The sequence below is a fragment of the Plectropomus leopardus genome, chromosome 8, assembly GCF_026936395.1.
Source record: "Plectropomus leopardus strain MGB_pleo_1.0 chromosome 8, ASM2693639v1, whole genome shotgun sequence".
Lineage (NCBI taxonomy): Eukaryota > Metazoa > Chordata > Actinopteri > Perciformes > Serranidae > Plectropomus > Plectropomus leopardus.
This window is the reverse complement of record NC_142183.1, coordinates 13,412,270-13,556,448: the sequence shown is the minus strand read 5'-3', so window position 1 is coordinate 13,556,448 and position 144,179 is coordinate 13,412,270. Positions and strand designations below refer to the sequence as shown.

The following is a 144,179-nucleotide window of genomic DNA, read 5'->3' as shown; positions in this document are numbered from 1 at the left end:
TTTTTAAGCAGCACATCAGGGCGGTTCCCAGCGATGATTGTGTCACAGAATCATGTTGTATTTAGCAGCACAATATGATGTTTCTCATTAGCATTTGTGGCAAGGAGCCTGTTTTTTTGGGTCATAATTTAGCGTCTTCCAGCAGCATTTTTGGCACAAAATATCACATTTTTTTAGCAGCACATCGCAATGTTTCATAGCAGTATTTATGGCACCCAACCTGAGTTTTTTTAGTGGTAGATCTTTGCATTTGTGGCCCTGAGGCACCGAACCTGTGTGTCTTTTAGCGGTAGGGCATTTGAGACACTAAACATCTGTGTTTTTTAGCTGCATGTCTACATTTCCCAGTGGTATTTCTGGTACCAAAATGTTTTTTTTAATTGCACATTGTAGCATTTCCCAGCAGTGTTTGTGGCACTGAATCTGGGTGTATTTAGTGGCAAAACAGTGTTTCACAGCAGTGTTTGAGGCACTTAACCTTGATGTTTTTAGCGCAACAAGGCTGTATCACTGCATCACATTGGTGTGTTTGTGGCACCAAACCTGGGTGTTTTTTTACTGACAAACTGCAGCATTACCAGCTGTGTTTAAAGTCAAAACATGATATTTACCTAACCATAACCAAATAGTTTTGATGCCTAAGCCTAACCTCACCTTAACCACAGTGTTGTTGAGAAACTCTGTATCTGCTACAAATATAATGTATGCATGGTTTGCAGAAATGTACAAAGTTTATATTTTTTTCTGGCAATTGGGTTGATCTGCTACGGGAAGCGCTGTACTGGTGTAAGGAGTAAGTCTGAAATGTAAATCAGACTTCATAACTTGCTGATTGGTGGGCTCTGGCATACCTGCAAGTGAGGGAATATCTGGTGAACCTTTATGAAAGAGATTAGCAGAGGTTTATAATTCAATTTCATTACTGTATGAAATAGGAGGAGACTTCTTGCAGGCCACCTGTCTACTCCTGTCTTTCTGTGTCATTACCTTAATCCCCTGGAGTTATGGGGGAAAGGCGCTTAGCTCCCCTTCTCCTCTATAATGTAGGGTTGGCTCAACAATGTCTTTGAAAGTTAATTATATAAACTTCTTGTTTGCGCAGTGTGAAAAAGATATCGGGCAGGTTTTTGCAGGGAAGGGCGTAATGCGGCACAGTGATGCTTGAGATAAAGAGCATACATTTCACCTGTTAATTCCCTCATGAGTTACCTCGCCTTGCATCAGTAAGTGGGTGAGGGCAAACGAGCAAGACGATAGGAGAACAGATACAGTAGATCAAAAAAGATAAACAAGCATTAGATGACTGTAAGAAGGGAAGGAAGGGGAAGAGAAGTGTGAGACGGGGGATAAAGTGAGGAGAGAGAGGACATAAATGAAAGAGAGAGGGAGAGAGATGTTATGACGGTGTGCTCTATTGGTGAATACATTTCTTTTATGGCACCATCTGCCACAGAAACTAACCCTTATAATCAATGGTAATCCATGACTTGCATTAAACAAAGGAAATTACCATACTGTAGGGTGATAGCTTCCATTGTATAGCCACTTCCATAGAGCACAGCTAAGAAATTAGGGGGGGGGGGGCATGAAATTTACACTGCCCACACACACCAAATGGCAAAAATGACACCATGCAGAGTTTGCCCAGTAAACCCAGTAGTCCCTCAGTTTCACAACAGCAAGTCTTGCCAAGCTTGCCAATTTAACACAGATATGTACCATGAAACACAAGCCATATTTGATTTTTTTTTTAATTAGCATAAAATATCAGACAAGATCTGAAGCAGCACAGACAGACAAATGCAACAACTTGAACAGAGAAATATAACTAATAACACAATTAACAAGACAACAATAACACCCACAAAGCCTCTATAAATAGCACTAAATAACAGCAACATTGCTGACAGAACTAGCGGCGTTAACCAGAGGTGAGCACTAGACTTCTGCAATGGCAATGTCTCAATATCAGAAGTGACCACCATACTACAGTGCAAAGAGCCGGTGATGAGCTAGCCAGCAGGATACACACATGCACTACCATGCGTGTGCAGCCGGACTCTCTTAATGCAACAAAACACAAAGAAGCTCAAATTACAACACACACATAGTGTGACTTTATTCTCTGGTCAGGATGCCATTACTCTGCAGTATCTTTACATAGCAAATAGTTGTGTGCTGCTATTATAATGCTCTGAATGTCACATACAGAAACTTTAATAGCCTTAGTTTTTTCAGTGTTTGTTAAAGTGTTCGTTCTTCAGTATTTTTGCATAAAAGCTTGAAGATACTGGAATGTGAGCAATTAATGTTATTTTTGGCCTTAATGAAGATACAGGGTTATTGTGCCAGGCATATTGAATATGGACCTCACTGTATGGCACTACAAGGGCTGCAACTAAGGGCTGTATCTACAGTCAGTTAATCTGTTGATATTTTTTTGATGGATCTATTAATTGTTGTTGTTCAACAGGTGCATCAAGGCAAGGACAAACAGACTGAGAAACAGTTTCTTTCCGAGAGCCATCACCACCGTGAACTCTCACAAATAACCACCCCGGACATCACAACAGACAATAGACATTATACATCACATCCCTACCTCAATCCACCCGGTGCACACCCTAATTATCTACCCATGTGCAATATATTTCCTGTGCAATATATTTCTATCTGTGCAATATACTTCACATACTGTGCAATATGTCATGCAACACACCGAGTCGCTCTACTCATATTTATTATTTAACTTATACCTCCACACCCATGTACATAGCTGTATATAAGTCTATTTTTATTTTTATTCCTATCTTTTTTATTCATATTCCTATTGCTATTTTTCTACCTATTTCGTACTTAATTCTGTAAAAAGCTTTTGTACTTTGCACTGAAGGAATGGAGAAGCTCTCCAATCTCGTTATACACTGTATAATGACAATAAAGAGCATTCTGATTTTGATTCTGACCATTAGTCCAAATCCCAAGATGTTACATTTACAAAGATAAAGCAAAAGCATTGAATCCTTGTGTTTGAGAAACTGAAACCAGATACCGGTGTGTTTTTTGTTTGATAACTGACTTTATCTGATAATTTGATTATCAAAATTGATGCTGATTTAATTTTCTGTTGAACAACCAACGAATTTGACTAATTGTTTCAGCTATAATCACGATTTAAAGTCCCTGCATGTCACACTTAGATCATTTAAATAGCAGCAAACCACTTTTTGCTATATCCACGTGAGTCACTTTACGGGTTTCCCAATGGCTAGCACTATTAGCCTCCACTGTGCAGCCACCAAAGCTAAGTCCCAACCCCCTCCAGCTTAGTTTTAGCACTGTCAGCACTGTTGCTGTTGTTAGCACAGTTAATGGAGTTAGCACCGTTAGCTACTAGCTGCCAACTCAACCACCTCCATGTTAACAACCATGTGCCGACAATCGCACCTCAGACTCTGAATCATAGATGTGCTCTGAATGTTGCATAAAGATCCTTTAACAAAATATTTTAACTGGCATAATATGGCTTTACAGACAGAAGAATTCACTGTGTCCCCATCAGTGTGGAAAATGTACTGGTTTTAATAAATGTAAATGGTACTAAACATTTTAATTCTGAGGCTCACCTTGAGATGTGATCATAATACTCGAGGATTTCATTTAACAACAGGAAAGTAAATTTATAAGAGCTCTAGTTCTAATTTATTGATCTTAAGACATGCACAGAGTTTCAATTCAGCCTTTTGCTAAAGTCATGATTTTCACCTTGCAGAGGTGAAGGTTGGGGTCTCCAGGCTGACAGGCTGATAATCCCCCCTCCAAAACGTTTGTGTTCAAACACTAATCACCGCCCCCGGCATAATTGACTGATCCAAGTTTGGCTCGGGTTAATTTATGTGTGCAACAACAGGAAAGCTTAAAGACAATCCCGGGGTGTCATTTATGTGATAGATCTCTCCCCTTGTGCCCTTGTCACAGTGTGAAGTCTCATATGTTTACATATCTAGATTTGACAGCTTTGGTGTTGAAATGCAGACTCCTAGGCATTTCTGTCACATGGTGCCGCCCTCACCTCAAAGCGCTAAACATACATGTCTTTGAACATAAGAAATGCTGCTGTTGATGGCCAACATCTACGATACCATGATTAATACACAAAGTATGTATTTTAAGATGTATAGCATTTTCACATGAATCAAAGATAAGATTGGGGATGTTCATTAATGGAAAATTAAGAGGTTATGAGCCATAAGTCTGATGTTTGGCTTTTGCTCGTATAATTCTTTGCCGTACTGAACCAGCAATCTACATTTGAGATGGAAGAGTGAACACGTCTAAATTATATATTACAAGCATCCATGCTGCAGCTGCCTCATTCATTCACATTTTGTCCGCATAGAAGTCATATATTTTTAACTTTAGAAGAGGTAAACAGAGTTATATGATCAGGAATTTAATGTATATTGGTGATGGTGATGAGTGGTAGTTTTATATCCTCTGTTTTAGACTCAGTCATGTTCTGTTCTCCCTACAGACCTTGTTAAAAAGAACTGTGAATATATTAATGACTCACTATGGACCATTATGCAGTCCCATGATCACATGTCTATTATAATATACCTCAAGTCCATTAAAAATAGTTCAAATTGGCCCTGGTGCTTAAGGTCAATAATTCTAGACAGAGGAAGCTGGAGCATGGAACAGTTTGTGCTAAGTGTATGCAATATCGAGATTTTTTTTCTGACTGTGTATCAGAAGGATTTTTAATTTTTGGGACAGTCACAAGTAAAATAATTAAAAAAACATTAGTCCATCTCTTAATACTTAATGACTTCCCTACCATTTTTATGGTTCTTAGCCGTAGGTTTGTTTGCTCCAACTGAAGACATAAATCTTTAATAAATGGTCACAAATATATAATTATAGTTCTTTTCAAAAGGTTATAAACTGTATTAGGATCAATTCATTGTTGGTTTGGGTTTTTTCATTGTTTTTGTTGATCAGTAAGAAAAACATAGAATATCACCATAGCGTGTCTGATATCTGTGTTTACACTCAAAAATACCTTCATACGAGTACATTTCAGATATAAGCTTACCATATGAGCACAGCTGAACTGCCATCTGTAGTGGCTGCAAACAAGATGGAAATTCAGGCTGGAGGGTCAGCAGGGTTTGGGGTAAGGACTTGGAGATGGGGTCTGAATTTGGAGGGTCGTCTGGAGGAGCGGCAGGGCTCTGTGACTCATGGCAAGACGCGAAGCACTTCTGTTGCTCCTTGTTATTTGGAGGACACCAGAGAGGGGAAAGATTCAACTTTTTCTCCCTACACAGCTATGTCTCAGAGAAATTTCATCTATGTAGTGCTAGATTGAAACAGCAAATGCTATATGATCTTTTTTTTTCCATATTGGGAAATATCTCTGTCTTTGTTATTATTAGTTTTAACCTGTTTTTAGACGTTTTGTTAGATGATGACAGGAAAAGAAGGAGAAAGTGCAGCAAAGATCCTCATTTCCAAGCACCGCAGTTTACAACTGGTATCTTTAGGTCTAAGCCATGGGGTTGGGGAACCCTTAGAAAGCATTCACAAAATGTTCATACAGAACGTATCTGTTGTATCTAGCTAAATTTGTGGTTTTCATTCAGAGGTCTGGGAACTCCCAGGAGTCCAAAAATTAGAAGTACTTTATTTTCACTATTTACAAAAGAAGTAAGCCCAAAGCGATAGAAGTCATAAGAGTGACTATTATGATCATAGCTTTTACCTCCCCCACTGTATCTGACATCTAAAGAATTCTGCCCTAATCATAACTGACCACCAACATCTTTTCAAACGGAGGTCCCGAAGCAAAAACTAGGGGTCGTGTGTATCAATTCAGGAACCCTTGAAATTAAAAAAGTAAAGAAACACTGAGCTAAATGATAACTGACAAGTATTCCATTTGTTTCCTCTATATTTTCTGCTCTTAAAATACAATAATACATTATAAAGGTATACTATGGAGGTATTGTAGGTTACAATTTGTAAAAGTATCAACCACATAAGTGAAATTCAACCTCAGATTCACTCTCAATTGCTAATGATGCATTTTTCTGCACCATGTCGGCAATTTTCATAGCTTTTCATATATGTGCACTGGGGCTGCGTATCTGTACTCAAAACCTTTAAGGTATCAGCCAAAAAAAACCCAGTACCAATTAGTATCTTAACTTCTCCAGTCAAATGATGCCAAAATTAAATCTGTTTTGTATGCAGATATAGAAAATAAAGACTATTTGTATGGTTTTGCTCGCAGACAATCACCGTAAGTGCCCTTCGTTCTAATGCGACAGTGTAACGCGCTAAGATGCCACCAAAGTGTTCGACAGTATGGCTATACTACACACCTGTGGCATTTTAGGAGACTAATTAATTCCATTCACGTGAGGGGTATTGGAGGAAAAAGGGAAAAAAGTATTAATTTAAATTTCTCAGGGTTTCCCACACATTCATGTATCATCACCCACCACAACTAGATTTTTGGAGCTTAACTGTTAATTAGGAGCACTGTTGTAATATATGCGTTCGGTTATTTATAGCACACTTGTGGCAGAGACGTCACAATGTGCAAAGAAAGTGAAACTTAACCTTTAATTCTGCTGGGTCTAAAATTTTACTTTCACTTACAAGCAGCTCCTCTCATCCACTGATGTGATCTGATCAGTTGTGAGCAAAGTGACATCAGTTATCCACACTGTGAATGACAAGTGCTGCAGAGAAAAAAGAAAGTCAGGCCTGCCGCTGCGTGTTCAGGGACCCGCAAAAACATAGGACATTAGAGCGAGTCCACATATTTATATGATAATGATGAAAAAGAAAAAAAGAAAATATGCCCCCCCTCACCCCAGTGGTCAGCAGAGTATGGTATTGGTATCACTTTAAGGGTACGGGTATTGGTATTAGTGTCAACATTTTTTTAAACGCTACTCAGCCCTAATGTGTGCTGCTCATGGTCTGACACCTGGTCCCTACCTGCGCACTGTGTTCAGGAACATCGTGGACATAGTAAAATAAGAAGAAAATAAGAAAATACAGAGAGTTGGAGCCTCTGTTGATAAATACACCACCACACACTGCTTGTCGGTCTTAAGTGATGATTAAGAGAGATTACTTTTGAATGAGTCCCTAAATTGTTGGGGTTTTTTTTAAGAAAATCTTGCATAGCGTACTGTTAACAGCTAACCTGTGAAAGCTTATGATTAGGCATTTAAAACCACGGTTTTAGCAAAATATTTAAAAACTCAAAAGTGACTTGAAACATGAGACATGGCTTGTTTACTTAATTCATGTTAAACTGAAACCTTAACTTAGGTGCTGTTGTTGCCTAAAGTTAACCACGATAGGACTTAAGATGCAAAACCATGTCTCTAGTGTCAAAGTCCTGCCTGCGCTTTCTCCACCCGCCATCCCCCTCGAATACATCCCTGCAGCTTCTGTGAAGTTGACACATATGGCACTATTTCAATCAAAAAACAAACAAACAAAAAAACACTGAATAGAATTTGGGCACCAATTACATTTCCCTGAAAACATTTTTCGGCAAAACAAATTATCAGCATATAAATGTAATTTTCTCACAGGCAAGGTTACCCTTCAGCTTTCCAACGGCGGAAGAAAACTTCCATCTAAACAACAGCAAGCTATTCAAAAGGCTAAATCTGCTAATGTTTCTTTTTTTTTTTTTCTTCAATAAAGAGTAACTGATTTTGGCAAATGCTAACACTAAGTTTGGGATGTGCAAATGTCTGACTGAAAAACAACAAATGCTTTTTATCTTGTTCATACAGTTGTTTATATGTATCTGATCTGGGAGCAGACGCCCTATGTGTTATGAATGTATCTGATCTACGAGTGACAAAAGATCAAAATTGGGTCGCTACCTGCTGGTGTGCAGGCATAGCTGTGGTTTTGGGACGTAATTAGTTGTCTGTGCACTGTTTGTTTGGAGGTAAACATAGTGCAAGATGGCTGCAAAGGTATTTCAGATATAAAGAGAGACTGTGTCAAATTGCCTGCATCTCCTACTAGTTGTTACCAGTAGCCACAGGCTTTGTTTCTTAGTCTGGGAGTACAAAAAACAATTACATCAGCCACTACTTTGAAAAATTCAAACCCTGAGCACAACACTGACCTGCCAGAAAATTATTGTTTGGAGAATTAAATGAATTATGAAAGTGCAGAAAAACAATTTAGTCGTGCATATCCAGCTGCCGTTCTAATAAATCACTGCCACCCAAAAAGAACTAATTTGTGTTGTTGCACTGTGAGCATGATTGATGAGCATGCTCTGGGTTGCAGTAAAGGAGACACAGTTCAACAAAGCTGCACTATATCTTTAAAAGTCTGAGACAAAAAAAAGTCTTTAATCTCTTCAACTGGCATCCATTATTGATAAAGATTTACACATACTACTAACGTATGAACAGAATTCCTCCCAAGCAAAAGCCAATAGAATGATTGTTTCTGTTGTTGTTTTTGTTGAGCGCTTCAGAAAAACATTTGACAAACACTCCACCTTGAAATTATGTGTAGCAGCTGTCACTTGTGACTGTACACTCTGAATTTATTCCAGTCAAGCAGTGTCTGTATTGCCACCCTGCTGGTTCTTCATTGTCGTCGACTACAATGAAAGCTAAACTTCTCTATTCCCCATTCATGCTTCTTCACACATGAGCGAGGGACAGCTGCTTTTTTAAATAATACCTGCCAAAAAATGCCCCACCAGCTGAGATCATGTACTAATGATGCTGTGCATGGAGTGCATTAGCTTGTGGTGTCACACCTTGTTATTATTTTCTATGCTGTGATATTTTAAGTGTGTGCTTTGTAGTCATTTGGCAGATGTCCCCCCTGGTTCTTAAAGCTTGCCTACATTCCAGGAAAACTGTCAGAACTCATGGGCATTGTTACATACTAACAACATACAAACAACATACAACACAAACAAATGATCATATAGCTGGCAAGCACACAAAGACAGCCGCCCCTCTCACACTGCCTGTTGGGGCTGGAGTCTCGAGTTTATATGGTGCCTCGCCGTTCTGTATATCATGTATGATCCCAGAATTAAGCGAACGAGTTGGGTTAAGCTGTAGCCCTGAGTTTCAAAGTATATATGTGGAATATATTCAGTATACACTTTTCTACTTGCTATTATCACTCGTTAATACATACGGTCTTAACCATCATACAAGACAACTGCTTGTGGCTGCCTGCCACAAATAAAGTAATGTGTGGGAAACTGTGGCGTTTTGTGTGTGTGACCCACTGCAGGAGATTTCAGAAGATGCTGTTAGCAGTTAGTGCCTAACAACTAACAATAAATAAATAAAAAACAGCAGCCATGTGCACAAATTGGGAAAACAATGACATCTGGGGGTTCCTCACCCCCCAAGCAGAGCCCAGATCAGCTGCCGTATAACAAAGACAGTAAATGAATGTCATTGCCGTGTTATTCCATTGTTATTGTTTAGAAAGCAAACACTGCCAACACATATTTCACACTAGAGGCCAACGCTGATGTGTTAAACGTCACACCCATCACACCTCATTTGATTCCTTGATTCTGGCATGCTGTCTAAAATCACACACTAGAGCGTAGTGATGCTGCCTCTATAGGGTGGCTTTGCAGCCACCCTATAGACACAAGTGTTCATATAGCTGGCAAGCACACAGAGGCGTTGTCCTTGCAACAGGGAGAGAGAGAAACAGCAATGGCCTTATTGTTGAGCAGGGGCAGATCTGACACCACAGACATCAAATTGATATTAATATCTATGAGAAGCCTTTACCTTTTGAGTTATCGCTCTGGCGGTCAAATGCCTTCCAGGGGTGAGGCACAGCTGAGAACATGAATGTTTAACAAGACTGCTGCATAGTTCACCTCAATGCAAGCCTCCAGCTCTGAGCTGAATTATTAACCACTGCACGCCTGGTCCAAATTCCTACTGAGATTACATTTGTAGGTCCACACTCAGCAGAGTGTTGAGAAACAACAGTTGAAATTCAAGAAATCCCTAATGCAATTACACCCTCCGCAAGAGACAACGGTGACAGTTTCATTTGCAAGAGATGCAAAAGGAACGAAAACACACTAAGTACATTGGGGGCGATTCAGGCACCTCGTGTATGTGATAACAGTGATTCATTTTGGGAGAAAATACAGACTTAAAAAAGAACAAACAGGCAAATATTTACAGTATGAGTCAAGCAACATTTTATATTTGTAGATCACAGCAAAGAAAGTGCTATCCATTCATTTTAAATGAGTGCCGGAAGACAAGAGCAACAGAGAGCGCAGCAACAGACAGTAGTCAGAGACATCTCAGTGACTTTTCGGCAGGAGAAAGTTGAGTTGAGTTCAACTTTATGCAAATGAGCAGCGATGTGATCCAACCATGGCCAATTGAAGGGCAGCTGTGCTCACCTTTTGTTCCTCCACTTCTTCAAACTTCCTTTGACTTCAGCTCCTCTCACGTCGTTCCCATCAGTTTCAAATATAAGAAAAGCTCATTGTAGTCACAGATGCTTCCCCTGAAGGATACAATGTGTCCCTGCTTATTTACCGGGTTGTTACTAAAAAGAATAAATCATGGAGGGAGGTATCCGGGGTCACAGGGATCCCCAGTGAGCTTTCTTAGAAGGTATTGCAACTTCCAGATGAATATATCAGCAAAGAACATGGCACATACTGTTACCTAAAGTAAGTAAAGCCCAAATGAATGCATATTTATGTTATCAACAATGGAGTGCAGCAAAAATTGAGTTTTGTACTTTCTCAAAATCTCCATAGTATAGACAACAAGACCCAGCCTCCTTTAGTTACTGTATTGATAACGTTGGCAGATTTACTCGAAATTCATAATGATTCTCGTATATGTTTTTGAAAATAAACCCTTTACCTAGTTAGGAGGGGTGGGCAATATGGAAAGAATTTTCTATTACTTCTATACATATACAATATATATCTAGGCACTAATTTGATGGAGGAAAGTTTACCACAGTTCATTAACACATACTACCCTCATTGTTTTGATACCAAGCTGGTTAAAAATGAGCAAAGTATCCCTTAATGAAGTGCTACATGATCTTGGGCGTAATATGTGGTTCCCACTGTAGGCTACTCTCTGTAGTAAACTACGCAGCTGGGCATGCTAATGCTTACAACTTATTTTCGATCAGACAAACAATGAATAATGAATTCTGTACACTTTTTGTGCTAATACTTTGGAAAGGCTGAGTGGCGGCACCATGTCCAGCTCTCATAATACATCCATGAGAGAAATTTTAAGCTTGACAGCCCTGCCATGCTTGGTAATTGTTGCTAAGCTATGATTAGACAATCACCACTTGGGCGAGGGGTTTAGCGGGGAGTAATTTGGAACATGTATTGACAAATTCCCTGCAGCAACACTGTAGTATGTTTGGAAACATCTCCAAAACCTGCGTCAGCCAGGTAAATATTTTATGTTGGAACTATGATGAGATTTCTCTTCATTTTTTTGTGCCACATTTTTTGCTCCTCTTCCCCCACTGACACAAACACACACATACACACACCAGCTACCATCTGCACAAAGAAGAGCATTGCAATCTTGTGGCGTTCATAGTTTACCTGCAGCTCCACTAGAATCGCATCAGGAGTGGGATATGGAGCCCATGCCACACATAATGAACAGAACTTGCACCATATGTAGCAGTTATGAAGTCCAGATTAGAATGGGCAAACCAGGAGTCGGCCTGATTGGCAGCTGCATTGATAAACAGCTCTCTAATAGGCTGTGGATAGGAACATCCCATCCATGACTGACTCTGACAGCTATCCTGCTCTGCTTCAAAGCAACACATCCACTCTCCTCACTCCAGCACTGGGCCTCATTTTCACCAACCGCCTCAAAAAAAAAAAAAAAAAAAGACATGGATGGCAGCCATCCCAACCTCCAAACCAACCGCGACATCCACCCACTTTCTCTCTTACAATACAGTGTGGTAACACTGTTGTCTGTTAACACCAAGAGTTACCCCTCACATGGTAATTGTTCGATCTGTCTAAGAAGCGATAGTAATGAATGCAGCATGTAACCTCTGTTGGCTTGGAAAAGCTCGGGTAGAGTGGCTTCTTTTTGTGGATGTGGGAGAGGGCAGCGAGTTGATGCGGAGTGAGAGGCCAGCGTGGTACGGTAAGAAATCAAATACACAGAGATATTGTTCATGAACCACACATGCTCTGCTTGGTACACTGCTGGAAGCACCTTGTAGTGGAGACTGAAATACAATCAGCTTCCCCAGGCGCTGGTACAAGTGAGATATGTTAGTGGCTGGCCTTCTTCATCAAACAGCTAGCATATACAGTACTGCACTGTGCACCCATATACTATATATTGCCAAAAGGGATTGCAGTGCTTCAAAAGGATTCTCTGTAAAAAAAAAATATGCATTGCAGAGTGTATCGTTGTCTTCACTGTAATGGTGATGTACGAGGAGTCGAGGTTTGGGTTATGGCAGTCTGATGGAATAATGAAGGTTACAGTAAGGGCACTGTAATTACTTGTATACTTATTTTACAAGAAAAAACTATTACTTTTCTACACATGATCATGTGTAAAACCTTGGAATAATTATTATTGCGTGTGATGATTAACTGCTGGTGCTTAAGAGCTTAACAGTGGCAATGTATTATTAAGGGGTAAAAGTCTGTATTTTCTACCTTGTTCTGTGACTGTAATGATTAGAGTAAGGCTACTGAAAAACTCACCAGTGTCTCTGGGGCCATACTGTTTTTGTTGGTATGCACTAGGCATTTCAGGATATCAGTAATTAGTAGTCGATGTCAATACCACTGAAATTTAATGATCCCCAATACAAAAAACAAACAAAAAAACAATAAACCGATATATATAAACATACACACCTTTATTTCGTAACTTTATTTAGATAAAATGTTATTAAAATTTCATTTTTCCCTAATGATCTGCACCAAATGCAAAGTACTAGTCTATGTGTGTTTATGAATTGCAGGCGATGACACTTGCAGTACTCTAAGTACACCAGTGCAGGTCACCATAGATTTGTTGTTTCAGCAAAGTTTTTATATATAGTATATATATATATATATATATATATATATATATTAGACCAGAGAAGCTTGACAAATACCAAGGGCTGACAGATGAGTTAGAGAAGGTGTGGAAGGTGACGGTGGAAGTGGTACCAGTGGTGACTGTTGTGCAAGACCCTCAAGCTAGCAGGCCTCTGGTAGAGGACCTGAGCTTGAAGGAAGAAACCGCCCAAAGGGATAGGGCAAGAGGGGAATGTATTTATTTATTTATTTATTTATTTATTTATTTATCAGACTCCAGTCTCTTTATTAAGATAGAAACAATAAAGTACAGCCTGCAGTATGTTAACATATTTCTAATATATTCTCCACTGGTCAGCACTTGTTCAGCAGAGATGTAAAATGTGATTGTTCATCTTAGTAATAGGCTCTTTCTTCCACCCCTCCTCAACTATAATTGGACAGCTGGGTAAAAAGTGAGAGTGACGAACACAGCATTATATAAATAATGGATGTTGCTACCTTGATGTCACCCACTGGTTTGTGCACTGCCTCAAGTTTGTCATTTTGTCTGTCTCAATCTTTACGTTTTATGGAGCCAAAAGTAACAATTTTTGGATGAGAGGTTGTAGCTGTGGAGGAGCGAGGGCTGGATCAGACTCACGGACTGTAGCAGTATCTTGCAAACAGCCTGTCAATCAAGCGGCCCCGCCCTTAAGTATGCATAGTTTTGGCCTTTAAAAAATGTGAACAGGTGAATTGTCATTAATTTTGAAATAAGCGATAGAAACCAAATCCGCTTTTCCGCAGCCAGACTGTAAACATGTTTATATTTCTGCTGTAAAGTTGGGCATTTTAACATGGAGGTCTCTGTGGATTTACAACATTTTGGCGCCAGCCTCAACTGGCCATTTGATAAACTGCACACTTCCATATTGGCTTAAGTTTTGGCCTTGAAGGTTGTTGCTTGGTTTTACCCAAAATTTAGTAGCTCTCTGGACACAGGAAAAACAAACAAACATGCAGGGCTCAGGGCATAATAGACGCTCAGTGCCTCGTCACGCATTTATGGCACAGTGTAAATACGCGGTGCTCCCAAACAATTACCAAAATATGTTTGCCTTTGTAAAAAAATCTTCTCGATGAATCAAGCAAAGACAGTTGTTCTTCCTTTGGTGTTTAAGAGCAAACTAAAACACTTGTAGGTGTAAATGCTGACCTGTTAGGTCAGGAAAAATTGCATTCCCGGTACCTACATTACTTGAAGAGAACAAGTAGCATCACGTTTTTAGAATTTTGGCATCAGCTTGGTACAGAAATAGTGGTTCTCATGAGATCCCTAGTACGCAGTGATTGTAGCACTGACAGACCTGACCACATTAAGTAAATAAAAAATGTATATTCTATTGAATTAATGACATTAGATGACAGAAAAAAGGCCACAAATGGGTCAATATTTCTCAATAACTGAGTGAAAAGAGAGCCTCCATTAGATAAATCCTGTGTTCATGTTTCAACACACTTCCAAAATAGATTGATCCAAAAAAAAACCTAAACATGCTCTCTGCTTTCCTCTAGTCTAGTTGAGTTTAGTAAGTGTTTGATTGCGCAGTTCATTTGTCCACTCCGGGATTTACAAATTATTACCCATTGTAATATTGTGACAGTCTTTGTTTGAGTTGTAAGCAAATGCAAGAGGCAAAATTTTCACAACCTATCACTCACATCATCCAATATTTCTGTGGTTGTGAAAACAATAAAGAGCAAGAAAAACATCCACAGTACGTTGTAAAAACAAGAAAATACTGACAGGGATAATCTCTCTCTCTGTTGTCAGACTCAGAGCAGCACAGCCTAAATGTCAAAATATCCTCGCTTGAACCAATGTGCAACAGAGTTGAATATTCTCACCTGCAGATATTTGTGTTGTTCCCTCATCTCATGCCTCACCTGCAGTCAGTGTGCTTGGTTAGGCCATAGCTCACCTGCACAGAGGAGGGGGAAAGGCTACTCAGGCAAGTGATTTCTGAGGAGAGCGAGAGAGGGGGCGGGGGGTAAAAATTGTACCTTGCTCAATAAAATGTACTGATATCTGAAAATGGAAACCCATGCAGGCTTCTCAGTAGTTGAATCAAAGTTTAAACTTTGATTCGTCAGTTCAAAGTATGTTCAGCTGATATTTCCTGATGCAATTCCAGTAGTGTTAACCCTAAACTAACCTATACTTGACACTGAAACAGAAACCTGTTCCTAATTAAATCTGCACAAATTTTGATTCTAAGCTTCTAGTTTCTTTTATCAGTGATTAGTGATTTCTCCTATTCTTATTTAACTATTGGTCAGAGACATTTTTGTCTCTTTCTTCCCTTGCAGTTCTCAGTCTGGTTGAACCACTGTACTTTTTTCTCCTTCATACACAATAACATACTTGTAACAAGGACTGTCTTCAAAAAAAGCATGAAAGACCGTTCAACAATATGGAGTAGTCCTCTGTGAATGTACCGAATTGAGCTTTTGTGGCAGGAGATTCTTGCTTTTAAAAAGTATTGTATGTATTTCTAAGATTAACCAAAAACTAACTTCACAGAAGCATTTCTAAATTCACAAGTGAGGTGTTCACTGATGTATTTTATGTTGTAGAACAGTGGTTCTCAACTCGTGGGTCCATTCTGGATGGAGTTTTAAAATTGAACTGTGGTAATTTATAATGTGTGGATCTTGAACTAATGACTAAGGAGAAATCTGGACCCCGTGACTGGACCAGTTTGGAACCACTGTAGAACATAGTATGAAGTATCTTAAGCCAGGGGTGGGCGACATATCGAACATACTCGAGGTATTGCGGCTTGTTCCATGTGCAACATATAAAATGACTGTATGACTACTTTGCGGACATCAAGTATAAATTGTCATGTTTTATAAGCCACCGGTGTTTTGGTTCTCTTGCTTTCTCTTTTCTGCCTCTCACAGACAATCACGCAGAGCAGGGCTTTTGCAGAGCTTTAGATTGTGACTATTTAGTCACATCTTAGTCACATTAGTTTAAAGGACATTTTAAAAATATTTGGATATATGTTGTGTATCGAGATATAGCCTTAAAATATTGCAATACTATTTTAAAGCCATATCGCCCAGCCCATATTGAATATTTTAATACTTTTACTCAGCTGTAACTGTAGCATAAGTTTATCAGCAGTCCAGGCTTATTGTGATTTGAGTGGTGAGTTAACCATTGTAGTGACTGAAAGCCAGAAAGCACTCCTGACAGACCAAAAGAGGGGTTTTTGTATAACCAACCTGATTTCATCAACTCAGACTGTCGAAGCCTCTGGTTAGCTATGACTAAAGATTAGATAGCATTTTTCTGACTCTGGATTTTGTCCTCAATCTTTCTTAAATTTGAGTTGAGTAGGGAGAGGATCTATTCATCGCTAGTTCTATTGCAGTGACAAAAAAAAATGTTTCATAGTTGAGAGCTTTTTGCAACACTTTCAAAGAGTGGACCACAAAAAATATACATTTTGATAAATTTTTCCACTGAATCAGGATGTTCTCGCTCTTCAGATTTTCCTCTGACATGCAGCTCTCTGTTTTTGTTGTTGCTTGTTTTTTTTTTCCATTGATAGAGTGGGAAGGTCAGGAGCATAGAGTAAAATGAGTACACAGTTCGCCCAGCCGGCAGGTCACTGCCCAACTGGGAGCCCTTAAATGAGTGCAACCTTTGAAAGAACTGTTGTTTGCTGAACCAAAAAATCCTCGGTCACAGTGGAAAAAAAACACAAGTACTTTTTCTTGTAAGCAATAAGATATCACAACCAAGAACCTGCTGCTGATACTGCCTGTCAGTTTGGCAAGGTCATTTGACAAAGGCTTACGGACGAATCAAGCATTTCTGGTTTTCCAGTTTGACTTGTGTTCTGCTTGTCAGCCACTGAAAGCACATCTTCCTCTACAGCCTTTTGTGCCTTGTGGCCCCTGTTAAATCAAAATGTAGACTAAATAGAAAGGGTGAAGGGAATGAGGCATTTTCTATAAACTTCACTTGTTAAAGACGAACCCTCGACTATTATTGGAGTTTTCATGCTGTGATTTTAATTGGTTTTCAATTAAATTCAAACCCACAAGCATTTTGCAAATAAAGTTAGGAACAGCCTAAATCAGTCCTTGGCTAAGAAAGCAGCAAGGACACACATACAAACACACTCCCATGTCTTGGTTTGAAAATGTGTTTGTAGTGCCTAAAACTAACAAATAGGATAATTAACCTGAGTTTGATAACTTTGATACAACTATCAAGAGACATTTTATTTGGTGATTGACAGTCAGGTCGAGTCAAACACAGTTACTTACATTTAACCACATATTTAAATGTAAATATGCAATGTTGACTAAATTGCTGCCTAAATACTGCAGTGTTTAGTTTATAGTCACAAATAACTTTTAATGAGAAAAATATGTTTTGGGGAAAATGTAATGCTGTGGCATTATGTTTCAAAGTTATTTTTAACCACTTGGTTAAGGCAAATGGTTAGAAACTCATTTAACGTTCACCCTCGACTCTGACCTTCCAGTGACACTGAATTTAAAAGATTAATCAGAATAGTTGCATGATAAATGTAAATTGAGAGAGAATTTAAGAAAGATGAATAAGCATTATAAATCTAAAAGATTATGTTGGGTTTCATTTCCTCTTTTAACTTGGGTCTTGAAGTAGATTAAGGCATGGCTAATTTGCAACCAACTAATTTAACGGAAACATTTGTGACGAGAAGGGTACTTGGAAAACGCCGACCCCCGTTAAGGCCAAATTCCCGATCTTTCAATGTTAACAAAATTGAAAACTTTTGTCTATCTGCCAGGCTTGTGCGGTATGTAATATTTCATACCTTCTTGGAATTGCTCGGGGGTGTACGATATATGATGGTGTATGTGTGCGGTGCTTACACACTTACTAGTTAGTATGTCCACTGTTCCAAAAATCACCAGCTCAGGTTTGATTAAAAAAATCCTTAATTCAATAAGATAAATATAAAAACATGCCTTTTCCCCCACAGCTGCTGGCTGTTTACAGTCATGTAACTGATCCCTCCACCTCTTGGTGTGGAGGTGTTGTTCAGTTCAGCTTCCTGCTCCAGCAGCAGAGACTGTTGGCCGAACACTGGTGGAGCGTGCTGAGTTTAATAGAAAGGGGAGCGCCGCAGTAATTGAAGATGATGAATGTGTTTTTCTGCTGTTGGTTTAGCGCCAACCACAGAAATAGAACGAAAGTAGAATGGATATTGAACTGTTTGCCGTGGTCATTTGACTAGTACCATACTCACGAGTGTTTGAACTCTGTTTTGGCTTTATTAAACAGAAAATACAACCATACACCAATCCAAGTTTCTCTCATTCACCAAACTAAGAACAACGTTAACTTAATTGGCTTTTTTACTTATTGTAAAACACACTTCATTCCAGCCTGTCCAGAAACAAAATAAAACTTGCCAAAACTGGCTAAGTTTGCCCATTGTTGTCAGTCTGCTCTTCAAACAGGCACCAACTCTGGTTTAGTAGAAATAAACCCTTTATTCCGCTTGAGGCATATCAAGATCAAAAGACGTGGTCAATGATTGTGAGGACGGTTGGCTGTACTGCCTAATTCTTAAAAGGCACCGGAGAGGGCTTATGGAAGTGAAATAAACATTCAGTTCATGGGCAACATCTCTGTTAGACATTCCTGCAGTCAGCATGCAAATGGCAAGCTCCCCCAAAATTTACAGCACCTGTGGCATTCTGTTGTCTGAAAATTTGGCACATTTTAGAGCAGCCTTTCATTGTGACCATCCCAAGGCACACCTGTGTAGTAATGATCCTGTTTAATTAGCATCTTGAGATGCCACTTGTATCAGCTGGATGGATTGTGGATTATATGAGTGAAGTCCTCACTAACACAAATTTTAATTATATTTAAAATATAAGATCTTTTCTATCACCTCATGAAAAATGGGAGCAAAAGGTGTTGCGTTTAAATGTATGTTCAGTGTAATTTTACACTTAGTCTATGCTTACGTTTTCTTTTCACTTACTTTTACTAGTTTTTTCTTCACAATACATTCTCTATTACTTTTGTTCATGGTATCTCATCTTTCTTTTTGTTACTCCTTATTTCTAATTTCTTATGTTTTACCCGATAAAATACATTTCAGTCAGTCTTAAAATTGTTTTCAGTATTTTCTGACTTCAGAGGCCAACTCTTGTCTTTACTGAAAGTGTGTTTTTCTCACTGCACAGCTGTGCAGCTACTGTACGTGCAAAGTGAGGGCAGAGGGTTAGCGTTTACATTTTCTCAGTTGGCATTCCTTTCTTCTTCATTTGTAGTGAACACCTTGAATATATTTGGCACCCTTTGCTTTCTATGGTAATGCTGCTATTGTCTAATATATTTACATTTGTCTTTGCACACTGTTTCAATAATACAGTAACAATTTCATGAAAATGGGTCTTGATTTCCACACTAAGATTTTAGATGGTATCAGTTTTTCTTTTGCATATTTGCTGAATAATTTGCTAGTATTTTAGTGCACTTTCTCCTAAGATGATTATAAAAATCACCACATTCTTGAAAAAACTAACATCTCCAAAACTTGACTGACAACGTAAGTCTGTCTGTATTGTACTGTTATTGTTAAAAAGTTTCGACTGGCTCGTACTGTTTATTCCAACAAAAATAATTGGCGGCGTTCACAGGTGGGAAGCCAGTGAGCGTCCTGCATGTTGTTTCTGCACTCGCGACTTGTGCTGGTGGGTTGGGGCACCTGCACAGAGTGGGACAGGATCTGCATGTTGCGCTGTCCTGGTGAAGCTGGCATCAGCTGGCAGCTGGTAATAATTGGCTGGTGAAACAAAGCAGCACGTGTCTGCCTACAGTCCAAATAGAGGGGGTAAAGGATGAAAGATTTCCTTCTTTTTTAAACAAAACCACTCTGGTTTACCTTTGTGTCGTAATCCATTATTATTCCTCCCTGCTGGCAATAGCCAAGGCCAGATGCATTGTGTTTTTAAGTTGTCTGTCCCATTCTCATGAACGCAGTATCTCAAGAATGTCTTGAGGGAATTTTTTCAAATTTGGCACAGACATCCACTTGGGTGCAAGGATGAACTGATTAGATTTTGGTGGTTAAAGGTTAAAAGTCAAGATCCCCTCACCTTGCATCCATGTCGTTCTTGTGGACGTGATATCTCAGGAACACCTTGAGAGAATTTCTTAAAATTCAGCACAACATTTACATGGACTCATGAATGAAGTGATTAGAATTTGGTGGTCAAAGGTCAGTGTCACTGTGACCTCATCTACTGCAGTCTCCTGAAGGCGATATGTCAAGAACACTATAAAGGAAGTTCTTCAAATTTGGCACAAACATCTAAATGGACTCAAGAGTTAACTGATTAGATTTTAGTCGTCAAAGGTCAAGGTCACTGTGAACTTATCAATGATATTTTTGGCCCTAATTCAGAAATTCATGCACTAACTTTTAACAAAATATCACAAAAATGTCTAACAGGATATTCTAATAAAGTGCTGACATTTATGCCAATGGTCAGCTTTTCTGTGACATCATAATGTTCTACAAAAACACGTTTCTGTGTGATTGGTGACAGTAATTTTGGGGGTCCATCTCGAAACTGTGCTGATTGTATTGATCATCTGTATTAGTGGAGGGATGATGTGTATAAAGCATCCATATTGTCACAGACGTGTATGTAAACTGTAACTGCAACTGGTTTGCAGAGGCATACAACAGTGAATTGCTTATTCTAGTTAACCTGTAAAGCTGTAGAGATGCAAACCTTCATTAAATTTTGGCCCAAACTTGCCTTCTACAAAAAAGCATGATTAAGTGCTGGCATATGCCCTATAGCAAATGTCATCTTGCACGTGAAAAGGGGATTTTTTTCTGTCTTGTCATCAAAGAATATGCAGTGGATCAAAGAGATTATAATTTATGGGTTTGTTCCTGTTATAAAGACTTCCATCACAGGTATGCACACAGACTTAATCATCTCTATGCTTAGATTTAGTCCATCAGCTATTCCCCAAATGTCTGAATTTCATATCCGTATTCAGTTGACAGGTTTGAAGGAAGAGGAAAAAACTTTTTTGATGATAATCAGGGAAGAGTATAAGACAGCAAATTTTTGGATTCTGGACATCTTTAAATAATTCCACTTGTGCATATTCAAGGCTAAAGAGCTCTGAATGAGGGCTGATATAAAAAGCAGAGCCAGAGGAAAGCATCAGTTGCGATGCTGATACCTTAGTGCTGCAGGCCCCGAGGCCGCTGCTCCTCTGCCTTCCAGTGGGAGGCAGATAAAGTCATCATTAGAAAAGGCTTGAGAGAGAAAGGCTTGAGAGAGAGATCGGAATCAAACAGAGAGAGAGAGAGAGAGAGGGAGAGAGAAATAACAGGTTTCAGCTCAACTCCCCGCTCTCACTGATTCTCTTTGAACTCACAGCCAATTTTGCATGCTTGCGCAGACCTACGCCTCTAAGCCAGAAGAGCCCAGCGCTTCCGACATCTAACCCCTGTGCTCAACCTGTGGAGCCGACTCCCGCTCACTGCCTCGACTGCCTGCTTCAGAACAAGGGCCAAAGTTGAAGGAGAGAAGTTGACACACCCCTTAGCTCCAGTAATCACCTGTGGCATATGCTTCTTTTTCTCTGCCGCCTGTGTGAAACTATTTTAGCCTGAAGATAAGCGGTTTTACCACCGTAAGCACAGCAAAGCACATTTTGACAAAATGTGTTGAATGGCAAGTGAGAATGCACTATGATTTTTAAAACTGAGTGCAAGCAACTAATAGTTCACATTTTATTACAAACACAGATGAGCACAGTAATTTATGCCATTGTGGTGGTACATTGATTCCCTTAATCTTATTGTGTTTGCTCATAAGTAAAAATTATTAACAATAAACAGAAAATATACTATGAAATATGCTTGTCAGTTAAGTGATCTCCCCAGTCTGTGAATCATTTCAGTAATTATGATCAAACAGCCAAAAGAAAATTAGGGATGCAGCGTTTGTCAGTAGTCTAGAACACACTACCTATAGATTTCAGAGAAACCACCTCGCTAAATATTTTTAAAAGAAAACTAAAAACTTCTCTTCACTTTAACCTTTAACTAGCGCCGACTGAATTGCTTTGTATTCTGCCTTGCAATTACACACTGCTGCACCTCTTTAAAATGTTGTATTTTCTTTATTTTGATGCAATTTATAAACTCCATTTTTAGCCTTATTTTTATTAATAATGTCAGTGGGTTTTATTTCATTTATTTTATTTTGCATCTTATGCATGATCTGATTTTATTTTATTTTTATACGCAGATTTTATTATGTCTTTTTGTCTTCTATGTCTTTTGATGTGAAGCACTTGGTGCATGTTATTTCTGTGTTGTAAAGCATGTAGGGCTGCATTTCTTGTATGAAAAGTGATATACAAATAAGGTTTATTATTTTTTATTATTATTGTTATTGTGAATTTTGTTGAATATTATAACCATTAATTTAACTGCCAACATTTAATGTAATATTTTATGTGCTTTTCAGTATTTTACCTGTGATCAGGTCATTTTTTAGACTTGTCAGCTTTATTTGTAAGGACAGATGATAAGAGTGAAAGAGGGGTAAGAGAGGGAAAGACATGCAGTAAAGCGCCGAGGTCAGACTTGAACCCACGGCCGCTGCAGCAACGACATAGCCGTTGTACATGGGGCACCCACTTTTTTAGTTTCTGGCAATGCTAGCAGCGTAGGCAGAGCTTTTCACTATTTCTTTCCCACTGAGTAGCAGTTCATGGGTTTCGGGGTGAATAATTGAACGGTCGATCCATTCGACTTGATCACATCAGATCAATGGATGAGAGGAGAAGCTGCTGCAGATGAAGTGCAAGCAAACTGTAAGCCCCAGCACAATGAACAGTCTCACTTTAACTGCGCCTAACACTTTGCTGCTCTAGCTGTGCCTATAATATATTCTGATCCCTGAGAGTGTTGTGCAATGAATAACCAAACAACATATATATATATATTTTCCAACATTGCTGCTGATGAATGGTTCAGCTTCAAAACTAGAAAATATATATATATGGCAGCAGATGTTTTAATCGTGGCGGGCCGCCACAAATACATGAAAGTGTGGGAAATCCTGGGATTATCAATAAAGGCATAATTAATATGCATTGTGGGCTGGTGTGGTGGTATCTCACTGCAGAGACATGTCTATATTATACCGTGAAAGTTATACATATAACCTGACCCTATTTAACAGTCTACACACTTGTGCCTCATTCTTGGTGATATGCACCCTTAGGTTCTTGAAAAACCTCAACTGCTGCAGTAGAAATCGCTTTTAAGATTCCTGTCTCAGACATTGCACAGCAGATTGTTCTCTCTACGTTACCCAATAAAGCTCTCCACCAGACTCCCACCATCCCCTTCTTCTTGCCTTCACAGATGTTTCCCACAAGAGAGGAAAGAGGAGATAATCCTGGAGGTGGAACTCAAATCAGAGGAGTTGAGAGTGAACGAGAGAGGTGACGGCGCAGAACCCTGAGTCATCCCTTAGTAAGTTTTACACTGCTGAAAAAGCCAGAACTGCTGCTTGTTTGAGAGGAAGTCATTTATTTCAGTTGATGCACCTCTTTAGAGTCTACGCTCACACTGAGTTTCCGTTGCACTTAGTTGTGATTTACAGCTCAGATCCTATTGTTGATGTTTGAGTTGGACTGATCACATTTTCACTGGATGAGCAAAAGATCATAGCCCAAACACATGTTCATACAGACGTGTAAACATGGGTACACAAGTCAATATGGTCGTAGTCTTTTGACGAAACATATTATGTTTAAAGACATTTTAGTTATTTATTGTTGTTCGTGTCAGATTAATTTAAGTCAAGGAAAATGGACAATATTTTAGTCTAGCTTTCATTGTGCATTTTAGATTTTTATGTCCTCTAAAATTTTGCTATATTTAATAAGTTGCTATGGTTCCAGGTGTTCAGGGTTCACAGAAAAGGCACCGTTTCTCTATTAACATCAGATTTGTAATAGAGAAGACTCAGCTTTCCAAAGTAAAGACTGTAAAACTTTGGTTAAAGATAGCTTTAAACCTTTAATATTTAACAGCCTGTATTTTTCCTGCACTCATTCCCACTGATGGCATGTAAACATGAGAGATGGCTAAGTAAAAGTCATAGACTTTATAAAAATAATAGCTACAGCTTCCATGGCATCACCCGCTGGTTTCGCCATCTCCATTTGCCGTTTGATTTGGTTTTTCTATTGTTTTTTCTTTTTCAAAGCACCAAGTGACCACATTGAGCATACACTGTCAAACTTATTGACATACTAGCAACTGTGAAGTCACCGAATGCTTTGTTGATTCCTGTTTTGAAGCCTTTTGAAGCATTTCAGATGTTGCCATGGTTTTTTTGGAGTCAGAGATGACCATATTTGGGTGAGAGGCTGGTGCTGTGGAGGAGTGGATCACCTTTAACTATGTGCTACTTCATGCAACAAACTTAGAGTGACAGTTGTCATGAATGTTAAAATTAGCTATAGAGACCACAGCTGTTTTTTTGTACCAGACTATAAACATTTTCATTTCTGCTTTGAAGGTGGGCATAATAACAAGCAGTCTGTGGGTATTGAGTGGCTTTGTGAGCCAGCCTCAAGTGGCCATTTAAAGAACTGCAGTTTTTGGCACTTCTGCATTGGCTTCATTTTTGCTGCTTGATGAACATATTGTTAATGTTACATCCACATTCTTGATAACTTTACGTTTACTACAGCTTACCATTTAATGAATTATGGTGTGGTGTTTTGCCTGTAAAATGTCTCGCCTAATTGTCAGTGAGATTTACTCCATGAATCTGAATTTGCTAGCTAGTTACCAGATGAGATGTACTGTTACTGAAGTGCAAGGTGGGGCTTATTACTGCAGCAGGTCAAGCAACTGAATCAGCTTATGAAGAAAGTTGCAGTGCATTTTATCGTAAGTTTGTTTTTTAAAGGTTACCATTTGTTCGGTTGTGGTCTTGATTTCATCATGAAAAAAGGTTGATAATAACATTTATTATGAGGGCTTCATTGACAAAATTAAGACTGTCAGGAAATGTATCTCAAAATTCAAGTGCAAATGCAGTCTATTTCATTGAAAATGCAAACAAAAGAGCCATTATCAGTTGCCAGTGTCACAATCTCATTAAAGTTAGTTTAAAGGTTTTAACTTTGCCACCACATTTCCTGCAGCACTATCCAGCCATCTCTGAATAGTTTAACACTGTCAGTGCTTCACTGTTTAAAGTGACTGTCTACACTGAGTTTGTATTAGACAGATGCTAGATATGCCTCTGAGGACTGGCATCATATCAGCTTTTCATTACATGATACTCGTGGCCAGCCAAAAGAGTTTGCAGTAATTATGTTATTTTGATATCTAGAGAACATTTTAAAAACTTTATTAGTCAAATTCATCTTTAACTTTGTTTATTCTGTGTCCTGTCTCTTTTGGCAAATAAATAATGCCCAAAATATGAGTGTACGCAGGTGGGGTGAGAGTGTGTAACTAGGCTCGGGCAGTCTGACAGTATTACGATGTACCAGGGTATTTAGAAATCCCGAGGGTATGGTTTTCAGTATAGTCATTATTAATACAGGTGTTCCTCTTTCTATTAAACTAATTGTATGTAGTGCACAGCAGGCACCACCAGAGCTTAGTCTCTGGTCTCTACTGGTGGAACAGCCAGCTGAGCTGAGAGATACAGTTGCACCTAGTGGTGGAGGGATAAGTTACAGGACTGTAAACAACTGGCGGCCAGCAACGTGGGGAAGAACGTCATGTTTTTTTACATCTAACTTGGTGAATTAAGGATTTATTTTGGCCTAACCAGAGTATATGATTGTTGGAACAGTGGACGTTCTTAAGAGACTTCTAGCAAGAATAACCTAGACAGCTTGTTATTGTTATTGTCAATACCAGTAACTCAAAACATCCCTAATGACTATGTATTCTATCTAGTGGATTGGCAAAGTGTGCCTGTATGAGCCTGGTCAAGAATCAGATTCGGCAATTCAGTCTGTATCTGAGCTGCTTTTTTTTTTTTATTGCTATTCCTCTTTAAAAACAGATTTGAGTCTCAGGGAGAAAAAAAAACAGCACAGTGTCCACCTGCAGTGTAACCCAGGACAGGCAGGCCTGAAGTTGTTGAATCATACCCGATGAGAAAAAGGTTTCACTCTTGTGATCCTTACTGATCTCTCACCCCTGTTCAGGAAAGAAGTTCATGCTTATAATTACAGTTTAATTGCAGTAACATACTGAGTGCAGAGTGGATATGTATGCATGCTTATTTGTACCAGGGATGAACTGACGTAACTTTGTGTGTATGTATCCTTGGGAATGGAAGTGAAGCGCCGCAAGCTGCATCTAATAGATGCCAATTAAAATTCCTGAGAGCGAGATGACTCACAAAACCTTCAGTGTGCTTAAAAGAAGACTATTTGAGCACCAATGTACACATTGAGCATAATTCTTCTCAATTTTTTGGCCCAAGCTCTATTTGTGCTATAGGTGCACTATTTCTCATTTAATATGGTCTTTAAGAGAACAGCTTTAGCAAATATTTTAGTTGCTGTGGCTGAGTTACTGCTGACTGTTGGCAAATCTCCACTCATGATTCAGTTTAAGCTTGAATCCATGTACTTTCATACCACCACTCAATGGCATATATTTGTGGGGTGCAATTGCAATCAAATGGACATTTTTTATGTTATTTAGACAAAGTGAGTTATTTTAAATGCCTGTAAAACATTTGAAATTATTAAACATAGCTGGAGATGCCCCAATACTTTTTTGCTGCAGATACTGATGTCCATTGTCTATGTGACATATCTGATGATACTGGTCATTTTTTGAGCAGCTGGTGTAGTTGTATTACAGTGTAGGTTAGTTTGTGTGCTTTGTAGTGTATTGGGATCTCTATCAGGTGACAGCTTAACCTAGACTATTCTCTCTTTGCACAGTAACGTGATGCAGGAATAAATCCTAAAACCTGGAAATGGGTTAGCATTTTAGCACTCCGGTTCCCTCATCTCAAAGTCAGTGGGTTGTGGTGGCGACATTTGACATGCGATTGTGATGTAGTTCATTTGTAGCCTAGCATTAGCTTTTTACTTATTGCATTACCCTTCAAAAATCCTAAAAGTGGTGTTCATTTGTGTTTTTGATACTTACACATTCAGCAAGATAATCTTCACAAATCAACACCATTTTTAGGATTTTTGAGGAGTAAATATAGTCACCAGGAGTAAAATGTTAACATTGGGCTATAAAAGAGCTACACCACAGTCGCATGAATCAGCATCACCACAACAAGGCCGTAAAGCGGTTTTTGGCACAGCATGGCTGTAGTCTCATTTAGCAACTGTCACTGACGTATTTAATGTAGAACAAAACATGAAAGTCTCTTCGCTTGTTTTAACCACTGACCTTATTTCAGGCATATAACCAACTAGTATTCACCTCATGGTTGATTTCATTTTAGATTAGTCTTTCAATTATTTTTATAATTTTTATTTTTTCAATTAATTGATTGGTATTGTCCTCTAAATTTCAGAAAATTGTGAAAATTCCCTGTGACAGTTTTCAATAACCACATGTCATACTTAAATTGTACTTGTCTGAACTATGGTCCAAAAACAGGAGATCATCAATTTTTTATCACAGAGGACTAAAAAAACAGCAGATATTCAAATTTTAAAGCATTTTTCGTTATTTTTACCTAAATGACACTGAATATAATAGAATATAATATGCAGCCTTATTGAACTGACAGCACCGGTAAACATCAGGGTGGCATCGTGTTAGCACTCTAATTCATCGCAAGTCTTAAATTGGCAGAGTGCAGCTAAACACATGAACAGCAAAGTGGGCCAGATTGTGGCCCAGACAAGTAATGCTCATTACAATCTTAAGAGACAAAAAACATACGGTGTGAGATGCATTTGACTTTCTTTTCTATCAAAGAAGGCAAACATCTGGGGGGCAGAACATCTCCTCTGTGCTCTCTATACACACCCACCCACATGTAGAGCATCTCCTTACTTTGCCGACATTGTGTGCAGTGAAAAGGAAGCCTCTATTACAAATGGTTCTATTAAGTGCCCTCAAAGGAGGATTTTTAAGTAGCCTTGTGGTAATGATGGCTCCCACCTTCTCTCTCTCTTACTCTCTCGCGTTTTTCCTCTCCTCTCTGTCTTTTTCTTAGCTCCAACCGACCCTGAGAGCACTAAAACACGCTTGTCTCCTCATCTCCTTTCAGCGACAGAGAAAAGAAGATGACTTCTCTCTCTTATACTACCCCTTATGCATATCTTAGGCACTTTTAAAAAAGGGCCTTCAGAATTTAGCAGGGCCGTTTTGTATTCAGCCAGGCCAGCTTATGGTAGCTATGAATGCAGATCAGTGCTTTTACTTGAGAATGTTTGATACCCCCCCAAAAAAAAGAGGGAAAAATCCCCTCGTAGAAATGATTACGGATTCTGGGGGAATCTTGGTCCCTGTTTGAATAGGGCGAGCTGTAGGCTGATTCCACTGTGAAGAAGAACAGAGGAGATCAGCCTTCATTGTCAGGCCTGACAAGATTAAGCCGACTCAAAAAGCTGATCAAACCAAGCGAGATTCTGCGTGGCGAGGCGAGAAGTGGTGGCATAGGTGGCTGCTCTGAGGTGTAAACAGAGTTCTGACATTGACAGGGACACTTCATCTCAGCCTGCAGGGCCAGACAGAGGCCGTACCCTCCCTTGCAGCACCACAACCACCTTGTGAGGAGACGCGATGACCATGAAATCCTTATCTCCCTCACTTCAGCGCCAGCAGATATTGCTACACAGCAGCATGGCTGCTACAGTAAGTGGCAGGCGGCTTTTATCTGTCTGCAAAGGGATGAATCAACTGGTTCTGTTTCCTTTTCTGCAAAAATGATCATTATCTTTAACCTCATTATTCTGGTGGGCCTATATGAAAAATTTCACCTCACTTGCAGAGGTTTTTTTTTTTTTTTGCTCTGTTAATAACTGTCGCCTGGTAATAAATGTGGTTATTAAAGGAACAGCTGTACAGAATGGTACAAACATAAATCGGAATTTCTGCTGGAGCCGACAAACCCATTTAATAGCATAACAGATAAATACATCTCATTTGAAATGTCACCTCATGCACCCCTCACCCATCTTCAGTTATTCTGTTTTATGTGTGGTCTCTTATGACCAGCCATGCTAGTTGATTATAACATTAGAAGAGTTGCCTGCTCAGCAGTCAAAAGTATTACAGCCTCCACTACTGTACAGCCATGTGTCTTCCTCTCGACATTTTCATCTCCTATGCAAATACAGACCCAATGGAGCCAGTAATCATTCATCAGGAAACTGTCTCCAAATGGTAACTGCTTCTGTCCTGCTCATTCATTATTCATCACCGTGGACGGGTCAGGCGGCAAGAGGCTCCACTAGCGCCACATACACAGGCAGCCTCATTCCGCTGTTTATCTCTCTCACTGCAAGTATTGAAATAAGGGAAAAGTCCAATGTTCACTTACTTCGCTCTCTTGCTGAGTGTCAGAAGTGAGGCCGTGCAGCCTGGTTCCCTTCTCCGCCCCTGGTATTGATAAAACACCTTGCCCGCTGCTGATACTCCTGTTCATTACTGTGCTTAATGAGAAACTTCTGCATACACCCTGCAGAACACACAGCGAGTGCACATTTCACAAATAAGAAGGAATTGTGTTTAGGAGGAGCTAGAGGCAGAGTTTCATCACAAATATGACAGGCAATATGACATGTAAGAAACACCCTCATAAACAGGCCAATATGCAAACACCTCCGTCGTATTTATAGTCTGCTGCTATCGTGTGCAGTGTTTAATTCAAATTACACAGAGGCAGCAAAAACATCAAACCAACATGTTAACCTAGCAAAGGAAGAAAAATGAGCTTCCTTGGATGCTGCAGCACCACGATACTGTGTCTTTCTGGTGTCTCGTCTTGATCCCTGCAGGAATTTTCTGTCTGTGTATTAATAACCACTTCAAAGCCAATGCGCTCCCCTGAATGTGTTGCGCATGCATTTAGAGCTCTATCTTCCTCTGTTATGATCCCCCGCAGCAGACTACATGTAAACACACCAAAGGCGAACGTGCGCCGACCTGCTGGCTGTAGTCTGTCACCGTGTAAGTCAACTGTCTGGGTTTTTAGTTTGATTTGTTTTCAAGCAAGAGGCCCACACTTGTGATGGATGATTTCCACGCACAGTATTCATCACGGCTGTCGAGTGGGTTGCTTGTCACCATTGAAACGAATGGGAAAAACTATTTGGATAATGCTGTGGAACTATAGAATTTGAATTTGCTAATGGACCAGATCCAGAAATGTTATATGCTTTCTGTCTTCAAGTTGGCTGATAAGCTAAATTTATGGTAGTTGACTTTTACCCTACGGCGACAACTTGAGTGGGGGATGCCAGGAGTTTTAGTTTTCAGCTGTGAGGGTTTTGTGAAGTTTATAGAAAGGGCCAGGGTACATCCCCTCTAGTCTGTCATCATACTTAAGTGGAGCATTGTCTAGGCCCTGCAGCTCCCCCAGATAAAACTGCCAGTGGTGCAATTTCCCCAAGACCCCTCAGGGCCCATAATTCTCTTTGTAGGTTGTCTGACAATTTGCTAAGCAGTTGAGTCAGGGACACAGGAAGACTGAGAAGTGCTGCAGCTCAGAGTGTTCACTGAACAAGAGGTTCTGCACACAATTCTGCAAGGTTATGCGAACCATTTAACTTTCAAATTTCATATATAGCAGTGAAAAGGGGAATATGGAATCCTCATTCACGGCTGAGAGGAGAAGCACAGACATGCAAACACACAAGGAAGTTTATGAATGCAAATAACGCAGCATGGCTGTTCTTTCAGGGAGCAAATATTTGCTTAGTGGTGATCATCAAAGGGAAAGTAAATCCAACAGATGTACAGTATGAGCTCGAGGAGCCAGAAGGCAAAAAGGTGGAAAGGATTTTGAGTGCCAGTCTATCTACTCATGCTGGTGCTTTCTGGCCAACCCAGATTTAGCGCCTCACAAGCGTTAATCACTCTGCCAAGTGTAAAATTTGCACCAAAGGAGGGCGTTGGCTCTGAGCTCGAATGACATACATTCAGCACGCATGAGACGCTCCGACTGATATACTACTGTACGTGGAGGCAGCCAAGTCCTGTAATGATGTGCAATGTTCCCATCCACTTGTCATGCTGCAGACATGATTATGAGGGAAGTTTTTTTTTTCGTGGTGTTTTTTTTATCAAGCCATCTGTAATGCTGCAAAACTATCACTATGCTGTTCACAAGGACACTGAAAAGTTAAATTTATGCAAAAATCTGTTGTGCTGCCTGTAAAGAACTTTATATTTGCGGTGATTTGTGTCTGTGTGTCTGTGTACGAGTAAGGGGAAGAGAAGGACAGCAAAAAACAGTCATATCAAACCTTTTTTTTATATTGGTACAGTTACCCATGGAAGTATAATCATATTTTCAATCTTTTTCACATTTTTCCCCTCACAATAAACCATTCACAATCAACCTGTAATTGATTGTAAGAATGAAATTGCCTGTTAAAAATCTGGGATGGGACTGACGAAGGGATGCCATGAGGGAACCAAATAACAAATGAGAGGACAGGATGAAAGACACTGCTTTAATTCACCACAACTGATTTGATAATAAACCTCGAGCCCATTTCACAGTATAGCCAATTATGTCTTCAGTGAGTTCTGCCATCGTTGCTCCAGTTTTATTCCTCACAATCAAATTTGTGGCGGATTCAAAACCAGTGTATTGACTGTCACTTATTGATGTATAATAAAAATACCTTGACATATACAATTATGCAGACATTACACATAATTAAACACCAAACCATAATTATATCAATACCTTCACTTGTCAAAACATTTTAAAGCCCTCTCCACTTTGAAAAGTTTTCTTTTACAGCGAGCTCTCTCGACTAATTTTGTGATACAAAACACACAAGAGGGCTCCAAGGTGACATGAAGTATGAGTCACTTCTTCATGTGAAGGAAGTAATTAATTAGGATGTCAAATTTAGAGAGCATCCGTGCCTTCATTTTTCTTCTTAATTGAGGAATAATTTGGAATTTGGAGAGGCGGCAGATCACATGTAATGAAGATTGACACCTGTTATTTCTCCCTGTCTCCGCCACCCGCAGCACACTGCCGTTTTATTAATGGCCGTGCCCTTCTGTAAGGTTACATCCACGCATCTTACGAGCTTGCCGTGCAGTCACAAGGGTCGCGTCCCAATAGACGGCGGCGATTTGTGGGCCACCGGGCGCCCCCCTTCAGGGCAGACCACAATGACAGAACACGATGGCTCTCTCGGGTTTGACTGCTCATATCCCGTGTAACAGCTGTGTCTCCCAGAGTGATGACTTAATTTTGACTGTAATGATCCCTCCTGAAAGGCTCCTCTGTGGTATCGCCCCCCTGAAACTAATATCAGTGTTAATATATGTCAAAAGGTCAAATACGTGTTTTCACCTTTCACACGGCTCACTCGTGCTATGATCGGCCCACCCCAAAATTAAACCGCCGCATGGATGTAGACGGAAGATTAATTGCCCTCTATAGTCCAGTTGTTCTTAATCTCACGTCCTCAAAGTGTGGCTATGTGAGATTAGGTTGCACTAAGCCACTAAGCGCTCGGTGTATACACAATATAATTGCATACACACGTATGTAAAACATGAAACACACACACAGCTATGTGGATGGTTGCCCAAACATACAGAGATTCAACCTGAACAAACGCTCATGTAAATGAATGCTGCACACAGGCGCTCACACGCAGCTGCTAAACCAAGCACCAAATGTCAATCTACAATCCAGAGCAATTCACCGGAGACAGAGCCGTGCAGTGTTGTCACAGGACAGAGAATCTTAATCAAACCTGAGCTCTGTCAGTCCGCTGCTCACCTTTTTTTCTGTTCCCACAAAACCAAATTAAATGAGAGAGGACTGGAGGTGTGTGGAGAGTCACTGGCCTGAAACGAGAGCAACGGCTCCATCGAAAGCAAGACTAAATAATCATTGTTTGTGTGTAGCAGATTGGGCAGTTTGAAAGGGTTAAGCATGAGTGGATTAAAAACGCCAGCACACATCCGTTTCCATACTCTAATCCTCTTAGTGCCCACTCCTAATACGTTTTTATATCTTCCCTATCTCTCACTGAGGTGAAATATCAGATTAGTTGCCAGGCTTTGACTATATCTTATTACAACCTTATCTAACACTGAGAGGTTGGGAGCTTCCAGCGAGGCCGGTGAAGCCACTGTGCTGGGCACTGGCCTCGCTGCCTTTTGTTTAGAAAATGCAGAATGAGGGTTTTAGTGCCGCTGTGGTCATTGAGATTAGTCTCTCAAATGGATGATTTGTCCATCATCCTCTGATTTGCAGATGTATTATACCTCCAGGGTCTCTTGTTCACAATGATTATGTTTACATGAACAATATATCCTGGTTTTTGCCCTTATTCTGAAAAAAGACAATGTTCCTACAAAGCTGTTTAAATGGCCAAGGAAAGTAAATACTCCACTAATAGTCCTGTTTACATGCAGCTGTGTATACTCTAATTGACATGCCTTAAAATTCATTTATCATATCAAAATATGGAAAAATGGAGTGGCTGTTGCTCGTGCCAGAATTTTAAAAAAAGTTTTCCACCTGTGGCGGACTTGTTTGACAGTGCAAACTTAGCCTCCCTTGTTCATTCCTTAAACCACCCTCTTGAAAAGGTCAGTGTTGTGATTTGCGCATATCGTAGTCTGCTGATAGCCAACTCTTTCATAGTGTTTAAAAAGTAGGTGTTTGTCCTTCTGATCAGAAATGTGGGCTTTTCTTTTAGGCATGCATCTCTTTCCCAGCCTTACAAATGTATCCAAATATCCAGTGTATCCAATGGATGTATAAACAAGGTTCCCACACATTTTAATGGACAACATTTTAAAACTTTAATATGACTTTTCAAGGACCCATAATAACACTTTTTTTTCTTGCCAAACTTGCCCGGCATTTCTCAAACATATCATATTCAGACTCGATTCAAGCATAATTGAAACTAGCTGGCATACATGAAAGAGAGACGTAACACAGGGAGTTAATTAAGAAATGTGTGTGATGTAGACAAAACATCATGTCATCACATGTAACATAGATAGAGAAAAATACATTTTCTGTTATGTTACATTACATGGAAGGTTATCCACAGATTGATGTAACACTTAGACTACATTACACTCAACAAAATTCCATGTCTTTTCCAAAACGTGCAATGATTTTACTGATTCTGTGACTTATCCAGTTTTTTCACGACAGTGGAAACTCTGTATAAACAGACACGGTTACAGTATTGGAGGCATGTCCACATTCATTCCTATGAAATTTGCTCAGTGGTGTATGAAGTCAAAATTAAACTGTTGCATTTAAAATTGCCCGCGCTGCTTCAGGTGCACTAGAGCACTCTGATGCCTGAGCTGATGACTTCTGGTTTAGCGCTCTGCTAACTTGAATGGAGATTAAATGACTCACTCATGTGGCTCTTCTAGATTTTCCAATTGTTATCGGACTGAATGGATGAAATCCAGATTGTGAAATGAGTCCTTAGGTTGGGGTTGTGACGCTCAATAAATGTATTGATTTATTTACAAGTGTCTCTGTGCTAATGTAGGTCTGTGAGGAAAAGTATTTTTGGCCCAATGGCATCACGCGACAGACTCAAAAGTTGTAACTCCACTGTTTGGGCACTATAAAAATTAACTTCAAAGCCCAGTGCAATTCCTGGGGGCTGATGTATCCAGAACCAACAGGCAATGTGCCTTGTGTTGCAAACGGCTGTATATTATTCTGAATATCCAAACAGAATATGCTGTTTACATGACCAGTAGCAAATTGATAATATTGTCGTATTCAGAATAATATTAGAATGTTAGTGTGCATGTAAACGTACTTAGTATAGTGCCAGAAATCCCTTCCTCTCTCCAGTGATGTGGCAGAATCAGACGTTGTGACTGCAGCAGTGAATGTGATATAGATGTTTTTAGTGGGCGAGGAAGGTGAAAGTGATTTCAAACCTTCCTATTTACACCTGAAGCCCACTGTGAGATAAACAAAGAGCCCTGAGGACCCATCATCTGCAGATATGATATCTGTTGACTCTGACAAGTATAAACCTGTTTGTACACACACACACATACATACATGTAACAAGCCACACCCACAGTAGTGTAAGTACTGTGAACAAATAGACTGTCAACCTCCGACCTACATTCAATTTATACACTGCCCCCAGCTGAACGAGATTTCATACCACTCAAATCGATCATTTTCTTGCGAACGTTAATGAAACACATCAGAACACAGGAGTTGAATCAATGAGTGTGTTCTCACGGAGGCGTCTCGGCTGCCATATAACAGAGATCATCTATATTCACAACTTTCTCCTGTAGTAGAGACGAGGAACAGCATTGCAAAATACCTGTGAAGCGAACTAATACAACTTGTCATTCACGCCAAAGGTTATTAGGTGCACTTTAACCTAACGAGGTCCAGCTGGAACAATGCCTAATCAGGTCACCTTTGCAGAGGACTTTTAATTCCAAGCTGCAAAAGAAAGACTGTGCTGAGTCACTTTCCTGTTTGTTCTGTAGCCCTGTGAATGTGGGGTAGTAGGCACGACCTTCTGCCTCCTGGAGGCAAATAACATCATCAAGAGCTTCTGCAGGAATGGGAAAATATCACACAGCAGCACATTCAGATGCAAAGTGAGTCTTTTGCTGCATTCATGACATTTTTGGTGAATGGGAGCATCCTGTTGTTACCATGAAGAAGCATAGACTGTAAAAATAATGGGCGTAGCTACTGTGACGTCACCCATTGGGTAGCGGACTCCCATTTTAAGCTCCAAGTTAGGCATTTAAGCCATTGCAATCTTGAGTTTGGTATTTTGGCCGTGGCCATGGTTTTTTTGGGAGCCAGAAGTGACTGTATTAGGGCGAAAGGCTAGAGCTGAGGAGCGAGGGTTGATCTGAGTGAGAAGACGAGGTCACCATCAGCAGACAGCCTGTCACTCAAAGCGGCCTTAACTATGCATAACTTTAAGCCTTAATAGGATGTAGACTAGTGAGTTATATAAAAATTCACCCCATACAGTTGTCATGGGGGGGGGGGCATTAAGCTCCAGAGACCAAAGACAGTGTCCAAAATTAACTTTTTGACTCACTGGCCAAGGGATCTGCTAGATGAAAAATATCCACCAGCCAAGCATACATTCTACCTGCCAAAATATCGGCAGCGAGCAGCAGACTGGCGGGGCTTAAAAGTTTAGTTTATTTTAAACAGTTTTACTGGCCAAAATATATGCAAATTGGGTATGACTTTAGTATTTAATTATTAAACAATGCTAAGGTAAAACATCTTGAAAATAATCACAGAAACTCTCTCTTACACAAGAATGTTATGGGGTTTGCTGATAACGTGATTTTTAAATGGAATATTTAAATCTGCCTGTGTAGAGATGAATTGGATATTGTTAAGATTTTAGCATCTAATAATTAAAATGTGCTCTCATTTTAAACAACATTCATGGCCATTCGAGTATTGATAACTGAGTTTACAAGGTGCACATGAACAAACCATAGTTAGCACTCACGCTCTGCAGTACAAAGCCACATAGATTTCAGAGGACACAAGGTTTACCCGAATGCAACATGAAGTCCCCATTGCTGTGAGTATCAAACTGGTCTGGCAGCAAAGAACAGAAGCAGTGACATCAAAATGCGAGACTCTGCTTTTTTTTTTCATTATGTGACTGTTTTGGTACAAACATTTAACCGCCAGTATGGTGGACAGAATTCTTGCCAGTATCAGACCCTGCCAAAATCGTTTTTTTGCACCAGGTTGAAAACATGTTAATTTTTGCTCTAAAGTCAGCAGTCTAACTTGGGTGCCTGTTGGGATTGACTGGCCTTTGGAGCCAGCCTCAAGTGGCCATTTGAGAAACTACAGTTTTTACACATCTGTCTTGGCTTTATTTTTCAGTCCTGGAGGTTGCCTCTTGCGTTCTCATTTACCTGAAACATAGTTACTTACTTAGCTCGCCCTGTAGGCACACTGTATGAATGGGAAAGCAACTTAAAATAGAAATTGTAATTGCATCACATATTTCTAGTTGTTCATTAGCAAGCAAAACCACAAACAAACTGAGCTCCTTTTAGATTGAACTGAATTGATTGTACCTGTGTTAATATTGAATTCTATTCACATTGAACTACTAACAATGTTGCATTGCAAATATGTCAGCACCCGTTTGTTGATGCTTCAGCCATCCTTTCTAGCTAGTGGGAGATATTGCAGAAATTTCACATTTCTGATAACAGCCACCAGAGGCTGATGTGACTGTTTTTTCCTCTTGGATGCTCAGTTTTACAGTGAGTGCAATATTACGTAAATGCAGCAGACAGACTAGGCTGGAAAGTCAATAAGTTGCAGCTGTAAGCAGTGGTCAGTGATGCTGTTTTTAATGCTTTGTTAATGCTGTTTCTGCTTCCCTGTTATTGTGCTGTATAACTTCCTATTATTAGTTCTTTATTGTTGCTATTTATAGAATGAAAAGGGAAACGTCATGCATACCTCTGCCACCATACCAGTCATCTAACAAAACACTGAGCCACCCATTCATACTGATATAATGCCAAACAATGCACCTTTGACTTATATACTCTGCCTGCAGTGCTCATATACTCTGCCTGCAATGCAGTGCACTTTCATATCAGCATAGAGAAGGCACCAGTTAATCCACAGGGTTATGATAGTGAAAGTCCTTCTTTATCCACCTTAAGATGATCCTGCTTTTGCAGTCCTGTGCAGCCCAGATATCAGTCAAGAGCAGAGGAGAGAAATAGTACAAGAGTATGTGCAGAATGTACATCCTGAGGTCTGCAAAGGGCCATGATGGCTCGCCCACAGACAGTATGGAGTTGTTCCACCTTTGTGATCACTGAGGGACACAGCAGAGGAGCACCCAGGTTGCAGCACTGACAGCAGTATAAACACATATTGATGGGGAAGTTTAACAGTGTAGCTGCAGCAGAGGCTGAAGGAAGCTGTTTCTGGCCTCTCTGTTGTGTGACTGCACTTAATAAAGTGGGCAGAGGTAAGACAAATGGCCCATGTGTTTTTGTGATAGTTGCAGACTGCATAATTTAAAGCCCCCCTGTGGAGTTTTTGATCATTAGTAGTGCTGTGAGCAATGTTTTCATGAGTGGTACCTCTTTTGTTTGCATCGTACATGTTAAATTGCATGTACGGACGAATCTTACGCTATCCCATAGCAAGTAACATAGCAATGCATAGACAAGGACCAAAATGCAATCTATCAAATAAAGATGTAAACTTTACACTGATGTTTACAGAGAACCTTTGTACTGCCAATTTTAGTCTTTGATGGAGAGGTATATTGGTTTAGTTAAATTCTGTTATTTTGTTAAATCATGCTGCAATCCATTGTACTTGGATCTTGAGTAAAAACATAGACTGTGTGCATAATGGACAAAGCTACCGTGACGTAGCCCATTAGTCTGTGGATTGCCGCTTTAAGCCTCGAGTTTGGCATTTTGGCCTTTACCATCTTGTTTTTTTGGAGCCAAAACTCCTCTTCTAATCCTTGAGAAAGCAACACAGAGGATAGCCATCTCAAAGTGCTATTCACTTTACGTCAACAATCACAGCCCTAAATCATGTTACATTAGCTTTCCTGTATATAAATGGCTGCATACTGCCTGCATGTTTTCATAGCTTGCCCTGGTTGTTTTGTTGCTGCTTCTTGTCTAAATCTTCATAGTAGATTAATATTTGATTATTTTATTTTATTTTAATAATAATTGTGTTCATTCCAAGATCGAGTAACACCGGAAAACATAAGTGAAAGAGAAAAAAAACGTATCTGAATTAAAGATGGTTCTGACTAATGCGGTGTAACAAGTCACACAGCTAAATCGACCTCTGAACTCTCCGACCTCTGCCAAGGCCAAATGCCCTATTTCATGTTTTTAATGAAAGCAAACAAGAATTTTTGTATCTGCCCTGTGATTCGGATCTGTCCCAAAATTTGATGGGTTCTCCTTTGGCCCATGCTACACCCCTTCATCAAATTTCACAAAAGAGAGGCCAGTGGTTTTTCCATAATCCAACAAACAAACAAACTGAACTGATAATGTAACCTTCTTGGGGCAGGAAACAAGATATTTTATTGCAGTGGAGGATATTGTAATACTATTCACAAATAGGCTACAGTGTGTGAGTCCACAGCTACATTAAGGTCTTTGAATAAGACTTTGCATTAAAACCATTTGTCCATTCATCTGTCTTTTGCATCATTATGTTTCCAATCGTCGACCGAAATTGCAATATAATTTTTCATAGCTGTCATTTTCAAAGGCTGTTTTTTTATTTAGTTTATTCACAATTTCATGTGAAAAAGATAATCAACAAATATATGTTGTTGTAGTTTGAGCTATGAAACAACCTGGCTCATATGACTGTTCTTTTTGCAGGACATGCTTGTCTTACTGTATGTTTGATAAAACCCATCAACCACTATAGTCAGAAAATAAAAGAGAAAGTATCAAAGAGGAAGCACTGCTGCTCTTATACCATAAGAAATATCACTTTTCTGAAATTCCGATTTACACAGTCTGTGCTCAGGTCTGAGTGAGTTTTACCTCCAGTGCTGCCATTCAGAGTTCACTTCCACAGCGCATTGATCCTGAACTACATCTTGGAAAATAGCCAGTGCCCGGGGAGCAAGAAGAAAACTGTTGAGTAGCGTTTCCAGAGATGTCCCCCACTCCTTAAAGAACTGCTGACATCATCTGCATCTCTTGACTTATATGGCTTTCATAAATTCAAATACACGGTTGGTTTAAAACAACCATGCAGGTCTTTGAATGAGAGGGAACAACTCAGGTGGAATACAAATAGCATAGCTTTACAACCAAATCATGAAGCGGTTTCCAGGGAGGCAGAGCACTTGAGTGTGGACATCTCTCTTGCTATCTCTTCCTCTCTCTCTATCTCTGGCTGCAGCGTGAGGCTAGCTATGGGGAAATTACCCATGAATGAAACAACTGTTGACACAAAGAGAATTATTTTTTTGCCCTTGCTCCACTGTACGGGCAGTGGATTATGAAATCCTGTGATCCATCCTCAGTCCTCAGGCCTCGGTAAACATTAGCTGACACATGGGGGAAAGGAATCCCCATAGCCTCGGGGCTTGATTGCCTCTTGCCAAAATAAGCAGCACCACCCCACTACATTGTAGGAGAGATAATGAAGCCAGGAGGTGCCGAAAGAGCAATTATCTTAGATATGCAGGTATTAAGGACCTTAGCATGCCTTTGGGTTGTATAGAATAAAAGAGGAACTAAAGAAACGTGGCTGAAAAACAAATAGAGGTAAAGAATACAAACTGCACATGTATGACTATATGTGACCATGGTACTAATAACACATATACCAAGTACAATAGTACACCATATCAGCCTCAAGTGACTAATCAAGGTGGTTGTACCCTAAAGATTAAAGAAGCTAAAACAGCATTGGTTGTTTACTCTAATTCCAAATGCAACATGCGTTTACCTGACGAGGACCTCTACTGGTCAAACTTATTATGACAGCTGTCTTTCATAAGCAAAGGTGGATGTAGTGAGACGCTGTAGTGGCTCCTCAAAACCAAAAACAGCTGGATACTGGCCATTTGTTTCTCATGTCCTACCGACAGTCAACCTTTAGTTTTCTGTTCATTATGTGTGTATGTGTGTGCATATATATTTCATTTCTTTTTATTTTTTTATTCATGAGTTACATTTTTAAGTAAGGAAGTGTTGATTTATAAGTTAAAGAACAATGGAGAGGGGGCGGGATCAGATAAATTAATACTTCTTCCTAGTCCTTTACGAACATTGGAGGTGACTGTTTTCTTTTTTTCTTTATTATTTTTCTTTTTTTATGCATATATACTCTTTTGATGGTTTTTAAGTTTATGGTCTTGAAAAAAAAAGTTAAAAATAGAAATTTCAAAATCAGTAACTGCAAAATTTCCCTTAACCACGAAGTGCTTCTTTTACCTGTGATCATGGTTGTTTCCAGTCTTTAAAGGGATAGTTCACCCCAAAATCAAAAACATACACTTTTCTCTTTCTTATAGTGCTATTTATATATCTAGATGGTGTCGGTGTGAGTTGCAGAGTGTTGGAGATATTGGCTGTAGAGATTCCTGCTTTTCTTTAATATAATGGAAGATAATCCACAGACCTTGTTGTGAGGAGGTTTGCATCTACTTATGTTCGTGTAGTGTAAGTGCTGTAATGTTAGCTAGCTCAGTGGTGCTAGGTGAGCTAGCAGTAGATGCAAGCTTCCCTCTGCATGGTGATATGGATGATTGGTGTGAATGTGCTCCACTGTCTTATCCTAGATCTTCAAATGTGGCTTAATATTTTATTTTAAATGTAAATTTAACCTAAGGTTACCTAGAGCCCTGTTTTTCACGTGTGCATGCCACAGCTGTCACCACCTGCCCTGAACACTGTTTTGGTTGCTAAAACCATGAAGCGCCGACTTGATATGCAGTGACTAAAGTCAATCTGTTGTACAATGTCTGACGGTGTTGGATTTCTGGTTAAACTGCACGCTTAGAATAAACCTACTGTACCTTTAAGGACTTCATCCTTGCTGCAGTGGAGCGTCAACATGTGTCAGTTTGTCACCATTTTTAATGCCCAGAGGAAGTGAAGAAAAGCATCAGAAGGCAAAGCAGACTCATCTCTCAGGCCTGGGCTTGCTTCCATTGGGCTCGAGTAAAGATTACAAACTCTTAATGTGTTTATTTTAAAATGTTAAGGACCTCAAACTCTCCATGGATCAAAAATCAGCGTGTGATGTTAAAATACAATCTGCTTATCCCAGACCACTCCGTACCGCATGCGCAATTAGTGTATACTAAACAGCATGATATGCCTTTCATGTGCCATTTCCTTAATCCCACGTTGCACAGAGGGATATGAGTCTCCCAAGGAAATCAATCCTCCTGTATCCCTGCGTTTTCTCTTACTCGGATATCTGCAAAGGGAACTGCCACCTTCCTGTAGCACCTTACACCACCTTTAACGCCAAAGGCTTTGAAGACAGCTAATTTCCATACTAATTTCTTTCTTTTCTACCTCCCCTCACCGTAATTCCAGACCAGGCACGAGGCGAGAAGACATGTGTCGCTTGATCTAATGGCAGAGGACTAATTGCATTCTGGGATACATGCCTGGAATTCAGAATGTTTGACAAAAAAACCATGTTGTGCAGGCAGACCACATACAACATCGGGACAATTAATAACCCTCCTTCAGGGGAGAGAATTTGGACTGTCCAGCCTCCCAGAAGACTGCACTGCTGCCTTTATTGATATCTGTGGCCAGATAGACAGGCCTGCCATCCCTAGGCAGCGTGACTCCACTTGGGCTCCACTGTGACTGGACTGTTATGAGGCCAACTTAGCCAGCCTGCTCCAATCATAGGAGCACAAACAAGCCCCTAACCATACTGAATGCTAAGCCAGATCAGTCTCGGGGGTGGTTTGTCAGGTTTTGCAGGGATAACATAGCATGAGATTATTTTTTCTCCTCTCTCCCTCGCTCGCTCTCGCCGTCTCTCTCCCTCTGTTTCTATCTCTGTGTGTTATTTTGAATTCACATCTCTCTGAGGAAGTGAATGCCTTTTCGACACATGCTGACACGCACACACGCTCGCGTCCATACATAGTGGCGCAGACACAAATACGCCTGTGTGCTTTCACCCACACACGCTCTCACCTCCCTATCTCCTCTCGACACGAGCAGTCAAAGCGTTCGAGGTCTCCATTTATATGGTTCAGATGTGGTTCAGTGGTGAAATTAAGATGAGGTGTTGACAAGCTAATGTGGAAATAACAAGACCTACTAATTTGTGGCAAAGCATTATGGAGCCTGTGCCATCAAATGTTGCCGGAGCCCAGTATTAACGTGATGAAGTGGAGCGTTTTAAACTGGCACAATCATAGGGCAAAGTCCTCATTACCGTGAGGACACTGGTGGCACATTATGAAAAGCAATAAACATGACCCCCCCCCACCCCCCCACACCCCCCTCATGCTACTGCATCTATCATGCAGGCAACATATGGGTGCCCGCAGGAGTGGCTGTGCTTACCCGCCTGGGGTTTGCTAACAACACTGTTGTCATGGTCAGTGTAAAAGGAAATGTCATTTTCTTAACAAAACGTAATTTTTCACCAGCGGGAAGTCAATGCTTCAGACTATAACCTATTTAGTAATATCACAGAGGTTTCTGTCTTAAGTGAAAATGTGCTAATCTGTTTTGCGAGGTGTGTTGTGGAGATAGAGAGAGACAGTGGCAGGCAGAGGGGATGTGTGGAAAGAGGTTATCCTCTGTGAATGTAACCTCGTTCTCTGATTTTACAGCACGCAGCCCGGTCAGGCTAGTCAGGATTTAGAGTATTACCACGGCTAAATCAGCCACAGCCGCTTGGGAAAAAAAATTGTATATTAGATTAGACAGACAGATTATAGAGGGAATAAAAACCCCAACAATATGTTATCCTCTTCTTAGATCCTCAGGTTATGAATACAAAGATCAACAAACACATTTACTTAAAAATGACACGTCACCAACTTTATCCCTTTAACGTCCTGCTAAGCTGTTTGGTGCAGTCACTATATATTCATTAAAAAATGTGTTGAATTCAGCTCAACCTGATTGAGCCATCTCCACCATTCGGTCTTGGTATATTATGCTTAAAAATATCCACTAGATGTCTCTGTGTCTTTAAACAGTCTGGCTTTAGTTCCCCCCCTAATAAGAAGTTAGTAACAAGAAAAATCACACTAGACATAATCGCTCTGTGAGGTGGGATTTTTAAAGGTAGACATTTTTATTCAACATTTTATAGTTTCAGAGGTCTTATTGAACAGATTTATGTAACTTCATAAAAAAAATTTAAATAAAATTAAAAAAATAAAATTTTAAGACATGCTCTGTGGTTGATTTGTCCTTTTATGGAAAGGCAGTGAAGCAAATTAAACTAAAATTGACTGTTTGCTAAAATATAAATGAACTTCTGATCATTCATTGTTGGCCTTTTATGAAATTAAAAAAATGAAATTAAAAAGGGTTGCATATGCACCGTTGTTAATACCATATATTTGATATTATTCCATTATATATATATATATTATATCTGTATGCTTTTTTTACTATTTCTAAGATGTTTTCAAAGTACTGTAATCGTAAAATAATATTAGTACTGGTATTACTCTTAATTCCATGGTCACAAATGATATATGTTGGTATGCTAACAAATTACAACCATTATAACAGTAAATGATTTATAATTTCAATTTTTTTTGCTTCTGTTTTACGATGAAAGGCCATCTCAACTGTTTGGTAGAGGCTTATTTAAAAATGTATAGGGTTACTTAAAAAAACAAAAAAATAACAACTTTTTTTCTTATAGCCCGGAGGACATAAAATATGCACACAAAAAAACCCCACTGTTCTTTTCTTGGTGAGGCTTTAAGCAGTTCAAATGCCACTAAGCATGGCCAGGCATGCACCAATCCAGGCATGCGCCAATCCAGGCATACGCCAATCCAGGCATACGCCAATCCAGACGCGCGGCGAGGGGTAGTGACCATGACGTCTCCGTTCACTGCTTCACTCTGAGGGGGTGAAAGAGGCACACAGCCGCACTAATTTGTCTTGACGAGAAAACAGCTGTAAACACCCCCAAGGGGGGGGGGCGACGAGATAAGCACCATGTTGTGGAGATGGTATCAGATGGCAACAATGTCCCACCCAGGCACCATACTACATTTTCAGGTGTTCTTTACACCATGTTGTGCCTATTAATCAGAGCTGACATTGAATAAACACAGCAACACAAAGCTAATTGACCGTACGCCAGGTGAACAGAAACTTCTGTGTTCACAGATCCTGTCTATTGTCTCTTCAAAGCCTGAGGTTTGGGTGACTTTTTTGTTTTAGTTTTATATTTTTGTATCTTTAACAGACCCAGGCCTCCAAACAAAGACAGCTGATTTTGCACAGCAGGATAATTAGATCAAAATGAAACCTCCGGCACGGATTGGTGTCTGTGATTACACCTATTGTGCTTCATGCTATGGAGAAGAAATGTGAAATATGGTGGTTTAAACAGTCAAGCATTCAAAAACGTGCAGCTCCAAAATCTGTTATCAATACAGCAGTCTCGGCCCATAACGCCCTGACTCAAAGAATATTTTTCAGCAGCTTGGGTTGCCCAAAGCATTCATAGCTCATGTAAAAGTTCAATTTCCCAATTCAGATATGTTTAAAAGAATTCTGTTCAGGGGTCAGTCCTTTTCAGGGAAAAATTAAATGCATTAAAAGGAGCACTTTGTTGATTTGGGAGAAATACAACTGTAAATACCAAATATCAAGACTGACATGAGGTTTGAGTCAATCTGTAAAGCATGTCATATTTTTTTAAATAGAGCCACTGCAGGCAAAGAACAGAAAATACGGGGTGGGGGGGTGGGGGGTATGTTTCTACGAACCACAGATACATTACATATTGTTATGTAGCAGATATGTTGAAAGTTTTTATTTCAACATTGCTGTCATGTGGTAAGATTTAGGCCCAAAAACCATTTTGTTATATTTAGGAAAAGCTCTTGATCTTGAAAAGATCTTTTGGACTAAAAATACCCATTTTTAGGGGCACAATTCTGTCAGGAAAAGCAGTGATGTTTGTATAAAACAGCTGATTTTCATGGTGCTATCCCCGTCAATATGTCACCACAACACCCACGTGTGGAGCCTAAAAACCTGATGGAAGCACACCGACAGCTTGCCAGAAAACACCCACGATGGGAGCAGATGGAAACAAACTGATGGGTCACTACAAAACAGCAACATTTGTAGCCTAAAAAGCTGAGGGAAACACACCCACAAGTTGCTGCAATGCACCCATGTTTGGAGCCTAAAATGAACACTAAATCAATGTTTCGTATAATGATGAATCTCGTGATTTACACCCTTAATATCTGTTTCTTTTACATGAAACATTTTAAATTAAGTCAGAAGAGATGAGAAAACTGTCTGCATTCCTCAACTTTTTAAACCTAATTCTGTTGTACCACAAATTTAAAATGAGTGTAGCATTTTAAATAAAGGGAAAAAAAGTACTGATGTCCTAAAACTATAATTCCACTTTGAAGAGAGTATTTTACCAAATAACCATTTAGAGTTTAAACTGCTATTTATCATACAGACATTCAAAGAGAAAACAATGAGAGCACATTTGGCTCTAAACATGAGAGGACTTTACACAAAGTCTGTTAATTGCCATCTAACAGCATAAATAGCTAAACCAATTATGCACAAATAGAACAAGCTTCACTTAAACATGTTTCATTTCAGAAGCAAATGGGTCATTGGGTTACTAATTATTAATTGTTTAAACAACAAACTGCATATTAAATCAGTGCAGCTCTTGATGATCAGGGGCCCCACCAACCATGCGACTTCAAACAGCCGCATTCAACAATTCTTCCTTTCATTTGCATCTGTATGCATCAAGGTCCACATCCAGTCGAATACGAGACCATCCGCATCCATTTCCTGCACGTGGCGGGTGAAGCAAGGCGAGAGCAGTAATTCTATTAAACCTGAGGGAGGCTGTTCACGAAAACCTTTGACATTTCTACTAGAGCACATCAAATCAAATCTGTGAAAATCAAAAGCGGCTCTCGTGCTGGTAAAAAGAGGGCACATTTGTGCCTAACAAGTGCGTCATCCGCAGCCATGAAAAAAGTTTTGTTCTATAGTAACACTGCAGTAGATAAAAGTGCCCAGAATAGACACAAACACAAATACTTTCACTTTTATTTCCACTGACTGATTCACAGGGAAGTGACAGGAAGGAAAAATAAATGGTATTGAGTGGTATTAACGCTGATTGAATGGCACAAAGCCGAGCTGTAGCCGCTGTACTCTTTCCTCCGCAACTCAACCACGATGAGAGTCCCAGACCAGTGCTTTGGGGAAATTAGGATTAAAAACAGGATTAAATTAAAAGTAGCACAACAACAACCAAACATCACAACAAAAAAATAGTTGGTGAAGTGCAGGGAAAAAAAAGGCCCTTTCGCTGTTGAATTGCACTTGCAGACGTGTTGAAGAGCCCAGGGGACTCTGTGAACCCTCAGACGGATGGTGAGAGTTGATACTAATTGATGTATCATGGACAGGCACAGTGTGGAATGGAGTGGAGGGCGTATCGTCATTGACGAGAGACCCATAGATTAAGCCTGTCAGTTCCCCTTCCTTTTTATGCCTCTGGCAAGGGGTGCTCAGGAGAAATCAATTTTTTGAGAAGCTGTATGGATGAAGACCATAATAATAACGTCATCTTCAGCTCCAGCCAAAACAAGCGTGGCCATCTCGCTCATTCGGAATCAATGTGCCGCTGTCTGTCTCTGCCGTCTCGCGCTCGCCCCTGTAAGTCCGTGTTTGTGCATGGGCCGAGTTCCAGTGCCGGGCAGGACATCGGGGTGATAATGCCAGCATCTGTCAGAGGAGCTTAGATATTCCTTTCCAAGCAAGCAGCAGGGACAGACTACAGACGTGTGCCATTCTTTGGCAGCAGAGAAAAAAATGATATGAAATAAAATCAGTCATTCTCTGTGTACTTTCAACTGCACTGGTTCAAGCTTTCCACCACAAATGCTTCAAAAATATGTTCAAAACCAGTGCGAGGTTGTGAAATTCCCATGGACTTAAATAGCCGAGCTCTGCCTCCTGTCTTCAAGTTTAAGAAAGAGACCGCTGCACAGCCTGAAAGCTCGCACAGTGCAGTGCTACATGTGTGTCAGGAAATATAATTCAAGTGAAGTGAAGAAATATGACATCATGGTGGTAAGATTCTATTTTTCCACAAAATATAAGCCTATTTCAATGGACAGTAAACACAAACAACATCAGTTTGGACTTAAAATAATCTGCCATTCATCCACTCTCCCTGTTTTTCATCTAAGGAGATAGGAGTTAGCTTGAATTAAAAAAGAAAAACCCAGGTTTTGCTGTGTGATTTTGATAGAGTGTACTGACAGATCTGTAATGAACATTATGATGATTTTTGACACCATCTTTGAGAGTACAGTAGCGTTCGTGTATATAAGCAATACTACATGCAAGCGCCTTAGCCCTGCTGCATCACTGTTACAATAATGACAGTAAAGCATACTCTCGAGTGAGATTATACTTGTTTTTATCACGCACATAAAAACAAAACCTTCTTGCAAGCTCAATCTTGCTCTAAAAAAGATATTTTCTGTTAAAATAATCATTTTTCCATGGGCATATTTAGCTGCTATGTCTGCAGACACCACAAGTTGGCTATTTTTTAGTTGATGTGATCCAAACATTTCCAATAACACTTAACTCCAGAGTCTTGTTAAGTCCACAAGTCACCATTTATTGAAAAAGTATCCATCATTTACAAAATTCATTGCATGTTTTTATCATAGATTGTAACAAAATATGAAGTCACCCACTGATTTGTTGACTGCCGTATTGAAGCTTTGAATTTGGCATTTCAGTCGTTGCCATCTTGGTTTTTTGGAGCCAGAAGTGTCATCTATTTGGACCAGAGGGTGGAGCTGTGGAGGAGTGAGGGTTGTGATGCTCCGCTAACAGCCTGTCACTCAAGCGATCCCACCCTTAAATAGTAACTATTGTACCTTTTGGCCTTAATGAAATGTAAAGACACCAGTTATATAAAAAAATCACCTCTGTATAGTTGTCGTCAATGTAAAAGTTAGCTATAGAAACCTAAACTTTTTTTTGTATCAGGCTGTAATGTTGGGCATTTTAACATGGGGGGCTATGAGGATTGACCCTTTTTCGGAGTTAGCCTCAAGTGGCCATAAGAGGAACTGCAGTTTTTGGCACTGTTTGTGTTTTGCCTTTCAAAAACAACATTTCTTTTGGTATTACTAAAATGTTTGCTCTCCGTTTTGTTGATGAAAATGGGGTCTAGCAGCAAACTAGCAGCACCATAAATAATATTCATTAAAAAAGCTGATTTAAATCAAATTGAACAACAGAATGATTTATTTTGTACCAATATTGTAGCCCTCTGGTTTTCAGTTCAGCTCTATAAGTTTCAATGTTGTCATAGAAATGGCGGAGTACTTTTAGTGATGAGGAAGATGTGCTGTCATGCTGATATGATTTAAATGTCGAGTTGACCAATCCGATTGCCTGGTCAAATCTCCATGTTGCAAAATGATGAATATCCTGTTCAATGGTGAAAACTGAAATTCAGCCAGAACATAAAGTGGTGTCAGTCAGACGCTCCGGAGCTTGAATAACTGACAGCTTAATGAATCAGCAGACGAGTAAACACATTACCTTCTCACAATCACTTTCCTTCTTTCTTCCACTGACCAAAATGATTGCGATGTAAACAAACACTGACGCTAAACAGCCAAAATACCACCACTCACATCAGAAAATTCAAGGATTTTAACAAAGCAGTAAATTAATAAAAAGGACACAAAAGAACATCAACAGCAGGGTGCGTATTGAGGTAGATCGTGGCTCATGAATGAAATATGCCACCCCTCTCCGAGAGAAAGACATACATTGTGGCTAAATGACTGCGCTATAGTTTATGATCAGCCCTGCTGCTCGAGGCGGTGCTGTTGCATTTTTTCCCCACACTGCACTCAACTGCAGGGGCAAGAAAATCTGCAACATTTTTTAACCATCATAGCCCTCATCAGGCACTGCAACACTCCAAAACTCGCCAGCCAAGGGATGTTTAACCCTCAAGTCAATCCCTCTGGCATGAACCAAATCACTGTTTTAAAGGTGCAGCAGATGATTCTAATCCAGCACATTTTTTAATCAAATGTAGCGATTTGTGTGTGCTAAAGAAATCCTGATATGGTTGATTTTTATTGTCTAGCTAACACGATTTAAGAAACGTTTCAGTACAGTTACACATTCATGATAACTTGCAGACAGCACTTTTTGCACGTTTCAAAACACAGTGTACACAGCTCTGTCTTTTTATTTTTAATTCAATGAGACAGAGCACTTTTTGCAGCTTGCGCCATTTTTTTTTATGGTTGCTAGGCAACCACCAATCACCTTTCCTTGGCTTTACCACTGCTTTGCTATGAAGTACCTTAAAACCTGGATGACAAATGACCAGACAGAGGGCACTTTAGGAGTGGACACTGGGGAATATGTGTGGGTACATGAGACCCTCAGAAAGAGGAGGAATCATAGGGAGGACCACGAGCTGGTCCAGGAGCTTCACCTGGATGGTGGTCCATTCACGGCTTATTTTAGGATGATGAGTCAGGGACAGTCTGACAATCTGCTGTAAATCGTTGTGCCTAATTACGGTTGTTAAAATCTGAAGGAAGTAGTTGAGGCTTCAGTTTGTTCAGATATGTCTTGCAGCTTGCTTGGGTGACGATGAAAGTGACCTAACATTAGCTTAATACTATATGCTACCACTGTTGTCATTGCCACCACAGAGGACCCGCCGCTCAGTTTATTCTAGCTGGACAATAGAAAAAAAACACCACTGACGCTGAACGCTTCGAGTTGTTTTCAACTCAAGGCATTTAGGGCACCACTGAAAAAACGTGAGGCACATAGAGCAGAAAAATGTGTTCAGCAACACCAAAACAAAATGCTTTGCTCTTATTGAAAACCACCATAGAAAAACGCCCCAGTGTGCTAACGTGCTTTGAATTTGTTGCGTCTGTATTGCAGTAAATTGTAGGTAATTAAATCAGTGATTGGGATGAATAATGCCCCCCAGACAGACTCCCTGGAAGGGTGCAGAAAGTCTTCTCAAGGCCCCTTGTGGACTGGTTGAATTGTGGATTTGGACGGCTCCTCAAGACTCGCAGACTTCCCAGGAGCACACCTGCAAATTATGCGAGTCTGCAAGTGCGATAACATCTGGACATTTGTAATCGGCCTGCTGAGTTCAAATGTCAAGAATATTTCTCCTGAATCGCTGACTCCCCCTTTAACCACAATATTAAGTCATATAAATAAAAGAAAAACAAGGCACAATAACAAAAGTCACCATGCCCATTTACAGTATATTATCCAGACAGTCTAGTCTCCTGATCTTTCACAGACATCATGTGACAATAAAAGCACACTTTATTGCTCTGTACTTAAACTGACAGTGTTACCAGGGAGAACTCGCACCTGTTCATCTTGGAATTAAGTCGGCAGTGCAAGCATCTGTAACACCACCTCAGACTGATAGAAATACAAAAACGTACTATGCACTAAGTCGTACATACAGCCATCAGAAAGCCCCGAGGACAAGAGAGTCCCCTGCCGCCGCCTACGGTTGTTTAACTTGCTGACATTAAGAATTTATGAGCTTAAAGATTCTTCTGGCGCTCTCCTTATGCGACTGCAACATGTCTTGAAAAGTGTTTTGGAAGAGCAAACAAGTTGCTTTGTTGATACTTGCTTGTTTGTGGAGATATGATTGCATTATGCAACAGAAGAGAAAATCTTTTCACTAAAAAGAATATCACATCTGAGGCATTTAACAGATAGGAGATGGTGTGGACTCATCTTTTTTTCATATTACAACAGTATTATTTGGAAGTGCTGGTGAGTGATTATGAACTATAAGACATAGTAAGACAGGTGTTATTATTTGAATGATATAAACACTTTTATGACCTTCCAGTACCTTAAAATAGGCCTATGCGTTTGCTATTCATCTCAAGTGTTTAATTGACTGACACATTTTAAGTATTTGTAATAAATAAAATCATAAATAAGGTAAATTACATGTCCTTAATGCACAACATTGACCTTATTCTCCTTCCCATACACAGTTCAATCACTCTGGTATTGATTAACAATGATTGGATATGGCTCAGAACTAATTCACCTCTTGGACAGCATATTAATTGTGGTCAAACTGCCGACTTCTCTTCCAATATAAAGAGGAAATTGATTTGCCAGTGTGTTTTCATTGTTATTCTTGTGGCACGCTGTTGTTTTTCATCGGGGTGAAAACAGTCTGGGGGTACAAAAAAAAAAAAAAAAAACGAGAGACAGGCTGGAGGAACAGACTCGAGCTGCGGCTGCGGACGCTAGGTGTCACCCTTGTGACTTTGAAATCGGCCTGCCCTCGACAGGATGTGATGGCGGAGGAGCGCTGCTGAGAGGCAGGCTGCATGGGAGGAGGCTGTGTGCGCGTGCGCGGGCGTGTGTATGTGTGTGTGTGTGAGGGACCTGCTGCGACCAAGTGTGTCTCCTGTCTACATGAGAACATATCAGGGAGGATGATGAGAGAATCCGTGGGGATGAACTTAATATCCACCCATCTCTTTTCGGTACTTTTCTTCATTTGGCTGGCACGTGGCACTTGTGCACGTCACACAGATCCTCACCATGATGTCAACCTGAGTTACGCGGGGAAAAAGCGAGCGCAGAATAATAGCCAATAATTGATTTGTTGCTTCTTTTCTTGTGATGATTAGCGACAGACTGGAGGTCAGAGTCCACCCACCTCGTTATTAACCTTTCATAAATGCGGACTTTGCAGCTGACAAACACAAACGATTTAATTACAGTCAAGGCAATTTATTATTTTTCATATGATGGAACTATTCTCTCTCTGTTAGTAAACTCGCTCCGTTATTCTACTGGTCTTCATCCAAAAGTTGAATGCAAAATACAATTTATTAGCTGTCAGTCATTAATAGTTATAGGTGTGACTGCTGGTTGTGACCGTTAATAATCTCATAGACCAATATTTTAAATCATACATGACATTTTATTACATGTGTCCCAGTAGGGGTTGCGTAATTGATAAGGAGGCTTGAAGGCAATATTTAGTGTTTTTATTATGTGACGTCAAAGAAAAAAATACGTAGGATATTTAATATTGATTTAGCCCATGGCGAGATTTCCTCCCAGCATGTTCCTACATAGAAACCATCATGTCTATAATGTTTATTCATGATTGCCTCGTCATGGTGCCGGATGTTGAAGTCCACACGCATTGCACGAGAGAGCCAGGTCAGGGTGTTAATGACGTAACATTTTCATTAATTTATTTTCTAAATTTTTCATTATTTTATTTTGAAATTGGTTTAAGCTGATTTGCATTGCTGAATTTGTTTGTTTATTGGCTTTGTTTCTTTTTTTTCTCGATTACACGATATTTGTATTTATTATGTCTTTTAGATTTTTCATAAGCCTCCTGGCGTTTTATTAATCTCACCTGCACAACCTTGTCTGCTTTTGTTGGATTAATTTTTGTTTTGTAAAAATAAATCATAAATTTAAAAAAAATAAAACAAAAATATAAAGCAATAATGCGCACAGTCGCAACTTCAAAATGTAAAATATGCTGCAGAATGAAACGGAAATACTATTTTATGATGCTATCTGCTTTGGCACCAACTTCGCCATGTCACCGGGGGTCAAAATATCCATACGAGTCCACAATAACCCCCTGGATCCCCATTGAGGAGATCTGTTGTAAAATATGACTTGTTACAAATAATTGTCCATTGTAAGAGAAAACAAGGTCAAATCAGTGAAAAGTTATCCTTAGCATCTCCTCTGTGCTTCCACTGGGAGAGATTAGTCTGCTACTCTTTTTTGTCTCCAGTAGCACCCTCTCAAAGACCCCCGTGGGTCCACCCAGATCCCACTTTTAGTCCCCATATCGATCATCTCACCCACAGCTCCGTGTCTCAACTTGTACGCTGTAATTGCCCGTTGAGTCGTCCATCTGCAGAAGAACAGGTAGTTGGCCGTGTTTCATTGCTGTACTTTGCCCCACCCACCAGCAGCTCCCAGCCCTCCTGTGTAACCCCTGATTGGCTGAGGGGATTGCAGGTCCTGAGACTGAGCGCTCGGCTCGGAGCTGCGCGTCCGCCAGTGTGCACCAGTGAAGCGAGAGGAGCGCTTGTTGGAGTCAACTAGACAGCCTACTGGCAACGAGTGGTGATTTCTTTTTTTCTGCCTCAACCAGGCTGGATATAGGCTACTGTGCTTCTACTTTGCTGCAGCCCAGTGTTGAGAGCGTTTTGCACATACTGTAGGCATCGTTTCCTCCCCGCTGGCTATTTTCAACGGATTTTTTTGAATGTTGCATGGACTAATTATCGGGATATGTGCAGTCTTTTTTTTCTAAGTGAGATACGGAGGAAATTAATTAGTAAGTAAAAAGCTTCAAGACTTGCGGACGGGATGAAAGACTAAATCTGCTGGAAATAAAAAAGGTAATCGGGACTTCAGTGTGATGAGACATTCCTGCAATTATGTTCTTTAGGCAAAGATATCCGGATTTAAGCTGTTGAATAATTTTGTGACTGCAGCTCCTTTAAGCTTTTTTTGATAGCCGAAGAGGATTTTTTTTTTTTTTGCTTGTAATATCTCACCCAGAGCACTGATGTTTATCCAAAATGCGACTTAAATCTGTGCTGGCATCAAAGCGGAGAATTTAACACGGACTTTTGACTTCATCTGCACGGAAGATTTAAACATTTTGTGGACTTGGCTCGCAGGAATTCTCATATATGCAGCCTCCTTTTTTCCTCCACTTGAAAATGGACAGTTCATCATATGAGTCATGTGTAAGACCAGTTTTTGCCGCTTGAGAAGAGCTGCACGGATTTACACGGCTAAATCAGTGTTGTGAGAAGCTCCAGCATGTTTTCACAGATCTGTCGTCCCCAATGTTTCGCCCGCTGCAGTAGACCGGAGGATGTGCTCTGCCCGAGAAGAGTAAAATAGGCTGAGGCACTTGTTACAATTATAGCTTTCGCACCATGATATAATTTGCATACCACAAGAGCTATTCCTCACTTAAACACTTTTTCTGGACATTTGACTGAGATGATTCATTTGGAACATTTTTCCTGTTTTCTCTGACGTGCGTACTCGTGCGTAATTATCTTTATTAGGGAGAGAAAAACTCAACAGGTACAATGCAAACCAAGGAAATGGAATTAATACAATTAATTGCTGTGTTCCTCTTATTTTGGGTCGGGACTGAGGCTGTGATCAACCTCAAGTATGGAATAAACGAGGAGATGAAGCCCGGGTCAGTGATTGGAAACGTGACAAAGGACGCGCTAAAGCAAGGATTTCAGATAGCACCGCAGCCCCCGTACTTAAGGGTTATTTCCAATTCCGAGCCACGATGGGTGGAACTGAGTCCAGCCGGAATCCTTACAACCCAAATGAAAATAGATCGGGACGTAGTTTGTCGACAGAACCCAAAGTGCATTATTTCCCTAGAAGTGATGTCAAACTCAATGGAGATCTGTGTCATCAAAGTTGAAATCGAGGATTTGAACGATAACGCACCCAGATTCCCAACGAGCCACATTGACATTGAAATCTCCGAGAATGCCTCCCCTGGTACCAGGTTTCCCCTAGAGGGGGCAAGCGATCCGGACTCGGGGATCTTTGGCGTGCAATCATATTCCATCACCCCAAATGAGCTGTTCGGACTGGAAATAAAAACCAGAGGGGATGGGTCCAAAATTGCAGAGCTTGTTGTGCAAAAATCGTTAGACAGGGAGACCCAGTCCCACTATACATATGAAATCAGCGCAGAAGATGGAGGAGACCCTCCTAAGATAGGCGCGGTCCAGTTAAACATCAAGGTGATTGATTCTAATGACAACAACCCTGTTTTTGACGAGCCGGTGTACACAGTGAACGTGATGGAGAACTCCCCCATCAATACATTAGTCATAGACTTGAATGCAACGGATCCTGACGAGGGCACTAATGGAGAGGTTGTGTACTCGTTCAACAGTTACGTCACCGAGAAAACGAGGGACGCGTTCAAAATTGACCCCAGAACCGGGATCATCACCGTCAACGGTGTTTTGGATTACGAAACGGCGCAAATCTACGAGATCGACGTCCAGGCCAAAGATTTAGGTCCCAACTCTATTCCAGCTCACTGCAAAGTCACAGTGAACGTCATGGACACCAACGATAACCCACCTGTCATCAGTTTACTCTCACTCAACACGGAGATGGTGGAAGTTAGTGAGAACGCGCAGCGTGGATATGTCATCGCGCTCGTGCGGGTGTCAGATAAGGATTCTGGGGCAAACGGCAAAGTGCAGTGCAGGCTGCAGGGCAATGTGCCGTTCAGGCTGCAAGAATACGAGAGCTTCTCCACTATACTTGTTGACGGCAGGCTGGACAGAGAGCAAAAGGACACATACAACCTGACTATCCAGGCGGAGGACAGTGGCATGCCTCCTTTACGCGCCACAAAGTCTTTGGTAGTCAAAGTCACAGATGAAAATGACAACCCTCCCCACTTCCTAAAACCACACTATCAAGAGATGGTGATGGAAAACAACCTCCCCGGTTCATGTCTGCTCGCTGTCTCAGCAGAAGACCCGGATTTGGGCATGAATGGCACAGTTTCCTACTCCATAGTCCCCGGTGAGATTAAGCACATGGATGTAAACACATATGTCAGCATAAACCCATCAGGCCGCATTTATTCCATGAGATCATTCGACCATGAATACACCAGGACTTTTGATTTCAAAGTTTTGGCCAGAGACAACGGCAACCCCTCTTTATCGAGCAACGCCACGGTGCGTATTGTTGTCCTTGACGTCAACGACAACACACCTGTGATGACAAACCCCCCGCTGGTGAACGGCACAGCGGAGGTTTCCATCCCCAGAAACGCAGTGGTGGGTTACATGGTGACCCAGGTGAAGGCAGACGACTACGACGAGGGGGAGAACGGCCGGCTCACCTACACCATCTCAGAGGGAGACAGGGGCTTCTTTGAGATCGACCAGGTGAACGGGGAGGTGCGCTCCACCCGGATGTTTGGAGAGCACGCCAAATCCACCTATGAGATCACAGTGGTGGCGAGGGACCACGGCAAACCCTCCCTCTCCGCCTCGGCCTACATCGTGGTGTACCTCTCCCCAGACCTGAACGCGCAGGAGACTATTGGACCTGTCAACCTGTCCCTCATCTTCATCATCGCGCTGGGCTCTATCGCAGCCATCCTGTTTGTCACCATGATTTTTGTGGCCGTCAAGTGCAAGAGGGACAACAAGGAGATCCGGACGTACAACTGCAGGTACTGACTACATCGTGTGTGTGTTTGTGTGTGTCTGTGTGTGTGTGCATGTGTGAGAGAGAGCGTGCGCCCGCTCCTGAAACTGTGACTTGTGAGTGCTTTTGTCATGCAGCATGTAGAGAGAGGCCTGAATGTGAGGACTGCAGATTTTCTCCCCCTCACAGCTCACACTGAGCTAGAAAATGAACCCGCCTGCTTTAAATCAGACTGCCGAGGCCCACTGTTCCGTGTTAAGGAAACGTGATTGATTGATTTAATCCTCCCATTGTAGCCAATTGACTCATAAATATGACGGTTCAACTGTCATGTTCAATTTGCGGGTGTGTTGCCGGACAATTAACGTCCCACTGGTTCAATAGCAGTCCCAGACATTTATTATTTAACGTCCACCATGGCTGATTGGCTGTTATCAGCTTTAATCCAGTGTGATTATGGACAGTCCTCCAGGATCACTCAGATTTGCTTCTGCTTTCTTTCTGCACCAGAAAATATCCGGAGCAGCAAAATAAAATTTAGATTTATTTTTTTTAAAAGCATGTAAATCACATCATCATTTACTGTTTACCCAGTTTTCCTGGAAAGGAGCAGATTATTATTTTCCAGACCTTTGCATATTGAGCATTCTGTGGGTTTTTTTGTTCATCAATCTGAACATCAGCTCTGGCTTTGATTTCCCTGTGCCACATTACCACTATAAATTTACATATAGATTGGATTTGAGAATTTAACCTGAAGCTATAATCATATTTTGCTCTAAACATAATTTTGTTAATTCCAAATTAACTTGAGCCATTTTTCAAGCATGAAAAAAAATCTAAAAACTCACCCAGTGTCACTCAGATTATTCTCTCAATACAGATGAAAAATGTGTTTTTATTTTTATTGTTCTCGTGTCACATTTGGTTGTGTTTTTATTTGTGAATTTAAGATCTTTAACTGTAAAATAAATTCTTGTTCTTCCTCCAGAAGCTATAAGAAAAACTACTCCAGCCACCCTTGTATTGTTAAAGCAACATCTCTTCTCATCATTGGAATGCAAAAAAAAAGCACTCGAATATGTTTTATTCACACCTGAATCGCTATAGAGGCAGTGTGTTGACATCTTGATCACAGCGGCTACTTTACGCAGTTATCATATTTTTAATGGCAGATCTACATTCTGCTCAGAGGAGAAGCAATGACAGACAACCACAAATTCCAAATTCAAAACTGCTCTCAGTACTTTGCTCTGCTCATGTGAGCCACTCTCCCCGCTGGGTGCTTTAATCAGCACTGATGTGTTCTGCTTCTCAGTCGCCACCTCGAATATGAGGAGCAGTTATCTCCAATTTATTGCTTGTCCTCTGTCAGTCTGTCTGACTCTGAAGATCCCCCCCCCCTTTCCAGATTTCAATTTGGGGCGCGGGGGTTAGAGAGACAACATGTTAAAATGATAAATGAAAAAGAGATGGAGTATTTTCTACTCTTGCAGCTGCCCATTTTCTTTCCTCTGAATCAAGGGGGAGCAGAATACGGGGGGAGGAGGAGGGAGGCTGTTTTGAAGATGCAATCTGAAAGAAAAATGAAAAAGACAAACTGCAGATTTTTCGAAGCGACAGAGGATTAGAGCTGCATTCTAGTGAGCAACAGAGGCCAGTGGGGGCTAGTATAGCAGAGACGTTGCTGGAGCAGGAACAGAGACATTCCAGATATTGCAATTTCATGGGTAGCTATAGTTTTGTTGTGGGCTTAAAAGGGAAAATAAACCATATGTTCCATGCCGTAAGGTTAAAAATTGGCCTCCTCTAGAGTTTGAAGTGATGCAGATGGTAAAATATCACAAATGATATGGAATATGTTAAGTGGATTTTTGTAGTCATCACTATAGAGAACGTAGCATATGTTCTCCTGTGGAAAACTGCGAAGCTGTGCGAAGAATGGATATTTCCCCCCAGTCTGTGGATCCTTTGATAAAACATGGCTGTGTTGCTCATTTACTCTTATTAAAGTCAAAATACTCAGTTCAAGTTTGCAGCAGCCTCCGAGAGCAACTAAATGAATTTGAATCTGCAGTTCTCTTGCAGGCCGTGCTGCTAGTGGGCTCACTTGATAACGAAAGAAAAAAAAATGGAATTAGTGTGGGTTGTGTGCTTTGAATATGATTGCATATACCGGTAGTGCTGCTCTGTATCAGTGTGTTCTTTGCTTTGCTTCTGTGGTTTTTGGCATGTTTGCATATTGCCTGCCTGTTTGTGACATGTCGATTGCTGAGCATGCAAATGCAAACAAAACAAGGGATAACAGCTCCATTGCGAGCCGGGAGTGGGGAGTCACTTTAAGTGTGCTGTTCCACCCCTGGACGCGAGCAATGAGCGGTTTTGTCTGGCACCCACGGTCGAACAGCGCCCTTGCTGGCACGGCAGGTGCGCTTTTTGACCGTGCGGACAGAGGAGGGGAAGGCAGAACACTGCTTTATTGAGTCTGTTCAGTTTCTTCTACTTGCGCAGGGTGGCGGAGTACTCATATGGCAACCAGAAGAAGTCCAGCAAGAAGAAGAAGCTGAGCAAGAACGACATCCGCCTGGTGCCCCGCGACGTCGAGGAGACGGACAAGATGAATGTGGTGAGTTGCTCGTCTCTCACCTCCTCGCTCAACTACTTCGACTACCACCAGCAGAGCCTGCCACTGGGCTGCAGGCGCTCCGAGAGCACCTTCCTCAACGTGGAGAACCAGAACTCACGCAATGCAGCTCCCAACCATGGCTATCAGCACCCATTCACCGGTCAGGGCCACCAGCAGCCAGACCTCATCATCAACGGCATGCCACTGCCAGAGGTGAGATACAATCCGCTGTGCTCTGTCCTTGGCTGCTTTGAGTTTCAAATTAATTCTCATGACTAAACGTGAAGGAACGGTCGGTTTCTTTTTCATTAATTATCATTGATAGTCTGAATCTTAAGAATGAGCTGTAGAGAAACGCCACCTTTCAACACATCTCAAGGTCTAGCGATATTCAGCATTCCATCGTACCGCAGATTATAATGTCAGTGAAATGTCTCCCTGTTATTGATGGATAGCTGAGCGATCTGAAATGGCACGTGTGACGTCCTGTCAGTCGATTTAAGTGGAATCCTTCAAGGCATTTCGAGGAGACATCAGGGCCGACCTGTGACTGAGAGCGCTTTGCCAAGCAGAATTTGGAGGCCTGACAAAGTGGATTATTTGGCCTCTCTTACTCCACTTGTTTCTGTATTTGTTGGTGCTGAGCTATTGCAAAAAAAAGAAAGTTTGAGCACCTGCCAGGTGTATTGACCCCTCTAACCAGCTCCAGCACACGTCATTTCAGGTGCGAGTGGAGAGAATAATCATCGCCTTTATCTGTGTGTTGTCCATTTATCTGCAGTGTTTCCTGCATGGCCGCTCTGCACAGCCAGCCATTGAATTACCCTGACATACCATGCATGGCTCCAGCAGAGCGCTGAAAGTCTGAGTTGAACGACTATTCAGGCTGACAGAGTGTATGTAGACCAGCTGATCTTTAGTTTATAGATTTTTTGTACGTATGAACTGCTCTATTGGATTCTTTTGGAAACCTTTCTCCGCATGACCCACTTCTCCTTGATCCCACGGGAGTAAGGGGCATTTATGTTTGTGTGAGTGTTTGCGCAAGAATGTGTATCGCTCCTATAGACAGCAGCAAATAAGCTCCTCGCACACACACTCTTGTAATTGATGACTCCAATCTCCGTTTGACATTCAGTGAGAAGACGATGGGGGGGGGGAGGGAGTGCAGGTCTTAAAACAAGAAACACAAGATGGATATTGATGTATTGACTGGATGATCCAGAGAGATCCAGGCACCGGTGGATCCTGAGGGGTCAATGAGACCTACTTACAGGCATGCTGATTTACTGAGCCTGTCTGAGCTGGATCTGAGTGTGTGTCTGAGTGTGTGTTTGAATAACACAGGTGGAAGGAATGAGGGATGTTGCAGGAGGTGGTGGTGGTGTTGGGGGGCTGTGGTGTTGTCCGGTCAGCGGAGGCAGTGGTGGGGGGATTCAGCAGGTATGCGCAGTGACCCGTGTGCTGTGATTGTATTTGCTGGTAGGCAGCGCTATGCAGGTCACCACCAGCCTTTTTCCTCAGCCAAGAAAATGTGGGTCTCTGGCTGCACAAAGAAATCAACCGACGCTGTAAAAAGCTCCAGCGAGCATCCTGTCTCTGTGGCTTAACCATCCAATAAAAGCACATTTGCCGCAGGATTAGGAGAGCCTTTATTTGTTTCAGCTAATGAAAAAGTGGAGTGGGAGACAAATAGGGTTGAAGATTGATTTAGATGATTCCATATGCAAAGCTCGGAGTGGTCTTGATAGAGCTGTGTGAGGGCAGATAGAGAGATACGAAGGGAAGAAAGCGAGCGAAGGGTGAATGAGTCTCAGTGCCAGGTGTCTGAGCCCCGACAACGTTTTCTCATTTGCTTAGAGGCGTTTGATTGGCTTGATAGAAGCCGGGCCTGTTTAGCATGCAGCTTCCATTGCGCTCCGCCTTGCACATGATGTTGACAAACATCTCTTTGACCCGGCCTTTGCATATTTTTTTCCCTGGACTGAGAAGAGAGAATGTGTGTGTGTGATTGAGAAATAGCGGTAGCAGGAGCACGCCTTCTACCCTCCGACAGAGTAACCCCAGCGCAACAACAGTTGTCGTTGTTTTCTTTCCTCCCCATTGTGACATTTGCGAGCGACAGAAGCTCTACAGTATGTACAAATGTTGCTCTTAAATAAAAAATGTTCTCAGTATAATTACAATGCCATTTATAGCACAAACAAACAGCAGTGAAATGACTGATAATTGCTTTGTTACAATGAGCAAGCTTGGGCTTGAAACCACTTGACTCCACAAGTCCTCAACCCATATCCCATTGACTGGCTAGGACACACGAGTGGCTGCACTGTTGTGATTACTGAGGCTGCTTTGTCCCCAAAAAATTGTTTTCATCCTGAGGGCAACCTCATAATTATCCATGATTCATTTATCCTCGGCGGAAGAGCTTTTTGTTTTTACACCAGGGCACAGTGATAACTCTGTGTTTGTTTGTTTTCCAAACATGTAGATTAAAACGATCATCAGAATGTGGATACGGGGGTCAGATTAGGGTTCGCTAATGAAGGTAAAGAGGATAGGTTCTCTTGCATCTATTTGTCAATTCTGTTTTTGATCAGTGCAAACTTCTCCTCCATTGTTAGTTTATGTGGGGCAGTGAACATCCTGCTTATGTTGGAGCAGCTGGAGTCAAGCTTTTCCTGCTTCAGACAAAGCATGCTGGCTCTCTCTCTCTCTCACACACACACACACACACACACACACACACACACACAAACATGGCAGACTTGGCCAAGATAACAGTGACAGGTCTCCCCGAAGGCCTCATACCTGCTATTGCATTGTGTATATTGCATTCTCCCTTGTGAGAATGTGTACCAGCACATATACCTCCCTGAACATCGCTGTCCATTGTTTTGAAAAGCATCAGCTGTGAGATGTTTGTTAGACCTGCCTGTGGTAGCACTAATATGAATGCTCACAGGAGAATAGAGCTGTCTTCCATGGCTTAATTATAGTGAATCACTTGGTGGGGGAGACAATTATACAGTAAAGGAATGGCCTTTGGCTAGAATGTTTTTTAATTTGTAATGTGTTCTAAGGCTTCTCACACCTGTGATTCCAGATAATGAGCATAGCAGGAAAATAAGATATCTTACTTTATTGATTATTCAGGTTGGAGATTTTTCCTTTACACATATGATTTTCTTTTTTTTTACAAAAAGGAGGTAAATGAGTTTGGAGGAGGTTGGACTTGGCACTGTGTGGTAGAAAATGTTTGGTGGAGAGTGCGCTTCGCAAGTTTAGTTAATTGATAATCGATGCAGTCATCCTCAACATGCTCTCTGCACGGTTTCCTTAAAGGAACAGCATATAAGATATAAAGGGATCTGCTCCCAGTTAGATTTCCCTCAGTGTTTGTTGTTCAGGAGGGTTTTTTTTTTACCAGGAGCTGAATTATCTGCAGAGGTCCCTTCCTCTCCAAAACACACCTGCACATGTGTGCTCCCCTTTTTTCCAATCCAAACATTTAGAAGGTTTTTACCAGGAGCTGGATTATCCACAGAGGTCTTTCTCTTCCAAAAAAACCCCAAGACCTGGTGGTTTCAAATGATAACAACACTGAATAAAGCGGTATCATGTTACAAATCTGTTTTTCCATTGCTGTTCGGCATGTTGGAGATGGGCTACTAGCCCAGCACATGCTAATGTCTTTTTTATAATCCAGACGTTCTGGAGGACTCCATAGAGTTCAGACCAGGTGATTAAAATTGATGAAAACATTGAATAAAGAAGTTTCATGTTTTCAAAAAATCAGTGTTTCTCCAACACTGTTTGGCTCATCAAAGACAGGCCACTAGCCAGCACCTTCTAATGTGTGTTCACCTTTTTTCTTTATTACCTAAAGATTCAGATGTTCGAGTGGTTGTTACAGGGAGCCGGTTTTCTGAGGTTTCTACCCCTCCAAAACAAACAGACCTGGCAATTTAAATTGGTAGAAAACACTGTATAAACTTGTTTTTCGTCACAAATCAGACGTTTTTTTGTTTTTTTCAGCACGTCTCAGACGGGCCCCTAGCCTTACACCTGCTAAAGTGTGCTCACCTTTTGTCTCTGATAACATAAGGTCAGGATGTTCATGTGGTTTTTATCAGGAGCCAAATTTTCCTCAGAGGTCTCTTCCTCTCCAAAACAAATGGACCTGTTGATAAAAATAGATTAAAGCAGTTTCACTTTATAAAATCTGCATTTTCCAGCAGTACTCCTTGCAGGGGAGCTGCTTACTATGGTGGCTGACGCGAAAACCATAATTACCCTGTCTTGAGCCAGTGTTTTGTTTGTCCATTCTGGGCTCCTTTTGAAACATGGCAGTGCAACATGGCAATCTGCATAGATAAGGACCTGCTCCCTATGTAGACATAAACTGCTTATTCTAAGGTCACAAAGACACAATGATTCTTATTTTCATGTGTTTCCACACTATAGGAAACATACACATTGTATTATATTCCATTTCATGTACGCCACAGTGTTAGGTTAGATTCTGACAAAAGAGAAATGGATATACATTTCTGTTTGTTTGTTCAGTTTTCAGTCTATCAAAGGAACCTAAATGAGAAAATGGAAATTTAGAAAGTAACGATAGAAACAAGTGACAGGGTACTCATTGCAGCATTTGTGCTGTTTCTCCCCGTTAGTAAGGAAGACGTTTTGATATTGATGTAGGAGAGACAACAGGGAGTGGTTTCAGCGAGGCTGCACATCCCTCGCTATCACTTCACATCAGGACAATATGCATGGGAGCATTCAAACGTGTCATATTGAGCATGCAAAGTAGATGTCATGCTGTCAGTGCATACTACACATCTGTTGAAACTGCCAATCTCCCCCCACACGCGTACACACGAATGCACTCACACACACAATATTTCTTATGGAGTGTCACATTTATTTGAAATATGGGCTGTGACATTATCATTTACATCATTATGGCTGACTCAGAGAGGAGAAACAAGAGGCGTAATCCAACATATTCGATAATCAAACATTGTTGTGATTCTGCATTTAAAGTACTCTTTTTAATGTTGTTTTGATATCGTCTTCACTCCCTGCCGTTGAATATATTCTTAGCTCTTAATGTTGCTAATAAGATTTTTGTAATAGTTTTTGTCACTGCAGTGATTTTAAAGAACAGCTATAGTGTTAATGAAAAACTTGAATATCTAGTGCTGTAAACAAAGTTTTACAGTATATGATATAATCCATATTTTCCCCTCATCTCAGCAGCTTTTCAATGCAACTGTGAAAAGCGTTTTGAAGGTCTTTTTTAGTCAAGAGGATGGCGTGGATATTGGAAATTCTAAAATGTTTCTGTAAAGACTGTATCTGGCAGAATCATTTAGCTTTTGTTTGTTGACTCAAACACGCTGTGATTGACAGAAAGTAGAGAGCATCAACAATTGGCTGAAAGTGTAATTGGGAGATGACAACAAGGAAAGCAGAGAAGCACAAAGTGGAGGTAAAGCTCACCTCAGCTCTCTCACGTTGTTGCTGAATGCACACATTACTGCAACAGAAGACTTTGGCTGCAGCTTCTTTGAAAATGAACAAATTCATTGCCTGATTTTTATTTTAGCAGTGTCTGACTGTCAGCTTTGTATTCACAGTTTTCAATGCCATTTGGAATTGAATAGGAGTGAATGGGTCTGACATTTTCAGTACAACTAATTGAAAAATGTCCCCAGCCTATGCATTTAAAACAGGGTGAACATTAAATAATGACAGAAACCTGTATACTTGTATGCATGTATACAATAGCAACAAACCAGAGAATCAGATCCCTACAGTGAATAAAACAATATATATTAAAGGTGTTGTAAATGACATTCAGAGCATTAATATGGCAGCAAATAAGTATTTGCTATGTAAAAATATGGTGTAGTAATGGCATCCTGAGCAGAAAAGTTACACTTTCTCTGTATGTGTTGTAATCAGAGCTTCTCTGTTTTTTGTTGCGGTAGACGGTCCAGCTGCACGTGCAAGTTCGTGCATGTGAGCCCCTGTGCAAGTTAATCACCACCTTTCTGCACTGCACTCAAATGGGGATTATTGCTGGTATTGGGACAGCTGATATTAGGCAGATGCATAGTGGCCACCCAGGTTCACAGTACCCAGCACTGGAAGCACTGTTGACATTGTTCATAGGTGTAGTTTCAGTGGAGGGTGCAGGAGACACGTCCCACTTAATATTTAAAACGTGCATTTGTCCCACCCAATAAAAACGTGACCAGAAGATTCTTATTTTCACAAAATTAAAGACATTTCCACCTTTAGCAGATGCAATTAAAGGAAAAACTGGTAACATATATATGTAACATAAAAATTCATACACGATTACACACACTAACATATAAATTCAACAGTGTGTGCGAAATTAAGTGTGTGATGCTCAAAATTTCCTGTGAAAAGACCCCTAAACATGAAAATTTCATGTATACCCCCAAATGTTAACATGAAATCTGCCGTTGTTTGCGCCGTTATTAATGCCATTGTAAGCACCACCAGCTCGGCCACCAGCTCGGCCACCTCCATGTTGAGAGCTGTGTGTAGACATCCTCTGAATTATAGATATGCTCTGAATGTTGATCCTTTAACCCTTTAAAGAAGGTAGAAGGTAGATTTGCCCTTGATCCTGCTACATCTTGGGGGGTTGAGGGATGAGCTGATTAAAATCAGCAGCTAATATAAAGATTGGTTTCGGTTGTTTGGGCATGTTGCTGCTGGAACCTAGAATGACGTCAGTTTTCTGGTGCGGTGTTCAGACACCTTTCACATGCATTTAAATCTTTGAAATCTGAGCAAATTGGTGTGATTTCTTCTGAAAGTTTGGGGAAAAAAGCACAGAGCAATTTGGCAAGAGACATCCCACAAACTGCAAGAATTAGAAAAAGGTGACAAGAAAATGACCTGAAATTTTGTTTTAAAAAAGACAGGCAGAATGACAGAAAGAAGGGTTGAAAGAAAAAAGAGAGGGAGAAATTAGAAGCTAATAATACATTTTTTTATCGAGAAAATGCCAAGAAAACTATTATTATTATTATTATTATTATTATTATTATTATTATTATTATTATTATTATTATTATTATTATTATTATTATTGTTGTTATTAACTATTGTGTTCATGTAGATATTTTTTGTTACCTTTTTCTAGTGTTTGTGTGTGTGTGTGTGTGTGTGTGTGTGTGCGTGTGTGCGTGCGTGTGTGTGTGTGTGTGTGTGTGTTTTAAATCTCAGGTAATTTTCTTGCAACTTCTAACGTCTTACAGTGTTTTTGAAAGAAATCAAGCCAGCTTGCTCAGGCTTTAAAGGGTTAAGATTGTGTTTTTGTAAATTCAATAACTGACTGATCCCTTTAATCAGTCTAAATTCAGAATGCAGCACACAAAGCTAAATTAGCATGTAGCCAACGTGTTGGCGAAAAGCTTTATTAGAAAAAAAACAGCCAGATTCTTCAGCGATACAAACCTCCTCAGCTCTGAACAGTTTGTCAAAGAGAGAGACAGACTAATCTGTGGAAGAGACACAACAGATATACAGATATTGTGCAATACGGGAAGGGATACATAGCTGCTTGATCTTAAAAGCCAGTGTTTTTTAAAATGTATTTTTGATGCTTTGGAAGAGTGGGAGGTGTATGTTGCATTCTTTAAAGTCTCCTCCTTTCAAAGGATGTGAGAAAGAATCGTTTCATCTCCAAAAGCTTCAGATGCGCGCTGATTGAGTGGCAGATGAACCTCTTAATTATTTAGAGAGGTTATTTGTAAGGCAGAGACTTCAGAAATGCTCCGCTTTTCAAGTATCAGTGTTTATAAGGTGAAATAAAGCCTTGTCTGTCAGAAATAAATTAACAGTGTGACAGTGATGTACTCGGTGCCCTCTTTATTGCATTCCTCAGCTGGCTCCTCCCATTGTGTTTAACACACAGAGCTGCTGGAGCTGTAGGCTGATTTTGTGACATTACTCAACAAGATGGTTTTCACTTCATGCACAACCAGTGCTAGTTTTACACTTGGTTGGGTTTTTATAGCCTTGACCCCAACCCGCAACACCCCATCACTGCACGTCATTCTCGATGTTGCGGAGGTACAATGAAATGACATAACAACCCCAGGCAGCCAGTCGCAAGCAGCCGGGCCCGCCGGGTTGCCACCCTCTCGTCGGGATCAGAGCATCCAGCCAAAGAGCTTAAGAGTCAAAACACATGAGTGGCGGCCTCTGATGTACACATGTCACCATGTGTCTTTAACTGCATGTGACTGGCGAGGAGCATGCAGTGGGAGTAATAGTGTAGAGAAATGGCGAGGGCCTGGAAAAACGAGGAGAGACAGAAGAGGGGAGAGAGGTCTATTTATAGAATGCCAATGATTTTCCTCAACCTGTATTGCTGCTGCCTGAAATATGTTATTTTTCTCTGTAAAAATGTGGTGTTAGGATAAGGAAGAGATTTTGCACAAACCATATCAATCTCTACAGAAAGCAATAATGTCTTTTTTTTATTGTCAGTACAAGATGTTTTTCCCCCTGAAAAAAAAAAGATTTTTTTTCAACGCACCTGCAAACAAGGTGATATTAACAAAGCATAGGGTAAATTTTGCACCAGCTTTATTTCTTTTAAATCCTGTCAGTCCGTGATAAAACCATCAAATGGTTGAACATCTTGATAACATCAGCAGACTATATATGCTGCAGCAGACGTCGTGCATCAAGCTGTGTATACACCAGAGACACACAATTACATCAAAATAAAAGAGCAAAATCATATGGTGCTAATCAACTTAATCATTCATCCATCTTTGGAGATGCTTGCTTTGAGACGACAGCACTGAAAAGGAAAATATATTTTAAATGACTTTAAAAGCTTCATCATGTGTAAAGAATTAACTTTCTTGTAAACCTATTAAACCTCAAGGGAAGTTTTTTTATTTTTTATTTTTTGTGGAGCCAAAGATAGGCACGTAATGGCATTAGCCGTCCAACGATTTATGTTGAAAGATTTTTTACTGGCGACGTACCTAAATGCAGAAAGGGGGTATAATGGCATCGGGCTTATGGGTTGATGGGTCCGCACGTAAATGAGAGAAGGCTAAATGGAGTGAAGGAAATGGACGTAGTGATGATGTTTATCGCTGGGGAAGGGGACATCATTACGCACCTTGTTAAGCCCTGCAAGCAATGCTGCGTGGACGTAATTACCCATTTAAATGAGTTTCCCGCAGCGTTGTGGTTTCTCTTTTCTTTTTTTTGTGTGTTTTTTTGTTTTTAATTCCTCAAATTAAACCCTCAGACACAAATATGCTGCATTCTGTTTTCTGTCATGGAAGTCCACACATAGAGTGGAAGTTAAGAAAATGGATAATGGATATTGCAGCGATTATATCACACATTTTCTTGCAAAGTTTGCATGTCAAACCCCCTGCAGATTTAATGTAAAGCAAAACTAAGGTGGAGAAAAGTAATAAAGCCAAACAAGTCTCAGGAAAAGTTATGACAGGCTTCAGGAGAATAAGAAAAAAAATCCCCATCTCTCATTAATGCAGATTCTGCTGCCTGTGGTTGAAACTGCCTGTAGTTACATTGATATAGCATAGAAAAGGTCATGTTTAAAAACACAAACCCTAAGAGTTGTTATGGCCAGGAGTGAAATCTATTTGCAGTGGAAGCTCACAATACTATTTGCTCTGTCGTACCCAGTGTATGTCAAGACGAATGTGCACGCCTCCGTCCCTCTGGCTCCAAAATATTAAAACAGAATCATTTGTACGATGTGTATTGGCATGCAGAGTAAGAAAAAAAAAACATAGACGCTCCTTCACTGCATTTGTCCTTCCTCACAGATAAGAATAACAAGGGACTCATCAGCCTTTGGTGAAATTATTATTTTCTTTTCTGATCTGTTGTGGAACAACAAAACCAAGAATGTTTTTCAGCAAGTAAACGAAGTGAGAAAAAAGTAATTACAATTCTCTCATAATGACCATTATGGTTTGAGTGGGCCAAAAACTAATTTCATCCAAATGTGTGGAGAAAAAGTAATAATTAAAATTCATGGTTATCAGGTTGTAATTTGTTTGCACTGTCCTGTCTTGGTTGAACCTCAGGCCTGTTGCCACATTGTCAGGACAGTTAGTTCCCCTGAGTGCTGATTTTATGCCTTTTGAATGACAGGGAAATAGGGGAGGAAGTTCTGTGAAACGTAAAAAAAAAAAAAAACTTTCCCAAGCAGCCAGCTCTGACACCAGGGAAGAATGACCTTTCCAAAGCCTCTTTTCCACTGAACAAAAAACCACTAACACCTGCTAACATCTCGCTTTCTTTTACTCCTTTTCCACCAAAATTAGCATGTGCACATGTGTTTTTTAAACATGGGGTAAACCCACTAAAAACAGGTTATAGACCCCTTTTCCATTGCCAGTAGAGGAGAGCTGCATACACAGCTCTGCAGCAGATTAGTATGCCTTTCTGTGTGTGTGTGTGTGTGTGCGTGTGGTTTATTTTGGTGTGTCATATTCAACTACAGGCATGAAAACAGGTAAACTGTAGAGAGTAGCATGGATGAATGTCTGTGAAAACTTTACAGTGGTTACTTCTCTTGATGCATTACTCACTTTTTCAGTGTCTCTTTGAAACTCGGTGAAAAATAATTTGGATCGATGTTTAAGTGCTTGGATGGAGACAGACGGTATTTAGTGGCAGCATGTCATTGCATCTCAACAGTAAAGGGGCTCAAATTAGCAGGTTCATCTAAGTGTTGTGTTTCCATCAAGGCTGAGGAGTCATTTGACGGATTGTACACTTTCCCATTGCGTTAAAAAGACAGATGCTTAATGGAATGGGAATGGGTACAGCAGCATTCACAGCCACGTCAAATGACTCTGCTGTAGTCACTGGTATTTACCGGCTGTAGTTCTGAGCGGCTTGACGAAAATACAACACCGGGTGGACGTGTTAATTTAAGCCCCTTTGGCAGCGAGATGCAGTGACGGACGCCACAAATCACCACCTGTTTCTGCCCAAGCAGCACTCGAACATCGTTCCAAGTTTATTTTGCACCAAGTTTTGAAAGTTAGACTGAATAAGTAAGAAAAACAAAAAGCAACCACAATAACATTTTCACTGGCCTCCACGCTGCTTTCTACTGTTTACTAACTTATTTTTTGGTCTGTCGGTGACAAAGAACGTGACACACACACACACACACACACACACACACACACACACACACACACACACACACACAGAGGCATACTTGTCTGCTGCAGAGCTATATACACAGCTCTACTCTATTGGCAGTGGGAAAGCGATCTCCAGCTTTAGTGGGTTTTCTTGTGTTTAAAACATCCGCGTACACGCTAATTTGGGTGACAAATGGGTATTGGTTGAACCTCAGGCCTGTTGCCACATTGCTGAGAGTTCCTTTAGTGCTAATGCTATACTTCTTGAATGACAGGGAAATGGAGGAGGGAGTTCTATGAAACGTAACAATACTGAAAGGAAACTTTTCCAAGCAGCCAGCTCTGACACCAGGGAAGAATGACCTTTCCAAGCGTCCTGTTTTTTTTTTTTTTTGCCTAAAACAAAGCAGGAGCAGGAGGATGTTAGTTAGCATTTCCCCCATCAGATTAAATGTCAACTTCTGCATGCATAATTGTAGACTGGAAAGTGAGGAGGACTTGAAGTGAACCAATTTGCTGGATAGACGAATACTGAGCTTGGTTATTCACTGCATTGCAGATGTTGTCCCGATACTTCTGCCATCCCCTGCTCACTTTATTTTCTGTGATCTGTATGTCGGCACCTGGCTTCACGGTAATTGCAACATTGGATGAAACTTAAGTCATCTAGAAACAAAAGCATTATCCTTTTGTCGCTACCTTTTTTTTTTAAAAAGGAATTTTGAGAAGGCAGACAAAAGGGAGCAAACGTCATTGAATACACACACAAATGCTGCATTATACCTCTGTTTTGTTTGCTCCGGTGGCTGAGCAGTCTTTCCTGTTTCTCCCCTCCTTTCATTTCAGTAAATTCATACAGCGCTTTTGTTTCTAGACATAAACCTGGATGCGCATTAGGGAGCGCATGTATGGGATGTTTGATGAGCACAGAGGCTGTTGGCAGGCGAGCCACTATAGCAGCAATATCGGCCGCCTCAGAGGCATGCAGCAGTATGGCTGGAGGAGCAGCAGGGTAGCGTAATTGTGCATTGTTCATCCACAGAACAGAGGCAGAGCATGTAATGAGCTGTAGCATTTTCACCCAGCCAGCCTAATGGGCTATGACCGAGTATAGGCCTCTCAGAGCCCTCACGCTCCCTCTGCCCTGTGTGGCCAGTGTCTCGGGCCTCTTCTTTTCTTTTTGTCCCATTCTCCCCCTCTCCTTTCTCTGCCCGATCAGCGTCAACCATTCCTTCACCCCTGTTATCCCCCTCCTTTATCTCTGCTCCCTCACCCATTGTCCCCCTGTCTGAGGAGATGGTGGGACCCCTAATGTGTTCAATGTGTGGCTCCTTTTCTCATTCATGATGTCTGCAAAGCTCCGAGCAGTCAGTCTGATTCAGGCCGACATAAATCAGAACAGCTCACTGATGGAGCGCCGTGTGCAGTGTGATTACATTAAAAACCCAAACACAGCGTACAAATAAAAGTTCAGGAGGAGAATTTGCTGATGTTAGGTGTAGGGGATTTGTTGTTAGAAGTCGGCTTATTTTTTCTATCAAAGGCTGTTTTGCATTTTGATTATCTAGTTTTTCCCGAAAGCAATTCAGGTGGGCCTGTTTCGCTCAGGTTTGTTTTCTTGGGATTAGGGCTTTTCAGAAAAAGGGCCCCGGCTTATTATTTACGCCCATATCTAGTTTCTAGGGAGGCGGGAAGCCATTTCTTTGCTCGAGTGATACCAGGTCAAGTTGGAAAGACAAGAATGTGTGCCAGGGAATAGATTAGATATCCACACTGGGCTGAGCTCGGAGGATGAAAACACTACTAATGATAATAGTTATGATTGCCTTGCAAGGGAATTGATAACGACTTCGCCCGCCTCTTTGTGCTCTCTTACGGCATCAGAAAACAATATTCAGTGTTGAGTCAGTGTCTGGCTGTGGAGCACAATGGGACGTCAGTTTTTGACTTTCCCCTCACGTCCACCATTTGACATACCACATCGCAGACGGCCAAGTAAATGAATGAAAAGCACTTGGCCTGTGTCAGACTGCAGCGCTTTCCCCAGTAACCTCTTTACTTCAAGATTACTCTCCTGTACCTGTTTCTCGATTTAAAACCCGTTCCCAGTTCAGTCTTATGGGGAGCCAGCATGTATATACTTGATGAAGAGAAGATTGTGTATACTCTTTATGCTTCAGTAAGAGAGGATGACTGCTCAGTCAGGGAGCACAGCAGGAGGATCACTATGGAGCTAAGTTTGAAGGCTCTTATCTTGTTCAGAAATCGTGACATCAAAGCAGGCTGTACGATACATACAAGCACACATGTAAACATGAACATGAACTTGAGTTTGAAAAAACGTCTTTAGATGTAACTGTAACTTGTAAAACTACAATAAGAAGATATGACATGAAGGAAATTAACTTTTTAGCTTTTTTTAAAAAATTAGAGTTAGATGAGAATAGTGCTGCAACTTTTATTTTTTCTTGATTAATTGATTAGTTTTTTGTTTGATATATAAAATATCCGAAAATAGTGAAAAATGTCCATGAGTGTTTCCCAAAGACGGTGTTTACATCCTCAAATGTCTTGTTTTTTCCACAAAGTTATTCAGTATTCTGTCATATTAGAGTAAGGAAACCAGAAAATAATCACAGTTATGATGCTGGAATCAGGAAATTTTGACTTTTTTATCTTAAACATTACTCAAAGCAATTAATTGATTATCATGTTGGTTGGCAGAGAAAAATTATTTGCACATCATGTTATGATATCCTATGAAAATTCATAGATTGATATCCTACGAGTGAGTGCCACACGATTGATATTACATACTTAAAGTAAAGTTATGTATGTATGTACATAAGGAGAGGATAGGTTTAGGCAAGTGAAGTTACTTTTCTACGGTGTAGGAAAAGAAACATGGTGACGATGATGCACCTTAAAATGAGTCAAAGTTCACTCAAAGTTCACATGGTTTCCATGACTCCAACTCGCCTCCTTACTAATCTTAAAGTCCTTCTTTACTCCCAGCAGCACAGTGTTCACTTGTTCTCAGCCTTACAAAATATGTGGGTTTTACACAAATTACTGGCTTATTATTACATGGAATATGTAAGAATTTTGGTGTTTTACTTTTTTTAGGAAAACATACAAAGCGTGCATGAGAACAGCCTGCATCATGAATATGCAAAGCTGTCAAAAAACAGCGTCAACGAATAAAAGATAATGCCTGTAGACTCACTCTATGCCACAAAAGTTTTGATCCTATTATAAAAATGTTTGAGAAGTGGAACCACATATTTACACACAATGCACACCAGTGCTCTAACAAGCTCTGTGATGGCAGCTGTGGTTAACTATGTACCAGCTCAGGGTGATAAGACAATTGACAATGAAGTATTCAATTCGGTGCATAGAAAAAGGTACATAGAGAACAAACAAAACCCATATTTCAAATTATCTTCATGGAGTTTGTCAGCCTATTTGTGTGCATGATTTATAAGTATAGGTGTGGTATCCACATCTCAAGCACTTTGACACGATGAAGATCCATATGTTGTTTTTATTATCTTTTTTTGGCAAGATAAGTGTGCAGGCATGACTTTTTCTTAAGTAATTTAATAGTATATTAATAATATTAATACTATTTACTAATTAATTGCTGCTGCTCAAGATGAGAAGACTGCTCTGTGATGTTGTTAGCCTAGCTTAGCACAAACACTGCAAGCGGGATGAAACAGTTAGCTTTCCAAAATGGTTGAATATCATCTGAAAAGAACCAGTTAACACTTTGTTTTAGGTAAAGAATGGAAAAATTCGAGCTTAGAAATATTTAGATGTTTTTGGATAAATGTTTGTTTATTTTTTCTGCAATTTAAGCAAGACTTAGGATGTGGATTAGTAAGCCTTAGCAGTGCTGGTTTGCAGATTTTGGTCTTTTGGACAGATCCAGGCTAGCTGTTTACTTTTGCTTTCTGTCTCCACTCTAAAATAAGCTAACCACCTCCTGGCTCCCACCTCATATTTAACTTCAATTATTCTTATCCATCTCTTAGCAAGGATGTTGTTTTCCCAAAATGTTGAACTATTCCTTTAATATTTTGCTGCATAAATGTATGTTTTTATATTCTGTAAAATAGGAGAATCCAGCTTTGTTTTCGCTCAGTTTTCAGCATCGGTCCAAAATGTTGTCCGTCCGAAATGTTAAAGTGTGGCTGCCCCCTTTTTGTTTGTGTGCGATAGGACAGCAGACGAAATACCAAGGGCGATGGGGGAGGACAGACATGGGAGTTGGTGTTCTGACTTTTCATTTGTTTGCTACCCAGTAATGATTATTTTAGCCTCTAAGCCCCAGATTTGGCCTTGTTTTGCTGTGGGAAGCAGCATCAGTGGGGACGGAGCAGCCTTGCCCTGGCTGAGAAGCTTGTCTGTGGATAAGCTGGTTGGCAGCGAGAGTCAGGTACACAGCACGGAAGACATTTTGAGTGCAGTCACAGGAGGTCAGCAGTGAAGTGGAAGGCAGAATATTCAGTTTAGGTGAGGATGGCTTTGGTTTTGTTTCTACGTGTGTTCACCCGGTGGCTGAGTGAGAGCTTTTTCTAATTATAGACCTCCGTCGTTTGCCTTGTTAGTAATGCTGGTAACAAGCCAGTCGCCAGCTTGCATGAGCAACTGCAGAAAGCTGACTTTTGGTTTAATTTGGAGGACTAGCTATAATCCAGACTAAGTCCCTTAAAGCTGAAGCCCCCACCCCCCCCTCCACCACTGTTGGATTACGGGAGTCTTTAAAAGGATAAGGGCCTGCTTATCACTGCTTCACTCAACACTTGTTTGGGACTTCAGATGTGGGGGAGGACGGTTTCATCGTCACCCGACGTGGCCAGTGCGGATATGAGTCATAGAGATTAGGCATCTGACGACTGAGATCAATGATAATCACAATTTATGGTTTTTAAAGCCCCCACAGTCACAAAGGCATATGGATCTGAGCATATGCCTCCGCTCCCGCCCAGTCATTTTCATCAGTAAGTTGAGTCTAACTGAATGAAGCAGCTAAATCAGATGTCCTGCAGCACTTTATGCTTGTTGCCTTTAATCATTTTCACACAGACATTTATGAACTGTTTGACTCAACGGCTCCAGCCTTTGTTGCAGAGAAAACGTGGATGTGAGACCAGTGGAATATCAGAAATCAGCTACCAGACGCAAACTGATCAAAGCTACAGTGTCAGAAACCTGCAGTAAATGTATGTATGTATATATATATATATATATATATATGTTTAACATTATTTCTGTTAGTTTTAACAATAATAGACAGCAAATCTCGGTTTCTGGTGCCAGTGGCTCTAACATGCTCTGCCAATAATCACTGAAACAACATTAAACATTAATGAATCATACTAATGGTTTTTTTTCTGCCATTAATCTTATTTAAAGGACTAGCTTTACATTTTAGTGATGTTGTCAGGCAATTAGAAGAATATAAGCACTTTGTTAAGTATTTTTTGGAAGTATTTACTTTACTTACAAAATTCTGACCACTTGCTTTTTTATTACCATCATTTATTTGTACTTTTACTTTCATTACTTAAGTACATTTAATACCATAAAATTACCCTTGATACCAAAGTACAGTAAAAATCATATATTTTAAGATTTTTACTCAATTAATATAAAAAATAGGTGACTGAAACTTCTCCAAAAGCCATTTTCTAGCAAAAAAACCTGTACTTTTATTCAAGTTTGACTTTTAGGTACTTTATCCACCACTGATTTCCATAGGCTGAAATTGAGGTCAGTCTACATATTTTTTTCCTCTGCAAAAATGTTCTCCAGGGGTGTGCAAACATTCACAAGAACCCACAAAATTAGTTTTTAAAATCTGTGCTTGGTGTGTAATGGTTTGAAGAGGCGGCGCAGTTTTAAACTCAGGACAGAGGCTAACTGTTTCAAGTCTTTATGCTAAGCTAAGCTAACTGTCTTCTGGCTTGAATAATAGCACTGTTATTCTGAGGCTAGATCCACACTTTTCATTTCAAAAAGCATGACTTTTACAATGTTTACACACGCTATACACACCACCCTGCCAGTCTCCCTCAATGTGAAACAATAATAAAAAAATATAAGAAAAATTAAAGTTTAAACCAGAGTAAGTAAGGTGCAAAAATACTAACAAATATTAGTTATGAGTTATATGTTATTATAATATATGCCTTATAAAAATAATGCAAACAGAATCAATACACTATGCATTAATGTAATATTATTGCCAGATAATAGACAATCTGCTTAATGTTTACACCAGCAAGTGCATGCTCAGTGACTGTGAATGATGATGTCATATGCGCTTTTGGGTGTGTCAGTATGGACTGAGATTATTTCTGAAACGGTGCTGAAACACTTGTGTGTACGGAGATAGTTTTCCCTTTTAAAAACAGAATTTTAAATTCAAAATGTTTTAGTGCGGATGTAGCCAAAGTCTCTACAAGAAAGTGAGTAAACAGTTGACAAACTATTCCTTCAAAGCTGATCTGAAACTAATGCGAACATGAGCTTCCTGAAGACCAAGACAACACCTGCAAAAATCTAAAGGTACACCAGTGATTCTGTTTACAGTTAAGTACTTCATTTGCAATAAATGAGTTCAAACATGCAATACACTGATCCGTTAAGCCGCTATTGCACAGTTCAAGTGATATCGACAAACAAAGAGAGGAGCTATAGACAGATTTATTCTCTCTGTTTGTGTCACTCGCTAATGAAGTGTTGTTGGGATGGGAGGGGTCTGTCACTGTTGAAACAGGGAATAGGGACCAATCTAGCACACATAGGCATATGTGTTGTTTGAGATGCTATATTTGAGAGTGAGTCTGTTACGTATGTCATCTGGGTGTGATGGTGGCGAGGTGAGGGAGCCGAATGAATCCCTGGTGGGACTCGGGCTGTGAACCCTGAGCCCTCATCTTGGGAGTTGGGAGCCACATGAGGAGAGGGAGCATAGAAATAGAGGTACCTTAGTGCGAGTGCTTGTTTACCTCGGTGTCAACATTTTTGACTCAGCTCATTAACCTGTGCACCTGGGCGAAGCAACACATCGCTCTCTCTCTTTTTCTCACAATTAATAACAATAACTAAAGCTAAGCATAAACACACGAGCTAATGAACAGATGCAACAACAGGGTGACGGGGCAGCTATCACACCTCAAAGGCGGTGAATCGATTTCAGCTGATACCAGTTCGCAGATACACCCTGTAGCACTTTCCTCAAATCTAATCACGGATCCATCGAAACCACGTTAGCCGGGAGTCTACTTGCCATTAAAATGGGTTTTCAATTCCTATTATTTTGAGAGCATTGGTTAAAAATGAACCAAGGGCGGAGGTAAAGTAACAACCATACGTCTTCCATCTCTGCAAGATGGAAAAGGAGAAGAGTCTTCATCTGAGCTCCCCCCGCCTCTTACCGCTCCCCCATCTCTCTCTCTCTCTCTCTCTCCTATTACCCATGCAGCCAGCATCCTCTCTAAATTGTTTTGCATGACCTTTGCTACAGTAGCTCTAATTATTACCATCACACAGGCCCTGTAAGGCACACAGCTAATTATACTGGATTTATCTGAAGGGACATTGGTGCCATTCTTCATAGGCATGTCTTGGCTACCGTCAGTGCGGGTGATCTAAACCCAGAATAAGGTTAATTTGGGTAATACAGTAATAGTAATTAGAGTCCCAATAATTACAAGCATAGTTGTAATAACAATGAAGACCAGGTTATTAGTAATAGGGCTCCAAATTAACTGGCTACATATGCAATATGTAATTGAGAAGAATGCCAAAAAAAGAGCGAGGGTGAGAAGTGTTGCGCGATATGCATAATGACGTTATTATGTTGCCGCTTTCCTCTGAATCGATGTTTGACAGTGGTAGTTGAAAGATGTGTTTTCAAAGGCATTGTGGGATTACCCGTTAGTGTAGGTACCAGGACCTCTAGTCATTGCATCTCATAAAGAGTTGTTACTAGAGGAAGCGATATTTTTCAAAGCTCCGACATGAATGAAGAGGGGCAGTTGGAGCCGTCTTTTGGCTGGCGGGCAACTCATGTAATGAGCCTAAGAGGGTTCCAATTATTCCACTTGCGATCAAAAAGGAGAAGGGGATTACTTCTCTTGCCTTTTTTTTTCTTTGACATTTTACACAGTAACATCTTTTGATAGGGGCTGGGGGAGAGAGGGAGAAAAAAAAAAGAGAGAGATTGCTAGTGAGCGCCTGATAGTCTTGAACAGGCTCCAGCAGTACAGTCCTCTCTGTCTAGCAGAGACAAAGCTTTTGCTGCATTTTTTTTTTTTTTTTTTCTGGATGTTTTTCGTAATAAAACTACTTTTTTCCCCCAGTGCATGGTACATTAGCTTCCTCTCAGACCGTGTCACCTGCACAAGACAGAACGGGAGCTTTCATATGACCGCGGGCTTTGGCTACAGCAGACTTGATGGCTGATCGCTGCCATATTTTTCCACAGAGCTATTGTAAATTGTGAGGAGGCATGTAGGGTACTCACTCAGTCACTGCAGTTGTTTTCCTTCCTCTGCTTAACAGCGTAAGTCATGTTGCAAGCAATGCAACGGGGAGTTGAATTATTCGATTGTGTACAGATTTTTTTTCCCTCTCCTCCTCATTTATTAAATTCCCAGATTACAAGTAAAAGCACATTAGATGCCTGGCGGTAACTAAAAGGATTTCTCCACCATAGGATATCAAACTATATCAGCCTAGGAGAAATAAACGATGAAAAAAAAAACAGCAAACAAAAGACAAACAACATTATGTAGCACTGCACTGAGACAAAGAGAACTCCAATCTGCATCAGCACAGATAAACATCCACCCCTAAGATATGTTCTTGGTAGATAACAGCTTAGTGTGTGTGTGTGTGTTTGCAACACGCACACAGAACAGAGCTTTGATAAGCACGAAAATTACTACGTGTTGTTTATGGTGGCAGAACAAAAGGATTCAAGGTCTTCATTTCAAGAAATCAAGCTGTGGAAAGGTGGATGCAGCGTCTAAGATGCATTTCATTTGGATAGGTTTGACTTCGTAATATAGACATAATTAGGGGGAACGAGATATGTGCTTTTGTGTTTGTGTGTGTGTGTGTGTGTGTGTGTGTGGCTAAGGTCTGGGAATACAGTGCTTCGCTTTCCCTTGTGTATCCACTGCAGGGGTAGGAGGCAGAGATCCACCGTCTGTTGCTGTTTTCCATGACCCCGTATATCCCCCCGCAGTGAAAAACGATGTTTGCCCCCAAAGACGGCCCTAATACAAATTAAATTAAATGAAGTCAGCGCGGCTAATCCCTGTGTGTTTCAGCTGCTGAAACTACACCCCCTCCCTCACAACGAGCGAGTGGGTCAAGCCCGCCGCATCTGGCCCCCTCTCCACTGCTCTCAAGCTGCTGGGCTCCCAGTTCCTAACGGAGACGACAGCAGCCATCCCCCCTCCCACTTTCTGCCCCACTGTGACTGTATGTGTTTGTGTACGCATGCTTCACTGTAAATTTGCCTTGTGTTATTCCCTTTCTGACTCACACACTGTTTATTCCCGTTTGCTTGTTTTGCCTTTGTGCCCGCGTGTCTGCATGTGAGCATTTCTTCAAGAAAGATTTATTTTGTTTGCGGCTGGCTTACATGTTTCACACACATTTCTTGTTTTTGCAAAGTTTTTCTGCAAATTTACAGTTAAATGTAAAAAATAGAGGATTCTCATGTCCACATCTCTCAGACAAAGCACTAAACAGCAGCGTAATGGAAAACAAACAGTAGCGTCGGACCACTTAGTGTTGTTTTGTTCTGCCTGTGCCCTGATGGCAGCCTGTCACAGCCCCTGTTAACAAGCTGGATTTAAAGATGCGGCGGTGATGTGCAAGCAGCTAATACTCTGCTGTCAATCCCGACGCTGACAGCTGCCTAGAAAGACCATCCCAAATATTAGCACCAGATGTGCTTCTCATGGCATCAGCAGCAAACAGGATCAAAAAGCTAACTAGGCTCCCATAGCTGGATCACTGATAGCAGTAGCCTTGTTGTGACGCGAGCTAAAAGATCTCGTGTGCCCATCTGTTTAATAAAAAGCCCCTTTCTGTGATACGTACTTTGGCACTGAGCCCGATCGTCCACCCCTGATTTGTGCACTGGCTCTGATTTGCGAGACAAAGTGCACCGGGAGAGTTTCAGCAGCTGGTGTGCACCGATATTGTGTTTAGGGGGTTGTGGGTTAGGAGGGCGTTTTTTTTTTTGTTTTTTTTTTTTTTATGAGCTGGAGTCGAGTGCATGTTTGTGTGTGTGGTGACAGTATGTGTGGATGTGAGCACCTGCACACATGCCCTTTTTGAAAAGCTCCATCACCCCTCCATCCAGCCAACGCGCAGTGTAAACATGGTTTGTTTGAGCGGGTGGCCCGGGGTAGTTGGATTAATGAGCGCTGATGAAGTTCCACTTGTATCCTGGGTGCTGCCTCCCTGTTTGCTGGAGTGGCTGTGATGTGGTAGTGTGTCTGGAGGCGGTGACTCATTCCCTTTACCCAGTGTCAGATTAAGGCATGTCAATAAACAGACCCACTCAATCCATCTCCGAGTGACTGCATCCGCTCACAGAGCCTCCCAGTCTGTAATGAGCTGCTGCAAATCTCCATCCAACTAAAATGTCTGGAAAGATGCCTTGTCACAGTGAGCGAGAGAAAAAAAAAGGAGAGAGAGGGAGACTACAGCAGCACCGATGTGACGGGCAGCCACCTTTAAGAGAGAATACCGGGCGCTACGCTCCACCATGTTGCAGAGTGCAACTTGATCAGCTCTATCGTCCTCACGTGTATTGAGTTAATCAAAAATTAATTCTAACTTTACTGATTTCAAAAGTGACTCAAAGTCATCCAGTCACTGCTCTCATATAAGCATTTAAGGGGAATGTGTTTACATAATCTGCAGTGTCTCTGAGTGTGTATTTTTACGGCCGTGCCTGGGGGAGGAGGGAGAAACCTTTGGGAATTCCTTGTGTGCTAATTTAACCCTCCTCCTCCCCCTCAACACTGGCTAATATAGGGCACAACCGAGAAGAGAGAACGCTATCTAGTAATTTACTCCTAAAATTAAACAACTGTTAAAAACATAAATTCTTATTCCCACAGGGTTTAGAAAACAATACCTGGATTATATGTCAACACATCCGGAGTCTGTTCATAAAACTACCACCTACTGTACCTCTCTCGTGTGGCGCCGTGCACACATTAACGGATTTTGGGATGAGAGGAGTGTGAAAACTTTTCGGTCTGACATCCAAATTAAAGAAAATCCCTCAAGACTCGCCTAAAGGGGAAGTGCCTGCTATTTGAGTTTGATTAGGCTCCGCAGGCTTTAAGAAAAGTAAGCCGATTTCTTTTAGGAAACAGCCCAGATAGTCGAGTCTTTTTTTCTCCCCTCCTTGTTACTATGTAAAACCATAGAGATACTCAGGTTTCCTTTCTAACTCGGAGATAGACACATGAACAGGTGTTAAATGAAACTCTATCCTGCCTCTTGTGTGCGGTGACGCTGTTTTCATTCTAAGTGGACACTATAACTCCTGTCTGAAAGGCTTAAAAGCAGCAGCCTTGTCTCTTAAGACAAAGACAAAACAAAAACAGCGACCCCGGAACCCACACAGCCACCGACAGTTTGAAACATGTCGCTCCTGAGCGGTGATTCTCTGGTAAGACAACAGCTCTGACTTAAGCCTCTTTAGCGTCAGCCGACTCCGCTGGAATGCAGACGTCTGCAGAGGGGGCCTATTATTTAAAATCTTTTCATCATGCTGAAAGGGAGGGAAATAGCTTTGACGTTGAGAAGCTCATGAATAATGAATGTTGTTTCTATCAATGTATGTATAATTAATCACATCTCTACTAACTGGACTTGTGTGGAGCCTGTAGGCCTGAGAGACATGGAGACTGGTCTGGACTATTGTCTCTGTTTGACAATAAAAGACAGCCGCATTATCTTCCGCAGTTTCCTACATGTGGAGGGGGTTGGGGGTGACGCACAGGTGGAGCGGGCAATAGCTTTAGCACTTTAGCCCTCTTTTTTCACTTTATGAGAGCAGGAGGTGATTGTTTTGGTTGGAACGAGCAAATATTTGTTCGATTTCACACGGAAAGGCAAGAAAAATGAGGAGGAAGTGCAAGCAGGAAGTGGAGTTGTGTTTACGCGTCAGTTTCATTGTGTTTTCGGAGGAGCTGTTATTTAGTTTGCCCAAACAATACTCAACACTTAACACATGTGGTCAAGGACACAATTGACCTCATAATAATAGCATTCAATTCGCCCCAGCTTATTTATTTTTTTGCCCCGGTCACAAAGACTGCCGAAATGTACAAGCTGCAGCCGAGCAAGGGAGCTTTTAAAACCCTTTTCAGCGCAGAATCACTCACTTTCATAACATGATTGATTCCCAAATGGGCTACTGGGTTTGGGGTGAATTGATGGGTGATGAAGTGAAATGATGCAGAGAATGTGGCAGGTTATTTGTCACACATGTACCCTTCTGTCACAATTGATTGTGTATAATTTGAGTTTGCAGGGGAGCCAGTTGATATTAAATGGTAACAACTCTCTGTATTCATCACGGCAGGCCCCCTTTAGCAGGCAGAAATAGAAAATGTAATCTCATCCACAACCATGGCTGTGCCTCAGGCACTCCTTCACCCTTTTTACCGCTGATCCTCCCTTAGGGGCCCTGCCCTCTATAAAGGAAGAGGGAAATCTATAATCTAGCAGATGGCAGAGGATCTATGGGAAATTCTATAATCGGGAAGAAGGTGATGATGATGATGGTCATCGGGCTAGAGGGCAGAGAGGTGGAGGGTTATGGCGTCTCAGGGGCCAGAGAGCGTCCTTCCTTCCCGCATAGATAATAAACGAACCACACAGCCACTCCGAGCAGGTGCCTCGGTGGTCTGTGTCTCCGTCATGGGTGTCACATAGACTGAGCTGCTTAGAGGGGCTGCTGGGTACAGACCCAGAGGCGAGGTGGTCGGGCGCCAGCTCAGCCCTGCAAGTCAGGGATTGTTGGAGCAGAGCTTTTGTAGGGAGGCGGAAAGAGAGAGTCTGTGTGTGCAAGAATGTGAATGTGCAAGAGGCTCAAAGTGAAGCATTTCTTTTCATAGTCACAGTGTGGAGGATGAGAGAGTCACCTGCACACTTACACACACACACAGGGAAACACACACTCCTCTGCATTCTCACTGCAAAATTACATGAGGGGAATACATGCATCTGTAAACAGGCAGTTTCAGACACTGACCATCCCTCATCCGGTGGAGCTTTTCTTCTAATTTCCTCCTATTTTCTTACTTTTTTTCCGTCACTCCTATTTTAACTTTATCACAACCAAACGTAGCTGCATAATGAAGCTTTTTTATTTTCTAATTGCCCTGTAAACCCCCTGGATTTCTTTCTCCTCGTCTCTTCCTTTAGCTATGGGATATCAATAACAAGGCACATTATGTGTAACATTTCCTTCCGGGGACCGAGGGGAGTCCGCGAGCGAGCTGCAGCAACGATAAACGAAGACTGAGGCACAACCTCAGACTGCTCAAACGCAGAATGCTGCAGCAAAATTCGATCTGACAGTTTTAATTGATTCCGTCTCCTCTGTTGTCCTATATGTTGAAACTGTACGTTTTGAGAGTGTTTTGTATCCACAACAAACTCGGCTTGATGTTTCTCGTCAGCTAAATTGACGACATTAAAGAGTTGCATCCGTGACAGACATGAAACACTCGCTCCTGTAATCAATTTTTCTACTTTTAGATGCTCATATTTTTCTTAAACGCAGTCTCATACAGAACCATCTCGCCCCGCTTAAATCACCCTCTGTTTTTAAGCAGCATTTGATGGATACAGTTTATCTCAAATGGTAACTAACAGAGTGATTGTATGCATCTGTGTTTAAACGTTTAATCCTACAATCTGATAAGTTGCGATTGTTCCAGGCAAAGATACAGACTGCTTATCAAAATTACTTGTTTTTGTCACTGTAAATGTAAAAGAAAAACATCCCCATAAATGAAATTCTTGAAACAGATTGCTGAAGGCATCATCTTCTGCATCCCTTTCTCCAAATAATGTTATCAGTGCATGTCGCTGCATCTGTCCATATTTTTCCAGCTTGCTTCTCTGTTTAAATGTTATTCTGTGCTGCATCAGCCTCAATAATACATACAGTAGGGCAGCTGTGTGACATTTTTTTTCTCTCTTTTTCTCTCCTATCTGTGTGACATCTGCTGAACTTGTCGGGTGTTTACTGGTGTAACAACTGGTGTCTTCACTCCCCACCCCCTCCTCTTCTCTCTGGCGCTCCCCATGCCCCCACACAATGAATACACTTGCATCCAGACTACAGAACCAATTGTCACGCTGGGAGGAAGGCAAATCAAATCTTACGGCAGCAACTAGGCGAGGAGATTGCTTTTCCTCTCAGTGGCAGAGGAGCGAGCCCATCGTCCCCGTGCCTCAGGTTTTACTGGAGAGAAAAGGAGCAAAGGGTGAAGAGGGGAAAGCTACTGGGCTGCAGCAGCTGGACTGCAAGTCTCCCGCAGGTCAAGTCTCACCCATTTCCTCCCATCTTCACCCTCTCTCCACTCTCTTTCCACTTCCCTCTCCACTCATCCTGGCACTACCTATCAGTCACCCGACGACACCGGGGACTACATTCCTCCCTCCAGCCCTCCAGATGAAACGGAACAATAATTATGGGGATAAAGTGGCTCAGGCCGCCAAACTGGGGCCGCTCAGATCACAACAACACATTGTCCAACCTGATTAAGTAGCCATTTGTGGCATTCTCGCTGTAGTTAGGCAGTCCTCATCCTCTTGCCTGAAACTTGAGCTCCGAGCAAGATATATTGACATGTCCTCCAATTTGAGGTCGCTCAGAAATGCGGGGGAAGACATTACATTTCTTTACAGGAAGCCTGGCCTGATGCATCCGATTCTCCCTCAGAATAGTCACTACTTAAGCGCCTCACCAATATGCAAGGTTATGCCCTGGCATGTTGGGTGTTTGTTTATTTCTACTGACAATTTGATAAATAGAGGAAATGTGGTTATCTCCACTCTTCCTCTGATTAACAAGCACCTGCTGTGTTGAACATGAGCCGTGGAGATGGAAATGATGGAAATGTGGAGGCAAAAACATTGAATGGTTGAATACTGTGAAGAGTCTCCTTTGGTTGTACCTACCACACACTTAAGAGAGCGCCATGAAAAAAAAGAAAAAAAGCCAGAGAGGGAATGGCATTATAAAGAGAGTACAGTTCCATTTCTGGGCTGGAACAGCTTGAGAGCCGGGGCATACTGCCTTCCTCTTCAGGCCGTGCTTACACAGAACCTGCCATCCAAACCAATTACAGGCTGCAGCCAGAGTGACATTCACAAGAAATTTTCTATCTTGTCTTTTAAATGAAGTTTTCCCCCTTGTTACTCATGCCTTGCATTTTCATTAGTCTCTCACTGGATGCGCAGCCACTGTAGAAGATGAGGCGGTTTAATTCGTGTTCACTGGGACCAAAGTGGAGCACAGGAGAAAACACATATACACTCCATGTTTGCTAAGGCAGAACAGCATTATTGATCAACATTATTGATCTATAATAGAAGCTGTATATATCTATGAATGTTTTAAAGATCCAGTGTGTAGGATTTATTGCGATCTTGCGGTGAGGTTGCAGATGTAAACTTGTCCTCTATTCTAAGTGGCTGATGCAAAAACACAAATGGCCCTTTCTCGAGCTAGTCTTTGATTTGTCTGTTCTGGGCTACTGTAGAACAACATGGAGGACTCTATGAAACAGGACCTGTTCCAGATGTAGATCATGTTGCTCAGTGGTGCATAAAGCCAAAAAAGTTCAACTTCCCAGGTGTAAAATTATCTGGATCTTCCACTTCTTGTCTTCAGTAGTTTTATCTTCTTAATTTATTTTTTTATTTTTGTAGTTTGCCTGTTTGTTGTGGATTTTTAATTGTATAATTGTTTACATTATTATGTAAAATGTTTTACTTACGTGGACCCAAGGAAGAGTAGTTACCCTGTTAGTGGCTAACAGGGATCCAAATAAATAAATGATATTAAATTGGGCCTGGATCATCTAGTGCACATAGTGCAAGCACACAAGAAACTTTTACCAGCCAAGCGGCAAACTTACACACATAATGCTCTGCTAACTTGAATGAGCATAAAATGATTCAATCGTGCGACACTTCTACTTCGAGTTGTCAAATGTTATCAGACCGAGTGGCTCAAATCTGTGATACAGTGAAACAAATTATTTTGCAGTGACTGTGATGCCCCTGGCGTTCTGCTGCTCCGTTGGAGACAACAGTACACTTGGTGCTCCGAGAGTGTGTTGCAATGTATAACCACACAGTATATATGTATTTCAGTAACGCTGGATAATCAATTTGTGGCAGCAGATGTTTTAATTTTGGCCGCCCGCCAGAAACAAATGAATGCGTGGGAAACTCTAATTTCTGCCAATAGCTGACCCGAAATCCCACACACTGTGCCCTCAGGAGAAAGATATTCTTTGTGAAACATCACATATATGCCTATTATATATAAATCAATTAAATATTACATGTTAATCATGAATGAATAACAAGTGTGAGTTGCAGCGTGTTGCCACTGGTACCTTTTGATATTTAATGGAGTCAAGCTGAATGGGAGCAAAAGGAGTCAGGGGTAATACAAGAGAACAAACACGGTGTGCTCCAAATTAAGAGCTAATAATAAAACGTTAATTAAATTCCTTTTTATGAATTATCTCCTCTGTATTAATGAGTTAAAGTTTAATTAGGGGTAAATGGTAAAGGGAGACAGAATGATGTTAACCTTCGGCGCAAACACGTTGCATCATAATTTAGTGGAGCCCAATCAGAGACCTGCCTCGCGTTGTTGCTGATCATTATACAAGTTTGCTGAAAAAAAATAATTAGGAGTAAAGGAGGTGAGGTGGCAAACAGCAGCTTATCACATACTGATTGAAGGGAGACCTTTGCCCTTTGAAGCCTGTTGAAAGATAACTACCTCTGACATACATTTAATTTCCAGAAAGTTTAGCAGACGACAGCGGATAATAATGCCGCGCTGCACATATGTTGTCTTTGAAGCCATGAGAAAATGCCAGCAATACAAAGAATCTAAACAAACAACGCCATGTTTTTGGTCGCATTAACAAGCTCTTACATTTTTCATAGACTGCAAGCAGGTCATGAGAGCTATTTGCCAGAGGTAAACACCACACATTGGCTGCTGTGATCTGCCAGCATCGCTTTTATTTATTTATGAATTTATTTATTTATTTCAAAAAGAGATCCAAGAAGACTGGGACTAATGTTTGACATTTCCACTGCTCCCCTCCTCATTCCTCACCGCTCAGACTCTTCGGCATTGTGGTTTCACTTCCACGCAGGCGCAGAAAAAGTTCAAAATGTTCAACCCCATTAACATCTAATAAGGAGAGCGTGCGCACAGTCGAATTTAATCCAAATCTGTTCGGTCACCATGTATGACAGCTGTGCGGGGCCGCCGCTACCTCAACAGCAGGCCTGTGTCAAATGTGTAGCTCACTTGATAATCAGCAACTGTGCTCCAGTGCCTGCATTAACCTTTCTTATCATAGGGGTGACTTTTTTTTTTTCAACAGGGGCTTTGATATTGGTACTGTAGGCTTCCCTCGGAAGTCAGCCATTGACTCACAGCCTTTTTTTTTTATTTATCAGGATACAGTATCTGCTCCGTGGAATTTTAAGTGAAGGCTCTGCTTTCTTTCTGCAGAAAACACCTGCATCTTATCAAAGTTTGTCGAAAGGGTCGTATCCTGGCTTTTCGCGGGACTGGGGAAGTCCTTTGAGAGGCTTTGATACCCTTTGGCCCTCTGACATCTTCCCAAGTGTGAGGAGAAGCTTGGCAGACGCAGGAGGGGGCTACCTGCTCAGCGTAACTCCTCCGTCCGTGTGCTCTTACTCGTCAGACGTTCTCCTCGCTAAATAAATGTTGGGAAAAAAAAGAATGAATGTAGGATGCCTTTGAACTGTGTTCTCTAATGTGGGTCAGAGATCTATCGTATGCATATTCTGAAAGCCTTTTCATCTGCAATTGCGGTGTTAAGATTCCCCTGGTACACTCTTAATTTCATCTACTTCTCTTGCGGTTATTTATTTAATATTTCTACATTAATGTCTTCTCAAACATGGTAAAAGTGAATAGTTCAGAGAAGGGGAAAAAAAGGGAAACTTTTCTTCTCCCCCTCTGCATGATAGTCTGTCCGCCCTAATGACTCCATTTTAAAGACGGTGGGCTGACCGGCAGCAGAGGGAGGGAGCAAGGGATCGGAGAGCGGGGAGGGTGAAGAGGAGAGGAGAGGCTGCGCTCACTGCAGCACTCTCCTCAGCTCTCAACTCCCAGTCAGCCTCTCTGTGTGTGTGCTTTGAAAGAGAATAGGATTCAGCCCTTTGAAAGCAGAGGCTGCTCACCGGGGCCTTTGTGTAAAATAACATTTCAACTGAAAGCCAATTACTGGTAACATTATTTTGGTTGCTTCCATTATTAAAAGTACCTCTCTCTGTTGCCCCCCTCCATCATCCCTCAACCACAACTCCCCACCCCACCCACTCATCGCCCCCACCCCCCGCATCGTTCTCTTGCAGACGGAGAATTATTCCATCGACTCCAGTTACGTGAACAGCAGAGCCCACCTCATTAAAAGGTATGTGTTGATTAGGAATTGTTACCAGCACCTCGTTACCATTGTTATCTGTAATTATTTCATCTAATGAGTGCACAGCTACCGTTGCAGCAGTTTGCATGTGTTCCTGCATGTTTCTCATTCAGTGTAATTGCAACGGGGAGGATACGATTTTTGGGGATAAATAGCATTACTCCACAGCGCGTTTAGCAGACATTTGTTTAAATGAGCCACAGAATTTACACTTTTAGATTATTAGATTGCACACAGCAGCAGAATAGGCAAGTAATGATTTTCATATTTACAGATAACCTTATTACTCTCCTGTAATTCGATCCATTAGCAGCACATGTGGCTCGAACTGCAGCAGGTTAAAACAACTACTCAGTGATTAAAGGAGCTGTGTGTTAGATTTGGGTAGATTAAGAGGCGTCTGGCGGTGATATACCTTAAATTCCTTATGTGTTCATCATTCAGGAGGTTTTTACCGGGAGCTGAACTCCACAGAGGTCTCCTCCTCTTCAAAACAAACAGACCCAGTGACTTAAACCAGTAAAAACACTGAATAAAGCAATTTTACATTACAAACTGGTGTTTGTCTGAAGCAGTTTGGCATGTTAGAGATGGGCTGTTAGCCCAGCACCTGCTAATGTGTGACCACTTTTTAACTTAAGATCCAGATGTTCAGGAGATTCTTACCAGGAGCTAAATTATCTGCAGAGATCTGCGAATGCTCCTAGCCAGAACCACTCAGTACGTTTACATGATGTCAGAAAAAGTTAAATTATTGTGTTAGTTCAACTAAAACTAGATCATATAAACATGTTATACAGACTGAAATTGTAAGCGAGCTGTAACCGTAGCTCGCCTTATCTGTGCATGTAAATGTTCTGTTAGGCTGGATTTTCTGTTCTGGGCTCTTGCAGAAATACGGCGGTAGTAGTTTGTAAATATAAACAGCTCATTCTTCTTTTTTAAAGATAATTTTTTGGGCATTTTTGCCTTTAATTATCAGGACAGCATGAGTGTTAAGGGGGAGAGGGGGGTGACATGCAGCAAAGAGCCGAGGCTGGAGTCGAACCAGCGTACACAGCCTCTAAACATGGGTCGCCCGCTCTATCCACTGAGCCACCAGGCGCCCCTAAACAGCTCATTTTAAGGCAACAAAAACACAACAATTCTTATTTTCAGTTGATTATACACTGAAGAAAACATACTTATTACATTATATTCCATTTTTGCTAATATATCCCCTTAAATCCTAAACACTGGACCCTGAAATGATTTTCAAAAGTACGTCTACTGTTTTTCTTGGCTGAAGAATGGGTATTTTCATTGTGTTTTCACTCCACCTGGGCCAGGATATAAGATAGGGTTGTGGGAATGCATTGTGGGGGGTTGGGATGGGGGTCACATAATAACGCCCTCCAGCCACGGCTCACTTGGAAAACTACAATTCTTCCCTTTCTACCTGCAGCCATGAAACATTCCAGCCCCTCTTTTGTTTGAGGCCATCCCGTCCTTTTGAAAACCCATTATGGCAATTTCCCCCCCAAAAGATTCCTGGCATTAATGTAAACAAAGAGCATTCAAGTGTGGGCCTCTGCAGCACACTACAAAGAAATCCCCTCAGGAGCCAGTGAGCCTGTGGTCTGGGACAGGTGCAATTACAGTGATAACATCAGAGAGCCAGCATTACCTGCAGTCCTCTCTCCCAGGCTAGAGAATGTGCGGCTCGGGGCCCGGGAATGCAGCTACCTTGTACTGTCCTTCACTTCCTCTGCCTTTTCTTTTTGTTTGCACACATTTGTTTACTCTCATTTTCTCCTCCCTGTCTATTCTTCTCTCTCCTTTGTAACCTCTTTCCTGCCACAACATGAACTCATCCATATATTTTTCCCTTTCCCGCAAGAACACATGTTCATATATTCACCCCTATTTAGTGTTGTTTGTAAAGCGGAATTTGTTCCAGTGGGATGGAAATCAAATGAAGGGAAATCATGCTGTTACTGTGCAGCTGTTGATTGTCTCCCCCCCCCCCCCCACCCTCTTTATTGACTGTGAGCCCCAAACAAGACAGATGCTCAGTTTGTATGCTTCCAGCGTTTCCTGCATCCATCTTCCTTCCAGGAATTCCTGATTACTGCAGTATTTGTTTGATTGTAGTGAGTGAGTGCCTCCTGTTTGCTCGATGCGATGTCCTTGAAGTTGGTGCATCCATCCACAATGTCCCTGTCTGAGGCACCACATAGCTGCCATGCTATCTGTGAAGTTAGAAAAAAATGTGCACTTAATCCAAAAAGGCTCTCAAGAGATTTAAATTTCCGTCTTATTTCATGGTTGCTGCAGAGCGTCGAATCTGGATGAGGCTTTGTTCTTTGCAAAAGCAAAGTGTTTAAAGGGATACTTTGCTTTCAGCCAGCTTTGTATCAAATCAGTATTGGTAGTAAGTGTAGATGAACAGTGGTAAACTTCCCTTTATTTAACCAGTTCCTAGATATCCCTACCTGGCAAAACTTTAGGCTCTCTGGCTGTTGTTCAAACTTGCTGCACTTCCATTTTTCCATATTGCCCTCCACCCATGCTGCTGCCGTGCACTCAGATACCCCTTTTCGTCCAAATCAGCTCTGGTTCTTGCACCAGCTCTGTTCTGGCTTCTTGGTGCTATCTAGTGAACTAGGCCAAGTTTATACATATTTTACGTAGAACTTTTAGAATCAACGATGTGTCAGCAACAGTGGGCGTTGCACAACAAAAGTAAATAATAGTGGCAAAACTGTGGATTACATTGATTACCTACAAGCTTTTGTTTTGTTAATCAGATCTTTGTTTTGGCCCAAAACACAAGGATGTACCATCAATTAATGATGGATGACTGCGCATGACATACCCCACCAGCGGCAGCATTTGTTGGTCTGACACAGCGCAGTGCATCCTGGTAGTTGTAGGTTTTCTCCCTCTTGAGAAAAAGCAAAGCCATGGCTCTTTTTTCTGTTTGTTCTGGTCATGTAGCACCAATTTCAAAAGTGTTTGCGTTTTTCTACTGCATACACAGCGTAGTTTAATGTGAGGACCCTTTTTAACTGTAAAAACACATTTTTAACTTCATTAACAACAACAGGAAAATTCTATTTTGCATTCACGGAAAAAGACGACATAAAAGGGCAAATAATTCATAGAAAGGACAAAAAAGGGTCATGGAGAGAAAGACGGACAGCTCGTCACAAACCATCAGAGGCGCGGCGATGAAGGAGAGCATGTGAACGAAGGTGATGTGACAGTTAATCAACATTTCCCTCTCCCCCCTCCTGGCCCCCATGTAGCACATCGACATTCAAGGACCTGGAGGGGAACAGTCTGAAGGACAGCGGCCACGAGGAGAGCGACCAGACCGACAGTGAACATGATGTCCAGAGAGGACACTATGTTGACACGGCTGTCAATGACGTGCTGAACATGACCGTCCCCCCCAATGTTTGCCAGCTGCCAGACCAAGGTAAGGAAATCTGTTGCTTGAGTGTGTGTGTGTGTGTGTGTGTGTGTGTGTGTGAGGAAGATAGCAACATCCTTTAGAGTTTCCCGATATGACCAATCATGTGCGAGTCTGTTTTATACCACAAGAGCATCTTACGAGGTGCATTATACCCATTGCGGGCTTCAGATGTGTGAATAACATCACAGTTTTTTTTTGTCTTTGATGTCGTGCTCGAGCGGCTAATGTGAGGGATCTCTGACAGCGAAGGCTACCCTTTGATACAGGCTTAGGCAACATTATTGACTGATAGTAGCCATGTCTGCTCTTGAAGCTGGGCCGACTTCAGATGTGCTTGAATGGCAGCAATTAGGCTCACAAAGGTAGAAGGTGGAAATCTACATATCTGCACGTGCCTTCATCCATTATTCAGCGGGATCATTTAGCAGGGAATTAATGTTGATGTTTCATTTCTGACTCACCATTTAAAAAGACATCCACTTGGTTGGCAGAAGTCAGCGCAAGGGTCATGTTCGTTCTTAACTACTGCCAGTCAGATGGAGGAGGAGAGCGGGTCAGTAAGAGGGAGAGCAGGAAGGAGAGAGCCGTCTGGATGTTACTATATGCACCTGAGGGTATTTACGGAGCTCAGAGGTAACACAGGTGTAACAGCTCAGCAGAGCACGGGAGTCAGCGTGTGAAAATTGCAGACATTTTAGAAAGACCTGCATTAGCAATTTTATTCCGAGTGAGGTGGAAACACCGGACATTTTAGTTTAAAAGCACACTCCTGAGGACAGCACTCACGGATATCACTCGCAGTATCTGAACTTTACATTTGCGCTCTGCTCCAATTTGGGAACTTGTGCCAAATGTAGCTTTTTTTCCCCTTCCAGTTAACATAATTTTGGTTCCTTTCTACTAACACTGCCCCAGTAAGGCTGTCTACTCTCACGTCTCGTCTTTCATACTCCTCAGCTCATATAGGGAGGAAATTTTAATGAGCAGGAGATAACGAAAAGGAATCCTAGTTTGTGAAAGTGCATAAAGGAATGAGGGAATTTTTTATCCATCTATTTTTATCAGTGGACTGTGAAGTGTGTGGGTGTGGTTGGTTGGAGGAGCAGTAACAGACATGCAGAGCCTCTTCCTTGTCTGGTCTCTGGCACATTTCACCAACCAGATGCTACACTTGGAGCAATTTGGCTGTCGATGTTGTTTGACTGGGGAATAATGGCATTAGGCAACCTACACTTTATGTTAATAGAGTCATACAAATGGATCTGCCTTCACGGCCAGTTGCTTATATACTGTAATGACTTAGCTGAGAAATACAGATATACAAGGTCAGGAAGTGCAGTGACCGTTAGAATAAACTTGTAGCGGGCGGCGTTAGACGGTAATGAACAATGAAAAGTGAATTTGCTGACTATCAGTTGCCAGCTGTAATTACTTCACAACCTGCAAAAAAAAAAAAAAAAAGAAATCCTGTGCTTTAAAAAATGCATGCTGACAGGTCTTCCAGTAGTGGGATCTCATTATTGGAGACAATTAGAAATGATGTACATGAGGAATATTACAAGTGGGGAGAGCTCTCTGAGGCAGTTCTTTTTTCATTAACACCACCAATGATTGTATCTGTTTCAGCAAAATGGATGCATGCCTGCTGAATGTGTAATGCAGCGCCACATTGCTGGTAAACAGAACAAGAGGCTATTTCACAGTGCTGTCCATTCTTTTTGACCAGAACGAATAGATGATAACAAAGTATCTGTTTGGAATTACAATTAGGCAGTTTGTTATTGGCTTTTTTTTTCTTTTTTTTATTGCAGTCAGCTACAGACTCACTTTTGGCCAGCAGTTTCCCTCAGTAAGGACTTAACAAAATGGCCTCACTGGAAGCTTCCCAATCCGTGTATCATTCCTTCATTTTGTGTTCAAAAGAGAATCCAAAAGCGAGAAATCAAAATACAAACGGGGCCTATTTAAACAATCTGAAGCACATGGTGTAAAGCAGTGGTTCCCAACTGGTGGGTCGGGGTCCAAAAGTGGGTCACAGGGCCATTCTGAATGGATTGCGAGTGACTTGTGAACATGTCAAATCTGTAAAAACAAAACAAACAAAAAAAACCCTACATTTTGAAGTGCAGTAAATTTCCCAGCACAGAGCTTTTATTTTGAAGCTCTGTTTCTATTTGATCTTGCAGTGTGTTTTATTTCTTTGTGTTCTAAGCCAAGATGTTGCTTACATTTGGTGAAATTAAACTGAATATGTGGTAATTTATCCAATGTGTGGGCCTTGAACTAATGACTAATGACTAAGGAGAAAGGAGTCGGACTCCAGCTCTGCTCTGCTCTCTGCTATGTCCACATTATAGAGAAAGTTATTAATATTTTTACAAATAATGATGTATTATTTCACCAATCTGCAACCCACTGGCACACCTCTGTGTGTAAGCGTGTTGTGAACCCTCCTGTGTAGGTGCGTCTTACTATCTGAATGATGCGCTCTTTAAATTGCAGGAAGAAACTGCGCTATTCTGACTTTAGATCAGGTTTTTGGTGCAGTTGCTTTGTGCTGCCTCAAAATAGTGATGTGCCTGAACACACCTCATTTTACACATACATTTGTCATTATTTGCTAATCACATAAATGATAACTGAAATCAGCGATGACAGTTGACTGTACTGGGTGCCGCTTTGTGACGGTTGTAAGATAAGGCCCAGTTTTTAGTTATTTAATCATTCATAAATTCAACATGAAAAACAAATAACTGCATGGCTTTTTTTCCCCTTTATTTGTGCCTTCAGTCAAGTCAAAAATCAGAAATGGCAAAAAGGGCCACGTACCGAATTTGTGTTTTATTGTTTGTTTTCTTTAAATAAAACTAAAGCTCCACTTTGAGCACAGAGTAAATCACTGAACGCTTGTACTGTGAGAGTTTCAGCACTTTTTGGAAAATTGTTCAGTTTTTCAGATTTCTTTTTAATTAAAGTAATTCAGTTTGTCTGTACATCTAATGGTACATGGCAATAAATCAACTGCTAATAGTTAATTTGGCGAACTTCATTTTCCAAAATGTTGGCAAATATAAATCGGGGCTCATATCGCTGCCCAGACTCTCGCTCACTGTATCCATTCTGTTCACAGATAAAAGTTTATCTGTGAACACAAGTGAAAACTTTAAATATGTCATTTTCCAAAACACCCTCTAAAACACTTACGGCCTTTCGATGTTGAAACTGATATTCATTACATTAAATCTGGAAGTGCCATTACCAAAGTGTATTTGCTCCAGAGTTAGGCTATCAAAGCAAACCACAAAGAAGTTGGCAACTTCCTGATCACACAAATCAGACACATTAAGTATCAAAATCAAATTTTATCCATGGTCTGTTTTTCATTTCCTATTTTTAACTCAATAAAAAAATGATAAAAAGCAAGCAGCTATTCGTTTTTTCTCTCTTGGATTCATAACTGAAAAACAACTTAACAAATCGCTTTTTAATTTTCCGACTCTGGATCCCCTATTAAGTATGAAAAGAAGGAGTGATGCACGGCGTCTCCCCCTCCCTTTGTTTTGAAAGTCCGTCAGCAGCAGTGGTCACAACAGAGAGTAATGAGAGGCTGTTCATATTTATTAAATGAATTGACCAGAGATCCTTACACGTGCAGAAATGTAATGACATAGCAAATGAAATCGTCCCCCCATTACCATCTCAACGGTCTAATTACACAGTTAAAGGGCATGGTGGGCTGACAGAGATGGGCAGATTCAGCACGGCGCACAGTTGAATCTGTCTCTCCTGCTGGATGAGGATTCTACATCATCAGGGCTTTTTTTTTGTGGCGCTCCTCAGGAGAACACTCGCTTCCTCTTTTCCCTTCTTCATTTTCTTTTGTTCAGACTCACTCGAGGACAAAGGCAGAAATAGAACAGTCGAGTTTCGTATAATGCGAGAGTTACGTCACGATGCGGCTTGAGCTCATCTGTCTTAATTGACAAAAAACGGACACTATGTGCGTCTTCCATCGAGTGAATGAAGGGAATTGTCAGAAAACAAATAAGCATGTTCACTAAACACCCCGCTGCTCGGATGTCTTCTGGGACTAACTCTGTTGTGTGGCGCGCCTCTCCTGCCAGCTAAGGCAGAAAACAAGTTGAGAACTGCAATTGCCAAAGGACAACAACACACACAAGCCGCCGATAGAAGAGCCTTGTTTTTGTGTGTTTTTATTGTTCTGTTTTCTTGTGTTGATAAGTGCTGAGAACAAAAGGAAGCTGGGAGGAGGAGGGAAGGAGGAAGGGTTAAACTCTCGGGCTTTTACAGTGCAAATGTTTGCCATTCCCAGTGCCATGTAAAGGTGTTGTTTGCCCAGGAGACGGGCCGTTACCTTTTACACAAAGACCCCCGCATCTCCGTCATGTTGTGGGGCTTTTCATGCGGGAATCCCATTGTGTGACAGCTGCTAACAAGCCCAGATCTAAATCACAGTGGGAATTTTTTTTCTTTTCTCTGTATCAGTTTAGGAGTTTGATATTTTGGCTTTTGTCCATTGGAGTTCTTGGGCAATTCATTATTCCTGCACCACCAAGGTAACTTTCAGCGAAGTGCTTGTGAGGAGATTTCAGACTTAAATCTGCCTCTTTGTTGAATCCCTGCCAAGAGTCTAAAGAGGCGTGTGTGCTCTTTTTGAAAAACCTGACCTGGAATATCCTCGCCCAGTGGATTAGATTAGGGAAGTATCTGAAGAACAAATTACATTAAATCTCTTAAAATCTATAAAGGAAGGGCTATCTTTAACATGTAATGGCTCCGTCATATCTGCCAGTAGAATAATAACGGATGATATCGCTGTAGCTATAAACTGAGAAGAAGAGGAGCTATATAAAATGAATTCGTCTTTATCTTTATAGGCATGTCTGTGAAGTTAGGGGGGGATTTGGTTGAAATGTGCGACATGCTAGCTTTGGCTCTGTAGAACCATTAGTGTCAAGGGAGAAGTGAGGGAACAGACTCCGAGGGGGCTGGTGACAAAGAGAGCTAAATCTATTTTTTTTTAACTTCCTTTGATTGTCATAGCTCACACTTTAATTCCTCGTGGATATGGATGAGCCGTGGCTTTCAAGGATTTAGATTCATGTATTGTTAAATTGCGCGAGTTATCTCCGCGGGAGGGAAAGGAGGGTGTCCGATTTGTGAGTTTAGAGGTTTTGGAATTGTTTCCAGGTCAATGTGTAAGCGCTCTTCAAAAAAAAAAAAAAAAAAAGAATGGTCCTTCCTCTTGACTTATTAGACTCAAAGGGATCCAAGACTGCTCAATTAGCCAGAACAGGCCTCTTTTATTTCTGACATATTCCTCGGCCTCCACCTCTGGAGAATATCTCTCATCTATCTGTTAGCTCCCTGTGGGTGTGTGCCTGAAGCTGGAGCCCAGGAATGGAAGCCCCCTACGTGGGATGCAGACTTCGCCATATTCCCTTCCTCCATCAGCAGATCCGCAGGGTTTCAGTGTTCCTAATTGATTTCAGCCCCCACCGCCACTATCACTGCTACCGCCACCTTTTCTCCCTCCCTCTGTCTCCCTCCACACGTCTTTCTACCTCCTGACTGCAAACATCCCCAACCCACATCTCCCAACTTTGTGCCAGTCAAGCACTTCCCTTCCCCTGTTGAATTAAAGAAAGAGTAAAGGCACCTCACATGTTTTTCCGCTGCAAACTTGCCCTAAATTCAACACGGGAACATTTCTAGTTTGCACTTCTCTGATCTACTAACGAAAATGCTGACAGGTGTCAGAATCAGGAAGGCAACAGGAACAGGGCTGTGCTGACAACACGAGAGAGAGGGAGAGAGTGTGTGTGAGGGAGACAGAGATGGAGAGATGAGCTGAGAGTCTAGTAAGCAGTCTTAGCGAGGGGAAAATAAAAAAAAGAGGAAAAGGAGGAAACAATGTCTCTGACAGGTAGGAGTGTTTTTTTCCTCCCTCACTCGGAGATAACTGTGAACGTGCCAGAGGATTTGACTGATTCTCGAACAACATTTGATCGAATTAAAACCCTTCTAGGGGCTGGCGACAACATGTGTTGTGTTATGATATTTCGTGATTAGATTAACATACAAACTCTATACTGGGACCATCCATTTTGATTTGGATTTGCCTAATCTAATGTGTAACCCATGGTGGAGGTAAAATGGCTGACAGTGACAAAGCTCAGTGCAATACAAGCATTAAGGAAGATAGAGTACACACAAACACACACACACACACACACACACACACACACACACACACTGCGGGCTCAAACACACCAGAGACTGCTTGCTAGCAGGTGTAGTGAAGTCTGTAATGAACAACCAAGATGCAGATTTTGCCTCTGAGATGTAGAGACTTGAGGAAGTACTGTATAAGGAAATAAAATGTCATTTCAAGCTGAGTCCATCTGTGCTCATCTCTTTTATCGCACTTGCATCGCTGAATGAAACTGTGTGCCTCGCTGAGCTCCCTGGCTCTGTCTTATTGAAATTACAGCTCTTATAATAAAAAAAAAAGAGCTGACCAATATTGATTTTGCCCTGGTAAAATATACCTCCATCACTCGGAAAGAAGATGTAGATTTTTGCAAATCTCACAGAGAAAAGCAAGCCGCTTTCTGCACAAACTCACTGCTTTTATGTCTGTTCTAAATTAAAATAATTGGCCGTGGCCTCTTGGTAGTATTTGTTTGCAGTACTCACATAAGTAAACCAACAAATTCTTTAAAAATAAATCATATGTGAGCCCATCCCTTTAGTTCTTGAGCTAATTCCACCAGGGAATAAGTTAAGAGATGTGAAGAAGCGCTTAAACAAACTTGACATGTTTTGATTCGGGTAAGTTTTTACAAGCTTCGCCTCTAGCTCGCTCTTCCCCAACTGCACACAAGCAAAAAATACACGCAAAAGGTCTTCTTCTCCAGCCCCCAGACTGAAAACATATGTTATAATACTATAATGGCATCCCCCAAACCCTCATTCTGCCAAAGCTCTCCTGAATATACCCAGTGTATTTAATCAGCTCAAGAGGGGACTGCTTATCTCTCTGCACTTGTCATGGATAGCGTATTGAACATATCAGAGAGAGAAATGGGAATAGTTCATTATTTTCTAGGGCTCACAATGAGCCTGATGTATCTCATTGCAGGCCCTCCACTGACAGCTCATTTTCTAGACAATCCTGGCATTCAGCTCACAACGCGGCAGGGCAAGAGAGAGAGAGAAACACAGAGACAGAGAGAAAATAGGGCTCCGGATCTCCATTGCTTATTCATGACGCTGTGGCATGCTAGGTGTGTTAATAATCTCCGCAGAAACCAAGTGAATCACAGTTGTTTGTTGAACACCTAGCCAAGCTGGGCCCCGATCGGCAGCAGATGGGAAAACAGGGGGATCAGGATGATCCCAGACAGAGGGAGGGAGATTAAGAACAGGTAATGTGCTGAAGTTGATGGGGGCCGAGTGTGTATTAAAGCGAGAGGCGAAAGTACCTGAATTTTAAATCTTGTCTGAGAGTGTGAGTACACAGTATATATAGAGTGTGTGTGTAAGTGTGTGTGTAGTGGGGGTGGGGGGTAGAGTAGAGAAGTACTATGGGAAGATGGAAGCAGAGTGAAATTCAAGAGGCAAAGCTGCAGCGTTGTCTCCAGGCTGCTCGCCTTTTGGGGCTCCAATGAATTCTAGTTGTTGTGTGAGGAACCGAGGCAGCGGCCATTTTTCCTTACTGCGCCGCCATGATTTTAATTCTTTGAGGTCACTGCATGGGCACAACCCCTGCTCCACTGCAACACAAAGCAAGTAATGAAACTGGGGGGATAAAACAGAGGCCTGCATGGTGGAAGGACTGCAGCCGAATTTGTACTGAAATTTAAAAACCCATAAAAGACATTTGTTACTAATATTAACTAATTAATCCTAAATGGATAACTTAAGCCCCTTTCCCACTGCATAAATAATAATAATTACACCAGCTAACATCTCAGTTTTGTATTAAATGGGAAAGGTTTTAATCGGCATTCATTAAATGACAAAAGACTCAAAAGTAGTCGCTGGTTTTTATCGGCTCTGAGTCCGATCAGCTCCAATTGGCAGCGATGGAAATACGATGCCCGGGTGGACACACATGTTTTTGCCTCTTTTCCCGCCACAAAATAGTCTGACTCAGTCTAAGCAGACCTTCAACATCATTTTAAAAACATTCACACTTAAGCCTGTATGTAGCTTAGCGTCTGTGCAGCCACACTGCACATGCTGTACATGTTGTAGAGGAAATCTCACTGGATACAGTTGTGACTTGTTGATTGCCAAAAATAGCTTCTTCGACCGCGGTGACAAAGATGCATAACCATTGGCCTTTCAAGATGGCAGCATGTGTTTTACTCCAGGGGCTGTCCCGGGATTAAAACTAAACAGAGATTCATTTTGTGGACAGCAAGGTAACGAAAACAAACCCAGCATCACAGTGCAGGAAGAAGAGAATATCATGTTTATGTTGGTGGAAGTGGGTCTTTGTTTGAGGATGATGTTATTCTCTGTTTCCTGTTCAGGGACTAAAGGTGTAAATTAGCTTATAGTCAACTTTGGCACAGCTAAGAAGCTGCGCATTGTCCTTATCAAATAAAAAGAACGAACACATCACCTCCTTCTTCACCTTCAGCAGTTGAAAATAATCCTCACCACTGCTGTATCTTTAATGGAACGAGGATCTTGTACCACCAGTTTGATGTGGGCTCGCAGCCACGGATCCTAATCTGAACACAGTTTGCATTTAGCAGTGATAATCTTATCTTCGTGTGATGTAAATTCAACATAATGAGAGGTTAACAAAGCTTCCTCCCCCACTGTGTTCTTTATTATACGTCCTTCCCACCCACAAACACTGCAAGTGCAGAGGCTGTCTCACGCAGCCATATCGTGACAGGGAAGCCGAGGCAAATTATTTTTCCTTCAGAGATACTGACGCATTTAATGTGTTGTTGCATGTCGGCTGGAATTTAACGTGAGGTAACACCAGTTAAACCACGCCACTAACTCGAATACACTGGAAATGACGTGTGTGTAAATTAGATTACTGGTAGTTTGATGACACCAGCTTTGCACCTCTTAACACTTCATTTCCAGCACTTGGACATCCTGTTACAACTTGCTTTGCCTGGGGGCCACTTTTGTAAAATGACCGGAGGACAGGGGCCAGATGCAGCTGCCTTGCACTGGTCAGATGTATACAGGGACATTTTTAGGAATTGAGGACATTTTGGGCTTAGACCAAACCTTTGTTAGGGGGTCTGGGGCCTCCTCTCCTTGCATTTTTAATTTTTTTTTAAACAATAACCTCTATTTTTATGTTTTTTTTTAATGCACACTAGCACCGCATTAATATTAAAAGTAGGGCTGTCAAACTAATAATTTTTTCGATTGTGGTTAATCGCAGAATTTTAATAGTTAATCATGATTAATTGCGCTTTTTAAAATCATAATTACAATTACAATTTTCCCATCCCATAAAAAAATCCTATAACATCACTCAGTGGAAATGCAGTCATCTCAAAATTGCATTTTGTTGACATTTTGAAAATATTGCTTAAGTTTTGTGCAAATCTGTAATGGAAACTCGCCTACTGTCCTCTTTTCTTGGTGCTTAGGTTGAAATGGGGAAGCTTGGCGACTGTGGTAACTCTGATGTCTGCTGGTCAGCTGATGGCATTGCTGGGGAATGTGTCCCAAACTGATTAGCCATTGCTGTCTGTCTTGTCAAGAATGTAATATGTGTGTGTAAAAGCTGGTCACCAGAAATGTTCTGCCCTGAGGACAGAAAATGACGCGTAGCATCCCTCTAGACCCGATCCTGATCTGTTGGTGACACTCTCCTCTCAAGAGCCCCTAATACACCCCTACAAAAAGCGTTTCTTGCCGCAGCCTTGTCGCTGAAATGCTATGACTATAGACTGATACCATGTGGAGTAAACAACCTGATGAGGACATACTATACACATAGACTAACTCAAAGGAGCCTCAGTGTGTGGCTGGAAGTGGCCAGGATAGTCACAGAGTGACTGCCAAAGCAAGGCTTGTATTACAGGGATCCCAGGATATCAGACACCAGGCGGCCTGTGCTCCCTCCAGGCAGGGCAGAGTCTGGCAGCTGGCCCGCAGCCCAGATAGCTATAATCAGCTCCATTACCTGTAGCACTGACTCCCATTTATGAGCCCTCATAGTGGAACCATGGCTATACTGCAGGGATTAAGGATGCTGTGGAAATATAGGAAAAGTACAAATAGCATGCAGTTGCACATACTATGGCTACACCTGCTGCTGCTGCTGCTGCTGCTGCAGATGAACACACACACACACACACACACACACACACACACACACACACATACACACGATACGTAGCTGCACAAACGTGTAGTGAATGGGGAGAGATTTTCTGGGCATTATGTGTCTTGGCACGAGGCATTTGTTTTATCTTCTGCCTCTGTGAAGGGAAAGATTAAGAATATACTCTGCTCTGTTTAAGGGGAAAATCAGCTGTCTTCTGACAAGTACATTGTAGCCCGCAGTTTTCTGTCCAGAATACAAAGAGACATTTATCACTGCAGCTGGGGTAACGGAGGAAGAGAGAGAGGAGGGGTCTCCTGTGCTGCAGCAATGTGCATTTCTTTTTTTAACCCCTATTACTTCCTTTCTGTGGGAAAAACACAGTACCTCCATCCTCTTTAATCCATTTGAGATTTCCTGCGTTCTGTTTTTCCTTCATTTCATTGTCTCCCTCAATGCCTTTGTCACCCCCCCCCCTTCCCGGTTTTTATCTCGGTTCTCATCACCTTGTTTCTCCTGACAACATTATAACTCAGATGGAATATGTAGCGGGAATATGTAAAGTTATGTCGTCCTCCTCAGTTGTGGCAACAAAAGGTTACTACCTCGGGCGTACTTCTGTAATATTTCCATATTTTGCTCTGCTCATGTATATTCAGTGGGAATGATTTATTCTGTAACATTTTATAGCCGTTGAAATACAGAATTTTCTCTCTCTGAGAGCCAGCATAAGTCTGTGAAACATGGCGTGGCAGAATGTGCTCTTTGGATTTGTATTTGGCAGAAGTTAAACAGAGGTTAAAGAGAAGTCGTCCAAACCACCTCCATCTTTACTATCTTTCATTCACCAATTAGTGTCAGTGATCCCTCGCTGTCCCCTAGATGACCTTGCAGGGATGAGCTCACTATGTTGTAATTCAACATTTTGAGTAGGTCTCAATAGTGGGAGGCACGTTTTTGCTGCTGGTGACCCAGATTATAAACTATTGATGAGAGAGTGAAGGCACAGTAACACAGAGGAGGGACCTGCTGAAGTGTGTGTGGACCCACAGAGCCTCCCCCTCCCCCCCCGGCCTTATCTTAGCCTCCAGTGTCCGCAAGACTGCTTGGATTTAGTCTTTCAACACGTCTTCATATCCAAGATCCCCCCCCAGTCTGTGAGACTTCTGTCCTTACTCAGTGGATTATCGGGCACACCAGTAATTCAAAATAAATACACATTTTGCCGTGGGGTTTATGTTATGCCAGCCTTACACAAAACAACTTTTCAAGCGATTTCACTGTCACTGACAAATGACGGGATACAATTTTGAGTTTTACCTCAGTTGGCGCGCTGTCCCATGGCCTTGATCATTTAGTGTAAGGTGGTCGTAAAACTCAGTTCAAGCTTCTTGAGTCAGTCGTTTTCTTGTCTTGACAATCCAACAAAATCAAACACATTTAATATTATCGTACGTTTTCAGCCTTGGCTCATGCACTTACTGAAGTTAAGTGATGTCACCCACCAACAAATAACTGCACTCGTTTCAGCACCAAAGAGGAAGCAGCAGCTGGGTATATTGTAATTATGGAGGGGACTTCAATGAGGCGCAACAAACGTGAACAAGTTTTTGTGGACGGATTAAAAAGGAAGAAAAGGTAGTGGAGTGGCGAATCACCAGTTATCACTTATTTTAGTGACGAATCTTAATTATTGGATGGTTGACCTCTAATTCCCACAGTCACCGCTCACCAAAATAGTGCAGCAAACCTGTGGAGACTGGTGTGATTTTGCTTTATGGTCAAAAAAAAAATCTGAAAATTGTTATGCGTGCCAGGCAGAGTTAAAAAAATGAAGGTATTTATCCGCATACTGCTTTGGCTGGTGTATTCCAAAATCTACCAGCCACTAAATAGATTAAATTGTTGTTTTAGGTTGTAAGTGAAGCAAATCCACCAGCATTTGGCTTTCATATTTCTTAAAGGGAGATATGTGTAATATTTTGCACCAGGAGCCGGATGGGAAATAATCTCTAAAGCATTCCAGTTAGAGTCTTGCAAATCGTAACCCTGCAAGATCCATAGTCTTTGAAAAACATTATAGTGTGTGAGTAAAAACTCACGTCTTCAGATGTGAGACGGTGTCAGACTTTAGTCTATTAGAAATATTTTCAAAGTCTTCTGTATAGTAGGCTTTAATGGAGTAAAGATGAAAACTGTAACATTCATAACCTGAACACAGTGTGTAAACTATGCTGCGTTATTCACACACTGTAGTCAGATTTCTGCCTGTTTAACTGTGTTCGTGTGTGTGAAAAGGTCAAGAGCTGAACAGGAAGCAGAGTGGTGTTTCAACGCTGTGGCGTTGCTGGCGGTGGTGGATAATCAAATTAAAGTTCATCAACATTAAAAACATTATTCACAAAGGCCCTCCGATTTCGTATTGTTCTGCTAATAAGATGTTTCCTTTAGGCTACCACTCATCTTTCTGGGCATTAAGCTAATTATCATAGCACATTATGTAAAAATCAGGTTATTGTGAACCATGTAAATACACAGTAACTGTTACATGAATCTGCTTTTTTCAGTGTTAAGTTGTGGGATTTTTGCACACTATGCATTAACAGCTTTTGGTGCATTCCAGGAGACTTTACTGCTTTTGCTTTTATGAACAATTGACTGAGGGACAGAATTCACTCAATGGATGCATCTTGCCAACCAAATGCGACTTTTCAGTCTCTGCTGTCCCCCTCCTCCTTAAAGGGGAGGATAAAAGGTAATGGGAGAGGTCGGCTGTTAAGTTTAATGGCAGACAGGAAAGTCTCAGAATGGCTCTTTTTAATGATGTGCCTGCTCTCATGCAGTCCTCGTTAAAGATGAGGCCAGGATGCGTGCAGAGGAGGACGGAGAGGGAACAGCGGCCAGACACTTTACCCCCCTCCCCCACCCCCCTCCCCAAACATCTGTAAGATCTGCAGTGTGGGGGGCGCCTTTGTGCGGCACATTGGAGGAACCCTGCGCTCCTTCTATATTCAGCTCACATTAGCATCAGAAAATAAATAAAGCAAGCAATCAGGCCGTGACCTCTTATATCCACAGTGCCTCCATCCCCCTCTGCACTCCGTCCTTCCTCCCCCGCCTCCTTTGCTGTAGCTTTAACTAGCTCGGATTTGCAACTGAATGTCAAGCTTGGTGTTTGGCTTTACCACGGGGCAGGTTGTTCCTCAGCTGTCTCCAGAGAAAAAAGGGGGAACTCAAGGATCGAGAGGAGCGAGGGGAATTGGATCTTTGACACCTGTCACTTCCACTCTGCTGCACCTTGCTCCCTCGCCACACATAAGGACTTTTCATGTCACAGCTCAGCATGTTATCATGAGCGGGCACAGGGCCTGAGAAATCCAATTACTACCACTGTGTCAGACCCCTGCCATCATCCTTATGTATGCTATAGTCATGTTCCTCAAATCAGAAAAGATGTGCCTATTAGTTCCTTCTCTTTTCTTCAGACCGGTCTTCCACCTCCATTTCAATCTGTGTGTCTTAGATACGAGCTCCTCTCGCGGACTGCCTCGCAGCTGACAATCCTCTATACAGTGCAGCTCCGGCTGGTGGGTGGCTAATGCTACGGACATTGGTTCTGACTGTCTGATATTAAGTGGTATCATGGTGGAGACCTCGCTGTGGTGAATAATAGAGAACCTGGGAGAGAGTCAGCATGCCTCCCAGATGCCAAACTGAATGGCCTTTGTGACAGAGAAATAGATAATGATAGAAAGTGTTAGAAAGGCCTCCCTCTTGCTCTTCCTCTGCCCAGTAGGTGTAAATCTAATGCATCTCTACACAGCGAGGGCCTCGCTATGTTTGCCTTATTTCTTTTATGCGGCTCTTGTCCCTGAGTGACACCGTCAATCTGCTTCTGTGTGAAGCAGGAAGAGCGTCTTTTCAAACCTTGATAGTTGCCCACCCCCTGTTTCTCACTATATATGTTCCTGCATGCTGGGCTAAACCTGCCCATCACACTGCATACCAGTGGTGGGAGAGGTTTTCAGGTCCTTCCCTTAAGTAAAAGTAATAATACCACTTTGTGAAAATGCTCTGTTACAAGTAAAAGCCCTGCATTGATTATGGTACTCAAGTAAAAGCAAGTAAGTATAGTCAGGAAAATGTATTTAAAGTATTAAAAGTAGAAGTACCCAATGCAGAAAAATCTTTTTTTTTCTTTTTAAACATGTATCTAAAAAAACTTTGTAAAAAACTTGTTTGGAATTAAAAAAAAAAAAAGTAATAAAGATAATATATATGAAAAAATAGAAAAAAGCACAAAAACCCTTCAAGGTTATTAACAAAGTTGAAAATAATATCCCCCAAACTCAAAATTATAAAAAAAAAAAAAATAGAGTCTAGAATGTTGGCAATAAATTTCCTGTGAATCGACAAATTGATTAATCAACTAATTGTTGCAGCTGTACATCTATGTAACTCTTTGGCAATTTAATGTATAACAAAACATCATATTTTATAAACTCTTAATATGTTTTTATGCAAAAAATTGAAAAATGCAATATTTCCCCTGAAATGTAGTGGAGAAAAGAATAACGTAGCAATTAAAGAAAATAAGTACAAGTACCTTAAGTTAGTTCTTAAGTACAGCACTGGAGTAAATGTACTTCGATACATTCCACCACTGCGACATACCACCACACTCACCATGTTCCTGTGTCCTACTTCTGGAGGTTGTTAAAATTGTCGTGAAGGAAGCAAAAAAAAAATATGAGAGAGCAAAGGAACCATGCTGGTGCTTTTGCGACAAGATAAAATGGAATATAAAACACATAGTCCTGGCTGACACAAAGTGAACATGACTGAATGAGAAGCCACATTATATTAATTATGTAAGGCCACTCTTTTGAGGCAAAGCTGAAGCTCACAGAGAGAGAGAGAGAGGAAATCCTAAGATATTGGTATGCTGCCCGGTGGTTCAGAGCTGGACACATTGACAGGCGCTGAAGTATTGTGTTTATTTCAGATGGCTAATAGAAATAGTACTTGAGGAAGGGGAAAGTAATCTAAAAGGAAAACTATGAGCAATGTCTCTTTATGGCAAATGTGAGAATATAATGGTTTCTTACTCTGGGATGTTTATGGGTTATAGATTGTTCAGAACCATTAGATCATAAATCTGCTTCCCCCACATTTGATTAGTTGTGATTTTTTGACTGCAGGGATGAAGACTTGGCTTCACAAATAGAAATCGTGGTGTTGGCGAAACATCTTTAATTTGTCATGGACCTCTCCTTTGTTAATGTAAAGCTCCATGCCACACAAACCATTGTTTTCCATCATCCATTGTTATATTTCCCTGACATGTGCAGTTTGTATTTTCTCTGCTGCCCAGTAGAAATGCTGAAAACTCACATTTAATGTGGTATAATAGGGATTTATTCCAGCTGATAAGACACCTACAGATTCTGTGAAGGAATGTCTAATTGTCACTTCTGGTTTAGATAATAAAGGGATAGTTCCACTTTTTTTGAAGTGGGTTAGTATGTGGTAGTTATCCATATGAGTGCTGACAAGACAACTAAGTGGATGGGGTTCGGGTTAGGGTTGCCAACACTAAATATCAAACAAAAGCCAGAGACTGCTTCATATTAAGTTGCTCTGAGCTGTAAATTCACAACTTCTTCACCTTATGATGCCGTCTATCTCTTCTTGCCTGCTGCCTTCATTTTCAGAGCTGTGACAGTCAAGAGGACTCACTCTGCAGCAAAATCTGGGGACCAAAATGTCCCCGGAAGTTCAAAACACAGCACACTGACTAGCAATTTCAGTCAACTGAGGGGTCTCCAACTGATGATTTGAATCTCCAGCCCTAGTTAAATTACTGTTTTCTTAACGGAGTCTGACTTTGAAGAGAGAGATATAATGGCTTCCCATCAGATATATCTGCCTGACTACACATTAAAGCAGTCAAGATGTTGTGATTTTAGCGCACACTTAAATTGATATCGATTTTTTAGGTGACTAAAATATGTTTTGTTGCTGACCCCTTCACAGCAGTACATTGCTTACCTTCCATGTCGGTACCCAGCCTGCCTCTCCAAATAGGGAGCGTGCCGACTGCCGTGTAGTACACTGACTACAGATAATTACTTCGTACAACCCTACTTCAGAAGATTCAAATTATCCCTTTAAACAAAATGACCTTACCTGACATAAGCACTGATTTGCTCCTCACAGTTTGACATCAGTGGTCCGTAGCGCTGCCATCCCTACGTCTCCTCTCCATCATTGCTCCCCATATAGCTTTCCTCTCCCCCCACCCAACCCCATTCACAGATGTAATTTAAGAGTCTGTTTCTGTCCCCCTTGCTTCTCCCAGACTCATGGGTTTAGGAGCAAATTAGCTTGCTAGCTCGGTCAAGCTTAAACACAGAAATGCTGCATTTGTTCCAGTGTATTTAAAGATGTCCTCTGCCGATGCATTGTTGAGGAAACGAGCCAAGCAGACAGAGGCGGGCATGCGGGCAGGCAGGCGGGCGGTCTGGCTGGCTGGCACGGCAGAGTGGGCAGGTCTGCGACTGGGACGCCAGCGGCCTGCTGTGCTGAGTTTTGGGAGTGCATTGTATTGATGCTGCGGGCTTGGCGCGCCAGAACACAGGTTAATTTGAGGCTCATCATTAGAGGGGCAATTTGGATGCTGAGAATTGACAAGGGTGACATTCACCGTGTCATTATAGAGAAGTACATCACTAGCAGCGCAACACAATACTTCTTTTGCCTTGATCAAAAACAAATACAAAGATCCCAAAAGGCTTCAAAACAATCAACATAGCTGCAACTGTATACTCGCCTTAAAAAATGCCCCTTCAATGAAACAAAATTACCACTATCTCCCATTTGCCTTACGGACACTCTTAAATTCCTCCCTGCATGATGTCCCCTCACAATATCTTATTTTAAGTGGCAATACATCACGTTATGTGAGTACAATGAGCTCTAGTTGCAGTTTCATTTTGTCTAATTGCATTCTTTTTCATCATGTATCTTTCATATTTTAAAATAATTATCCCTTTTAAAATACTCCTAAACCCAAAGATGATTTTTCTCTGATGAAATTCATCACTGAATTACATCCCTGATTAGTTTTTCTTGGAAATGTTTTATACGGCCACAGAACGATCTAATTTACTGCCACAAAGTTATTAAGCTGATTTCTTGTTCCAGTGACAGCGAGATGGATGCAGAGGAAAGTGCAGACATTTTCATTAGTTATTTTACAGTTTGCAGTTTGTGATGGCAAGGCTGCAATTACGAATATATGTATATATATATATATATATATATATATATATTTATATAAATTTGTTGTCCTGCTACACAGGCAACCATGCACTACCATTCAGAAATGATCATTAGCAATCGTTGTCAAACACTGCACTGTCTTGCTTAAGATAAATAATATAATTATATAATAGGAAATGAGTTTCCCCCCGACAGATTTATTTCTGTACTTTTTTGTGACTTAAAATCTTTGTCAAAACAAATGTGTAACTACAACATTTCTGTCGGATAAAGTACATAAAGTTCTGTCGTATCCAATCTTATCTTATCCATCTTATCAGAGTGTATAATCACCATGAGGCATGGTCTCAAAACCCTTTACAATAGCATATATCGTACAGAAGATATTTCTAAACATGAAAATTTAAAAAAAAACATATCAAAAACATTAATGTTAAAGGAGATGTTTGAATATAATAAAGTAAGAAAGATTAAATTAAAACAAACTCGCCTAAATTCTAGAGTAGGCTATAAGTGTATAAAGACAGGTTTTCTGTCTTGTTTTTCTGATTTCAACTGAACGTGCTTCTTTTACGTTTAATCAAAGGCCATTCAAGAGATACAGGGCACAGTAGGCAAATGCTCTAATTTTTTTGTTAATGAAGGAATGAGCAGGAGCCCAGCATCTAGAGAGCAAGGGAGGCGTTCAGCTGTGTGTGGTGTCATTAGCTCAGATAAGTACAGAAGTGCAGGTTCACGTAAGGCCTTGCAGGTTAAAAGAAGAACCTTAAACTCAGCTGGTAGCTGGTGAGGAGAGGCCAAAATGGGTCTTTTGTGATCAAATTTCCTAGTTGCACAACACAACTTCACCACCACATCCCCCCAAAACTGAAATAACCTTTTAAAAATGTCAATCCCACTCCTTTAGGGTCAAATGATACAAAGAAACTGCAGACAACAATATCAGTAGTTTTCTCCGAGAACAGTTATTTGACACAAACCTGAACAGAATCCATTTGGACTGTGGTTACTTTTTCATCATCATGATCTCCACCAAGCAAGTTGCTGCTGGATTGGCTGTTTGGTTGAACATTTGGGCAGACATGATACTGTCCTTCCCCAAGGCTTCCGATATTTTATCATCTATTCATGGTTTTTTTGATAGAGACTGAGAGAGTATGCATAGGTAAACTGAAAACAGCTATTCAATGCACGTAGTATTTATAACGGATGCTAGTTTGCAACACTGGTTCCTTGAGGAGCTTTTATGAAATGAAGCTTCACTCCCACTGCACAAAAGACGCTAACACCTGCTTACATTTGGGTTTTTAATGCAGTGGGAATGTTTACAATAAGTGTTCACACCCAAGTTAAATTACTCTGCAATAGTTGCAGGTATGTGTCGACTCCAGCTCAGTTTCGCATTGATGATAACACAGCATCCGGGTGAATGTGCTAATGTCAGCTCCTTAAACAGCGACATACAATGACACGCTGCCACTTATTACCGTTTCTTTCTAAGCAGTGCTGAAATCTCCATTTAAATCAGTCCAGTAAGAGATTTATAAAGAGAAGTGACAACTGTTACATTTTCACAGCTCCTCACCCATGCTGCATACTACTGTTTAACAAATGTACACTCCAAAACAACTCACACACACACGCTTGTCTGCTGCAGTGCCGTGTACACAACTCTGCTCTACTGGCAATGGGAAAACTGTATATAGCTTAATAATAGCGGGTTTTCCCATGTGGGAAAAGGGTATATGAAATTTAGGTTAAAAAAAGGTAAACCAAATACAGCAAGCTATGGTAAAGCAGGCCTTGTTGTCTATGTTGGTTACCTCTCTGCAATCTCTTTTTTCAGTTTAGCCAAGTTCAGCCTCATGCAGCCAGGCTCAGGTCTCTGTGCCTTTGTGCTGGGGTTAAATCCAGCCCAGAGTCCTTCCTGAGAGAGTTAAACAGTCACTGGCTCATGTAAAACCAGGGCATGAATTATGGTCCAAAAACCTGCAGATCACATAAGATCTGACTGCTGTAAATCCTGCCCCTCCAGGCGTTTCATATGTCATGATAAAAGCCAAAGGTAAAGCTTCCACAGCCTCGCTGAGACGCCCTCTTGGAGCCCGTGATAGTCTGAGCAGGGCGCAATAAGATGAGAGAATCCTCTCAGCAAGTATTGTTGTGTAGTATATGTTGCCGGGGCATTGAAACCAGCCTGCCCATGCATGTCATCATGACAACCAGCTCACATAATTTCCACTACATCAAGCAATCCATTGGCCAGTGGTCCTTCCTTTGAACAAAACAGTGCTACACTATGACATAGTGATTTATAAAACAGCGTAGCGATTGCTTTTTTTCCTCCCGCTGCTGTTACACAGCTGTTAAACAGATGCTGTTTGTACCAATTTAGAAGCTAGTGCATTGTTTGTCAACACCAGTTTGGAAATTCATTCTTTATAACAAGACCTGCAGTAGAATGCGCAGACTGGGCTGCAGCGAGGGAGGGAGGGAATACATACAGGGGGAGTAAACATTTGCAGAACTGTTGGTCGCTTTTAAACAGTTACTGACAAGTGCTTATAAAGAATTGCGACTGCAAGATGAGCTCAAAATTCAGTTAACTCGCCATTTTGCATCACTGTTCAGGAGGACACGCGCTGTCCTGGCAGAAGTGACAGGCTGTCAGACACTCTCTGCAGAGCTAGATGGATTGGACAGTGAATTCGCTCTTGATAAATTGACTGGTACTAATGCGCAGAAGTAGAACCAGTGCCACATGAACCCCTGGCTTCACCAGCCATAGGACAGTACTAACAAGGCCGCCCAGTGAGTCTCATTTCCTCGACAATTAATATTTGACTGGAAGAGTTGAAGGGATTCTGGTCAGATAGGCAGAAGCGAGAGATTTTTGGGTGAAGGATTTATTTAATTACAGCAGTGTACGTGAGACAGCGGTACTGATGAGATGAAGGAGGAGGACAGAAGGAGGAGAAGCATAAAGGATTGGCTTGTGCAGGGAGCTGCGAGGGATGAATCTGGAGGTGTCGGGGGGGATAGCTTGATGTGACTGAACCAGATGCTGTGGGGAGAAGGAGAGGACTCGGTGCTGTGTAGAGAATGATGGCTTGCGTGGCGCAGTAAGGGTGCCCCTCTACTGTTTGTAAAAACAAGACCATCACACTCCATCTTGCCGCTCCCGCAGGAGCCAGGCCTCCAGGCTGATTTATGGCCCACAGACTGAATTGGCTGGCTGGGATGACAGCGGTGCTTGGACTCTCCCTGGTGAGTAGTGGAGGAGGCTGCTTGGCCAAGCCTCCACCTCATCTGGCCATAGACCTGCCCTCTGCTGTAGTTAGAGCACGTTGGATGTTAAGCTTCATCCCCAGCGTTAAGATCAGGCAGGGCCAAGCATGTGTCAGTCTCGAGCATGATCTGGACTCTGAGCGATTCGTAAACAGTCATCCTCTAATCTGCCAATGCCATATTTTCTGCATTTTTCCTCCCCTGTGATGCTTCCATCAGCTTCTGCATCACAGGCTCCATCAAGACTCTGTAGTAACAATTTAGATTTAATCAATCTTTGCCATGTGACTGCCAGGATGGAAAATTAATATGGATAGCAATTAGAAAACAGCCATCTCACTGTCAAAGATGCACCAAGATGAGAGCAAAGAAGTGGACAGCATTTTAGCTGCAAATGAAATCCTTCTGTGCACCACTCAAACATGGCAGGGAGTGTTGGCTCCCAGCTGTCCTCAGAAAGGGTCATCAGGACTGCGGTCACATTTGTTTAACTTTTTGTGGATTGAATTCTTTTGGACTTTATACCAGTCCTCTCACACAGCTAGAAAAAGAGACTTAAAGGGACAGTGTTAATATTTAGAGGGAGATTGCAACCTGCTGAAACTCGCGGTTACAGTGCCTTCAGTGATCTCTGTTCAGAGAGCCGAATTACCGCAGAGGTTTCTTCCTCTCCAAAACAAATGAACCCAGTAATTAAAACAGTTAAAAACACTGAATAAAGCAAATTCATGTTAAAAATCAGTGTTTTTGCAATGCTTGCGGCATGTCTTAGACAAGCTGTTAGGCTAGTGCCTTCTCATAGGTGCTCACCTATTTTCTCTGATAACTTAATTTCATTCAGGTGGTTTTTACCATGAGCCACATGATCCGCAGAGGTCTCTTCCTCCTCAAAAACAAACATACCCGCTAATTTAAACCACTAAAAACACTGAATAACAAAGTTTCTCATTACAAATTTGTGTTTTCTAATGCCGTTTGGCATGTCAGAGAGGGACTGCTAGTATTAGTAGTTAAATAGTAGTAAACATTTAAACTGGTATAAACAATGATTAAACCAGTTTCCTGTTTAAAAAAATCAGCGCTTTTCTGATGCTGCTCATTACAGAGGGGCTGCTAACTATGATGGTTGACGCAAAAACACAAATGACCCTATCTAGAGCCAGTGTTTTGTCTGTTCTGGGTTACTGTAGAAATATGGCAGTGCAGCTTACCAATGTCCGACAAGGACCTACTTCCTGTGTAGATATAAATGGCTCATTCTTAGGCAACAAAAATAGAGCCGTTCTTATTTTCAGCTCATTATACACTCAGGAAAACCTACGTATTATTTTATTGTATTCCATTTCTGCCTATATATCCTACTTAATCCTACACACTGAACCTTTAAAGCACAATGTCAGAGTTACTGTTTGTTCTTTTGTTTGCCAGAGCTTTATAATTGTCTTCTCAGACTATAGAGAAGCTATATTTGATTGCTTTGTCACAGCATTTGATAGAGTGTAATATTAAAAAAAACTGCAAGAGAAGAACAGGAAAGCAATGGGAATCAAAGACAAATGACAAAGACTATGCAGGCCACAAGTAAAGCTTTTCTAGGTTTAAATTGCTCTAAATTATTTGCTTTCATAACTGCTACATCACAGTAATATCCACATTATACTGTCTGGCTGTCTGTTCAAACAGAATCAGGACATTTATTGTTACTGCTACAACAAAAATGTCAGCATACAGAGGAATACAAAAAAGTAGTTTAAGCCAAAAGTGGCAGACATTCTTTGTAAAATGATTTATCATGCCACGCTGCTGTTCCAAATTCTTTTTAGGGTTCATCATGCTGTAAAACCAAACTGACTGAATTGTGTCATACAGCAAGTCCCCATCGCCTCCTGGCTCCAGTTAAAATAAGAAAGAGAAAATCAAGATTTTGTCACCTGAAAAAAAAAAAAAAAAAGTCTTCACATCAATTCAACCCGTCTCTGGCCCCTCCAATCTGGCCTTCTGTTGACTGCGGCTGCTTACTCTCGTTTTATGGGATTACATCATTGTTTTCAACCTTGAGGCTGTGTGCGCTAATTTTGGAGGGAAAAGCGCCTGTGCTCTCCAAGCCAGGCTCCATGTGTTAGCCAAGCAGGACGCAAAATAGCTGGCGAAAGCTCAGAGAGTTTTTCGGGGGAGTTGCCTCTTCCAGTGAGCACAACCCTTCCCTTCTGCATTGGGGGATTTCAGTCTTTTGCTGATTCCTCTTTTTTTGCTACATTAGCATCAAACAAATAGCACCTCCAGCTGTATGACATGAAGGCATCATTATAAGCGGTGCACAGGGGTAAACTGAGCAATGAGCTTGTCAGGACGTGGGATCCCCACGCTGGAGCTGAAGACCTGTCTGCTGCAACTTGAAGTTAAGACGCCTTCTTGTGATTGAGGGAAGGAGACAGGATTGAATCGGCTGCTGGCGGGCTGCAGATGCGAGATGAAATGCAGGGAGCGTTTGGGTTTTCTCTCTGTGCTGATGCAAAGCGATGCTATTCCAAATAACTAGAAACAAAAAAACATGACCAGCATTATCAAGAGAATTTGGCTTCTGCATTTGAAGTGACAGTATTTGTTATTATCCATAACCATATTGCATCTGTACATGCATATTTAACTTGCTTCCCGGTGCCTTTGCCAGACTTTGGACCTTAAAGGGTTATTATCCATTGACAGTGTGTTGTAAACAGTATATTTCAATCAGTGCGCCCCCAGTTTGGAGAAGCATCTCCTGCTGTGGATGGGGTCAGCAACAAAACATATTTTAGCCACCTGAAAGAAGCCTATAGAAGTTTAAGTGTACGCTATATTGAGAGTATGTTCACTGCTTCACTTTAATGTCAGACACTGATTTCCAACGAGGAAATGAAGCCGTTACATCACTCTCTTCAAAGCCAGACTCCATTTAGAAAGACATCGATTTAAAATCGCTGAACACAGGAACTTCTGGTCTGCTGCTGCATCATTCACTTTGTTTTTTGTGTGACTATGGTGTCTAAAAGGGTTAGTTTGGATTCACCAGAGTCACACAATAAAACGAACTAACCAGTTGCAGCAGTGGTAAAGAGGCAGCTCCTGTGTTCAGCGAGCTAAAATGACTGTTTTTGTCAGTGGAGTTTGGTGGCTTTGACGAGAGCATAGATGGGGAACTGAAGCCATTAACAGCTTCCCCATCAAAATACACTGTTTCATATAGCACACACCTAAACTGATACTGTTTTTTTTTTAGGTGGGTAAAATATTTGTTGTCACTGACCTCTGTCTACAGCAGTACATTGCTTAGCTTCTGTGTCAGACTCCAGCCTGCTTCTCCAAACCGACGTCTACTGTGTGTGATGTACTGTACATACCTACCCCGTTTGACCTCACAAATACATTTTTTTGCCTCCACCACCAATAGACTGTTTGTACTTAAATGTGGAGCACAAAAAAAATCTCAGGCAGCATGCACCTCCTGATGGAGCTCCCTCAGTAACTAATAGGTATTAAATCATTGATAGAAAATGTTCCTGATGACATCCTGCTCTGTACTGTACTTTAACTCTGCTCTTGGAACTGATTGGCACGCTTATTTTCCTGATGACTGTGAATGCACATTCACAGCAGGAGGTGCCGTCACTGTCTTCCATTTGTACGTGTTGACTTCCAAACTCTAAGTGCTGCTGTAAAAGCCATTAATTCATCTCTCACCAGCTTGTTTTTTGAAATAGGAGGAGATTGTGTTTTGTTAGAGGTCGATGGCCTGTCACTTTTTTTATTTAAATTTTGTCTCTTCCGTTTTTTGGGGGTGGGTCTTTTTAGAGCAACATCTGCGTTTTATGAAGCTCTGAGCAAAGGCAGGATGTGTGAGTGTTAATGGCGCTTGGCTCTCATAACAATGTCATTTACACCCCAGTTGCTCTCCCATAGACCCCTAAAGGAAAGGAGAGAAAATGGCATTCACTGCATATGCATGCACTGCTAAGTAGAGAGCATACAACTTGTGTATATTTCTTTGTGCCCCGAGGCTTTTCATGCTTTAGAAAGTGCCTCAGGCTATAGAAAAAAGCCAAAGTGTTTAGAGGAAATTGCATTCATAACCAAGACGCTTGTAAATCTTTAATCAGCAGAGAAAAAGATCTGCTTTGTCAAACTCGATTTGGGGAGAAATTTCAGATTACTAAATTTAATAAATGGGAAATGTGTGCAAGTTTGAAATTTACTATAAAACTTTCAATGAAAAACAGTTTCTCAAAGCCAGCAAAAACTAAGAATAACCCAAATAACAAATGCACTTTAAATGATACTATAACTAAAATATTGTCTTTTTTATTGTTAGTAATTTAACAAAGAAAGGGCATTAAAAAGGGGTTAAAATACAGTTACTAACAGTGCAGTTCCATAAAAAAGGGAACATGGGATTTGAAAAGGCTTAAAAAATACCATCACAGTGGACAATCTAATCTACTGTGTGGGCGTGCTGTTTTTTTTTTTCTTTTTTATTCATCACCCTTCATTATGTTCCAGGTACCTGGTGTAAAGACTTTAGTAAAGACTTTTGATTACATTATTACATTCTGATTGGCTCCCTTCTCTTTAAACAAAACCCACAGCTTCATGCCTTTTGTCTCCTTGATTGCCGCCGGTACAGTCCCCTGGACCAATCAGCATTCATGCAAATTTACACACACACAGCAGTGCACAGTATATTCAGTAGGCTCATTATTACTTTTCGGCCACATAAAGTGATTTTAACTGAATGGTGGTTTTATAGAGCTGACTATTTATGCTGCAGTCTGGATACTGTGGATGATGGTATATAATGATATTTCATGAAATTAATATTTTTTTTACACAGAGGAAGTTCCTGGGGGCTTGGATTGTTAACTTGTGTTGTAATTGTAGATTACATGGAGGTGCTTATTAGAAAGTTGTCCTTTGTAAGGAAGACGTCTCAGTCTGCATTTACTGGGAATAATGCCAGTGTCTGTGTGGGCATATAGGTCATAGACTGTACAAATATTGGAGGTTTTATGAGCCACTGAGCATCTTTCAGAGGAAAGAAACCGGGGCCTGCATCAAACGCTGTATCAACTTCTCTGGTTTTGAAGCCTCAAATTTGGCATTTTGGCCATCACCATCTTGGACATATTTGGACACGGTGGTGAAGATAAACCCAGCATTTGCTTCGTGCTTGGTCAGGGCAGTTTATTTCCAGCTATGGTTAACGGTTGCTGTGCTAACTCTAATTTTCGTCACCAAAAACAGGTGCAAAAAAAGTGAACACAAAATGTACTTTCTGCAAAAACAGAACACAAGTCTCCTTCGACTGTCTTTTTGTACACCTTTGAACAAGTCTTCTCACTCTCATAGTCACTCTCATAAAGTGAAAGCACAGTGAAATAGCTACAGCCACACTTATGCCATGGTGACGTTACCTATCCAATATTTTCACCATGGTAGCAACAGGAGCTGCAGTTTCTGGCACTTCACAGCGTTGGCTTCATTTTTCAGCCCCGGAGGTTGCTGCTTGATCCTGACACAAACGTGATCAGAGGAAGCTAACTCTGTGCCGCCTCTGTGTCACTAAAGCAATCATGTGGACATTGGTCACTCACTGGTCTGCATTTGTGTTTGCTGGTGTTCATTTTCAGCCTTCAAGCATGATGATCTGGGTTCAAATAGCCCATGATAGCCCACATTGCTCATGCATCCAGTCATTTAGTCACCATGTTATCTGCCAGTCTCATCAGATTATACTTTATGAGCGACAGCTCTGGCATATCTTGCCCCTGAAAAGCCTGTCTCCAATCTTTAAATATCGATCCCCGGGGTCTAAGCAGAGGTGCCTCTCATGAGTGCAGGAAAAGAAGGGAGAAAAACAGATCATTAGTGATTTTAATTAGGTGATCTGTCAAGCTGCGATTGCCAGATGTAAGCGTATGCATTTGGGTCGATGGCAATCCCTCTCACAATCCCCTCTTGTCACCTTGGGCCTGTGAAACGGAGGATGGCTCTTGCTAGGAGTGAAACAAGCAGTAGGGGAGCGCAGAAATGTGTCATTGCGCATCTGTGTAGTAGGTTCTTTCTCAAGATTGGAGCAGGTGGAAAACACAACAGCACAGTGGCATAGAGAGAGTGTTGACTTGTGTTTTCTAGGGCCTAGTAATAATAAAGAAAGTAAGAAAGTGTGTACTATACATCTTTTTTTTTTACAGATTTGTAGCACCACGCTCTTTCAGCAACCACAGTGTTCGTGTATGTGAGTTAAAACAAACAGGAAAAACTTAAAGGCTAACTTCTGTGGTTTTCAGCCTTGCCTCTCGCCGTGTTTTTGTATCTAAATGACTCGTGGAAGCAACTATTTTTCACATTGGTCCAGCATTTGTGCACTGCCAGTTTATGTTCACTAAAAGTGCTTGTTTTGCCACAACAGGCTCAGATTGTTATTTTAAGTGTCCAACAACCTTATTGAAAGGATCCCTTCAGAGAAAGACCTTTAGTAAAACATTAGGTTCTTTTTAGTTTAAACAGAAACAGCCCTAAAATCAGCATCCTCAAATTTACCAGACTCTATTTAAAAAAACAGTCATTTTAGTGTGCATAAAGCCAGCATATTTTTTACATCTAATTGGGTAAATTTCAGGGTTTATTTCAACCAAACTAGAGTTGGTTATTGTTAAAAAAGTGGAAAGTAAGAAAGATGCTTTTAATGAGGTTTTTTATTTGTGGTTTCTGTCATTTGAATAAATGGTTTCACAGTAATGAAATTACTGTTTATTTAAATGGAGTCTGGTAGGTTTGGCCACTGCAATTTCAGGGCTGTTTCTGGTTAAACAAAAAGGGTATTTTTTTAACAAAAAGGTCTTCATTTAAGTTGTCAGACACTTAAAATAACAAACTGGGCCTGTCAGTGGCAAAACAAGCACTTTTAGTGGATCTAAATTGACAATGTGTAATCTTTTATTAACATTAAATTGAAGCCTATTTTTCCACTACTGGCTGCATTAACCACTTAACCCGCAAACATGGACAAATAGAGTCCAGGTTGAAAAATAACGTAGTTACTCGTGAATAAAAAGCATTTCAGTTTGTGTTAAGCACATTTTTTGTTGTTATAACGATGCACAAAAAGTTCTTCCCCTCCAACACAACGAACTATGAAAGAGTGCAGTTATACAGACTCAGGCAAATCTTTTTTTTTTCTTTCACTCCAGCGTTAAACATCATTACATATTTATATCTCGGCGCCAGATGACAGAGACAGAGAGGAAGAGAGAGATGAACCAGGCAACAACACCGCAACTCGTCTGCTGTCTCTCTCTGCAAGATATCTGATTGCACTGTTTAAACCTGCCTTTCATCCAGTGTTGCTACAGAAAAGCCAATTATACAAGACTTGCAAATGGACTTTTGATTTAACAATACATGATTTAATTGGCATATTAGAAGTGTCCTAAACAACCAGCTCTCGTTATCAGTGAGCAGCGTGATCGGGGCTGCAGTCTTGAGCATATGCAGGGACGCAGTGAAAATGAAAGCAAATCATTCCGAAATGTTCGACTTGGGCTGTTTTGATTTAAACACAACGCAGCATTGATTTTCATTTATTTATCCTATAATTTAATGACAGGCTTGACATACAAATGAAGGCCACTTGGGAGCAAAACAGTATGATTTGTGTGTGCAAATGAGTATAAAAGTTGAAAAGTTGGAATTTAACAGTCATGTTTTCTCTTTCTTTCATGTCTCCACAGACCCCAGCGAAGGCTTTCACTGCCAGGACGAGTGTCGTATCCTAGGCCACTCTGACCGCTGTTGGATGCCTCGTGTCCCAATCCCGGCGCGTGCCAAGTCACCCGAGCACGGCCGTAATGTCATCGCTTTGTCTATTGAGGCCACCACAGTGGACGTGCCGCACTACGAGGACGGCACCACCAAGAGGACTTTTGCCACCTTCGGCAAGGATGGGCCCGAGGACGTGGAGCGGGGAGAGTTAAAGGGAAAGCGGACTCAGGAGTCTCAGGTGTGCAGCCCCAAGGCCAATGGAGGGGCTGTCCGTGAAGCTGGCAACGGGCGCGAGGCAGCCAGCCCCATCACTTCCCCTGTGCACCTGAAGAGCCCTGTGTCCAAGCCGTCATCTGCCTACAACACGCTGAAATGCCGCGACGCAGAGCGAATCGCCAACCACAGCCTGCTGCGGCAGCCGGAGGGGAAGGACAGTGAGCCAGCTGTCAGGGAGATCAACACGCTTCTCCACGATGGCCGAGACAAGGAATCCCCCAGCAGCAAGCGCCTGAAGGACATTGTGCTTTAGCGAGCTTCTCATTGACACGCACCGACATCCATGCACACATGCAGTGTAAAACTCACATATATGTACCCCGCAATAGCTGTGTGTACACAGAAGAACGTCCGGCTATGGAAGTAGAGAGACACACCCATTTGCAGTATACAATATTGAAGAAGCAGCTCGTGCTGAGGAGGATGAACTGTGGTATGCTGCAGCTAGTTGTGTGCTCGAGCCGAGGTAGTGGATGTGGCTTTGTTGTAGTCGCAGTACTTTTTCCTTGTTTGCTTTTTGTTCAGTTTTTCTTTCTATCGGTCTGCAAGGAGTGGACAGGCAGGTTACTGTTGACTGCATGGACATGGCCAGTGGACCTCCCCAGCGCTTGCGCCAAAGCAGGACACTGCGTGTTTGGACACCTGAGGTGCCAATTCATTACGTACAGTTATGCCTTTTGAACTACTTTTGTATCACAAACTGATATTTGCCTTCTTTGGTTTTGCAGTGTGTTCTAGCTGCCAAAATCGCTCTTTGTTCCTTTGTATAGTGAGCTCCATCAATGTAATAAATGACATACACAGGATTCATCTTAAAAAATACTCTCAATTTACTCCTTCGACAGTTTTCAGTGCATTCATGGGAAAGGAAGCGAGCCCTCTCGGTCTCATTTGCCCCTTTCTCTGACTAATAAGAGAAACTTTCTCTGCGTATCCCTGAGGACATCCCAGTGTCATCAGACTGTGAGGTCTTTACAGTATTTATATTTTATCAAGGATGGAGCTAAATGAACTCTCGCTATCTGCCCAGCCGCTCTGAACACTGGAAGTGGGACAGACAGATCCTTGTGTTCAAATTGAGTTGTGAAAAAAAAAAGACTTACTGCTTTTGAAATCTCCTGTGCCCAACCTTGATTGTAGCCAGTGGAGCCCAAATTAGAACTTTGTGCTCTGGTCTTGTACTTTTTTTGACTTTTGACTATGGGGCTAGGATAGAAGGGATCGTCACTCATGTCTTGCTATGTGAAACTCTCTATAGGGTTTACTATTATCATTTTTAATAACCTGTTGTTATGTGACAATCCCTTTAATGTTTTGTTTCAAGAGAAAAAAACAAATAAACATTGGTGTTCAACTGAAGCTACAGTAGCGTTTGTTACACAAACACAAAAATAAAAAAAAACATATATGCCAAAATATATTTTATAAATAATTTAAAAATGTATAATGAGAATATTTAATGCTGTGTAGTTATTTTATGAGTAAGTTATACTTGAAATTAACTTGCTTTTGTTCATTTGTCTTTTGCTTTTTATATTGAATCTGATTTGTTTTTTATTTTCAAAATGAACTTGGATTATTTTTTTTTGTTTACTGTGTGACCCCTGGCAACTGTTGCAGTCTACCTTGTTGTAAAGAGTTTCTTATTGGTCAGTTCTTGTGCCATCAAGTTTCTGTGTGGGCTACTAGAAAATGTAAAAAAAAGACAAAAAAAAAACAACAAAAAAAGCGATATCAGCACCAACATTAGTGTGTCAGTTCAATGAGCTTAGAGTGAGATAGCAAAAGAAACCAAAAAAGATGCAAACAAAACCTTAAAAATTGCAGGATGTTGCTTAATCTTAGTATCTAAGGAGGAGAAGGATCGGCTCCCAGTGTTCTTCAAGCTGGTAACAGGATTCCACCTATAATGAGTCGCTTTTCCTATCGGGCCCAATCGAGTTTAAACAAGACTTTTTCAGCCTCAACTGAGGGCATTTGGACGCACAGACTAGCTTTGCTCAGCACTGCTGTCACCCTGTGCCATCTGTGTTCAGTTGATCTCAAAGATCAGGTTGAGACCAGAGTGGTATAAACAGGGCTCTCCCCTCCTCCGAGCACCACACAACAGACTGGGTGGAATCATGTTTGAACGAACTAAGGTCTTGGAAGAACCGTGTTGCACATCAGCAATGTGGTTTTATGTTGCTTTGCAGTAAACTATGTACAATGTGGAAAAATATGAATGAAAATTGACAAATTGCATACAACAAACTAGATCTTGTAGCTGAATGTTTTGCTGGTCTCACCCATGGCTTCTGGCAACATGAAAATCGGAATAATCACTGAATGTATACAGCAGCTTATAATTAAACTATTAAATGTTCTCCGCTTTGTTTCCTTGTCTTTACTCAACACGAGTCAATTTTTTAAATTCTGCAGATTTTTCGTGTGTAAACTACAATGATGCTGAAGCTGTTTTCATTTTTCAGTTTAAAGAGTCGGGCCTCTGGGTGGGTGTTTCCCTTGGCAACGGTTGACTGAACTTGGATTATTTTTTTCTGAGAGCCAGCACTGCTCGGAGACGTCAGCTACTGTGGTGAGCTACTTACTGAAGCACTTTATAGTCCTGTTAAGCCGGTAAAAATGTACGTTGTCTTTCCTTCCTTTGTTAACAAACTAACACGGTGATGGCAGTGCACCGTTAGCAACTTTAAACATTTTTTATGACCTATTGTACTTTTCTGTTTATATTTGTACACATGGAAACAGGAAGTTAGCAAGTTAGGCTAATTAGCTTCCACTGGGAAATTAGAGGCTAGTTAGCCTAGGTGCTAACATTGGTACTTATTCCCACCATTGACTTTACACTGTATAAAGATGGATGACGCATGTCCACTGCCACCAATTCACAAAAATGAAGCCAAAATATCTTGCATACAGCTACTGCTATTTTCCACCAGTTACATAATTTGGGGGCAGAGTCTGCGCAAGCACCCAGACGACCCAATCACTAGCTGCACAGCTGACAGCGAGCACACCTATTGACACGCATAGCTGTCAGTCATGACATCAAACCCCCTTTAAATAAATAATAATAATAATAATAATAATAATAATAATACTATAAAACAAACACTTGAACAAACAGCAATGTGATAAGAAATGCATAAAATGACATTTGGGAAAGGCTGACTTGGCATGTACTTTGAGTACTTTTTGTTTAGTCCATGTCCCATTCACTAACATGGACATGTTTTATGACCTGTACCGCAGCCGGCCGTCAGGGGGCGATCTAAATGTTTAGCTTTACTTTTGGGAACTGTCATAACCTCCATCTTTTTTTAATAGTCTTTGGTTTGTTTCACATTATACAGTGAAGGGGCCAGTTCAGTTAGCGTCTGTCTTTTTTCAGCTACCTTTCAGTTTTCTCAGTGTCCGGCTTCAGTTTGTTCTTTGGCGACTGACGGATTATTTTTCCCACAGACCAGCACCGCCAGAGGATGTCAGCTTCTGTGGTGAGTTACTGTTTATCCTATGAAGATTTACATGTCTGCTTGTGCCAATACGCTAACTGGTAATGCACCATTAGCAGCATTTAACATGTGTCAGGAACCATTATGATATAATGTTAAATCTGTAGTCCTATTTCACTTGGAAACTAGAAGTTAGCACGCCAGGCTAACTAGCTTCCACTGGGAAAATGGTGGCTAGTTAGCCTAGCTGCTAACATCTGTCTTCGGGTTGCCCTCCCTATTTAATCAATACAGGACGCAATTTGTCCCGTATTTCTGTACACAGCCTACTCTAACTCATAAACTGTGTTTTCACATGCTTAGAAAAACGCGAGAATGATAAAAACCAAGAGGGTTTCACGGGAAAAGCGGCGAAATATTAATAACAGGTCTGTCACCCAGCCATGGTTTCCATGGTCACGGTTTTTAAAAACGTCTGCGCGTCTGCCCGATATAGGCTATCGCAGTCAGTGTGGAGCACTGGCACACAGCCTTGTTTCCACTCCCACAGTGAGCCATAAATTCATGTAGAAACGCCTTTAAAATCCGTTTGCGTGTCGGCATGTGTGCAGCTAAGAGGAAGTTCGTGTTTACAGAGAGGCGAGTTGTCACTGCGCGCGACCATTACGCACGGAGACGGCTATTACAAACGCTCATAGCGCTAAATCATCACATGTAAACCGTCTTCAAGGTGATGCCACAGTCATCATTATGGTACATCAGACAAAAATACTGACAATTAATTGATGACTAATATTGAAACAGCCTTTTTCATTTGCAGCACAATACAGGAAAAAAATAAAAGATCATAAACGGGGAAATAATGGCTCAAATGTGAGCAAAATTAAAATAATGATAATTACATTCATCACGCAGGTTATTTAGATTAGACTATGTAAGTTTAAGATGGGGTCTTTAAGTAATAGTTTATATATAACAGTGTATATTGCAAAACAAAACAGAAAAAGGTCCCTAGTCGTTATTCCCACTGGACTTAACTTTCTGATGGCATTTCAGCATGCTGAGTCAGTGTTTTGTTGATCCCACATTATCTTTTTTCTGTGGGTCTAGATGTGGTAATCGGAAGTGACCATACTGTCAAAACTCATAAACCCACATTAGTGGGATTCACATGTCCAAAATGACAGATCTGAACCCTAATGGACCCAAGATATTCATTCTGTGATCTCATTGAAGTAAATATTTTCAGTACTTGTGATCTGATCCTCAATCATCCTTATTATCGTGTAAGATAAACACTCAGTGCTCACAAATTTTAATCTGAATTAATAATAATGACAAACAGACCTGGGGACCATTAAGACCAGACCCAGACCTGGTTGACTATATTACAGGGTCCAAGTCAGGTTCTGGGTCCCAGGGTTTGATAAGATCCATGAAGACCTCTAATCCAAACCCTGGACACCCCAAAACCCCAAGAATATTTCTACAATTTTTCTTGGCAAAAACGTAGTTTGAATTCGGCTTTTACATTTAGGTTAAATATGTGTTGAAGTTATTGCCAATCAACTTAAATAATCTGTAAACCAGAAATGGAGCTCAGTGTGTTTTTTTTTATAACAGCAAGCATCAAGTTTTCCATTTTGAACTGGATTCAGGTCTGCCATAACATATTTACAATCTGTAATATGATGTGAAAGTCTGAGAACTGTTGTTGAAAACAGCGTGATAACACATGGAGTGATGTCTATTCTATTTGTCATGATAAAATGGAAATTAACAGTTTGAGTCAAGGCTGGCTCCAACCCGGCATTAATATTCCATGCATTCACTGTTGCTCTTTCCCATTATTTCCAAAGCGGACCTTTGGGAATGGTCCAACAAGTGAGGTGAATGTGCGCTGGTGTCTATTTCTGATGGTAGAGCTCTTTTCATTTGCTAGAGTGGGTAACACATGCCATTTTTTTGAGACATCTAACATCTCCAAATGTCTCTGAAAACACTACAATACAGACGCTGATCAGGACCGTGTAGCCTGTCATTGAGACTCACATTGGGCTGGTGGTTAATGTGCTTTCACAGCCAACAGCATGATGTCATTACACCGCCAGATCCCACTTGAAATATTGATTTATTAGTTGACTTTGAGTGGAAGGGGCTAAAAGCTATGAAATAAGTTGAAAGGCAACACAGACCCTGATTCTTCCTCTGCTAGTCTGCAACAATTTCTATGACATTTTCACTCAATAAACGGCTCCACTTTTCACCTCCCTCATCCACAGCAGATCTTCCTCTTGAGTAAGTTTGTATGGATTGATGAGGAGAAGCAGAAAGTAGATGTCGAACAGGACACATTCCAGCGCTGTAGACAGAGAAGAGGGGAAACGAGCGAGCGGGGGGGGACACACAGCTGCCCTCTATGATAAGAAAAGGAGGTTGGCTTCATTTCTATAATTAATTTGCCATTCCCTCTATACCCTCTGGTGGAGCCAACATGAAAGCTGGTCTGAAAGTGCACTTGCTAACACATCCATTAGTCTATAAGGAGGATCTTGTTTCTTCCAGCTAAGTTCTCTTCTCATGGGCAATACCACTATTCTGCCCAAATCATGTGAGTTACTCATGCCCTTTCAGTCATGTTTAGACCCCTGGGTCTCCATAACAAACTCGCCTGAGCTAAAGGTAATGCCTCTAACTGAAGGGCAAAACATGCATTTTAAAGACCCATAATCATTAACCAGAAAAACTGACTCATTCCCTTTTTCATCCAAAATGAGTGCCTGTGTGCAGGTTTTTCAAACATTAAAAACGGGCAATAGATGCCATCGCCAGTAGATCAGAGCTATGTACACAGGGTAAATCAAATTTAATACAAATTTATTACAACTCTAAATAATAATAGGAGTAATATTTGAATGAACTACAATAATAGGAAAAGGAGTCAACAGGGGGTACTACAAAACAATGGCTCTAAGAGCACCTAAACTGCCAGCAGCTGCCCTGGTATTGTGCAGCAGCCCGTCTTAATTCGCGCCAGTAAAGGGGCCAAAAGGGTGTTGTATTTCCATTAGGAATGTCAAGAGTTATCCTTTAAACATCTAACCACTGAAAATATTTTTGATCAGTTACACATAGTGGTCTGTAGGTTAATTTTGCTGCTCTTCAATTTACTGCACTGCACTCTGCCCAGGTCTGGTTGGAGCTGCCCATTCAGCGTTTACCGCCAATAATGCCGTCCTAATCCAGCAGCATTGCCGTGGAAACATTGAGCCCACCCTTCAGCCCACCCCCCCCGCTCCACCCGGTGAGTTTTACCCCTGTAGCATTGTTGATTTTGTTATCTCTGTTACCACCGTCAGCAGTTTCATCAGTTAGTGGTATAGTTAATAATGCTAAAGCAGCCCGGGGTCAGATGGAAGGTGGGCATACCTGCATCAAGGTGTTCTGCCACTAAGACAGCGCTAGCAGCTGATCACTGAGAGAGCATTGTCAGTAGCTAGCTATTGTTAGCCCCCTCCCGACCCAGGTGGTACGCAGTGCAGGGCGAACTGGAAACCGAGGAAATCGAAGGCTAGGTAGTGGGCATGTTACCGCGTTTTAATGTCAGCAAATCCAACAGAAAATAAAATAAAAGTTTAGACATTTACATCACAAAACACTAAAGTTTCACCACATCTAAATAGATAGCGCTTTGAAATGCAAGACTAAAAGCTGATGAATGAGGCAATGGAGCGCCAGAGTGAAAAGAAAGGCTGTTTTGTATTTCAAGTCTTGTTTTTCTAAAAAACAAAAAAACAGTTAGTTACTGGTTAATGAGTGTTGGTCTATCTAAATCAAAATTAACCAAAACTGACATGCCTAATTTCCATGGCTGCCGATTGACACTGGAGCCTGTGACTAATGCTGAGTCATTTGCTCGGGAGTGAATGCTGGTTGTAACCTTTCCCATTAAATACAAATGCCATATGTTAGTGGGTGGTAGTGAGTTTTTTGTCTAGTGGGAAAAGGACTTTAATAGCACAATATTACAGTAATGCTTCCAAACCATGTGCATAAAAAAACTGTCTTTCATATCAACAGTACCCCCCCCTCAGGTAAAACCTTATTTGCAATGCAGGAATCGTATTTGTAAATCCCCCAAATGGTGCTTGTCCACGCATATTTAATTACTCCTGATTCATGGTGGTCATGGAGAATATTCTCCATTACGGGCGAGATTTATATCAAAGGTTACCAGGACACACATCCTATTAACATCCTATTAATGTTTCAATTATCATTTCGCAAAATGGCGAGAGGGGGGAATCAGAGAACAATTAACATGATTTATGTCTGACACAGACATGCATTGAGAAAGAGCAGGAGGAGGGCCCGCAGCTTCGCATTCCTTCAATACAAAATAGTTTGTCGCCAGTTCTTTTGAGTGAGACCCCCCCGCGACCAGCCCCCCAATCAGCCGCACTGATCTCTGTCGCTCTAGTGACCTCATTCTATCAAAAGGGCTTGCAGCTGCTCCTGCCTCATTATGACCAACTCCTTTTCACTAACCTCTGGTGGAGGTTCGCCATGGGATTAGATGACAGCCAACAACATGTTTGATGCAATGAAGTAACATAAAAGTCCTGCTGTTTTGTTGCGATTTTTGAACATCAGAAGTTGAACCATTAAAGGACGATAAAATAACGCGGTCTGTAGCTACAGAAAACAGGCTGATTCAGTTTAAACTGTTATATGGTGAGACTGGAAAGTCCAACGGCACCATATGAGATTGTTTATTTCAATGACTGCGCCCTCAAATACAGTATCTACACGTAATGATTTTCTCTCCCTGGTCCGCTGCAGTTTGCCAAATTCATTTTATTTCAAGCATGCAAATGAGACACTGACTCTGAGCACTTTAGGCTCACATCTCTCCTCTAATTTTCTTTCACCGAGAAGCAGGTGAAGTGGTCGAGACTTCTGAGTCACAAGGTGGAGAAGCGCGGTCTATCATGAAAAAAAAGTTTTTACTTTTGACAGCTTTTCTTTGGAACTCAAACTTGGAAAACTACTAAGTATCTTAAGAGAAATGTGCTATCATTTCTCAGTCTTTGTGGTTAAATATCAACCCTCTCCTCTAGAAATGATGTCAGTATGTTACTTTGCTGCTTTCTTAACTACCCTGTTGTGGTGTTGTGGCGACGTAAACACTGCCCGGATTATGTTCAGAGACGTTTCTCTCAGGTAACAAAACATTACATTTATGTGCCTGGTAGGTTTGAAATGGAGGTTGTTGGGGAAAATAGAGGCTGTACAAAGTGCAGGACGTTGCTACCATGAGGGGGATTATGGGACAATGGGCCCCTGGGCAAAATCGAAATCTGTTTGTCTTGCTCCTATGTAGGGGAGGTGCTGGGGCCCCTGGGCACAGATAAGTTAAAGGCCCCGCCACCTCACCTACATAGGATCAAGGTGTGGTTAGCCTCTTTTTTTGATGTTTCATGTCTCTTTGTAGTTGTTATACATCTTTTTGTGGTTTTGTGTCTCCTTGTGGTAGTTTTGCTTCTATTTGTAATTGTTTTGTGATTCTTTGAGGAAAATTTTGTTTTTTTTATGGATGTTTTTCTCTTTTCAGTTATTCAAAGTATCATTATAAAACACTTCTTATGATATTCTACAAATTTGTGACAATTCATACTTAACATAAAGTGACAGAAGTTAGTTTTAGGAAAAGAAACATGGTGACGCACCCTTAAAATGACTCAGAGTTCACTCAAACGTGATCGCAGCTTATACATGAATTACTGGCTCATGATTATGCGTGAATTTGGGTGAATTACTGTTTGTAGGGAAACATATGAATAGCACATGGCAACAGCCTGAGTTGTGTCTCTTTGCAGTCATTTTGCATCTCTTTGTGGCCTTTTTTGCATCTCTTTGTAGTATGTTAGTGTCTCTTTGCACTCTTTTTGCATCGCTGTGGTTCTTTTGCATCTCCTTGCAGTCGTCTGGCATCTCTTTGTAGTTTTTTTCATCTGTTTGCAGTCTTTTACATATTGTTAACGTCTTTTTGCATATATTTGCAGTCTTTTTGTGTCTATTTGCAGTCTTTTTGTGTCTATTTGCAGTCTTTTTGCATCTTTTTAAGGTCTATTTATGTCCCTTTGTTGTCATTTTGAGAATCTTCCTGGTTGGTATAAATTTGAGTGATGTTTCGGATACTGTATTGCAGGATTGCCAGTTTCAGTGGAAAAAAACTGAAATACATGGTTAGTGAACGTTTAGCTGAACATTTTTACAACTTGCCAGATACGTTACTTGGCAACATTGCCTCATTATGGTAATGAAAACTCAATTTGTTCAGCATGACATTTCCTTCAAAAAGTACTTGCTGTTTCATATTAGCTGTATATGTATGACATTTGTAAGAGACAGAGCTGCTAATTTTTACATTCTCCCAGGACGAGTTACTAAACAGATAATGGTTTGTTCCACAGATTTACACCTTTTAGCAAAACGATTATCGTCTCTGCTGGAGAGAGATGAAACTGGCCCAGAGCTTGGCCAACCTCGCACTGTATGTGTCCTCACACCACATCTGCGCGGGTCTCAGTCTGGGCCTGGATGGAGAGAAAAGGTCCTCTGTGTGCGCTGGCTTGCTCTCTGTACTGTGGATGACGAGTTCAGACTTTGCCTCTGTTAGGCGTGTGCAGCAGTCACAGTCATTTGAAGATGGCAAGCTCTAAGAATGAGATATTAGCTCAGAGACTGTAGTGTGAAGGCAGAAAACATTTGTGGAAATTATGAAGACTCTCAGGGACGTATTTCTCCTGGCCAAAAGGCAAGGCTATCCAAACAAGAAGAATAACCTTTTGTTATGGCTTTACATTGTGTTGAGGAGGTTAGTCTTTGTCACAGTGAGAAGTGGGCTGGTCATTGCTATCAGTAAGAAGACTGATTACCCTCTCCATCTCCCCACCACAACTACATATCTAATAGGCCTGGCCAGTGGCCACTTGCCTTTGTGGTAGTCACAATGGAACTTTGATCGCCGCTGCAATGAGCAGCTCAAACAATAGCCTACATTCAGTGAACACCACTGAGCCTCAGTGAGATGGGGCGCAGCCACATTCCCGCAGCCAGCTTTAATTGGAAGTGATGCTAGACAGATCATATCATAACCATTAGTGATGCCCTGATAAGACTGACCTGGGAGCTGCTCTGTGAAGCCTCTTTGTCGGAGAAGGGTCCGATGAGCCCCAGGACCCCTCAGCCTGCCATCTCCAGACGCAATCACAGCCTGACCTCAGCCACCTCTCTCAGCCCTTAATGCCCAGGATGCTGGCTGTGGGGCTGTGGAACAAGGGCAGTTGACCTCCCCCTCTCTAGAGGATAAAAACGCTGATAGCGGGGACTAGAAATTAAAGACAGTGGCCTTTGAAAGCCTCCATTATTGTCAGCCGAAGCACAGCAATGAATCTCGCCAGCCCTCTCCATGGACATGCATTATCGGAGGGGTGATTATTTGACCTAAACTCCCTGCTTGGCAGTGATTTATTTTACCCGGGCACAGGTATGTTTCCTGACCTCTCTGCCCTGTTGGAGGGCAGCAGAGTGACAGAAAACACCAAAATTGTGGACTTTGGATTTTAATTGGTACAAATGTTTCAAAAACATTTTTACCCTTTGAAACGAACTATGTCCGTTTTTTTGTGCTGCGTTCAGACGCCTTTTTAAATGCACTAACACCTTTGAAACCTGAGCAAACTGGTTTGATTTCTCTTGAAAACATGGCTAAAGATGCACTGTGCAATTTGGTAAGACATGCTCTACAATTGCAAGAAATCTGGAAAAGGCGACAAGCAAATGACCTGTAAGTAAGTTAAAAAATAGATTTTTATATATATATATATATATATATATATATATATATATATATATATATATAAAATTTATTTATTTAAAACATTTTTCTTTTTCTTTTGTTCCTTGTTGCAAAATGCCAGGTAATTTTCTTGTAACAACTGCAATTTCTCTTTCTGTGTTTTTGAAAGAAATGCCAATTTGGTCAACTTTTAAAGTGTTCTGGAACCACTTTTTTAGTCCATCTCAAATCTGTATTTCTTTCTCTGCAATGAAGCTTTTTACAGGAATATGTGGCAGACTAAAAAGATTAGATCAATTGTTCCACTGCTACTGTATTTAGAGAGATGGATTGCAGTCCAAAGTGAGACCAAAATGTGCTGCAAAAAGCTAAAACCAAAGAGCATGTCTCTTCAGATGTCACGTTCTCGTGGTTAGTGAGGTTTGCTTATAGACAAGAGAGTAGTCTTCCTAAACATGCCATATCTTGAGAGACCTTTGCGGCTGTGAGAGGTTTTTGTTTTCCCAAGTGTTTGTAGCTGTTTTTCTCTTTCTTGTGACCTTTTGACAATAAGTGTACATGTAGTTTAAAGATTTTGGTACTTAAATTTAAACTGAGCCAAAGTGTTTTGCACCGCTGCATCACCTTTTTTACTTTGCAACTGCATGACTCATGCTGTAACTCAATCCAACCTGCTTTATTGATCATCTTCTATGCATTTGATGAAATATTGATTTTAACCTCTTTGTTCCTCTGCTACAATGTAACATAATGTTTTTAAGCAAGCTGTAGCAGTTTACACGGTTCAGCGCTCGTCTCTTGGCCCTGGGTTTTCATGTGGAGTGCCGGGGGGAAATAATGCCTCCATTGTGTGCAGGTAAAAGAATACAACAGTGAAAATAAGCTTCTTGGTAGGCAGGCCTGTAAAGCTCAATACTCTGCAAGCACTGAGCTAATGGTGAATGAAGATGAGTGCTTTAGAGCCATCGCACGCCAGTTTTTGCAGTGTGTCCGACACTGTTGGCTGTAGTTGGCCCTCATCAGCAGTCATTGGGCCGATGTAACATGTTGAATTGAACTGTCAGTGGAGGCAGTCAATGAGAGAGAGCTGTCTGACTGCCTAGTAAACCAGTGATTTCCCCCCATTCAGTGCCTTTTCTCCCTATTACTGCATCTGCCTTTTCTTTTCTTCCTCTGCAAGCAAAAGGCCGCTGGCTGGCAACACCATTTGTGACTATTAAGCTGACAATTTAGCTGACAATGGTTTCTTGAGCATACTGATTAAACGATCAAAGTGGAGAGGTAGGTTAATTTGTTTAGTTAGTCTTCCCACTATGAGTTTCAAATTATGAAGAGAGACAACTGAATAGTTTTAGTATTTTCTCACCCTGGAGCAGAACAGTGCTCTAAAATATATTTTTTGCTGGTTGTCTATTTTTATGTTTTTGTCCATCCATTCCCTCCAACTCATTTATGAAGCAATACCTCAGAAATGCCTTGAGGGAACTTTTTTTTAAATTGGCACAAATATCCACTTGGACTCAATGTTGAAATGATTGGATTTAGCTGGTCAAAGGTCACTGTGACCTCACAAAACATGTTTTTGGGCCATAACACCATACCGCTAATTTGGACAAAATTTCACACAAATGTCTAATAGGATTAAATAATGACATTCCATCCAAAAGGTCAAAGGTCAACTTCACTGTGACACCACGATGTTCTGCAAAAACACTTTCTGGCCGTTATTTAAGTCATAACTCTTGGTTGCGCACTCTGGTGATTGTATGGATCCTCTGTGCTGCCGGGCTGAGGATGCGTGTGAGGTATCCTCGTTTTGCCAAAACATACACTTAAAGAAGTATTTCACTGCTGTGGAGATGCTCTTTTCATAAAACTAGGCTATCTATGCAGTTGACAGATGCCAATACTTACTGAGATTGGGGCTACATGACCAGAGAAAACAGAATAAAAGGGCCGAGGTATTTGAGTCAGAAAACCTTCAACAAGGTGGGTTATGATAACAATGAGGCGTCCAGCTAGGACAAAAAAGAAAGAATTACAGTTCAACTGTTAGCTAAAATATGTTTCCAAAGACATTTTAGGTGAGAAATTGGCAATGCATAGCAAAGTCTTCGTTTATATTTGATCATCACTGCTCAGTTTGATCTCGGTTTTTTCAGCCTCTGCCTTTACAATACAGAAAACAGTGGAGCACCCCCTTCCTGGTCACAAATTACGTATTACAACAAAACTATGGACTTAAGTGTGTTCTGAAGAGATTTGTGGCAAAAAGAGGATAATCAATAACAGAATCTTGTTTTTTACTTGATCAGCACAGCCTTGTTTTACAGTTTGATCTGAGTTTGATGTTTGCAGCATGTTTGCTGCAAAAGTAATATTTCACTGCTGGAAAGATTTTCTTTTTTTTATAAAAAAAGGCCGTTCGGCAGTTGAATGATGCAAAACTTTTTAAAATTTGTGCTACAAAGAGGCAGAAAACCTACAACTACCAGAATGCTTTGCTCCCTATCGGACCAATAAATGCTTCTGTTGGCTGTTTTTCCACATGAAGTAATATGGCGACTGACCGGTGAAAAAAACAAGCTTGAATTTTAGTGAAAGGTAAGCCAAAACATGTTTTCAGTGGACATTTTAGGAGAAATAGGCAAGGAAGCAACAGAATCTTGGTTTATATTTGATCAGTGCTGCCAAGTTTTACTGTTTGATGGTAGTTTGGTCTGAGTTTGACAGAGAGAGAGGGGCAGGTCTGTCTCTCAGTTTGCTTTTAAATCCTTTGTGTCTGTAGTGGCAAGCATTCAAAAAATGAGGAAATACATCTGTAGATTTAGCAACAGCCCGAACAGCTAAAATCTGCGGATTTGAGCTGAGAGATGAGCAGGGAGTTCTGGGTGCTGGTAAGATGGAGATGAGTTTATCCACATTGTAATGATACAAAGCTTGTTGAAAATCTGCAAAGCATCCTTTTACAATCTTCGATTAAAATCCTCCAAAGTCCTTACCACATGTATTGTTTAAGTCTGGACAGACACAGATGCAAACTGCAGCTTGAGTGATCGGCGGAGGCAAACAACCGCAAGGCTTTAATTCTACTTTTCCCTTAAGATTGATCAATTGCAACTGAGTCGACCATGAGGCAATGGAGAGTCCGTCTCTGTCCACATTAGCTCTTTGAGGTCAGCTGTCAGGTTTGTCAGGGCCACCAGTTAAATACTTTATGTCATGTTTAAGCCACTTGGATCTGCGAGGTTAGGACAGTAACCGTCTTAACATAAATTTCTACTATGGTGGCTGTCAGCTCTACCGCAGAAAATGTCTTTGAATGAACAAACACATATACAAGATATGGCTACATTTCTCAGCTTTTATTCCTTTCCCCAACACAAGACACTTCAACTACATAAAGGAGAATAAAAATGTGTCTGTCAGTGATAAAAATGTGTCATAAAACATATGGCAAAGCAGTTATTGCTTTTGCTCCTGTGACCTTGCTTACCTGTTAAGAAAGATTGTTTTTCTTTTCAACTTCAGTACTACGGCTTCAGTTCTGCTGATATGCCATTGACAATTACACTGCTGAGTTTCCCATTGCACTGTAGCCCCGCACACAACCAGTTACCTTTTGTGATCTACTACAGGGCTGAAAGACGTTTGTGCAAAATGCATATGGTGCTTAAAGAAAGATATATAATTCACCGCTGGCAGAGCAAACAAAGTGATTTAAAGAGTGGAAAGATAAAAAGCTGGCAGCTGGAATATAAAAAACACTTGTTTTGTCCTGCATGTCACCTAATTAATTTCCCTGTGATGTGCCATTGTGACAGAACAAGGCTGTTGTTTTTTTTTCCTGAGCTACAGTAGAGAACAAAATGAACATCTGATCCAAAAAATATTGGTTATTAACTGTTATAAATTATTCATTACTGTTTTTATTATTAAGACAAAATGTAGCATTGAGATAGTGATATTGTCCTTTTGTCATTCAGCTGTGTCCGTTCCTGTGACAAACAAAAGCAATGGAGATTTATGCTAAACTATCTTGCCACAGCATTACAACGATCTCGATTGATCATTATATGATACAGTAGTCATTGTCTAACCGTGAAAGGTTTTTTAGAATGCTGTAGTTGCTATATAGTGTACTGCATGAGCAGCTAATGAAGGAAATAATATACTTTGTGACTATTTTGCAAATTGCAGTATCAACATTTTGAATTTTGGATTTAAGAACAATTTCTAATTATGTTGATAAAAATTGTAATTTGGGCAGCACTTTGTATGGTAACTGACAAAGGCAGCTGTTGAGCTACAGCAGCCCAAAACATTTCTATTAGGAGAATTATGCTGCAGCTTCAGAAATGTTGCCAATTATAAAACACATACAAAAAAAAACATGAAAACCAAAACAAATACATTAACAACAAACTTAAAACTAGGCTGTCTGTGCAGTTGGTATACTTTAAAAATTAGTTTTTGTGATACAAAGCTGGTTAAAAATTGGCAAAGTATCCCTTTTCTGAATTTGTTTTAGTTTTCTGCAGCATGTTTGTTTTTTTTTTTATTTGCATGACGTTTTGTTTGTTTTTGAAGCGGTAGCACATTTCTCCTAATGTAGATTTTTTGGGCCGTTGTGTCGTCTTGACCGTTGTCAGCAACCGTAGTTATGTCCCCTTAAAAACACATTTTCTTTTGCAAATTGGTAGGAGCCTACATAACTGTAATTTCTAGAGGACAGCTTGAAAGATCATTAAAAGTTCATGAAACGGAGATTTAAAAAGTTTTACCTAGTTAAACCCTTCAATTTATTCCAGGGGCAATGAGTTTATTCCAAAGCCCATTTCAACACACTGGTTGTGCATCGGCTTCCAAACAGCCAGTTTGATCTCACTATCAATGCCAACCTGATCAAATGTTGGTTTTTCCCCTCTGACAAATAGCCAATTGAATGTTGGTCCACAAAAGGTGCAGATGCGAGCGAGCATCACCTGTTTATGTATCTTTTTAGAATGCATTGATGCATACATATGAACTTACACAAGTGATCATCAAAGTAATTAAGAGCATTATATGCAAATAAAATGTTAACATATTTACATATGCATCATATTAACAAAAGGCTGCTGTAAATAAATGCTTTTGTACTCCTTATAAGAGGCAGTGACAAAAAAGGGGCTGAATGGATTTCACTATTCTGCAGAGAAGAATGAGAGATTACTCAGAGAGCTGAAATTGGAACGGTGTGTAGAGTGCGCGCTACTTATTGTTCTCTATGTTATTTAAATCTCCTAACAAAAGTGAATGGATCGCCTGGAGCTTTGACTACAGGTGTGTGTAGCTTCTAGTGCAGCTGGTGGAAGAAATTGGACACGGTTTTTGTTGAGCCTAAGTTGTAGAAATTGTTCGAGACAGATTCCTTCACAACACAAAAGCAGGACATGAAAAAGTGTCTGGAATAAAGCGTCAGAGTACAAAAAGAGTGCGCTCTGGCCGCGGTGGCGAGTAGCTGCAGCATCACAAATACATCTTCACAGATTTCTTGTGGGTGGTTTATGTAATTTGTTACTCGACACTGGGATAGTCAGCACAGTGGTGTATATATCTCCATGCTGGAAGTATTGTATCGTTAAAATCCTCTAGTTCAGCATACAATAGCTGAAGATTTGCTAACACTTGTGGCCACACTTTTTGATTTACCAAGCCTGCTAGGCATCTCCTGTGCATCTTGTGCTGATCAAATTGTTGTTGTCAAATGCCATTCTTACTGTTCCCAGTGGTTTCATTCAGCTGTGCAAACTTCAGCTCCAGTAATTGAATTCAAATTGATGTGTATAATTATTTTTTTCCTCTTTGGAAAGTTGTATCCCGACTTAACGCAGCCAGTGCAGCTCATTCTAGCAATGTAATGCTTTTGGAAGTCATAGAAAACCCTGGAGAGCAGGTGTCTTTGTTTAATGTGACCTCATGAAGAATAAGTAGCCTGGTGTGAGGTTTTCCCCCATAACACTTTAACAATGGAAGGCCTCACTGGATGATACCACCAACACTGCAGGAGAGAGGCAGAGAAACTGTGTGCGTTAGAAACGTTCCCCCTCCCCCGTCTCTGGTGATTCCTTTGGCCTCTCTCCCTGCCTCACTTGGGAACTTATTCTCAAATTCAACAGGGTGGCTTCTAATGAACCTGCACCTCAATTTCCAAAGCAAACTAGCATTTTTATGGAACAGTGTGCCACCATTACGAGGAGGTCCTTAAGGGATTTAGTGGAGTCTGTATTACAGCTTCAGTGGTGCAGTTCATCAAGTCCCTAGATCAGCACCGTATATAAAAGCGTATTGCAGGAAGAGGGAAGGTTATTGGGAAAGGCGCTGAGGATAGACCGAGATTTTATTATCTTTCTTCAAATGCAAACCCACGGGCAGGGTTGGGGAGTAACAGAATACAAGTATGTTAAATTTTAAAATGACAAAATGTGAGTAACTGTATTCTGTTCCAGTTTAAATTGGTGCTAATCTGATTTCAGATACTGCAGAGTTTCCACATAAAATAATTTTTTTGTGGCAGGCTGCCACAATTAAAACATCTGTCAGCACAAATAGATTTTCTAGGTTATTGAAATATATATCTACCGCGTGGTTACTTTTTCCTCTGATCCATTGATTTGATCAGCTCCGACCTGCTCAATGATCAATGATCACTGATCCATGCCAAGACTCAAACTGTTGCAGAGGGATAAAAATAACTCATGAGTTTCACCAGCAATGCATTCACAGACCTCTAAAAATGTCAGAATTAAGGGATGCGGCACTGAATGATTAAAAAAAGGGATTCAAATAAAAAAAAATTTAAAAGAAGGAAAAAAACGGCAGAATGCTGGCAACTACAGCTGCAAGTAGATTGTAATTATTTAAAAAAAAACATTTTTTTACAGTGTATGTGGTGAGTTAACAGTTCAACACATTCACTGTAGACAGAGCGACGCTCGCTTGCTGTTTTGTCGCGGGTTAAAAATGATATAATTGTGTTCAGTGCACCTGCCACATGACATTTGACAGAGGTTTATTTTTGGCATGAAAATGTAAGACCCAGACAAATGAGTTCAGTAAGACGATTTTTCAAAAGTAATCCAAGGTATTTAGAGTAATTTAAATTTAATGATTGAAGTGGAAAACATTTTGAAGGTAACTCTGCCACTCCCATGTGTTAGGCCATAATAAGACAACTACAAACAGTCAGTTAGCTGCGTGTTGTTTTTTTTATTAATCATCAGGCAATTAACAGTGATTTATAACACACTCACACAGGGTCCTGCATCCTTTGTCAGAAACAGGTTTGCTGCCTTTTGCATGACAGCGAGGTGCTACAATTTTTTTTTTTTTTTTTGGTGACGATAATTGAGGCAACACGACAAGAATTGTTCTTGCCCCCTCGTATCACCAAAATGTTACGCTCCATTCAGACAAAAGCTTTTCTCAGCGTGCAGAGCAGCAATCTGTCAGACGAGATGACATCACAGATTACAGTCGCAGGCTTCACGAATAAGCAACAAATAGATAATCAAACCTGCTGTATTGAGAAGGGAAAAACACGGCTGTTTTAGCCACAAAACAGTGAATGAGAGCATGAATAAATTATACAAGAGATGCAAGGTCAAGCGTAATTTGCTGCAATGTTTTCCCTCATGATTCTCCCACAATATTCTCTCCCAACCAGCGTATGAAGCTTAATAGGAACACTTTATTTCTACTACACTGCACATCAGTTGATATTGCTAAGCAATGGAAAGATAGCTTCTGCATAATGTTACCATAGAAATAGATTTATTCTAATGATTATAAATCAAGCAGAGACCAGTGTCCTTGTGCTGCAGTCATTTAGATCATTGTTGGGATAAAAAACAAAGACAGGGGAAACGAATATCTGGGCGCCCCAGGGGTTTTATTTTCCTTTCGTAGCACCTTAAAAAGATTTTGGAAAAAGAGCTAATGGTGTGACAAAACAATTTTTAAGATGCCAATACTTTCATTAAATCAAGAAAGAAATAGGGTGTTAACATTGCACAACCAATGCTTTAAATTTTCCGTTGTCCTCTTGTGCTGTGTTGAAAGCAAGGGAGTCTCAATGATTAATTCAATGTTAAGCGTGAGCACACTGCCTTATAAATAACTATCAGTGCACATTTGCCAGATTTCTTTTTACCACTGCCCTCACAAATGAGCAATGAGGCTTTTCAAAATTTAATCATTTTTGTTGTAATCAAATACAAAGTATGAACCTGGCCGGACAGTGTCATCTAGAAACCCATCACCCTGCAGAGCAAAGCTTGTGACCACAAAATGAAAAAAAAAAAAAAATTAAAAAATCATGGGTTCAGTTGTAAAAATCACACTGTGGTTCTGCTGCAGCATCACAGCTTTTGCCCGGAAACAAAGAGTGTTGCTGGGCTGATGCAGGCATTCATTAAAAATGGTATTTGGCATGATTAATGATACTTGCAATTTGCTGGGAAAAGTACAGCCTCTGTTGAGGCTTGGGGAGGAAAATTGCACTGCATTGGGTAAAGGGGTGGGTGGTCCTCACTTCTCTCTGTGGAAACCCACTTGCTCTGTCATGTTGCGTTGTGCTGCAATGCCTCTCAGGGACCAACATGCTGGAACACAATGACTTGATATCCTTCGACGAGAAGTCTCTTAATATTTTCTTTTTTTTTTTTTTTTTGTTGGCCTGATCATTATTTCCTCATTTTGCATTCGTTTCATCAGAGATAATTTATCTCTGCCTGCTTTAATGAAGTGATAATTCCATGATAATTAACGTAATCCTGCACCAAAGCAAATTTGCCTAATGACTGTTGTTTTGATAGTCGGAGTTGGTGCATGGGAGAATGTCCACACTGGGAGGAATCGAGGCTCTGTGCCAGGCAGGGGAAATAGGAGAAAGCAGAGGCAGGAGCCAAAGGACGCAGATAAGTCCCCGAGAATTTTACTTTGTGACCTTAACTTTCCGAGGTGGGTTGAAGGGACCCTGGCACTTTTCATTCAGCAGTTCAAATAATAGGGTGCTAATAGGTCAGCTCAGTGAAAGAAAGCCTATTTGGTCTGCCCTCTTATGTCTGACTACAAATATGACTGCCTGGAGATGATGAGCCAGGTGAGGGAGGGCTTGGGCCAAGGTATTGTCCCTGACATTTCATTTGTTCATGGGTACCAACTTTGACATTTCATTTGTTTGATATTTGTTCAACTCACACCCCAGCAAAGTTTAACCTTTTCAAAACCTGGATTAAACACCCATAAATACTGCCTTTAAAGTCAAAATATACAGATTGGCATTGAAGACGGTGCCAACAATTAATCTGGCACACACACACACACACAGACACACACATATATAATATATATATATATATATATATATATGTATATGTGCATGTGTGTGTGTGTGTGTGTGTGTGTGCGCTTGGTCATGGGTGGCACATAAGTTCAAAAAGTCCCATCACCTCTCTTTGTGGTGGTTTTGCCTTTCTCTCTCTCTCTCTCTCTCTCTCTCTCTCTCTTTCTTTTTTATTTTCTTGCCGTGTATGTCGTTATGCATCTTTTTGTAGTTGTAGTAAATATGTGTATGGTAATTTTGTATCTGGTAGTTGTGTCTATTTGTTGTCATTTTTGGTCTCTTTGGGGCAATTTTGTGTCTCTTTGGTTTTGTCTCTTTTATCTCTTTTCCACCAGTTCAGCTCTGGTTCTTGAACTGGTCCTGTTCACGATGGTTGGAACCTCGGTACTATCCAGTGAACTAGCCTGTGTTTCTACCAGTTTTAAGGGAGGATCATTATAATATAAGATGAGTCATCAACAGATGGCTTTGCACAATGCACCATGGAAGTAAACAATAGTAGCAAGATGGCGATCGCATTTTTTTCCTGCAAACTTTTGTTCTGTTATTTCAGATATTTGGTTTTATCCAAAACACAAACATGAACCAACTATTAATACACAACATAGATACCTGCTATTTTTGGTCAAAATGCCCCAAATGGGTTAAAATTAGGTGTACGAACTGGAATGGAACATTCTACTTTGGTGAAAAAAACAGTATTTATGGTCATTTTGAGTCTCTTCCTGGTTGGAATTCATCAGTTTGAGTGACATTTTGCAAGTAAAGGCTCACACTTTGGGCCATTGGGCTTGTGCCCAGTAGGTGCATTTAGTAATCCATCCATGCATGCGCTACATGAAGCAGTTTTCCAAAGATTAGTTATGGCAGCCAGCATAATAATATGTATAGTATCAGAAGAGTTTTTCTCACGAACAAAAATGT

The 144,179-nt window shown here is 41.1% G+C and overlaps 1 protein-coding gene across 8 annotated transcripts; it reads left to right on the top strand.

The window, feature by feature from the left end:
• Window positions 1-54,284: 54,284 nt before the first annotated feature.
• Window positions 54,285-124,913, top strand: pcdh19 (protocadherin 19). 8 transcript variants are annotated; one of them, XM_042493627.2, is made up of 5 exons: window positions 54,285-57,496; window positions 59,983-60,097; window positions 90,034-90,092; window positions 93,395-93,567; window positions 122,242-124,913. In XM_042493627.2, the coding sequence occupies exons 1-5, from the start codon at window positions 55,350-55,352 to the stop codon at window positions 122,799-122,801; spliced, it is 3,054 nt and encodes a 1,017-aa protein (XP_042349561.1). In that variant the 5' UTR covers window positions 54,285-55,349; the 3' UTR covers window positions 122,802-124,913. The 8 variants fall into 8 exon arrangements, with proteins under 8 accessions (XP_042349561.1, XP_087937033.1, XP_042349560.1 ...); XM_088080907.1 differs by having other exon boundaries at window positions 90,034-90,093; window positions 93,384-93,567; XM_042493626.2 differs by having other exon boundaries at window positions 59,965-60,097.
• The last annotated feature ends 19,266 nt before the right edge of the window (window positions 124,914-144,179 follow it).

Excerpts from the sequence above, each read along its gene's own strand:
- pcdh19 (XM_088080904.1), top strand. The coding sequence starts at position 55,350 with ATGCAAACCAAGGAAATGGAATTAATACAATTAATTGCTGTGTTCCTC. Across the intron at positions 90,094-93,383 it reads GAGCCCACCTCATTAAAAGG|CCCCCATGTAGCACATCGAC; the intron begins TATGTGTTGATT and ends CCCCCCTCCTGG. Across the intron at positions 93,568-122,241 it reads TTGCCAGCTGCCAGACCAAG|ACCCCAGCGAAGGCTTTCAC; the intron begins GTAAGGAAATCT and ends ATGTCTCCACAG.